Source organism: Rhamphochromis longiceps, linkage group LG22, assembly GCF_057381845.1.
Source record: "Rhamphochromis longiceps isolate RC_006_pf linkage group LG22, R_longiceps_female_GT1.1, whole genome shotgun sequence".
Taxonomy (NCBI): domain Eukaryota; kingdom Metazoa; phylum Chordata; class Actinopteri; order Cichliformes; family Cichlidae; genus Rhamphochromis; species Rhamphochromis longiceps.
Window position 1 is genome coordinate 22,176,586 of NC_140577.1, and position 144,179 is coordinate 22,320,764.

Here is a 144,179-nt window from a genome sequence, read left to right on the forward strand (position 1 = left end):
AAAAGAATTCTAAGGTTTTACATGTCAAAACATAATAAAAAATAACCTTATCCTCACCCAATTAGGTTCATACAACCTCAGATGGCTTACAAACTGGAAAACTCAGACATGTGTCAATGCCATGGCCCAGTCTTTCCTGGAGTTGACATCACAAAGTGTCCCTCAGGCCAGATAATATAATACTCAAAGTGTAAACAACGCCCAAGAGCAATTTTCAGCCTTAGTTAGTATATTAAAGGTTAAAAATCATGTCAATACAATTTTGGAAGGGTTGTCAAGAGAAAGCCACTTCTTTCTAAAAGGAATGTGGAAGAATGGCTTTGATTTGCAATCTTGGATCTGAGTAATTCACAGCAACCCATTTGGTAGACTGCACAAACACCTCATATCAGCTGTCAAACACGGTGGTGGAGGGATGATAATTTGGGCTTGTTTGGGCCTTCCAGCAATTGAGTCGACCATGAACTTCTCTGTATAGCAAAGTATTCCAGAATCAAATGTGAGGCCACCTGTACAGCAGCTGAAGCTTGGCTGAGACTGGATCGTACAACAGGACAATAGTTCCAAGGACAGCAGCAAATCTACAACAGGATGGTAAATGGCCTGTATTTATATAGCGCCTTACTAGTCCCTAAGGACCCCAAAGCGCTTTACATATCCAGTCATCCACCCATTCACACACAGGATGGCTGAAAAAGAATCAACATGCAATGACCCAATCCAAGTCAGGGACCTTAAGAGAGCTGTGCATGTACAACTGCCTGGAAACTTCAATAAAATGAAAAGAGAAACGAGATCTAGCAATGCTGTATAAATAGTTTGACAAGCTTTCTCTACAGTGATGTGAGAGACTCATAAATCCATACAGAAAATGATTACTTCCAATTATTGCAGCCAACGGTGGCTCCACAAGCTTCTAAATCAGGGGTGTCCAACTCCAGTCCTCGAGAGCTGCTGTCCTGCAGCTTTTAGATGCATGCTTGTTCCGACATACCTGAATCAAATGAATGGCTTGTTACTAGGCCTTTGCCAAACTTGATGGCATGCTGAAGAGGTAATCCAATCATTTGATTCAGCTGTGTTGGAGTAGGGATGCATCGAAAAGCTGCAGGACAGTAGCTCTCGAGGACTGGAGTTGGACACCCCTGTTCTAAATCAGGGGGTGTACATTTTCAAAACTTATGAGAGATTTTAGCCATCTCTCTCTTTTTTTCGTTCTGTTTTTATGTAATTAAAACATGTATGTACATTTTGATTCAGGTTAGCTGGAACTCTGTAATCTGTTAGGTGTAAGATGCACAAATAGGAAATCCGAAGGCACAACTACTACATGGACAACCACGAGGTGAACTATCACTTTCATACTTCTACAGGAGTACTGCTGTGCTTGGCGTCTTTAGTGAATGTCAGTTTTTACTCAGCATGTGATAGATCAGGTTGACAGTAGAGAGGAAATAGCATCGGTCAAAAGGTTGGCCAATTCTGAAGGAGGAGGTCCATCTGTGCAAACAGCACCTATACTGGAGTTATTAACTATCCCTCGGGGAAACCAGGGGTGAAAGCAGTGATGTAGGTCAAAATGTTGTGCATTTTTTGAAAGATATTTCCAAAGGAAGTATCAGCTACAAATTTTTAACTCATGACATGTGATAAAAGAAAAATTGCTGGAACATTTAGAGCGTCCTTCACATCAGGCAAAAGAACGTTTATTTCTCTCCTTCCTCACTGTCTACTGCCCTTAAAAATTACGAGAGAAAGGTCATTTGCTCTTTAATTCACCCCTCCACTTTGCTTTCAAGAATGTCTGCAATGCTTCCCAAGAATCCTGCCTTGTTGACTTTGGTTTGGGATAAAAGGTGCAGTCGCCTCTGTTCTCCAAGCTGATCTGAAAGGTGATTAGGCTGACCTCAACATGAGCCCCAGCATAGCCCAGCACATTGACCCAGACAGATTACTCCGTTTCTCTGCGCTCCTGTTAGTCAGGGGTCCACAGAGAAGAGATACATAAGATAAGAGGGGAACAATTAAGGAAAGAATGTGGGTATCTTGGTAGTGGTAGCGGGCACATTGTAATAAAAGGGAGGGGAATTCACATCATTATTGTCTTGAAATGATTGGATGTGGTTTTCGTCATGTGTCTTCTCCCATTTCACATTGGACAAAACCTTACCAACACCCACCAACAGCTGGCTGTTGGTTCAGTGGTGAAGAAAACTGTTCATTAAGTAAGGTGGTTGTCATGGCTTTTTGTTTAAAGATAGAAATAGGTCATATGGAGTCCTCTTTACTAAAGCTTTGTTTCATGATGTCATAGCACCTTGGCTGTCAGTGTTCCATTGTGTGTTTTTCTGTGGATGCAGGAGGTGGGGATGGAATAAATACTCTTCACAATTTAGCAAACAACACCACACTGGGAATTTCACCCAGAGAATACTGGATCAAGAGGATTCTAATCACCAAGAAGGCATTTAGGTTCGTTATACTCAATACAGAGATGTGGTGCAATGATAAAACATATTGAGAATTTATTACTAATTATTTAAAACATCATATAAAAGCACAAGCATACATACCAGTATACAAATATTCTACTGTCTAGGTTGCCCTGTCCCCCACTGCTTACCAGTGGGGGACAGGGATGCCACACACAAAAACAAAACAAAAATAACAACAACTCACCAATACACAAGTGCAGCATACTGTCACACACTCACACTAATGAACTAAAAATGCAGGTGTGTAATACTCAAAGGATCCCACCACTAAGGCACCCCTGGTCTCCTCCACGTCAGGCCCTCAGCATCTGAATAAAAAACCCCAAAGAAAATTATAATATATTCCAAAAAAACAAGCAAACAAAAAACCTAATAGGCACATGCTTGGGTTAGCCCAACTGCAGGAACACACTGGTGATCCGCAGCTAGAAAAAGGGCCTCCTACCAGTGGTGTAACAAAAACTAAACTACAAATCAAAAGAACATAGAGCCAGACATACAGACTAAACAAAACCTTAAATCTGGAGCAGACGGAGTCACTGTATTACTCCAAATTGCCGTCCGCCCGACTACTCTAATTTAATAATCAAGTAAATCAACATGCACGCCAGCCGACTCCCGTAGCCGGCATGTATGTAGCCGCTATCCACGGCGACGTCCACTCCTAAGAGGCTGGCAGCAGCAGGGAAAAGAGAATGACAGACTACGTGACTTTCGCGCATTGCATTGTGGGTACGAGTGGCAACAAAATCAAAACACTGCATCAAGCGCTAGCATTTCCAGCACCGGTAATCATTAATTCTGCGGTTTTAATCCCTACTTGCATTTTATATGCCCCAAAACAGTTATGTACAAAATGACAGAGAACACGGCAGGCCAGTACAAAGACAGACTTGACGAAAATGCAAAAAAAAAAACAGTAGGAGGAAAAAATCAAAGGAGTGAAAGGGTCAGACCCATACGAGCATACAGAGTGGAGTAAGGATGTGAGCATGCTGCCCAACTTTCATCACCCACATATTTATTATTATATGGTCCTAAGTGTGTCATGCAGCCTATCTCCGCTGCAGTCCTTTGCGCTCTTCCTGGGACTTCCACGCTCGGAGCTGCACAAGCTCCCTGTCTCTTCGACGCAGCTCGGCCCGTCATCGGCTCAGTCAGCCGACGTCTTAGAGGTGCCTGTGTCTACAGCCCCGGCAACTCACGGCACAGTTACCAGGAAAAAACGACGCTCACGCCGTCGCCACCCTAAAGTTACTGAGCAAACCCTGGTGGTGAGTGTTTCTTCCATGCCACTTCCGAGCCTGACTAAATTGGACAATATTCTGTTCCTGAGTCCGCAGTTTTTCATGTCTGTAACTCATCGGAGAGGAATAATAAGTTTGAAAATGACTGTGTTTGCAAGCCTCATAACGTTTCGAAGTTCACCTCTGCACCTATTAAGCATGATGCATGCTGTTCAGGCTGAACGAAATAATTCTGACACTGTAAACTCTGTGTGCGTCATCCCAGAGGCCGTTAACTCGGTGTCTTCTGGGACAGTTAATCCAGAGCCTGCATTACAAACCCTCACGCCCGTGTTTGAGAATGACTGTTTTTCCTTTGCTCCTCCCAGGTCAGCAGTAATTAACTGATAATCTCACTTTAGAAAAGCAAAAGACTATTTTTGAGTTGCATACCTGTGAACTAAATATTAAAAACAAACAGTCCTGAGGTTCCTGTTCCTGCTGAAACCAGAGGGGACCCCCTGGAAAATGAACTGTGTGTCTTCCAACCTTTAAAGGCTGCTAATTATGACATGGACAACTTTAGTACAGCAGAGTTGCTAAGACCAGCCCGCCATAAGTCTCTGTTTGCTGAAACTGTGTTTGGCTCCACTAACTTGGTTTTCCCAGTGTCTGTTACTGCTCCTGAGCTCAGCTCTCCATCTCCAGTTCCTGTACCCAGGGCAGCGTGGGCCCAGCTTTCCCTTGCACCCGTATCAGTTCCTCGGGTGAGGGTGGCTGAGGTCCAGCTGGTCCCTGCTTCTGTCTCCAGCCTGGCAGAGGCTCCGTTCATCCCGGCACCCGTACCTGCTCCTCGGGTGGGGTTGATGGACACCCAGCTGTTGCCTGCGCCTGTTCCGGTTCCCCGGGTGAGGTCAACTGTGACCCTGCCGACTCCTGCACCTGTCTCAGTTCCTCGGGTGGGAGCGGCAGAGGTCCAGCTAGCTCCTGCACCTACACCGGCCCCCAGGGCAAAGGTAGCCAGAGCCCAGCTCGTCCCTTTTTTTTTTTTTTTTTAAATTACTCAACACTCACCCAACGTGGAGACAGACATAAAGAGACACTGTACACACAATCACACTCCCCAAGCGTACTCTAAGCCCCGGGTCTAGGTACCCTTGCCCCTGGAGGGGGAAACTGCACCCAGACCCAGGTGGTGTTACCCTTTTCCCTGCGGTGGGGAGATGCAGACCGCCCAGCTCGTCCCTGCACCGCCAGCTGAGGACTGCATGGTACTGACAAACTTTGGACAGACTGTTTGCCCTGCACAGCCCCAGCCGTTGCATCCCAAGCCGACTGTGTGCCCTGTGCAGCTACAGTTAGCGTCCCCTCAGCCAGAAGTCTCCACACCTGCTGGCTCTGCATCTGTTCTCGCTGGGGGTTCAGGAGAACCTCTCCAGCCGCTCCTCGTCTCCGCTGGGGGTTCAAGAGAACCTCTCCAGCACCTCCTCGTCTTCGCTGGGGGCTCTGGTCAGCCCGGCCAGCACCTCCTCATCTCCGCTGGAGGGTCCAAGACGCCATCGTCTGGTCCAGCTCCGTTGCCTGTGGCTGCCACGCCACCATCTGGTCCTGCCTCGTCTGGTCCTGCCTCGTCTGGTCCTGTGCCCACCAAGCCTCGACCAGTACACCCGACGCTTGAGAGCCGCCGCAGTCTTCCACGCGGCCACTTTTCACGTGGCCGGCCCCCGGAACAGCCGAACTGTGAACTTTTGTGCTGTCGCCTCCCTGGTTGACCTTCTGACCTCTTTGGACATTGCTTCCCTGTCTTGAACTGTTTTTGTGTATTTGTGGACTCAGTTTTGGTCTCATGCTCCTTGTCTTTTGTTTGGTTTTGTTCCCTCCGTCCTGGTCCCCCGCCTCCCGCCCTGGGTGGGTTGTTTTCTGTTTTTTCTTGTGTTTTGGTTCTTGGGTTTGGGCTGTCGGGAGCCAGCCCTTGAGGGGGGAGGGGGGGGGGGGGGGGGGGCAATCCAGGCCATCCAGGCCCAGCATTCTTAGTTTTCGGGTATTTTTGCATTTTGTTCTTTATTTAGGCCATGGTTCCTCCATGGTTCCTCTCTGGGTTGCTCTGTTAAGTTGTTCCTTATTTTGATTTCCACTTGTGACTTTTTCCCCCTGTGTGTCCCTCTGTATCTGTGAGCCCTCGTCTCCCCTCCTTGTGTTTTATTCCATGTTTCCCCAGCCCGCTATGCCTGTGCTCTCTCTCCCCCTGTCTGCACCTCTGTACTTCCTGTTTTACTTTGACAGTCTCCCGTCAGTGTTGTGTTTACTACTGCCGTGTCTCGTTATGATTATCTGTGTCAGCTGTGTTCCCCGTGTGCTCCCACTTCCCTCGTTAACCCTCTGTGTATTTATGTGCAAGTCTCCCTCAGTTCAGTGTCGCGTCGCCAATGTCTCCTCCCCGAACCTGTGTGCCTTTCTGTGTTACCTCGGCCCTCTGTTAGCATTCCCAGTTTAGTTCTGTGTCTTTGTGAAGACTGCAATAAAGCAGTTTTGAGTTCAGTTCCTGTCTCCGTGAGTTTTGCGTTTGGGTCCTCATCTGCCTCCACACAGCCAGTTTATGACAAAGTGTGAGTGCATACACTCACAAAATGCTTAGTAACTTCAGATCCCTGCAGCAAGCCCAGGTCCAGTTTACTTCGGTGATTTGGACTATTCCATTTCACAGCTGTTGTTAATTTTTCCAGCATTTTGCAGGCTTGTTTTCCTACAAAACACAACAAATATTAGCCCACAAAGCCACAATAAACAAAGCAACATAGTGCAACAAATTCAATTCAAATCAATATAAGACTTATTTGTAACCTACATCAACAATTTTGTTATGATAAATTACGTAATAACTACTAGAAGATTTACCTTTGTGGAAATGCTTGGAGCACTAACATGCGAGCTGGATTGTTCTGAAACGTTATATTTGGTCTTCGAATGGCTGCAATCCAGGCCATCCGTCGGCTCTTTGTTACTTTGGAAACATGGCTTGAACAATTTCTCTTCCACGACGTAATCCGATAAAAAATAATTTCTTTACCAGTCGGCTTCCCGTGGCTGTCATGCGACCGGCTATTGCAGTTAATAATACAACAGCTTCTTGCCATTATTTGTGTTTCTTTTTATTGCTGTGTGACTGTTTTCATGTGAAAGCCTGCGTGCACTAGTACTGCTTGCCACTCGTACCTACAATCCTTTGCGGTTTTACCCCGGAAATGACGTCACATTTTCCTCCAGCATAGTGAGGATAGGCTTAAGTGCAACATACATGCTTAGGCCTACCGTTTCTTCTTTTGTCCAGTTTCCTGAATTTATTTAAGGATACATTTCACACCATACCAAACTATGCCAAGTTTTACTGTAATAGCTCTTTGGGAATTACCTTGTTGGTGCAGAAACACTATTTTATGCCTGCCAAACCGTGTTATCCTTGGCATTTTTATTAGAATCAACTAAACAATGAAACTACTCATATTGCAGTGTTTTTATCTTACAAAATCAGGGAACCTTGAGGCAACTGTTGATCTGATTTAGTGGTATATAAATAAAATTTAATTGAACTGAATTGAATTAAAGAAATGGGAACAAATTGTATTTTTGTAACATGTTGCCAGTAACACAGTTTTTAAACATATAATTTAAAATAAAGGTTATTTCCTATTGTTACTGTTGTTACTGCTTTGGCAGCATCCTGAGCGTCACCAAGTTCAACTTGGTGAGATGAATTGTCCATCACAGATCTACATCAGATCATTTGGGTATTTCAGGTTTTTCGAAATGAAGAAAATGAAGAATGCATTTTTTGCAAACACTTTAGGGTGCAGTCTATCTCCATTTGAGAAACAAACATTTCCATCATTTAATATTTGCCATTCATTCAGGTTCTCTTCTTGTGCTGTTTCATACATAGTTCAGTTGTTCTCCAGCTGGGTTTTTCCAGCCCAGTTGATGTTCACTTGCTTCTCAGCACAGTGTGTTGGGGTCGCTCTCATTTTGGAAGTGCTTAGAGGTCGTATATAGCACAAAATATGCTGCCAGTCACATTTACAGATACATATGGAAAGCATGAGCCATTATTCAGCTGGATAGAATGCTGGACTGAAAACCTCAATGCACATGAATCGGATTACTGAAATGTTGGTAGGTGCATTTATAGGTGAGAGCACAGCTCTGTTGCTGTGTTTTCAGTCTTAGTCAAGATAATTATAGGGCAGACAGAGATCTCAGTCTTCATATCTCGCTCTTGGCAAGAAAGTAAATGAGTATTTTTCTTTCAACCACAAATTGTGCTACTAATAATCATGGATCATGATAAACCTTAAAAAAGTCCATTGATGTCTGAGTGAACATGCATAAATTCATTCTTTTTCCATCTTCAGTGAAACAGTTGATCTTGGAGATGCATTTTTGTTCCTTTGCTGCTTCAGTATTCTTTTCCTTTCTACACTGTAATTACCCTCTCTTTTTCCTGCCCCTCTCCCCAAAACTACCGTCAGGAAGCTGTAAGTAAAGCTGATGTTTTGAAATAAGGACTATTTCCACATTCGCCATGCACTGATACACGGGTGAGAGAAAATCGCGATTGGCTTGCATGGGCCAACAATAATATTGTGTTTAATCTAGATATCATTACATGCAAAATGAGCAGGAGAAATTCAAGGGCACCATTGTTTCCCTCGGTCAGTTTTTCAAGGGTTCAATGATGGGGTGTTTCCTTTAGAAACCCAAACCCAGAGAGAGATGTGGAGGTGCCACAGTATTTAGACAAAATGATGAGAAAGACCTAAAATCACTGAGACAGATGGTAACGGTTGAGACAGGAAAGAAATTAGGACAATCACTGGTTGCCTTCTACTTGTTTTCTTCATACATTTAGTAAATATACTATTTGTGTTCGATGACAGCATGAATTATCTGGCACCCAATCTTGTAACCTACTTGGAAATGCATCACAGTGATTTCAATCTTTGCTGTTTTTACCCCCCCCCCCTTCTCTGCAAAACAAATGTCAGAACCACTGCTGTTGAATCAACAGGTCAATTGGCTTCAGTGTCATTGGGTAATGATGATTTTTTTGCTTGCTGAAATTGTACAGAATTGTGTTTCTCAAAAAAATGGACCTAATATTACAAACATTATGTTGAAAGTTTTTAAAAAATTTAATTTGACCTTTATTTAAACAGGTAAATCTCATTGGGACACAAAGTCTCATTTTCAAGAGGGACCTGTTTTAAATATCCATGCAAAATTACAACATGTTAAAACATACTATAGTCATTACTATAGTTTGACAAACTTGTGTAATTAATGCTAATTACCAAAAGTTAATAAAATCTGAAGATTAAATTTCAGCCAGCAAATTCTAAAGCTGTCAGCTAAAAAATTAGACTGAGCTTGATTTTTCTCTATTTTGGGATTTCAATTGCCAAAGGTCAGGAGTGGGAACATCAAGTGGAAACCCACTTCTACTTGGCGTTCGGATGAGGCACTGGGACAGAGGCAATCCTCTGCCGCCCCGTTTCTCATTGCCTCTCTCCAAGAGGAAGAACAAGGGCCAAGTGCAGCAGTGGAGAAACAGGAGGAGGAAACACAGGCAGAGACATCTGTAGGTTCCCCAAACTGAGCCAGAAAGACTGACGAAGACTTGTTGGAGCTTATTAGGGAGGGCACACAGTTCCAAGAAGACAGAGGAAGAGCGAGAAGAGCAGGGCAGAGATCAACTACTCATTTATTCTTTTTGGAAGAAATATAGATTTGTGCTTATTAGTTATACAAACTGGACTTGTGAGGAGAGAATTGATTTGTTACAATAAACAATAAAAAGCAGTATTTACAGCCACATCTTTATTTCATCATCAGTCATGCATTAGTGAATGTGGCTATTTTAAAAAGGCTTAACTGAGTTGGAACTCATCAAGAACATTTTCTTTCTAAAGTAGTTTTTTTCTTTACTGACTTTGTTTATATTTGGAAAATATCTGGCTTTGGAGACCCCCTGTGGTAATACCCAAAATGATACTGTAATGCCAATGCTAACAATACCCCATGTTAAAATGGCCTGTATTTGTATAGCACTTTACTTAGTCCCTATGGACCCCAAAGCACTTTACACTACATTCAGTCATCCACCCATTCACACACTGGTGATGGCAAGCTACGTTGTAGCCACAGCCACCCTGGGGCGCACTGACAAAGGCGAGGCTGCCAGACACTGGCGCCACCGGGCCCTCTGACCACCACCAGTAGGCAACGGGTGAAGTGTCTTGCCCAAGGACACAACAACCGAGACTGTCGGAGCCTGGGCTCGAACCGGCAACCTTCCAATTACAAATCAAACTGCCAGCTCTTGAGCCACGATCGCCCCAATGCACATAGAGCACTGTGCAAAAGTCCCAAGCCACCATTTAGTTTCTTAGATTTTGCTAAAATGCGAAAGAGGTGCAGTAGTTTATTGAAAAAGGTGTAAACAGACACAGAATTACAGTACAGCAGGCGAAAAAAGAGTTCGTCAACATAGCCTGAAATGTTTGGTAAAATCTTCAAGTAGTCTTCGGGAATAGTTCTCCAAGCATCTTGAATGGCATTCAAAGCTTGTTTTTGGATTTTAACTGCCTTTTGTTCTTCTCTCTCCCAAGATGATCCTTCACTGCTTCAGTAATGTTTGAAGTCTGGGCAATGGGGAAGCGAATCCATGACTAATAATGTTCCAGTATGTGTATTTCTATCAAGCTATGCTTTTACTCCAATGGAAGTGTGTGGAGATATTACCCATCAGTTTCTTTCTAGTTGGTATTACATGGGAGATCAACACAAATCACTTTTCTGTGTTCTTAATTCCACCAATTTTAACAAGATGCCCAGCACCACCGGCTGAAATGCAATCCTAAACTATGACAGAGCCGCCACGGTGTTTTACAGACAGCTGTAGATGCTCTCCGTTGTATCTCTCTCCTAATCTCTTCCTCGCTAATGATTTCAAACAAAGATTTTACATTTGGATCCATCACTCTATGAGACCTTTTGGTACCAATATTCAGTCCAGCCTTTCTCAGCCCTTTCTCCTCATATGTAAAGAATGACTTCTTAAGCCATTGAGACCATTTGATGAGGCATCAGTAAATAGAGCCATGTACATCTTTCAGGTCTTTTAATTTTTCCCTATTTCTTTAGAACATGACTTTCAGATACTATCCATCTGTTGTATATAGTTTTTTTTTAGGCCATGTCTCTTTAATTTCTTCAGTTTTTGTCTAATAGCTCTTTGGGAATCACATTTTTCATGCCAAAACACTATGTTATACCTGCGAAACTGTGTTATTTTTGGTATATTTTTTAACTAATTTGAAGTAAAAAAATGGGGAAAAATGTTTGTGTTACAGGCTACTGGTAACAAAGCTTACTCCTGGTATCTTTTTCATGATTGGACAGGACAAGAGGTGGACTTGAATTGTGTGAAAAAGCACCACATACACCACCACAAAGTAAAACATTGAAAGACCTTCAGAAAACACGGAGAACTATTTCTCAAGACCACTTTCACAATAACAGGAAAGTCTCACTCCTTGGAAGTGAAATACAAAGAAATGAGGGTTGGCTCAAGACTTCTGCACAACACTCTATTTTCACTGGGTTTGTACTTGTAAGATGCTTTATATTGAGTTTAACAATGTTTCACGAGCACTTACTTGGCGCACACCAAACCTGATCCCACTATCCACATTATCTTTATGAGCCATTTTTCTATAAATGGTGTAGATGAGACCAAAATTACAGACTCCCTATTTCATGTTCTGATACCTTTGCTCCCGGCTTGATCCTTGCATGCCACAGTGCAATTAGTCTCCAGTTTCGAATGAGGTTTCATTGCATTACACAAAAAGAAACCTCAGCAACAGGTTAAATATACCATGGAACGAAGAAACTTTAAAGGAAGAATTCATGATGATGGAGAGGATGAGTGGTACAGGTTCAGGGAATGAGCAACAAACAAAGTTGAATAATGTAGAAAATAAACAGGGAACAAGAAATTAGTAACCAGGAGATTAGTGATGGTGGTAAATTTGATCAGCTGGTGTGACACTCTGCTGTAAATGCTTGTTGTGGTGCTAGACATTGTTGGGAATGCGCCACTGCACTGGGTTATTATCCTGTCAGCTGCATCTGACAGATCAGTGCCAAAAACTAAGGCTCGTTGATCACTTGAGTCTGGCTTCCAAAGTGAGTCAGTCCCCACAGACCTTCGTGTTAAAATGCCGACTTTATAGTAGAAATAAACATGTTTACAGCCTGGTGCAAAAGCGGTTTTGGTTTGTATGGGAAATTTCTCTCTGCATGACAACTTTACCAGGTGATTTTTCTTTTTCTTTTTATGTTTTTGTAACTCATTACTCATTACGCTCTGAAGTTGGGTAAGGCCTAAAGTAAGACCTCCCAACTGTTTTGGAGCCGTTTTGACCATTTTATTCCAGATGATGAGAAACAGTAACTTGCATGACTAGCTAATTGTACCAACAGCCCATACAAGAGGTTTGTATTGTGTTTTTTTCTTTGTCTGTGAAATTCTAGTATAGTTTTCTTTAATGTTAGCAGTAATTAGCAAATGTTTATATCTGTGCAGATCACCCACATGATCTTTGAATCCATCTTGCTAGCAAAGCTAGCTAGCATTGGACAATAACTAAACAATCCACCACAAATAGTTTTTTCCTTCTATCATGTTTTTCTTTGTATTGCTTTATTTACCCAAATACAAAATTCATCTTTCATGAATGGATACAGCACATCAGATAAGCAGGAACATTTCCCAAACACCGGATTCAGATCAGTATCCACAATTGATTTACACTCTTAGATTGCTAGGGAAAGGAAAAGATAGACTCAGCTAACGCTCCTGGTCTCCCAATCCCGTTCTTAATAACCCCTCAGAGACGACGAGAGGAAGATGAAGGAGGAAAAGGGAGCTCAGAGAGGGTGAGAGTGCCACGGGATGTGATTAGGCTGGACCTCCCGTTTATGATTTCTGTATTACAGGCGCTTGGTGCCAGACATTCTCTCCATGGAAGGAATGTCTTCTTAACCAGTTCCATGTGAATGGTTTAGGAGGGAACCGCAACCCACTGGTTGGGTTGAAGGCTTTATAATACACACACACCAAAGGAAGAAATATGTAAAGGATGGAGGGCAAGAGGCTGCAGCAGAGAGAACAAAAGCATTAGAAGGAGAAAGACGATGAACAAAAGATCAGAAGTAAGCCAAAGACTTTTCAAGTACAGCTGTATGTATAGGGTTTAATCCACCTTGAACCTATCATTTGTTTTCCCTACTACAACCCATGCCAGCTCTTAGTGAAATGAATGTTGAATTGCAGAACATTATGTTGAAGTGGTTATTCAAATACAGTTAGTGGCTTTAGGTTTCATATAAAACAGAGACAAATATCTTTTCCAGGATAGCATGACTTAATCTCTATAAGGCAATAAGAGAGGAAGAAAGATCAACCTCATGCAAGAAAACAAATATTTATGTAAGACATAAGATGTAGCTTGGCTTTATGTGGATGAAATTATCTATATATATGTGTGTTAGCACAATATTGGTTGAGATGTATATAAATCAGATCCAGAGTTCATGAGGTACATGTGGAAATATCATTGCCATGTAGAGTAGATATATATATATATATATATATATATATATATATATATATATATATATATATATATATATATATATATATATATATATATTATACAGCTTTCTATCATGCCCCCAAATCTAGTACAAACACTTAAAACATACTCAGACATTAAACAGCCTTGCATGCTGTGTTAAAATTTGAGACTTCATGAATCACACCAACTGTGTTAGCAGCAATTTCACGCAATTTAACTGTAATTGCAACGCTAACAATCATTAATATGCTTTTGTTCAAAATGTTCTTATTCTATTCGGCTTCTCTTCCCACGAGAAATTGGCCGGGAGCGTGCGCAGGCTCAGCTCTGTCCTTCCGCAAGTTATTTGTATTTTACCATTCAAGAATAGCACAATATTGGATGCGGAGTGTAAACTTTTTTTTCCCCCCTGGAATTTCTTCTGGACTTGATTGTGCTGGATTTTAGCCACATTAACAACACGATAACTATGGTTTTGTTGAAAATGGCTGCAGTCTCTACTCATGCTGTGCATGAAAAGGTTGCAATTACAAGCCCATTCAAACTGTTGTCAAGATTATTGATTGAATAAAGAATTATCTACCGTTTGAATAACTCCTAATTCACAGCTTCACAGCCTCGCAGGTGCTTAAATGACTATATTTAATGCCTGCTTTTGGAATGTTTATCCCCTGTTGCTTATTTTCATTCTTCTATTTTCTGTTCTTTCCTGAGCACACACATGCACAGCTGACAAAAGTCACAACCTAGTTATTATACAAGCTGCTGGCCTTAGCTCCAACAATAATGTTTATTCATCTGTCTCAGGAAAGAAAAGACACGCCTGCCGGTAGCAGCTAGTCAAAGCAGGAAATCTATGAGAGAAAATGTAGATATCCTGCACATTTTCAAGCCAACAGCTGTCACCCATAAACACTTCTAGATGTGCAGACAGACAAGACACAAGCCCGAGGAGAGATAAGCTCTCCTCAGGCCTGAGTCTGCAATGAGCAGCGGTAACTAGAGAAGATTTTCTGTGACATTCTTGGACCTGAGAATATGAAAGCATGTTATTAGACAAACTACATTCTGCTACAATCTTAGCGTTTTGTTTTCAGCACTCGGTGCCATTGTTTTACAGATTCTTTCTTCCTCTGCAAGATCAGGATGTAGAAAACATGGAGAAATTTAGGACATGATTGTGTTCCTGGCAGGTAACCTCTGGTTCTTCTTAAGAGGTAAATAAAACTGACCTCTTTAGACTGTCATCTTTCCAGTGTGTAGACATTACTGGTGGTTGCTAGGTGGCTAGATTCAGACTGCCTTCACATGCATGAGGTATTTCTTATAAACATTATATGTATGTAATTGAGTGGTATTGTAATATTATAAGATAACCTTTATTAGTCCCACACGTGGGAAATTTGTTAAACTCTGTTATACTACCCAATGTCATCCTGTTATTGTTTAGTCCCATAACACCACATTACTGCTGAAATCCCAACATTTCCTAAGGCTACAGCATGTACCTAGTAACACATTGTCTACTTTTGTGGTAAAGCATACAAATCAAAAAGAATACACAGTACATGCAAAAGTCTTGAGCCACTCCTGATCTGCTTCAAAAGAGCCAGATTTGTATTGTATCATGTATGTTTTTTAAAGTGCTCTTGCGAAACAAACTTTCTGAAGACCTTTCAAGGTTTTCTTTGGACACTGGCTGCTTTTTCACTTAGTCCAGTCCTTGTACCGGACCGTTTTTAGAAATTTTGTTTGTCAAGCCACTTAACTGCGACGAAGCATGAAAAAGGAACCTAATTCAAGACATGGACACGACTTGAAGCTAGTGATTGAGCTCATAAACTCATGGCTCAAGAGAACCAGATGGTCCTTGCTTTGAAGCCGGAGGAGTTGTCCACTGCTGGCCGTTAGAGAAAATACAGGTATAAGCCATTTCCACATTGGCCTTACTTCAGATCTTTTATATCTAATCAATGACTTTGAACTCTTTTATCCATAATCTCCTGCTTATATTGAGATAACCAGGACATGTGGGGGTCTGTGTGGAGAAGTATCTCCTTCAATAAAGACTCTTCTCGATGAATTTTAAGAGTACACTGGACTAAACTAAACTTCTTCAGTGTCTCTGACAATATGCAGTTATACTGTTTGCAATTATACTGGATAGAGTATAATCACTGGACACCCTCACACCCTTATTTTATGCATCACTACATAGTGGCACACTACTTTCAGTAGTTGCACTGAACGTTGACTATAAATTGTGAGGTGGAGAATACCCAAGGTTAACATAATTCCTGGAGATGCTGAACTGCATTATGGCGAAGCCACATGTCCATTTACTCCCCTCTCTGTGTTCCTCTTTATTACTGCAACTGTTTTGTGGCACATCTGTGTCTGCCTCTTTACCCATCCATGCATGTCATACTCTTTATCTAGTAGCACCCACATCCAAGAAACTGATTTAGGTCTTAGTGGCTCACTTGCCACCTTCATGGGTGGTCCTTGCTGCAGTTTTTCTACTGTGGTGTTTGTGCATTTCACGGGTCTTTTGTTTTTCTGGCGTGTCTTACCATGTTAACCAAAGCCGGAGGCCCGCTGCCTGTTTTCTTTTGTGTATCTACACATCTGCAGGCTTTCAAGGAGAAAGTGGGCAAAAGAGTGGAGAACAAAAGTAGGGCGGAGGATCAGCAAGGCAGAATAACAGAAATGCTTTGCATTTAAACCTAACTTGCCACATTCTCCAGTAGGTGTGTATGTGAGAGTTAGTGTAAGCCCTGTTCTTCTGACATAAACTGTGGTTTGTAGGCAAAGGCCTGGCACTAATGTTGACAGCTTCATTATTTATCCTTCATTTTGACTGCTTGTTTTGTGTAATATACACACACATATTTCCATCCTTGCTCCGCCCTGTCTTCTCTGTTTCTCAGGAATAAGTCAACATTATGAATTTTGCGTGAAAAAAATGGTCTCCCCAAAGAGTGCATTACGCATGAAACAGTCACTCAGTCACCGGTGCTTTATAGCTAATTCACCCTGATCTGAACAAGGTCATATTGTTCGCTGTTTATTCTCCCACAATGATCAAAGTTGAAAAACAATCCCTTCCGACAGTTAATATTTCTTAATGTCCCACTGAGAACCAATTTTGTGTTATTCAAACTGCTTTCCCAGATGCATTTCTCAGGACATATCACCCACTCCGAATGCGAAATTCATGATGTGATACCCACAGACTGTGCGGGAATTGACCCGTGATCCTGTAGTGCAATTTCTCTGTTTCCTTGTGTATATACGACATTGGGTGTTGGGACAGCTGTTTAGGGAGGAGGTTCCTGTAAGCGCCAAGGTCAGGACGCACTCACAAAGCCAGACAGGACGCCAGGTGAGACGGGGCACCAGTATACAGCCCATGAGTGTGAGCAAGTGTGCATGTGCAGACAAAAGCTTATTTGGCTTCTCAGGCACTGAAACACAAAAGAAACAACACTAGAAGCTCATCCAGGGTCAGCAAGTGGTCAAGTGAATAAATTAGTTTGTTATAATAGGACTAAACTTACAACAGCTTGTTTGAGGGGGCTGAGGAGACCTAAGGCATTTGCAGCAGGAGCACAGAATCTGCTTAGTGGGAGTACAGAGGCCAAAGGTCAGGGAAAAGGATTGCTGCCACTCAAGAGGTCACAACCCAGGCTGTTGTAAGGCTTGGGAAAGCAATACTTGCAAACACAGTACTGGCTGTCAGCATTGTTGTCTTATCACTGTATAAAGTTAATGTTTCTAGGTTTCTATTAGCTTCTCTTTAAACAATTCTGCTAATCCAGTAGGGATGGGAATTGATAAGAAGCTAACAATTCTGAGTCTATTATCGACATCAATTATCGGTTTGATTCCTTATCGATTCTCTTATTGATTTTCATTGGGTTCTCACTGGCTCCACATGTTTGTGCTTGTTGGAGTCGTTACTCAAAAAAAGTAATGGGTTACACATATTACACAGAACACTTGTCCTAAAAGTAATGCAGTACATTACTTCACTACTGGGGCAATCGTGGCTCAAGAGTTGGGTGTTCGTCTTGTAATCGGAAGGTTGCCGGTTCGAGCCCCGGCTTGGACAGTCTCGGTCGTTGTGTCCTTGGGCAAGACACTTCACCCGTTGCCTACTGGTGGTGGTCAGAGGACCCGGTGGCGCCAGTGTTCGGCAGCCTCGCCTCTGTCAGTGCGCCCCAGGGTGGCTGTGGCTACAATGTAGCTTGCCATCACCAGTGTGTGAATGGGTAGATGACTGGATGTGTAAAGCCCTTTGGGGTCCTTAGGGACAAGTAAAGCGCTATACAAATACAGGCCATTTTACTCTCAGGAGAAAGTAATTCTTTATACTACTCCTTATATCGGTTTAGTGTTCTCTGTAAAATGAGCTCAAATGCATTTTCTCATAATTACCATTTAACAATATACACTGATAGTCCACAGTCACACACACCAAAACAAATCCTTATCCTAATAAGGCCACATGCATGATTTTTCTCAAAGTACTTGGGTACAAACACAAAGCCAGCAACGCAAAGCAAAGATGGAAACTAGCAAAAAGCGATCACCACAGTGATTCTACTTCAGATACATGAACGTGCACAGCATGACTGCTCCTCACTGCTTTTGTTACCTGTTAAGGTTCAGGCTGTGGGTAGATGATAAAACTCTGTTTTATCATCATTCTGGTTTCTTGGCTAGCTTAGCATTAGCATGTTGTCTATGCAGGTGCTTGTAAAGAGCTGAAGTTTAATTAGTTAGATAATGCAGATGTTTCTGTTCTGGATGAACTTTACCATTGCACTCTTGTCCCTTTGCTCAGTAAAAATAAAAGTAATGTCGATATCCACCCTGTAGGCTGCACCACCATTTTCCTCTTCCCGCACACAAACTGAAATCAGCTAATTGTTACGCAAGAGTAGGCAGAACCAATAAACACAATTGATAGGCAGGCAGATGATCAATTCAAAGGAATTGAACTACCAGGAACTGGTTCTCGATTCCCATCACTAATATCCAGTATGGCTAAGAAGGGAAAGATAAAGATTTCAGCTCAATTTTCACCCTACATGTACAGTGTACCAGTGAATCCTACTTTTTAATATACTGTTGTGTGAAAAAACAAGTACATCAAACACCTTATCAGACTTTCACATCACTGTGGATGACCTTTGACCCACGTGTCTTTACGACTTGGTCAAAAGGCTTTGCATCAGTCCCTTGAGATTTATTTTCATTCGCTTATGCACAGTTCTCTTGAAGATCCACCAAAGGTTTGAGTTAGGCTGAGGTCTGAACTTTGATCAGGCCAATGCGACATTGTGATTGGTTTTTTTTTTAACGATTTTGTTGTAAATGTTCTTGCTGAACTTGCTGATCATTGTCTACTCATGTTTGACAGCAAAAATGCAAAAAAAGCAAAATCATTACCCCTCCACCACCGTGCATGACAGATGGTATCATGTGTTTGCGCTAAAATGCAATGTTTGGGTTTCACTAAACATGGTTCTGCACATTATGTTCAAACATCTTTCTTGTTCCAATCTTTGTTCAGTGGTTTGTTCAGAAGCAACTCTCTAAAGCTTCGTCGCGCTATCATGGTCATTTTATATAGAAGAGGCTTTCTACACTTTCAAACCAGCCATGCTTGTTCAGTCCTTTTCCAACTCCACTGTTATGAAGTTTAACATTTAACAAGCCAACTTAGCTACTACTTATCTTCTCAATTCCTATGGAAACGGTGAGGATAGGCTTAGTTCTTCATAGGACTGCATAGAGACATTTTCTTTTTCGCATGACTACACATTTAGGTGAGGTGAAATGAGTATCTGAATTGATGAGTAATTTTGATAACTGAATAAGTTAGTTCAATATCTTTGCATTGCTGCTCAGACAAGTAGGCTCATAGACCAAGAAGTGTTACATAGACCAGTATTACAGCAGTTTTCACTGAACTGTATATTGTGTGACAGACCAAGAACAACACTTCATCTGGGTTAAACTCTAACCCGTCTCACTGGGACAATCCTGTTTTAGTTTTCAAAGCAGGAATTCTGTAATGGTTACTTATCATATTTGTTTAGCCTGTTATCGCAAGATCACAGCTTAATTAGCTTTTTTTTCTTCCATATGAGCCTATTTTTCTGGCAAATTACTTATCTAATTATCTAGAGATAACAAATATGCATTGTGTCTTGCCAGTTATCCTGAGAAAACAGTTTAGGTTGCTATCTTGACATATCAAACACATTTTTTCTTGTAATTACAGTCTGAGTGTATCATTATGTCAAAGTAAACCGTTTATCGCACCAATAAATGTGCTCTGTGGACCTGACCCATTGGATATGGACAGTGGAAGAAGAGCAGCCGTGATTACTCAGTAACTACCAGGGCTGCCGAGCAGAAAATAACCAGACGGTACGTTCATTGTTTTGAAGTGTTTTCAATAAAGTCAAAACAAAAGCATGCTCGAGTCAGATTGAATTATTTAAGTGATCACGAGAATACGTCTAGTCAGTGTGTTTGATACTGTGATTAAAATCATGTGTGCAAACGAATGCGATTAAGAGATGCAACAACTGGCGCCACACAAGTGAAATCTTATATAACTACATAATAAGATAATCAAGTCACAGCTGTGAAACAGGTTAATCAGAGACGATTCAGATAATTCTGTTATTCTAGGAGGAAGAAGGATAACACATTCAGATTCAGCTGTCGCTTTCTCCAGTGGAAATCCTGTTTACACAGAAGACATTTGATGTTTTTTTCTTATACAAATCAATCATAGTTAGGATACCCTTCAGTGATGCTCATCCTTGACCCACAGCATTAGTGCCACATATCTAACTCGGGTGGAGTCTTTGGATGTTCTGCTGAAATCTCCAAACTCCGGCAGTCAAATTTATTTATTGTAACCTGATTGTTTGGGTTTCGTGATTCTGTTGCTCCCGCTGTAAAAAGGAAATAGCTGTCTTGCCCAATGGTTCGGAAACGGAACATGGGTTTAAAAAAATGTAATAAAACAAAAGCTAAACAGTTCTGTCTCTGTTTGATCTCAGTTCCCTCTGCCCTCTCAGGGCCGGCTGGCTGAGACGAGGGGCTGTCAACAAGCGGTAGAAAGAAAATGGCATTCTAACAGCCGACTAGCTGATAGAGTGATGAGCTTATCAGTCAAGCGCAGATCTCTGGGCGTCTTGTTTTTGCTGTTTGTGCGCAAGCATGTTGACAAAAAAGTTAGCGGGTAGGGAAATTGCCGTTTCAGAGTGTGTTTGTCTTTGGATGAACCTTTGAGATCAGTCAGTAAAAGACAAAGAATAATAATAAAGTTGGATTCTTGGACGTACAATAGCCCGATGATCTGGTGGGCTGGCTTTAACTCAAAGGGCTGCTCCTTTTGGGGCATGCACGTATCCCATGACCCTAATGTGTGGTGGATGGTGGATGTGTACAACAGCTCAGTGAGAGTTTTTTGAGATATAGCAGCACTGTTGCACTCTGGAAACAATTACCAGGCAATAATCTTCACATTCTTTCATCTCACCACCAGCTCAGCTGATTAGGATATCCACTGGTTTGCGAGGCAAACCTCAAACATGCACGTACACACTTGCTGTTTTTTTTCCCTACCCTTCCTGCTCATACAGCACAATACAGTACAGTACAGTAAATGGGCTCGCTCTTCTTTGGTTACTGACCAACTCTCTTTCCTTTCTCCCGCACACACTCACACACCTGACATCTGATTCCTGACTGATGATTAATGACCCCAGAAGTCTTTCAGCGGGGACCACCCAGGGTCAAAATAACCTGCCATAAATACAGAAGCAGTAAAATACCATTCAGTCGCCACTCTCCTATTTGCACATGCTGCAGCATCGTGTGTGTGTGTTTGTGTGTGTATACGTGTGCATGTGCACATAGGTGTGCCAAAGCTAGAAATCTGGACTTGTGACTGTGGAAACACTTAAAAATGTGCGCACACCTCTCTACCTCCAAACACCCCCTGCCTCTCCTCTTTCTGTCTCCAGTCATTTTAGTGCATGTGTGGCGCGTGTGAAGAAAGGGAGGGGAATTACTCCAACAACACCTTCCAAAATGCAGAACAATTCCTGCTATTCTCTCCTGAAACTCTTCTTGAATTTTTTTGTTCACTCTCTTCTCTTCTTTTCCCCCGGTCTTCCCTTTCCCCAGTCCAACAGACGGAAGAATTACCCCAGCTGTCCTCTAATCTCCATAGAGAGCTTTTTCCCAGGGTGGAAACACTGTCATCCTTTTTCTCTCCACTCTCTCCCCTTCCCCCTTTTTATCAGTGTCAAATGATTACCCCAGGGGGAAACTGAGCTCGGCAACAATATGTGTCAGGTGAGCCAAGAGGAGTCTAGCCACAAAAAAAAAAAAAATTCTCCTCCTCTACCCGCTCTATCCATCCACCTATCCATTCTTCTCGCTTCTCTACTCTCTTGTGCCCTCCCATAACCCCACCCACACTCTCCACCCTCATACCAACTAAGGGCAGAGCCCCAAGCCCTTCTCAGAGGAATTTCCTTGTTGAAATTCACATAAATTTCAGAGGCTTCAAGTTTTATCCACAGTGTGTGAAACTACTGAACCTCCAGTAACTCTAGCATTCACTTTCCATTCCTCCCTTGCTTCTGTATGGCACCTTCTTTAAAAGTTTCTGTCTTTTCCTTTTTGGTTATCCTCTTCGCATTAGCTTTTTAATGTTTTTTGCATCTCTGTTGTGCTGCTTTATTATTCCCTTCTTGAAATTTCCTTTTCTTATGCCTTATCCCTTCCCTTCCTCCCTCACCAGCTTTTTTCACTCATCTTAAACTGCCTTGTGCAGGCACAGCCTGGTGAATGCCAGGCATTCCTTTGTAAGGTTAGAACAGACAAAGGTGGACCACATCACCTGAGAGAAAACAGCCCTTTTGAATTGTCGCACAAGGGAAAGAGAGGCTGATAGTGAATAAAAGAGGGACTATAGAAGCACAGGAGAAAAGAGCAGGATGGAAGAGAGGAACACCTGTCCTCTGTTGTCCTTGTGTGAACCTTCAACTCTGACCTTCGCTAATGGATATCAATGGCTTGTTTGAATAAAAGGGGCTTAGCTGAAGGAAAGTGCATTAGGTGTAGGTGCTCCTAATCCTGCTATGAAAAGTGAATGAACGCTGTGAATCAGAATAATGTCTCCAAACACTCTTAACCGTTACCCATGTTAGCTTATGCTATCAACGCAGTCACTGCCATACAATACTTCACTCAGAGAGTGACCACTGAATCGAATAAACAAGGTCATATTACAACCCCAAACTTAATTTCAATCAAGCTCAAAAGCAACTCCACCCTATAACACACTCCAGCCATTCACAGGACCCACACAAGGAACACACATGCTCAGTGCACCCCCAGACAAACTCCCTCCACCCTTAACACACCACCTTTGAGAACAGACCCCCATACGTTAGTACATAGGGAGTCTATGTTTGGGCACACTAGGCGTGGTGTAGGGTGTAGTTTATCTGTGACGCCAACCTGTCCCTGATGTCTTATTTTGGGGGTTTCTGACCAACATCAAGAGCAAAGCGGGTCCGTGTGATGCAATGCAACGATTTTCCAGCCACTGTTTGTTTTTGTTCTTACTAATGGAATGGAGCGGAGGGGAAAAAGTGGAGTGAAAAAAGGCAAACTTATGACGACCAGGTGTTTTTTCCCTCTCCTCGGGAATGTTTCATCTTGTAAAAGCAAAGCGAGTGGGAGGGGGCTTTCGTACCATGCTATAGTGGTGAGTGGTGTGGGGACTTTTCAGGGGGTGAGTGTAGGCTGACCAAATGAGTGAACATAAGCGTTTGTTTTGTGTCTGTGTGAGAGTATTAGAAGGTTAGCTGAGATTTGTTGATGAGCCCGAGGTGGAATTCTTCAGTGCAACTGTACCATAACTGGAAGAGGCGGAGGCTTTCTTGTGGTTGTATGCGAGCCTCCGCCGACTGATTTTTTTTGCCCCATTGAGCTACAAACAGCGATCACTTGTGCGGCGGGGTGTGATCAACAAGCGGCACGCATGCACGCAGAAACACATACACCTGGGGAGGGGAATGAATGACAGGCCTAACTACTACACAGGGTTCCTATTGATGACATCATTACTGGGCATATGGTTACTCCACCCTTTATATGTTCAGAGGACCATTCAACTTGCACCATGGCTCTTTCAAAGGAATGACGCCTGTTGCTTTTTTTTTTTTAATTATTCAATTTGGTCGGCTCCAGTCGTGAACAGGATACTTAATTTAGCTGATCACGATGGCACTTATGGCAATTATCAGCAGTCACATTTATGACCATCCATCACTGCAGATGTCTCCTTTTTAGCCCTCTCATGCACGTCTAATCACTTTGCTATCTTGATATTTGCTCAAAAGAGTGCAAATAAAATGCATAAAACCCAATTTGCACTATAAATTTTGCCATAATGGCACCCTTCAAAAAGCAGATCCCCATTAAATATTATAATAATGATCCAAATATGCCCTTTTGAGACGCTCTCATGCAAGGAAAAGCTGACTTCAGCCCGACTTTGCTTCTAAAAGTTGGTCGATTACACAGTCTGGGGATGTTTATTACTCCTCATGTGCAAAACATGAATGAGAGAAAGTGCCGTGGGGCTGCCAACTTTTGACAACTCTCTGTTACTTGCAGAGTGACTGAAGCAATGAATCAGTGGATGCTGCCGAAATGACAGAGCCTTAAATAAACCAGTAACTGGCACAACGTCATAATGAGGGGAAGAACTTGGGCAACTCTAAAATCCTCTTTATTGTTTCTCCCTCTCTCTCTCTCTTTCCTCTTGGTGCGGATCTGTTTGGAATCCCAGTCTCTATCTGATCTTTAAATCAGCCAGTGGCTCTGTCCCAGTAGGTCTTTCAGGAAAAGGCTAGGCCAGCTTTCCTCCCAGTGTATCCAATCAGAAGCGTGGAACAGCATGCTCGTCAAGGTCCACTACCATAGCAAAGAGCCAGCTAGCACGCTGCCAGTTAAACACTGAATGCTAAGTCTGTTTTGATCCTACTAAGTTGCTGCTGTGTGGGAAGTAACCTGTACTAAATGATAAGGGATGGCTGTGGCTCATCCAGGTTGTTAGCAAACATCCAAAACATTACCAGTTTTCATGAGAATTTGCTTATTTTCCCGGCAATCGCCTGGCACGCTTCAAAGATGAGGAATAGTTGATACTTGTAATACGTGCCACGAATAGATGAGGCGGACTAAAGAAATGTAAAAAGATGTGATTAACCGCACTATGGTGATCAAAATGAAGAAAGTGGCACCATGTGACAACTGCACACGACCTACAGCAGGTTTTAGGTGATGGTGCAATGCCGCTTTGAGCCTTACCGTTGTCCACTGTCATGTCATCCACAGACTTTATCAATAAAGCTGCAAAAGAAATAAAGCATAAGCTGGATCTCATTTGAAAGACTGATTTGTGATCATGTTTCAAAACAGTAAAGAGGCTAAAAAGGCAGCGTGATTTCCTGGAGGTGAGTTTGGGAAGGCGAGGAGAACAGTGAGAAACAGAACATGAGACGCCTTCGAATTCCCCTCTTCTCGTGTTTTTTTGTTCCCCTTCCCTCCTCTTCATCCTACCCCACCCCTCTCTGCGCGGCTGCTACCCCACCCCATCCTGCTCACTCCCCTCCTTCTTCACTGCAGCCAGCCACAGACACTTGCTTTTTGTATCAAGGGGGCTAACCCAATGAACAATCCTGTCCGTCTTTCCCAAAATAAGCTGGTGGGAGAGGGATCGCGTAGTAAGCCAGAGAGATTGGAGCAGCGAGGTGCACAGCCCCCCCCCCCCCCCCCCCCCCCGCCCCACCTCGGGTTATAAGTCCTTGGAGTGGGAGCACAACCTGCTTGGACCCAGATACACTGCCTCGCTGCCTGCCTGCCTGCCTGACTGACCTGAGTGACTAACTGACTGAGTTCCACTTCACTGCTACTCACTCTCTCTCCCTCTGTGTCCTGCTCCCTTGCTCCTTCCCTCCTACTTTCCACCCTGGAGAGCAAGAGCGCACAGATTGGGAAGGTGTTCCTCAGACCTGCGTCTGGACAGCTCGAAGACGACACAGAGAGGACGTTTCCCCATTCTCACCCTTTCATCACCTCTGTCACTTTTGCCACCTCTGCCCCCCCAAAAAGTACATGGATAGAACTTTTTTTCTTTCTCCCTTCCTTCCTTTTTGTTTGTTTTTGTTTTTGCTGGAAGCAGAAAATTAAAAGTTTTGCAGACAGTTATCTCAACCTGCAGTTGAAGATTTTCAGTTTTTAACTTTTGCATTTTTTTTTTTTTTCCTTTTTATTGTTTGCTTGTTATTCTTGCACCTGCGAGCAGCGCTGGACCAATTCCGAGTGCCAGATCTTTGCCCAGGAGGACCCTACTTGTTAGCTGAAAACCTGATGCCATCACATCCCATGGGAGACACGAGTGGCTGAAGGAGGGAGGTAGAAGAGACCCTGAACCACCTGACGCAAACACCTAACGCTGCCCTTGCCCAGCGATCCTCCCCCCCACCCCTGCTCTCCTCCACCGAGTCTCTGAGGAAAGAAAGGTAAGCAGGTTTCCTCTGAATCCATTAGCATCCTCGTGGCCTGTCATCTCTTTTCTTTTTTGTGCCTGAGGTGGCTAAAAGCAATTAAGAGAGAGAGCGGGAAAGGAGGAAAAACAGATTCCATTTGTTAGTCATGGGACTTGCATAATTCTCCTCAGTCCTAAGCCAGCGCACAGCGTAACAACTTGCAGACTAAAAAGAACTGAGCACACCAAAAGCACACTCAAGTGTTCCACTCACACTGTGTGGACGCTGATTTTTATATAAAATTTGTAGCTGCGCACCGTCTGTTGATCTTTGAGTGTCCCGTGAGATCGATGATCTGGACTGTTGCTTTGTGTATGCGAGTTTGAGATCTGGGCTAAGACACTGTTGATGCATCCATGCCCATACATCTGGGACTTTAGTTGATGATGTTGAAGGGGGCGTGGTGTGCATTGCAAGTGTGTATCGGGGGCTCGGCTGTGCAGCAGGATATGTTCAAGGTTACAGATGTAACAAGGGTGTCCTCCATCTGGATGGATCTGTGTTTTCTGTGTAATGCAATAGCTGCTCTTAATCATATAATGATTGGTATGTGCAAGTGCAAAGGAAGATTGCAAACGCACACAAAACGCACACATGCTCTTCTCTTCTCTGCTCTGTCCATCCACTGTGATACCTCTGGCAGGCGACACTGCATTCCTTTGTAACGGCATCCTTCCATCGCAAACAGAGAGAGGACAGACAGTTGTGACTCCGAGCCCTTGGGTGTACTGCACGACAAACTAGCAGGGATAGATAGAGAAAAAATGCAAGCTCTGTTGAGGAGATACATTTTTGATCACATGTGTTTTAGTGCACCAGCAGCAGCAGCGGCGGCGGCAGTGGCTTGTGGTGGCAGCAGTAGAGTTTCTTTGCAAAGGAAGGAGGGGAGGTAGAAAAATATACAGAGTAAGAGAGGTGTAGAGAGAGAGTAAGAGACAAAAAAGTGGAGGGGGGGAGTCTGGAAAAGACAGCGGTCAGGAAATCTGAAATCCAAAAACATTTGGCAGCATCCCTCTACTTTGCTGGCCTACGGCAAGAAAAGTCTACTAAACGTGTACCTGTGTGTATGTGTGAGTGTGTGTGCTGGTATGTGTGCACACATGCTTGCCCTAATGTGACTGGATCTCCACTAGAGTGTGTAAACAGTCGTATGGGACACACACTGGAGTGTGAGCGCTCTTCTTTGTCGGTGAGCAACAACAGGAGTGTGCAGAGCTGCTGGTGTGCAGCAGTGAGCCAGCTTCCAGTCAGCTTTCCACACGTGCATGGCTTTGTTTCGATTAAAGAATTGATAGATTAAAAGATTTACATTCCTCTCAACTTCTTCAAGAATTAACGGTCTGTTTTGTGTTCAGCGCTTGACAAAACCTGGGCTAAATGGCTTTCACCGATTTGCACCCTCCAGTGGGCGGCGACTGGTCAGTTAGTGGCTGACTTGTGGTTACAAGCAGCTCAAGTGTGTGTTTTGTGTGTAGTGCATTATATAACCACAGTTACCAGACTCCAACCAGCTGCCCATGCAGGCCTTTGATACAGAGTGCCAAAAGTGTGACCAAGCATACACAAGCAACAGTCACGCTGGATACACAGCGGCACACACGGCACACTTTATGCCCCGTGTAAAGCAAACACCTCCATGTGGATTTACACCTCACACACACACACACACGTTTCCAACAGATGAACATACTCGACTGTCAGCGCTGCTGCCAGACTGCCTGCTCATATACTGCTGAGCTTCTCATCCCCCACTGCATTCAGTTTATAGAGTGTGACGTTTTTACACTCCAAACTCAACACCAGCTCTTGAATTTTTTCCCCCTCAGTAGTTTAAAGGGAATTTATTTATTTTCTTCCTTAAATGTTGCAGTAAAAGGATAAAGGACATCTTTGTGGATCTGTAAACTCTTGGGCGAGCTTTCATAGCCATTACAGCGGCACAGACCAGAGACAGCCAGCAGAAAACCTGTACTCGGATGTCTCCCTCGTTACAAATACCCATCTGTTTTGCTAATGTCCTGTATTTGTGTGATCGAAGAGCAAAACAGAAGGATAATAAAAATAGAAATGTTGCTGTGCTGATGAACTGTGTCACCCTCTTGTAAAACAGTCCAAAGAGTGTGACCTCAAGGGGGCAGAATAGCAGGCAGTTTCAAAGACACCTGGCACTGTGTAGTTAAAAGCATACCTATTGTTCTCTCTGCTAATTTTCAAATGAATCTTTATTGAAACATGTTTAAGTAATCTTAAAAATATTATTCTTTTTATAAATTGCCTCACAACTCTGATAACATTCAAAGAGGTGTCCTAATTCACTGTTACAGTACAGCTGATCATGATTCATTTTCATTTTCGCTGACTTAGAGGAGGGGATATCCGCAGTCCATCACATCACTTACCAACTGTACTCAGTTTTCAGCCTCCCCTCTTGTGCTGTTAAATGATGCCAAACCACTTTTAGCAGACTGTATCAGTTTCATGTGCTAGATTGTGCTTCCTCGCAGTCCCTTTGTAGCCGTGGCTGTGTAAGCTTTTGCATGTGTGTTTGTGTTTGAGAGCGGGCAAGCACTTGTGGCTCTATTACTTTCAGTGCTAGCAGGAAATGAAGGAGAATGCCACTCATTTTCCAGCAAACGTAAACGCCCACCTTATTCCTACACACACACACACATACACAAAATCACATGAATGGATACACATACAAGTTCTCCCTGAGCCTTTTGAGTCGTGGTCTTTTTGTTTGTCTGTGGTTTTATTATATAATCCTTATTTTTACTTTGTTCTTATGTTACTGGGGATTTTTCTTCTTTCATATCTGTTCCTTCTGTGTTCCTAGCTTTTTTGTTTGTTTGTTTGTTTTTTACAAGTACTTCCTATTTTATTTTGAAACTTCTTCTACGATTTTAGTTTGCTCTAGTGGTGTGGAATACTGCAAATTCTGGTACTGCAGATACCAATACCGATGCCGATACTTTTATCTTATATAGGCAGCTGATGCAGGGTAGAGCAATGTGTAATAACTTAAGAGATAATCATCAAGAGACCTGGAATGTAAGGTCTCTAAAGCACTTCGCGTCAGCTTCTGTTGTTTAAACGTGCTATAGGCTATAAATAAAACAGACGTGACAGTCAACACAAAAAGGTTCAGACATTTTTCATAGTTTGAGATATATTTTTTTCATTTCCAAAAGAAAAATAAATTATTTAACACAAATCAGCAGGCGGCATACTGATCTCAGAGGATATTAGGCTACTATCGACTCTGATATCAATACTTAGATATTTGGATCCATCTGCCCACCTCTACTCTCCTCCTATCTTCCTGTTTCTGCCCTTGTTACTGTGTTGTTTGGGTTCACCTACGCCATATTATGCTTTTCTACCAGATGTGTGTATTTGTTAGGTTTTCTGCTTCCTTGCTCCCCTTCTGTTATTTTGTCGTCTCGTAAAGGTTAAAGATTTCCCTGCCCCCTTGTGAGCCTGGTTTAAAGTTCTTTTGTTCAGTATGCCAGCTGTTAGGTCAGCCTTAAGAACTTTCCTCCATGATTTTCCTAACATGACTCTGTGGTACACAAACAGACACAAATACTGTGCAGCACCCATTATGTGGAATGCTAACTGGTGCTGCTGATATACTGAATGAAGAATTCCAGTGAAGGATGGGGGAAACACTATACAGGTCCTGTTCTTGATCAGAGCCTGGCCCATAACATTAAAGATTAATTGGCTGGATTTGTTTTTCAGCTAATAGGGGAATTAGAAAAAGACACAGTGAAAGGCATGAACTTGTTTCCCCGTGCCGACGCATGGAGATTTGCATCCTGCCTCCTTTTGCTTCCTTTGACCTCGTGTGTTTATACTGTCTAAGCTTATTTGAACATCAACAGTAGCCATCTTGGCCCGCACATGCGAGCTGATATATGTGGAAGTCAGTTAGCTGAATGGCAGATAGTGAATCTGCGCAAACATGCGGCCCTCCAGAGTGGATGGAACAGCATGTTATTAATCAGGCCCTTGTTTTGAAGGACATTGTTTTGGCTCTCAGCTCAGAGCTAGAGGACAGAAAGACGAGGAGAGGGGGAAAAAATGCCGTTTTCTCTCATTTGAGCTCTGTTTCATGTGGATTAGAATTTTGACAGCTTTGCTTATTTAGTTTTCTATTTGAATTATTCTCTGATTCATTTACCTGTTTCCCTTTATCTGTGTTTACCGATCTCCCACTCCTATTCCCTCATAACTGTGTCTGGACCAGAGGAAGTTTTTCCACTGTGCTGGCAGCAACAAGGGGATGGAGAAAGAGAGACGGGGGGAGAGCAAGCAGTGGGGAGGCTTGGCAAATGTGTTATTTTCCCTCCGCCTCCCATTGACTCTGTCAGCAGTGGTTCAATCTTTTAAAAAAAGAAAGCGTGCAAGCTCAAAGTAGCTTGACAACATACCCTTTTCGGCTATCAGAAGAAACTTATCAGTCATACAGCAGCAGGAGGAAACTGGCGGTGGCATTACTACCCCACCCCCCAACAGCCCCCTTTCTCCTTGACTTTTATCCAGTTGTTTTAGCATCTCTCCGTTTTCCCCATTTCTTTCCATCTTATTTTACTGGTTTAGTCTACAAATCCTTTTGGACTGAACCCCAACTCTTTACTGGGCTCAAACTAAAACCCCTGTGGTAAAGCAGTGCTCTTCCCCAATGCCAAACATTGCTTTTAGTCAGTGAGGCCTGAACAAAGCGCAGTGAGGAAACAAGCCGCGGACGGAATACGTATTGAGCAACAGCTTCCCGGAGTCACATCTATGTTTTTCCCGCCTGCCTCTGAGTGTTGTGGGATGACAGCTTGTGTTTCCAAAGGGAACCCAACAGGAACAAACAGGAATGAGAGCGTTGGTGCTCATCCAGCAACAGAGATGTTTCTAGTTAATGAGATGTGACATCTGCTGTTCTGCTGATGAGGCTGAGTTTTCCTTGGTTTTAACTCTGGATGCAAGGATGTAAAAGATTCCCAGCATCTCCAGGGGAGGTGTGGAGCGATGTCACTGCTCAAAAGTCTCATAACACCGAGAGAAGCCAAAAGAAGACTGTTTGATGTGTGGGCGGCCGCGTAGCCCACGTGTTTGTACGTTCAGATAGTTAGTGCAAATGAACATGTGCGCGGAGTGCATGTGGGCAAGTCTATTTGTCTTACCTCTCATTCATTGCCCCCCTCTTGCCCCCACTTAACGTCTGGCGAGGGTTTTGTTTGGGGCTTCCAAAAGCAGGACTTTTGGCCAACTCTTAACAGGGGTCAGCTCCTCAGTATAAAACTTACATTATCCCTCTTTTCATCTTGTTGCAGACGTACTTCCCAGGCCAGCAGTTTATTTTTTATTATTTCACTTCAGATGCGGGATGGATATATCTCTCTCTGACGGGTCAATAGTGAGTAAGGGTTTGGAAACAGCTCTTCTGAGACTATTTGAAAAGCTCCAGACTTTGTTTTTGTTCAGTCTGTGCTTGATTTAGATTTGTGCGTAGGTGTTTGTAAAAAAAAAAAAAAGGAGAAAAGAGACTAGGGTTATTGTGGTGTTATGATCCCCTTGGAGCCGGATAATAAAAAGTATTTCAGAAAGCCAGATTCTCTGGTGTAGAAAGGGGGATGCTTACTAAGTGACACATGTATCACATGCTAACACAGAGTAGAGTTTTCCCAGTGACCACTTGTAGACAACAACAACGTCTGCTATCAACAAACAACCACACTGCTAAATTTGGAGCTTCTAATTTCTTTATACCACAGAAATGTGTATTAACCACACCCCTGGAGCAACAAAAGTGTCATCTATTTGACCTACGCCATCTAGTGGTCACAGGTATAGTGGCCTCAAACACACCGCAACTTAAGAAAAATGGTGCAACAACAGGAAAAAAAGCTCACCAAAACCCCTCACAAAACACAACAGAAGTATTTTTGGGAAGGCAATAACGTGACGGAACAGCAGCGGAAGTGACAAGCTAACAGTAAATGGCTAGCAGCAAACATGTATGTGCAGTATTATACGAGTCATGTGATTAAAACACACATTACCTGCATCTTTTCCTCCCTCACAACACGAAGAATCCTCCATGTCTTTTGTCTCAGAGCGACCCTTCACGTTTTGGTTTCTGTCACTTCCAGAACTGGTCGGTCACAGTAATGTCTCCGCATAAACACGTCCATTATGTTTTCTGAGATTTTGCTTTTCTGTACTTTCATTGTGTTCCATTCAAGTTCCAATATATTTCCATACTTGCACTTGCTAGTGTTTTCTTAAGTTGCAGTGCATTTAAACTATCAGGACCAACATACATAGAACTTACAGGTAATAAGGAAGAAAAGGAAGAACTCAAAATTATATGTTTGTCACTCTTCGTGTAGGTTTTTGTATATAAAGAGCCTACCTGTGCATGAACATGGAGTTCACTGGGAGAAGTGTGAAAAAATGTTTAAAAGAATAAAAAAAAAAAAATACACAAAAGCACAAGCTGTGGCTGCAAGAAACATGTTTCATTGTTCTTAACTCTCAGTTTATTTTAGCTCTTTGTATTGCTACATTAGCTTTGCTTACTTTTCTGCAGCACGCTAAGGACCAACAACAGCACAAGAAAGAGTACTTCACAGACTGGTTGTTTGTGACACTGCCCCCTGGTGCCATTAAACAGCTACAATATGTAGATGACAGTCTGCAAAGCTGTATGTGAGCAAATGCAGACAAGAATGCAATATCAAAAAAGTCACCTTTGTGCTACTGAGAGTCACTGCTGGCATGATTAAGCTGCAGTTGTCCACTATGAGGGAAGGGTTGCCGCAAGCCGGTATAAAGTTGTTATCAGATTTTTATCCTCATGTGAACGGGATCCTCCAGGATGACAATGCCCCAGTCCATATGGTTTGAGATGTCACTGAGTGGTGTGATGAGTATAAAAACCATGGACTTTCACATGGACCAGTTTTAAACTCAATTGAACTCGTGTTTGAAAGTGTTCTCAGTCTTCACAAAAACGTCAATACTTCTTAGAGGAATGGTGCTTTGTCTCTCCAGAAGATCTCAACAACCTTGGAAAATTAAAATCAGGGCATATTGGAAACATATCTGAGTCTCTGGTGACAAAACACCTCACTAAGACATTTATGTTGGTTTTTCATTTCATTTCTCACCTGTCTGTTAGGACTCAAGAGCTAAAGCTGAAATATTGCTGCTTTATTACTCTGTTCATACAAAGAAAGAAATCTGAAGAACTTTAAGTCAGTGTCTAGATGGCAGTGGTTGTGATACCTATATCACATGGGCCAATCGTACATTGGGTTCACAAGGGAAAACTTCTTTCCCTATTTCTAAATAACAATGGCTCCTTCTTGTATCCATACCAGATTTCTAATCTATATTATTACTACACTTTATAGTAATTTTATTCCAAACCACAATGTTTACCTAACCATAATGAGGTACTTGTTTTAAAATAAACCAAGATTTCTCTGGAACTTTTGTGTATCCAGATTTTAGCATTAAGTTCGTCAGTACCTCTAAAGCCAATCATTTCATCTGCAGCACTTGTTGGTCTTAAACGCTTTCAAAATATTATATGTTTTATGCTCATAAGATGGGGGAGATTTATTAACTTAAGTAACTATATTGCAATGATGATCTGCTGCTCAGCATGATATAAAATGAAAACACATTAGACTGTCAGTGTTCCTTATGTCCTTTCACTTGCAGGTGACCGCAGGTACTCACCACATGGCCACAAACATATGTAACCCATCTTTTATCCAACCTTAAAAAAACTAGCAGGGTTTGCCAGTTTCTGCCCAGATAAACACCTGAAATTTAACTTGGCTTGCAGTGTTTCTCGAGGAAGTGGGTTTAAAACAACTTATCCCTGCAGCGGACCACCCCCTCGCTTTTGAGCTGTGTCTTTTGAAAATGCTCTTATACCATACTATATTGGCATCTCAGTAGCACAAATTACACCTCTGATGGTTCATACTGTCTTTGTGTACACTTATTTATATTTACCATGGCTCCATTCCCATATGAAGCGAAAAAAATAGAAGAAAAGGAAGAAAAACTAAGCTCTTACATTATTCCCTGATTGTTCAGTGCAGGGTGCTTTTTCTCTCAGACTTTATGTTTAAATGGCTTTGGCTTAGAGACCTAATCCTTTCTGTAAAGACTTTGAGGCCATTGAGCAACATGTGTTTCATAATGCAAATGCTCAAAGGCTTTAGGCAGCATACAACACAACCAGTCCTTCAAGGCTTTTGTCTTGATCATTTCCTGTAATCAGCAGCAAAGTAGTGAAACGACAAAATGGAAAAAAAAAAGCTTTGTGCTCATTCCAGCTTGTCTGAGGTGCATGCAGTGCAAGCTTTGCTCTACTGTTCTTGTGTGTGTGTGTGTGTGTGTGTGTGTGTGTGTGTGTGTGTGTGTGTGTGTGCATGGTCCTAACTGCAGTTCTTTTGTGTTTATCCCAAAAATATATGTAATGCTTTCTGGAGTCAGACAGCAAAGGCGATGCTGTTTGGCAGCGCTTCTAAGTCCCTAAAGAAGCTGTTGTGGGAGAATTATTGTGTTTCATGCTCACAGGAAAGGTTCTGCCTATAGAAAACAATTTAGGACGGATACATGTGGAGTTGCATTTCATGGAAAACATTTGCGATGCTCCGCAGTGAAAACCAAGATAAACACCAGACTGACTGCACGACAGCCTTATCGCCTGCCTTTCCACTTTGCATACATTTACAATATGGAACTGCTGTTGGCTGTAAAGCAACGCAGACATGAAGTATTTTATTAAAAACTGAGGAAGGTCAAAGATTTACATGATCTGATTAAAATCTGGATATTTTGCAGGTGATATATTACAGAATAAGCGAACGGAAATAAAACATGCCTAACCAGACATTAACCATGCAAGTCTGTGACTGTTTGGACAGTGAACGCTACAGAAGTACAACCACTTCTGGGAAGATGTTCTTTGGCCAACCAACATAATACTTAATTAGGGAGGGCATTGAATCAATTACCACTCACCTTCATGTGGTTTACAGATGGCTGTGCACTCTCTCTCTACACTTTTCCATCTATTTCATCTGCAGGCCCTTAGTTAAAAAAAAAAGCACCCAAAAAAAAGAAAGAAAAAGAAAAAAAAAGACGTTGCCTCATTGCTAATTTGAACCAGAGGAGTGGTCATTTCCTAACAGTGGGCCCCGGCCGAACCGACAACCAGCCCAATGAGCCTCAGCTGGATTGCTCCCAAAACTGGGCAGAAACCACACAAACCCTAGTCTTCCTGACATGTGGTGAAAGTGTGATAGGGATATGGGAAACATCAGCACGAGTTAGGAAAGAGAGATGGAAACACATCTATTTGGAAGACTGAAGTTGGACAGAGTAAAACTGGGGAAGGAGAAAAGTTGAAGGGCCTGCTTTTGGAAGGAGGAGGTAGGAAGAGATGAAAGCACATGGACAGATGAAGGTAAAGAACATAATACTGAGAAAATAAGCTCAGTACGAGGGCACGTCACTTTGTAGCAACCGTGTGCCGTCTTTGATCTGGTTGAGGTTTTGAATGAGGGTCAGCAGAAACATGCAGGGTCACCTGTTTACTCCCAGATGTACATTATTTCCTTTGAATTACTAAATATGAAGTTACCTTTTTTCTATTCCAATATGTGTTCACCCACTATGCCCATTCTTCAAATTTACAATCAACATGTCATCAGTCTGAGTATTTCTTTTAAGATTTAAAAGCCACAATTGATGAATCACAGTGCTGCCTTTATATTGTATTAGTATTTAATTTAGCAACATGGTCTCATTGTGTCCTGTCATACAGGATTAATTTGTTCTACTCCAATCACTGTAACTGGATATTCTGTATCTGTCATTGTCTGGAAGGAAGAGGCAGGGATAACAAGGAGGCGGAGGAGGAAGACGAGAGGATGCAGACATGTCTGCCAGATCAATATAGTGAGACAACGTGTCCTGAATGCTGCGTCCCTGCCATATGACAGCCCGCTGATTCAAACCTTATGCTGGAAGAAGAGAGACAATGAGCAGACTCCAGTGTTAGGGGCTTGTTCACGGTTAAATTGCAAAGAAAAATTTGAGGAGGGCTTTCGCTTGTACTGAAGCCTTGTTTTTCTGAACTTTTCGATGTTACAGTCTGGAATTTGCAAAGGGCCACTTACATATAGGGACGGTGTTACAGTGAATTATTGCAGATACCCCTAGCATTGTGGACTTTTCTTTTAAGCATTGTTGGTTTTAATAATAATAGATTGGATTTATATAGCGCTTTTCAAGGCACCCAAAGCGCTTTACAATGCCACTATTCATTCACTCTCACATTCACACACTGGTGGAGGCAAGCTACGGTTGTAGCCACAGCTGCCCTGGGGCAGACTGACAGAAGCGAGGCTGCCATTTCGCGCCATCGGCCCCTCTGGCCAACACCAGTAGGCGGTAGGGTAAAGTGTCTTGCCCAAGGACACAACGACCAGGACAGAGAGCCCAGGGATCGAACCGGCGACCCTCCAGTTACAGATACGCTTCCCAACCCCCTGAGCCACGGTCGCCAACAATGCTAACACTCATCAGTGGTGTTATTAGGTGCTGCAGAAGATTCAAGCAAAAAATCAGCTAAACTAATCACGCATATTTAGTCCAGCACCTTACAGTTGGCTCATAGAGTCAGGAGAAGACAACTGGTTTGAAAGAGAAGTGAACGAGTGAAAGAGCCAGCTCTTATTCCTAATGCCATAACCCAGTGCGTCACGCAGTACTGCTAAAGAACACTTTGTGGGTAACTGACACACATTAGCAGTTTTGACAAGAACTGCATTATCTGACACACCAGAAATATAAGTATAAAGTAGCATAGAAACCACACAAATCTAGAAGTGCATGGTTAATTTAACCTGGCAGAAAGCACCTTCCCCCCATTTCCTTTTATTAAAACCAGTTTCTAATTGGCGTTGCCTCTTGCTGGGGTTACCGAGCTGCCACAATGATGTAGGTTTGACGCAATATTTTTTGGTTTCTTTTGGTCTAGAGACTGAACAGCAATACCACCTGGCAACCTCTGGTTGTGAGGGAGAAATCTTTATTCCCAGACTGGTTGCAGACGGGTGAAACTGGTCACAAGGAGAAAGCAGATGCTGCACAAAAATTCTTCTTGTGATTGCTTTGTTCACTAGTTCACTAGCAGATTGCTGCAGTTGCTCATAGTTTGCATGGTGGACACAAACTACAGAAGACTTGTCTGTAGCCACTCATTATTTACTCTTTGAGATGTTGTGACACTTGAAAAATGTGACTCAAACAGGAAACAGAGGATGTTTGCTTTCAAAGTAAAAGTTTGACTTTTCATAAACCACAGCTTTTAATTTTAAATGAATTCAAATGAATGTTTCGTGTTTCCAGTTTGTGTTGCATTTTTCACAGTTTCACTACAGCTTGGTGAGTATTGTTCATGGATAAGTCGGTGCAAACCACTGGTGACTACATCAACAGGTGACCAAAGGTATCGCAAGGAGGTTCTTGGGGCAGCATCGTATACTTTTCTGCGACCAGTTACACGTAGCGACAACAGACGACTCGCAAACCAGTTAGGGAATGCACATTTTCCTTAGCAGTGACTGCTGACAACATCGAGCAACCACTTGCCAACCAATCCCTGAATACACAGTTTTCACTACTCACTGCTAGTGACCACTGACTGGTCTCTATTCCTGCATGAATGGATTTTTAGCAATGGCGTTCACACCAACTGCCAGCAATCTTCAGCAGCCACACGCAGCCTGCGTATTCTTTGCGTGGTAGTCAAGTAGTCACAGACAAGTCTCTAGGCTAGTGTGACCGAGGCCTTAATGGTATGTTACACATTTCCTTGCTCTGATTGCTAATTCATTCTTGATTTTCATACCTCTGCAGGTGCGTCTGAGACATTCTAGACTAATAGATTTGCTCTTACTCGTTTATCTTTCAATTCCAGGCTTCTACATGAGTGACAAAACTCAAGACCTTTTAAAAAAGTCTTTTAGACATTGCCACAGGATAACAATTTCGTTAATTTTGAATATAATATAAGAATATGAAATAATAGGGGAATGTACAGTCCACTATATTGGTTGGTTCCTTTATCATTAGTTCTTCATGCTGAAACCATACCCAGGCTGCAAACATTTTCACTAAATATACATATTTCTGCCAGAATCTGTGTTTTAGCTTTGTCTTTTTTGTTTGCAGTCTGATGTCTTGTCTTGAGGTATGCTTAGGAAGCTTAGCTATGCCAGACCAGGCCATTACCTCTCACGTGGAGACAATGATAAATCCAGACCATGTCAACACTTGTTGGAAATATGCAGATGCCCGGACAGTACACTCTTATAGTGCCCTAATGAATTGTAGGGGTTTCCTTGGGGGGTCTTTATATGGGTGCATGTGATCCAAAAAACAGCTTCTCTGACATTTCTCTCTGTCTTGTGTCTCGTTTCGTTTCTGTGTATAATTCTGTTGATTGCAAATGTCTTGCTGTTTTCCCCAGAGTTTTGGTTGTTGAAAGGCGATCTCCCAGTGTGCACAAAGTGATGATGAGATTCAAATTATTCCAGACTTCTTTCCTAAGGCAAATAATGCTTCTGTTGCAGAACACATTCTTGCTGCTATCCTCTTGCTGCACTAATTTGTCACACTAATTTCACAGGTTTTTTCCACGATTCAGATGGTTTTTTTGCTGGCATTTAAAGCTTTTGACTTGTGAAATTCAAAATGTATGAGTACATTGTGATAAGAACATGTAAAAAATGCATAAGCTATGATTTGCGCCAATACTAGGGTGTTACATCATGTTTTGTTATTGAGTCTATCACTTTGGAGCAGCACTCAAACCAAATACAAAGCAAAATTTCATCTCACATTACTTGTGTGAATGCAGTGGCATGAGTAAGGATGTTATCAGTGTCTTATCATCAGGAGCATCAGGTGAGAAGAGCTGATGTGTCTTTGCAATCCAGTGTAAAGCAACTTTCTGCATAAGTTTAAACATTTTTAGTTGTGCAAATGCAGATTCCCGTCTTCCCATCACTTGATGCATTGCATAGACTTTGTATGTAACTCCTAAGGAAGAGGTGTAGGTTTGATGTACTGAGGTGGAGGGTAACATCATGGAGGCTGAGGTGGAAGATGGGTGTGTAGCATTTAAATTTGAATTCAATTAAACTTATACTAATGAGTGCATTTGCAGGTTTCTATCTAACAATAACATTGTTACTGTACAGAATCTGACCTCTGTTAATATTCTTCTATTGTCAAAAAAATTCATTGGCTGTCGTCTGCCTGAAGGCCATCGCCAGATCCTCCTGTCTCAGGAAAACCCGTGCCATCACAGGTGTGCACCCCACCCACCACCAGTTTGAGCAGCTGCCCGACACCCCACCCCTGTCCACTCACCTCACCAATCTGAGCCATGGTCTGAGTAACCCTCATCACTCAGGCCACTCAAATACAGACTCTGTACTCATACTACATCTGTACTGTACTCAAACTCCTACACATACCACTACAGGCTAATTTTGCTTGTTTATTCACAAACTGGTGTGAAAGCTAAGGTAGTTAGAGCTCCACCAAGCAGAGGTTGGCATCAGTGGTTTTCTTACTGCTGCTTTACTTCTTGACCAGTGACAAATATCAAACAAATGGTAGAAGACTCCACTGAGTCTGCGTCTGTTAATCTGCTAATCTACTCCATGTGACAAAATTCTCCTGTCTTTATCCCTACACATTACACAGCTCGCAATACAGTTATTCAGAAGGGGGGGGGGGGGGCTGTAATGCTGCCAGTGTTCAAAATTGTCCAAATAGTTCTTAGGCCTGCCAGACACAACAGCATATTCACAGTGCTTGCCTGTATATTTTATTCAGTCTTGCACATTTTGATCCTGTATTTGTGGAGTCTTTTAGCAAAATTGGCATTTTGCTTTGCTTTGCATTTTTTGACACTTCCTACATATCTCGCTTGTCTATTGTCAAGAGACACCACGGTGGCACCGTTGTCCTTGTCCATTTTCTGCAAAGTGCATGTGAGCAAGTTTCGGGTGCTCCTCAACACGTTCAGGTAAATGTCAGAGACGATATATGGCTGATCTGTAACCTCTGCTGCATCCTATGTACTCCCTGCAGCTTCTCTGTGTTTTCCCACTGGTGCATCACTCACTCCATAGAGGGCGTCTGGAATGCGTCTGCAACCACTTTCGTTGCATTTTTCAGATTCAAGACGAGAATTCAGACAGTAACACAAAGCATCTCTGGTGGGTGGGAGCATAGATACAGAGGATACAAAGTAATGGATCGTGTTGTTTGTTAGCTGAGAAAATGGTCTGATCCCCAGATATTGAAATTGAGACTGTCTAGAGCTTAACGGTTTGAAAAGTGTGTTAGAACAAAGAAACATCTTTGCTTTGCTTTCTTATTATTCTTTGGGAAACTCAGTTTTAAATGCACATGTTAAGGTTTTGTCTCCACTATCAGTCTAGACTCCATTTATTTACACATCTGTGCTTGTACGATAAGCAAATTGTAGCCATTACCGTATGAGTGTGAGAAGGCAATTGCGTTTCTTTTTTTTCGCCTCACAGTGGGGATAAATAAGCAGAGGCAGACAGGGTGTGGGCTGGGGGATGTGGGTCAGAAAAAAGTAAAAGTAAAAAACGTGCACAAACAAAAATGAGTGTGACCACTGTGGGAGATGTGGTGAACATCAAGATGGGGGGAGTGGGGTTGAGATGGGAGGGTGGGTGGTTGGGTGAAAGAAATTTGGCATCTTGGATGGAAACGAAGGCCTGGAGCCGGCACGTACTCGCACATAAACACGTGCGCATATACGCACACCAAGACTGTCCAGACACCGGCACTCATCATTCAAACGGCTTTTTAAGAGCCATTTAAGTAATTCCAATAAAAACCGCAGCCGTTATAATACCTTGTCCATGGGAGACAGAAAGAGACTAAGTTATGGCATGGGCAGGGGTAGGGGGTGAGAGGTGGTAGAAAGAAAATGCAGGAAAAGTAAGTCAGACAATGTTTGTTTTCAAGTCTGCACTTTGAATCCTTTTTTTTCACGACATTCTTACTCTCTGCTTTTCTCTGCAAGCATGAGGAAAGTTTGGCAGTCTGGAAAATAATTTGGAGATAGCAATAAGGTGCAAAGTTTTGATATAACTGCCACGCGTATCAGCAATCATTTTAATACCTCCCTTAGACAACAGTGTGATTTTTCCCACCTGGTTTTCTTTGTGTTCTTGTAGGCAATTTCAAGTACTGATCCCGTGTTGGCAACTTGGTTGCTGGGAAACATTTGACCCTGTTGCGTTTTGCTTCCGTTTGCTACCTTTCTTATATCCCCTAATGTGTGACCCATGTGTCACCCGTGTGCTACTGTTTTTTTTCATGACTGAGTCATCCCCATCTCTCTCACTGAGACCCAAGAGGACTCTCTGACAACAACCGCCTCAAATGTGAGACCAGATCAGCATGTAACAGGAAAGTAGGGGGAGTTTATCTGTCTGCTTCATGACCTTAAATCTCCATCCAAGGCCAACAACCACATATGCATCATTGCATTCCGACGACTGTTATTTTGGCACTACGTCTATTTGCACTGTTCTCAACTGAGGAGCTGTGAAAAGCCGTCTAAACACAGCTCCCTCATACCATACAAGTCTGGCCAGCGTTAGGAAAGCCGCGTGAGTGCAAATATGGTCCAGGGAAATGGAGATGTTGGATAAGCAATGCTCTGCAACTTCATGCCCTTAGCTCTTGGGTGTCTTGAGCTTTTTTTTTTTTTGCTCTACTTTTTCACTCTACTCCAGTCACATTCTGAGGCATGTATATCTCTGTGAAATCTGTAAAAGCTCGTTTAACCCAAATTACAAAACATATTTTCTCAGTTACCCTTTGCGTTGGATAACTAGGCAGATTTTTTTTTACTTGTCCATAATGCTTGTCTGGGTTTTCTGAATCAAAGTAAATGAAATTTCATAAATAGTGTTTAAAAAAGCAGATAAACAACTTCATTACAAAGGATGTGCAATTTGGACTCTAACCCTACTAAACTACAGACAGTTTTTAGTGCTTTGAAGTAATAATTTTAACTTACACAGTTAATTATGTTACTTTTTATAATACCCCAATACTTAAGAAGATTACCGCCACACCTGGAAAGCATCCTTCATTTTCTTATGATTATCCAATTCAGGGCTTTTGGCAGGTGCTGGAGCCTATCCTAGCTGTAATGGGGCAAGAGGTACACTTTGTACAATCAATTGCATGGCTAACATAGAAGGACAGACAACTATTCATGCTCATATTCCACCAATCACTACTGAACCCAACAACATGTCTTTGGACTGGAAGAGGCCAGGGTACATAGGGAATGCCATGTACCCTGGCATTCCCCAGGGTACATAGCTTTCATTGCATGTATTCATTGGTTGAAGTTATTTCAACCAATGAATGCTCATTGTTTTAAGTAACTTTGAGTTACCATTGATACGTTGATTATATTGTACAGAATGTATGTTTCCTGTTGTGTAGTTACCTCTAAACATACTGACTCAGGCTCATTTTAATGGCAATATTGCTAGCATGTCCTCCAACAAACAACAAGGTCATTAATTTCCTTCAGAGTAACCGTTTTGTCAAAATTAATAGCTAGCTGATATTCTTATTGCACCTGTAGCTCCATTGTCACGCTCCTCTGTGGGCCACCAGGTGTTACGGTGCATGTTTAGTTAGCACGTGCTTCTTAAAATTAGCATTAGCATGTCACTTTGACTATGTTTTTGTACCTTTCTACCACAAATTAAAAATAACATAAAGGCTTTCCTTGCTGCCATTTTGGTAGCTGAGCAAGACATGTGCACAGACACTCCTCAACCTCGACAGCGCCTTAGCTTCTTGACAGCAGAAGATAAAAATCAGAAACAAATCCACCTCAAATTTACAGGACATTACAAAAAGTACTGAGTATTCTGATGAGTGACTTTGTAATTGTAATGCAATCACTTCAACACTGTATAGTATACTATATAAAAAACCAATTATCAATGCAGGAAAACTCCTAGCATGCCTAGCCTTATGCTAACATGGTTGTGCTTTGCCTGCCCACTGCTACCAATTTGCTTAATTAATAACAGACACTTAAGCCACCTAATCAAACAGCTTTTCTGGATTGTCTGGATTATGACAACCACCTGACCCACAGTTGGTTGTCATGTTCAGAGTGCCCTCTGGTGGACAAACTATGCATTATCATGGTCATAACAAGGTTGAAGGGTACTTCTATCTCTCCTTTACACTCTTTACATTTTAATTTATCAACCATTATACCAATATATTGACAAATAGCTATAAATCTGCCCCTCGGATAGACTGATACATCATTCAGACTATCTGTATACTAAGTAAACACTGATTTTCAGCCAAGACTAGCCAACCAATATTAGGTAACACCTGTGATTGGCAGTTGGTTTGCACTAATAGAATCTGAGTGACACTGCTATCATAGAGTACAGGCATACATCATAGGAATCATCATGGTCCACTGTTTACCAAATTCTGGTTTCTATTGCTGAAAAATTCCAAGACAAAATAATTAAAATCTAATACACATAAAACCAAAGCCATCTAGCTATGTACAAACTAGTGATGGGTCGGTCGCGAACGAAATGGCTCTTAGAGCCGGTTCTTTGATGTGAACGACGCTAGCCGGCTCCTTATCGCGAGCCGTGGGTTGTTTTTTTTTTTCTTTCTCTCACCCTCTCTCTCGCACTTTTTTTCCGCGTCACACTGCACGCGAGCCTTGTGCTTTACGCTGGGAAGAGGGGGGAGGGGCGGTAGTTACACTCAGTAGCACAGGAACAGAGCCAGAGGGAGAGAGAGAAAGAGAGCCAGGGACAACAACGTCATATTAGAAAGTTATAGTAATCTTCCACAACTATTTTCAGTAGTGGATGATAAAGGATTCAGAGAGTTTAATTAACCTAATTAACCTGCAGGTCCATATGACAGAGAATATGCATCTTCTTTTTGTTTTCATCAGTGTTGGGAAGGTTACTTTTAAAATGTATTCCATTACAGAATACAGAATACATGCCCCAAAATGTATTCTGTAACGTATTCCGTTACGTTACTCAATGACAGTAACGTATTCTGAATACTTTGGATTACTTAATATATTATCATTCTTTTTACAACAACATGAATGTACTATTGCTGTGTGATTTATTACTATTAATGAAAGGTCCGCGACTCCGAACTGTAGTAAAGGGACCTCTGACTAATACGGCGGGGTCCCTGTCGGCTCGTAGCCGAAAAATAGCTTTACTTTGTTGTGTGGGTCAACTTTTCTTGCGAGAGACAGAGAGAGGCGTTGAAAGACTGCTCCTTATTAAACTTATTGTTTTCGGAGGAAAACACGAACACGGTGTACAGTCAAGTCTTAATAGCTTACTTACAACTGGGCTCGTCAGGCTCTCTTCTTGGCTGCAGTGGTTATTATTATATTTACATGCTTCCAGCTCCCGTTTTTGCTCGATGACAACTCGTACCTTTCCACTCCCCTTTTTCTCCCTCCTCGCGCTCACAGACCCATAACGTGTATGGCAGTCCATTCTCCCTGCAGCACGGACTACACTGCCCATGAGGCTACATTCTTTAGAGCTACGCTTGTAGCATTCTGCCTGTTAGCTTAGCACAACAACAACAACAACGAAAAGGCGCTCTCTCACCCAGGAAACACGCAGTCGCAGAGAGAGCGTCGTCCTGTAACCATGGCAACCGTAACGCTGCCGCCTGGAACAACAGAACGTAGCTGTCAAACAAAACCCAAACAGTCCTGACCCGCGACAAAATGAAACAGTAAAGTACCGCAGTGTAATCCATCCAAAGTAACTGTATTCTGAATACCACCTTTTTAAACGGTAACTGTAACGGAATACAGTTACTCATATTTTGTATTTTAAATACGTAACGGCGGTACATGTATTCCGTTACTCCCCAACACTGGTTTTCATATTATAATTTATATTTAATTGTGTTGTGGTTTGCAGTGTTTTGTGTTGTTTCACTTTCAATTTGTAAAAGGAAAAAGCTGAAAATTTAAATAGTTAAAAGTTGAAATGTGAATAGTTGATTTTTGTATTATATAATTTATTTATTACATTTTATGTGGAGTGAATAAATAAAAGTATATTTACGGTGGCCCCTACAGACAAAGCACGTACAAACTTCAAATCACGTACGAACTCTGAAGCACGTACAAACTCGAAAACACGTAAAAACACGTACAAACTCCAAAACACGTAAAAACTCAGAAGCACATAAAAACTTTTGTTACCTAGTGGCTACACAAGCCAGCAAGTACCAACAACCGGATTTGGTGTGTGGTAATAACAGGTAAATGAACTTTTTAAAATTTTTTTATTTGACTATATATGAATACGGTGGCATGGTGGTTAGCACTGTTGCCGCACAGCAAGAAGGTCCTGAGTTCAATTCCAACACCAGGTCGGGGTCTTTCTGTGTGGAGTTTGCATGTTCTCCCCGTGATTGCGTGGGTTCCCTCCGGGTACTCTGGCTTCCTCCCACCATCCAAAGACATGCAGCTTGTGGGGATAGGTTAATTGGATAATCCAAATTGCCACTAGGTGTGAATGTTCGAATGAATGTGAGCACGAATGGTTGTCTGTCCCTGTGTGTTGGCCCTGCGACAGACTGGCGACCTGTCCAGGGTGTACCCTGCCTCTCGCCCTATGACAGCTGGGATAGGCTCCAGCGCCCCCCGCGACCCTGAAAAGGATAAGCGGAAGCGAATGGATGGATGGATATATGAATGCTTGTGTATAAATACACAAACAATACACATATGCTTTCATGGTTTCAATTGTGTAATTTAAGTGATCTAGGTAGCTCTGTTTTGGAAGTTCAGAGCTACCTAGATCACTTATGCTAGAAATGTGTTTTGGAGTTTGTATGTGCTTTTTGGAGTTTGTACGTGTTTTGTCTCTAGGGTCCATCGCATATATTTATATATAAACATATATAAATAAAACCACTTTATTATTGTTAATAATAAATTAATTAAAGCAACAAAACAACCATGAAGAGCCGGTTCGTAGCCGAGAGAGCCGGCTCTTTTTAGTGAGCCGAACCGAAAGAGCCGGTTCTCTAAAAAGAGCCGGAAAACCCATCAGTAGTACAAACCACTATATGTAATTGAGGAAATATGTTTGTGTGTAATTTTGCTAAACTGACACATTCCAGCCTTGCCCACTTCCTAATTCTGGTCTTCTCTCCCATTACTTCCATTACAACGTCACATCGACGTTATAATGGAAATAATGGCGTGTGGCATGTGTATCGCTATACATATACACATACACATAAAACTGCATCCATGCACACCAACATAAAACATTTTCTAAAGCTCATTCCTCATAAGATTTTTACAGACTGTTCAAAAACAATTACCAAGATCTACTGTACAGAGCTTGTTCTATCGACCAAGACAAACCGCAACCTGGAGATACATCACCTGTCACCTTCAGCCCACCTGATGTTTTCATAAACTTGAACATAGTCAGTGTCTCTTGTCCCTATCTCATGTTGTTATTGATAGAAATAAAAACACACACATGCACACACACAAAGTGTTGGGGTTTTCACTCCTAACACTCCAAACCTAAGTAAACATGCTGGTTTCCAAACCATACACAGTTGCGCTAAAGAGACGCGTCAGATGGGGTCTGGGGTTATGCTTTCTCAGCAACAGATGAGTGATTGAAAGGAAGAAAGGGGATTTGTGGGCAATTTACATATACGAGACTTTGAGTCACTTTGGGGTCGATTGCGAGGCGCAAGCAGCCATTTCTCTACCTCTGGATCGGCTATCATATCTCTGTTTGATCTCTTTTTTTTTCACTACTTTGCTCCCAAAAAGCTCTCGTCATGATGGAGAGTGAGATGTGGGATGAAAGGGGGGGGGGGTACAGTAAATGGGCAGACAGGGGGAAGATTTTCAGATTTGGTTGATGATGCGCATATCCGCCTCCTTTTCCTCTTTGTTGCCTACTAGTACAATATTGCTTAACCGAAAAACCATAGCAGACGTTCTCCATCTGGTTGCAGTTTGGATCCTGTGCCAGTTTGAGTAGGAGTGATACAGAGACCTCCAAGAGGCTTAAAACAACAACAGCTCACAGTCAAGGGGACTGGTTGCATATTTCTAGCTACTGGAGTAATAAACATACTCTCTCTCAGATGCGCACAGACACATGTTCAAGCACAGAAATCCATGGATTCAACTCTTAAAATGATATTATGATAATTCGGAAGTCTGCTGAATTATTACATTCTGGAGAATCTCAAAATAAACAGCTATTCCGATGGCAATACAATTAAGAATTGTGTGATGTGACAGGATGAGTATGATTGATAGAAAGTATAATATGTACCAAGCCCATGGCAAGCTCAGTGGTAGAATGTCCCGAAGTGTTTAACGGAGTTTGCATCTCCACACCTGTGGAACCAATAGTGAGCTACTGAAGTCAGATGTCCTGTGAAAATATTTGGTGGAATAAGTGAGGGATGGGGGGTGGGGGATCTGTTTGGAGGTTCATACCTAAAGACAGGCGTGTACTTTGGCTAAGGCGTAGGATTTCCATTAAACGTCAGGTTTGAGGAACAAGATAATATCTTCTCCAGAGTCTCTAGAAGCCCATCTTCACTTCTGTCCCTGTTACTCATAGACACACTCTGAACCGTGTGCTGGCAAATCTATCAGAAGGAAAAAGAAAAAGCACACGGTCATTCTCACAGGATGTATGTTTGTGGAAACTGCGTCACTTGCTATTGAGAGCCGTGGCCATCTGCATATTTTAAACTAAATGAAAAGTATAAATCTCTTTGTGGATTGAGAAACACATGTCTTCATTGCTTACGAAACCTGTTTTTTGTGGCAAATTGAATTGCTTAAAAAATGCTTGGCTTTCTCGCTAAAAGCAACTTTTTCTACTTTTTGCTTTTACCCAACAACTTGTGATATGCTTAAAGGTTTTATAAGGTCAGAGAGGATAAGCAGCCAGAATGTGGTATGGAAATGGGCCTGGTAGCATTAGGGGATTGGTTGAGGCTTTCCACTGATGAAAACACTCTCTCAGTTGCTCCCCACTTCTTTCTTTGAAGTCAGTGATGGTAACAGTTAACACAAATGATGATGTCCCCTTTGCCTTTGCAAGTATGGAGTGAATTGTAATGTTAAGGCTGTGAAGGTCTTTTGCAGTGCTAAGTTTGCACGTAAGCCATTAAAGTCAAATATTTCAGCAACAGTTGGATGGGTTGCACTGACATTTGGTCGAAGTTTTCATTTATGCTTGAAAGATGCCCTCATCTACAGTTGCACAATAAAAGAAATGGAGCCGTTGAGATTTTCCTGTATATTTTTGCATACATATAAACAGCATCAGATTTTTACACTAGTCCTGAAACTAGATAAAGATAACCAAAACAAACAACCAAAACAAAGGTACTTTGTCATCTATTTAAAGTCAAATTTGAAGTCATTTTACTATGAGAAAGATGATTCACAAGTGGAAAACACTGAAAGACTGAAAAAGTGTGGTTTGTTTGGAAAGATTGCCAAGAGAAAATGCTTCTCTCTAAAAGAACATGGCAGCACAGCTTAGGTTTCCAAAGCTACTTCTGAACAAAAAACAAGAACAATGTTCTTTGTGGACATGTTTGGCCATAATGCATAATGCATGACTCACAGCACCACAAGACAGAATATCAGCACAAACACCTTATGCCAACTGTGAAGCACGGTGGTGGAGGTGTGATGATTTTGGCTTGTTTTGAAGCCATTGAGTCCATCATAACATCCTCTGTATACCAAAGTATTCTAGTCAAATGTGAGGGCGTTTGTCTGACAGCTAAAGCTTGGCTGAAAGTGGCTTGTGAAACAGGACAAAAATCCCAAGCACAGTAGGGTGGCAGAAAAATAAAAGAATCAAGGTGTTGCGATGGCCCAGTCAAAGTTCAGACTAGGGATGGGTATCGTTTAGGTTTTATCCGATACCGGTGCTAAACCGGTACTTTTGAAACGGTGCCGGTGCTTAAATGGTGCTCAAACCAGTGCTTAAAGAATGGAGAACAATAAATTGGTCCAAAAACCTCTCATGTTCAGCTGTTTTTTTGTAAAAAAAAGATAGCAATGTTAGCCTTTTCTGTAGCTATAGGGGATTTATGGCATCACTCTTGGCTGGAAGCAGTGCTTAATCAATGGAAAAAAACACAAACTTTGTCCAAAAACCTCTCATGTTTAACTGTTTTCCACTTTTTCTTTGGTCATTTTACCCTTTTTGGCCAGGGTGAAGGGAGTATCTGCCATCAAACAAGAAGACAGCTGCATGTAACTACGATGGTGTTTGCTAGTTCACCTTACATGCATTAATGTAATAACGTGGTTAGCCTACTCAGCGTAAATTATACACGAACAACATTAGGCTACTCACGCAGAGAAGAACGGCTGCTGCTGCCATCATCATCCGTCATCATTTCTGCTACACTGGCAGGGCTAGGGGCCAGGACTCTCCTCTTCGGGTTTTTGGGGGATGTTGCTAACTCCGGGTCGATAACAGGCACCATACCCGCAGTAGATGTGCTCGGTGTGAGGTCTCGCAGCAAGCTATCAAAAACGGCTCATTTCTCGGCTTTTTAAAAAAAAGCTATGGCATGTTTTCTTGTTGTTCATCAAAGTTGCATTTACCTTAGTTTAAGACCTGTCAAGGAACAGATCATTTCTTGTTATACCTTGAAAGCCTCAGAGCCCAGTAGGGGTGAACTTTCTTTTTGCCAAGACTTTATTTCTGTCAGAGATAAAAGTATTTGAACCTTAAGTATTAACATGTAATTTAAAGGTAAAATTAGAATCCAGTGCTTTTCATCAATGAGATGACAGATGTGAGTGTGCAGCCTTTGTTATTTAAAGCACTTGCAGTTTATCAGTGTTTTGTTTGCAACACACTAAGGAATTTCATCATGCCATAAGAAAAATTCTGACTGACTTCAGGAAAAGGGTTGTTGACGCTCATCAGACTGGAAAAGGTTACAAAACAATCTCTAAAGTGTTTGTTCTGCACTAATCCACTGTGAGACTGTACTGTACATATAAAGAAGAAAATCCAAGACCAGTGTTACCCTCCCCAGGAGTGGTCAACCAACAAAGAGGCTAGCCTGGATTCCTGGTCACAAAGGAATCCAGGGTAACTTCTAAGCAGTGAAATTCCTCTCTCAAGTTGGCTAATTTTAAGGGTCATGAATCCGTCATCAGCAGTAAAACAAAAATGGGTGTGCGTGGCAGGACAACAGCTACTGCTCTCCAGAATCAACACTGTTGACGGGCGTTTACAGTTTGCTCAAGGTCCTGTAAACAAGCCTTTTTCTTGCAACTGTATGCAGACACTCATGTTTCCCAGACAGCGTGTCCTGAAATGTTTGATCCTCACACTTTCTGTTGATCATCCACCTGAGGTTGATGTTTTTGTTCGTGACAAATGGCTCACCTTTGGTGATATCATTTGTTTACTGTGCTTTTTTTTTGTGATCAACATTTTATTGATTTAAAACAGGGTTGTGGGAAGGGGGTTGGTTCTGTGCTTTATGGCTAAATGCTACTAATAGATAATATTATTCACACAAAGCTAATTAGAGTAACACTGTGCCTAAGAAAGTGTAAAATGCCAGCCAGAGGTGTGAGGCATATCTATTTGTCTTGTGGCTTGCAACTCGTCATTTCACACTGCATTCATTCAGCCTACCTGGGGCTTTTATTTCTTCTGAAAACTTGTATGTGGATCCACAAAGACTGATTATTTTTTCTGTCTTAGCTGGAATGAGTCATACTTTTTGGACTGCTATAAAAACTGAAGATTTATTCAGTGTATCAGTAAATAAGACAGAAATATAACAGTCAAACACTAATGTTTAAGGCGATTTTAAGGAGTGATGTTATGCCTTCAAAAATACATTGAAAGCACAACATACATGAACATGGGAATTTTATCCACATTTACATTACATCAGTCACTTACATGTGTGTGCAAAGAGAAGTACCATTCTGCCTAAAGGGGGGTGTCTACAAAGTTTAGCTAAGTGACAAGGGTAACAAATGTGATCTGTAAAAGTTGCTGGCAGTGGGATGAGATTTGACCTTCTGAAGTGCTTCATAATTTCCCAGGTCATGGTGGGTCACAGGGTATGCACAGTTGGAAGTGAGGAGGCAGTGATGGTCTGGTGGCTTTTGACTGACAGGTGCTGGGCAGATGGCGGCTGATAAATGTCAAGATGGAGAATGGTCTGAAGGTTCAAAGAGAAGCTTCAACTTTGCCTCCTTTTAGAATGGTAAAGCATGACATACTCCTCCCTGACGTAGACTTTTAAAGTCTTCCAGAGAAGTTAGAGCAGAAGGTATGAACAGAAAACGGCTACATCTCGACTACAACGCTAATGCTGAGCTGTCAATTCATGTTTAATGTGTCAGGCTCGGATTAGAGGTAACAAAAGCCCCTCTTTATTTTCCTCCCGTCTTCAGTCACTAGCACGGAGCCACCAGTGGGCAGAAAGAGGGCGAATAACTCAGTGGATCAAACCCCCGTCTAAAATTGTGGCAAAGTGCCGGGCTGCCCCATACCACATAACTCTTCCCCTCACCCAGACTTTAATCTTTATTTCACTTTGATACCAAAGACAGAATCGCTAATGTGGGAGGAATGGAAGAGGAAAGGGAAGGAGGTGGAAAGAGAGGGGGAAGGGGCAGTAATGGGGGAATAATTGAGTAATATGGTTTCCAAAGCTGTATTATTTTTTCATGAAGCAGAGAAACGTATTCAAGTCTGCAGATCAAAGGAAGTGAAGCTTTTTATGTTCTCAGACCACAGTGAACGAAGGAGCTGAGGTTTCCCGCAGCGGCCTGCTCTCTGTCATCCAAAGAACTAGAGCAGCTTTCCCCCGTCTGCCTCTCTTCTTTCTCCACTGTCTGTTCAGTCCTCGCATTTAAGCCGCTGTGTCAGTTGCTGGAAGTGGTTTCTTGGCGTGGCAGAAAGCAGTTAAAGTCCTCTAATCAGCATGTAGATGATATCTTGTGTTCTGACAGTTAAAAAGGCACACTGTTAAACCTGTCAGCCCTGCAGACCTGCACTACTATCTTTTATTTCCACATGAGAAAGAATAACAAGACCGTCTTGAGAAAAGCTCCAAATAAATCACGGAAGAACTGACTCGCTCTCTTTCTGTGGCTGTTTAAGTGTCAGGTGTTTAACAGAACATAACTTCTGCTGTGTGTAAAATTTGACAGATCATTAACACGGGTGTATCCCAGAGGAAATGACACATTTTCTCATCTATGATCTCACTCACACACTTGCGCACATGAGATTGGAGGCATCTGCCCAGGCAGGGCAGGTTCACCCTAATCTGACTCACAGGACAACGCTTGGCCACTTGGACCCTACTTCACTTTGAGTGTGTTTGCAAACCGACAACTTGTAAACAAACAGGGTTTAAGAGGGTTTTCAACATCCACTTCTTCCCTCAAATCCTCTTCTTGTCCTGCCGGTTCCTTATTTTGGCAGGTCGGTCATTTAGGTTTGTTTGGAGTAAAAACATTGCATCGAGAGGTTTGGTCCACTGGAAGCACTGAACATGACTTCATGAAGGTATACCTTTCACTCTCCTTGCTTTATTAATGTTCCACATTGCGTAGAATGTGTCATACTGAACAGAAGACTCTTTGTGTTGGAATGAATGTGTGGTAATGAACCTTTCTGGAACTTCTTTAACTATTTTCATCCACTTGAGGTCAGCAATCAAAGTTGTAAACACAATGCTGTCACACCATTGCCTCTTTTGTATAGCTTATAGTTTAGAAAATTCCTTTTTTTTTTAGCCTTTATAGTAGCAAAATGATGAAGTCTGAACAGGAAGTCTAGGAAAAATTGTAGCGGAAGACATGCAGTACCAGAGTCAGATTCGAACATCAGCATCTGCTTAGCAAAATTCCTGCCTATTCATGCATTATTTGAACCTTTCTTCCCCAAAGGAAGTCTCTGATTTTTCAGTTTAGTCGATAACTTTATGTGACTGCTGTTCGGCGCTGGCATGACATTATGCAGGTAGCATTTTTAGAGCTATTTTCTGCAATGATCTTCTGACAGAACAACATGTTCATCATCCAAATACTTCAAAGGTATTTTCTCAAGACGTGCACCTTGCGCTGCCTGTAAAGCCCACAGCCCCAATCTCTGTCTGTTTTGATTTATTCGGTCTGGACAGGGTCTGTTTTAGGAGCCTGGCCTCCGCCGCCTCGCTGCATCGGGCTGTCCTCCCCCGCTGCTACTCTAGTATCCAAGGATGTATCTCATTCTCATGTCTGTGGTGTAAGTTTTATTCCTCTCTAATTCTCATATTCCTCCCACCAATCCTCCCGTCCCCTCCAGCTGCCAAGTGCAGACAAAGAAGCTGCTTCAGCCCTCTTTTGGTCTGGTGATTATCTAACTGAGGGCCCATCAATCTAAACTAACTCCAGACTCGAAAGAATGTCCCCTTCTTCTTGCTGCCAGGTCTGAGATAAACACATATCTGATCTTTAGAATCAGCCCTTAATGAACCATTAATGCATGCGGACTGATGTAGCCTTCGCCTGCCTTATCATAACCTTCCAAAACGGAGCTCCATTATTGCTCGATGCACTGATACAATCTGATTAAAAGCAGCAAGCACAGATCCTACTATTCAAAACCAGAGAAAACGTGCCGAGTGTTGCTTTATTTCCTCCTAATTTCCAACCATTTGCTACACAATGCAAAACGAGACGGTTATTATTGCGTCTAGCCTCACGGTGGTTGAATGTGCTGTTTTATTGAGTCTTGGCAGCGCTGCAGGAATTCTATGAGGCAGGTGAACAAGGAAATGGAGCTCATTCAACACCACGCAATTATCTGAATGTTTGTTGTCAAATGCTTTCCCCCCCTTTCTTCCTGATGGGCAGTGCTCGAGCTTGATTCTTGGGCTCAGACCAGGCACTTTATAGTCCATGTAACCATACATTTTTTGTGCTTGCAGCAGTAACAGATTCCTAAATTAAATCAAAGTTTGCACATACAGGCCTCACATAGCATGCAAACATGATAAAAATGCTTTAACAGAGATATATAAAAGTTTGCAGATTTTTTTATCCATTCCCCTGAACTGGCCCTGACTGACAACGCCGTCTTTGATCTGCTCATTATATCTTGTCTCATCTGGAACATTCCTCTCTCCATGTGTCTGATCACCTCCTGATGATTAAGACTATGAGATAAGAGAGAAAGAATGAGGAAGGCTTGGTTTTAATATAAAAAGAAGCCCCGATGTAATCAATTGCAGGAAAGAGAACTAAACAGGGAGTCACCCTCATTGAGTTATTTGCCAAGAGAGTGGAGGGTTGTTGACAGAGCAAGGAGAAGCAGAGTACCAGAGTGAGGCTGAGTGATAAAGAGAGAGCCCACCATCTTTTTCTCTTTTTAGGTAGGAAATATTGAGTTAACCCCTGTATACTTGAGACATGTTTTCCCCTGTCCTCCTTCAAGCTTGAGTTGATTTATTTCACCTCATCCCCTCGGTCTCACACTCCATCGTCCAGCATCTCCACGTTTTATTCTGTCCCTTGTTCACCTCAGTTCAGCTCAACAGACAGGAAAATGCACAAGACATGACAGATGTTAGAGAGCACGCCAGGAGAGTTTAACTGCAACTTTTGTTGAATGCAATCGGAGTAATCTGGTGCAGTAAAGGCAAGCGAGCAAGCTGCCATTTTCAGAGGAAGTTCATTTTCCCCCAAATGTTTGCCAGGGTGAGCTGAAATGCTGCCTTGTATCTTTTTTGTTTTTTGTCTTGGCCTTATTGAAGCAAGATGCGGTTCCGCTGCCAAACTGGCGTATCTCTGTCTGTTCTCAGGTCCTTGATATTTAACAAACGCATCTGCAGAGCTGCACTTGATCACGAGGAAATTAGCAAGCTGCTCGTCTGAGCTATCTTCAGTGTGAAATCTACTATATGTCAGCTATATATAATCCAAAATGATTTGAGGTAAATAAAGGCGTTGGCTTTTTCTTTTCTTTTGGAAGTTTGTTGCCACAACATTGCCAGGTTTACATGTCGGGATATTTTGGATTGACTGAACTGGAGAGCAGTGCACATGTTCTCAGGGAAACGTCTTTAGTGTTCAAGTATGATTGAATCCGAGCCACACATCTCAAAATGCTGTATTATTTCTCTATTTAAATAAATGTATTACTGACTTTTAAAAGGTGGCACACGGATATTAAAGGCTATTTTCCCAAATAAATTACATAAAACAGGAGAGAAAAGATCAAGGATGTAACATTTACTTTACATTGTGGGATACATATAGCCCACTTTGGTCTTAGGTGGGCTGGATCAGTGGAACTCCCCTTTCTTTTCCCATTCTCCTTCTTATTTCTTTTATACATGATAAAGAAATGCCAGTATGGTAAATGAAAAAAAAAAGTGTTAGTATGACTTAAAGTCTAAGAAATAAATGTGTAAAGGTATAGAAAAAGAAAAAGAGAAAGTTTCAGTTAACTGACAGAAATTATTATTATTTTTTTTTACTTTATACCCATCATAAAAAATCTAAATAAAACAGAAATTTCTGTAGGAGATTGTAAAAAACCAGGATTTTTTCTGTCCTTTAATTGTTTATATATTACTTGATTACTTTGGTGTCACATGAACGGCCATGGGGGAAAAGTTGCAAAACATATTAAAACACAATTTAAAGTCCAAAATGTATTGCCTTCCTTTTTTTCCCCCAAAGGCATCCAGTGGGACTGATCGGACTCTTTGCTGGGCCAATTCTGACCCCCAGGCCTTATGTTTGAAACCCCTGGAATAGATGATAATAAAAGCTGATCTATAGTAAAGTATGTATTGCATAGTATGTGTTTTCCCGTGCGTTAAACGTGGCTTTCACTGTAAATTCACCAGAATGCCAGAACGTATTTGACGCTTTTTGTGGGACGACCAACACAGACTCGGTTTAATGTGGACCCCCATTGTTCAAGCTAAACTCAGTAGGGATAGCTCAGTAGGTAAAGTGGTCGCCCCATGATCGGAAGGTCGGCGGTTCGAATCCACTTAACGGCTACCCTGAGGTACCCCTGAGCAAGGTACCGTCCCTACACACTGCTCCCCGGGCGCCTGCTTAGTGGGCTGCCCACTGCTTCACTGAGTGAATGGGTCAAATGCAGAGAAAAACAAGTAATTTCCCCATGGGGATCAATAAAGTATCCATTATTATTATTATTATTATTATTATTAAACACAGCTTTATGTATGTGTCGAGTACACAATGTACAGTTTGTAGGCACCTTGAGGCTTTATCTCAGTGTGAAATCACAAACTAAATCAGACATCTAGTAATACGCAGTGGTGTGAAATAGGACTGGGCACAAACCCAGCTCTGCACTCTACTTGTCATCGTCTGACACTTCCCAGAGCTCCTAAAGCCGTCTAGTCTGACCCGGGCTTCTCCTGTGGCTCTTATAGCCTTCATAGGAGCTGGTGTGGGCCCACTGTACAATTACTCAAACGGGACATATCACTTGGTTTTCTTACAACTTTTACACGGCCCAGTGTGTGAGTTTCAGCCGCCAAATAACTCATTTTATGTCTTTCATACTCAAGAAGCAGACTGATTATGACTGCACAGATGTAGCCACACTAAAAATCCCACTTATCACATGCTTGCTCCGCTGACACTGATCACTCGAGTTAGACACTGGCTGGAAAGTCTAAATTCTAGAGTGAAATGGGAATTATGGCAGGATTCTAAAGTCCTTCTTGCATCCCACCCTTTTAAATTTCTTTCAATTGAACTTTAATGTCATCTTTACAACGACATACATACTCCACCCACACAAACACAGATGCTTGCGCACACAAAGCTTTGTTTATACAATCCACCAGTAGATTCGGGGAGGTGTGAGGCCAGAACTGGCAGGATCTTCTTACATAGCCAACAGTTATAGCCAGCAGCTAATAAAGACTTGCATTGATCCTGATGGGTGGGGTGGGCTTCAGCAAGGACCACAGTCAGAGGGGGCTGTATGCTGGTGGTCTGGTTCATATGCATGTGTGTGTCTGGTGTGCTTTGTGGGCTCTTTTTAGCTGGTTATGTCTGAAGCCTGAAAGAACCAGCTGGAGTCAGCGGTGTTTAAAGTGAGTGATCAATCAAACGAGGGCCAGTGAATTGTTAATGGTCCTCAACTGGGATTCAAACCGTCTAATGAATATCGATTTAAAACATGTGGGTGGCTGAACGAACAAGTGATCCTGCACAGAGGGGGATTTAACAGATTCCTCTCTGCCCTTAAATGTTTAGAGAAAAAAATGGAGGAAAAAAAGAACCAATTTGGTTCCAGGCAGCAAAACTTTCATCTTTCGCATCTATCCATCCATTTCTACTTATCTATTTAGTGCCGTAGTTGAGCTGGAGCCTATTCCAGCTGGCAAAGTACATGCTGGACAAGTCTCTAACACAGACAGCCAGAGAGCCATTCATACTCACATTCACACCTACAGCCAATTTACCAGTTAACCTAATGTGTTTAGATGTGTTTAGATCTCTGGACTGTGAGAGGAAACTGGAGTACCAAGAGAAAACTCACTCAGGGGTGGGGAGAACATCCAAATTCATCCATCGATCCATTTTCTTCTGCTTATCTGCCGCTTGTTCGTGGGGGCAGCAGTCTAGGCAAGGATCTCCAGACCTCCCTCTCCCTAGCTACCTCCTCCAACTTAGGGGAAGGATGAGGGGAAAACCAAGGTGTTTCAGATGAGATGCAATCTCTCCAGCGTGTCCACACCCACTGGGAATGAGTCCGACTTATTGCTGGCTATGCTTACCAGGCTCCTGCAATGGTTATACAGGGATTAAATGACTTGTAGCAACAGGTCAGATTGTTGTCACATGTAGATTTGTTGGGCAAACTTCCAGACACCCTCAAAATTCAATTCAATTCATTTAAATTGATATCGCCAAATCACGAAACCTTTGCGACACCAGGAAGCAAAAACTCCCTTTTAGCAGGAAGAAACTTCCGGCAGAACTAAGTTCACAGGAGAGACAGGAGGAAGAGTTTAATAATGCAAAGTGGTGTATAAACAGCCTGAGTGTGAAAACAGGTAAAGAAAGATAAAAAGTCACAAGAGAAACTGTCAGTCAGGGATCTAAACCCACAATGACTCAATAATGCAGTTTGGGTTACACGTATATTCTGTCATATTATAGACAAGAATTTACAATGTACTTTGTGTTGTATCGTGATAGTTTCACTTATAATAAGTTACTTCAAGATTCTCACCTCTAAATAAAAGTGTTAACACCACTATCATGCTAACAGCAGCAATGCTACAGTGAACAAGAATTACTTTTAGAGTTTACCGAGATATCACATATTCCCATCACCTAACACCTCCACACAGTGTGTTAGACCTTTAGGAAAATGCAACAGTTTACTTTAAAGGTTATTTCCTGTTTTTCTGTTGACTATCAAGAGGAGTTTATGTCATTGTAATCTAGGCTTCAGTCTTCAGTTTAGTCCAGGAACGTCCAGGGAGCCTGCAGTTACTCAAATGCATGTAGTCGTTTTCTTGTTTCATTTAATTTAGGGTCCCGGGCTGCATTTATTTATTTATTTAGTTTATGGCGCTATGTAGTATCGGCTTAGATTAGCAGAAAGGAAAAAGTTAAACTTGAGTACCAACCAACACTGAAAAATTCCAGTAGTTACAATCAACTACTTTAGTCTTGTTTACATGCATTTACATATACTTTACATATATTCAGGCCCTAAATAAATAAGAAATGATGAAGCTCATGCGGGCATGTGTATTTACAAACTGCAGATTCATTCTTCTATTTCTGTGTGACGCCAAACAGCAGAATTTATTTCTCCCTGTCTATTGTCTGCTTTTCGGCTGTCTGTCCGCCTGCCTGCAGAGAAGCCCATTCAGATGGAGCTCAGTCAGTCTGTAGAGCAGTAGCCTCCAGCTTAGAGGCATTTCAACTCCTTCAGGGGGATTTGACCAAGATTTCCTGCCCCTTATTAAATTATAATCTCCCTTCTGCCTCCGCTTCTCTCTCGCCCTTGCTCCATTTTCCTCCATTTTGGACAGAAAAATAGGTCTCCCTCTTTGTTTCGCTGCCAACTGATTTGTGTATTTGTGTGCGCTTGACACATGCGCGTACGTGTGAATCTGTTTCAGATGCAAGAAGAAGCAGTGTCCATCTGAAGTCGCTCAACAGGGAGCTCAAGAGCCAAACCTCTTCTTTTTTATTTCTCTTCTGCAGCTCCCTGTTTTTCAATCCGCCCCTCGTTTCTTAATGACTTCACATCTCCTTCACAGCTTCTTGTTTTCTTCTCCCCGTCTGTTGCTTCTATCTTGTTTACAGTCGAAAGACATATTATTCTTTTTCCTCGTCCCTCGATACAACCACAAGTGTAATCTTTGACAGTGTGATCTGTTGTTGCTCTCCGTTTTCGTGGAGTGTCAAACTGTGGAATCCTTTGATAGAGACAGACTACCAGAGGATTTTTCTGGGCTTTTCCTTCCTGGAAATTAGCCCCAGCTACGTGCAGCTTGGGACTTTTTCCAGTCTTGGCAAAAAAGAATGGAACAATTGATGGTTTGTGATTGTTACGGGTTTAGGCCCCTTATTTCAGGGCCCCAGAACATTTCTCACCTTCAGAGCCCCGAGTCTTAAATAGACCCATGTGCTTCTTCTCCACATGGGCTTTGAGCCCTTGCCACAGCCAGCTTTGACTCTGGATGAACTGCCACCGTGAATATTTTCTCGCATAGCAATAACAAAGCTGTATAGCAAAAACCTCACTGAGAAACTCATTAAAGGGAAATTATGAATCATCTGCAATTATAAATCATTTGAAAGGTGGCTTATTTTGAGTTCTTTTATTGGTCCCGGCTTTGTCAGTTTTCTGTGCCTTCCCTGACCTCTGTCTGCTGAACATTTTAAAGGCGCCATTATGGCAGAAGCAAAGCCACCCACCCAGTGAAGGGAACAAGGTAACAGCTACTTGGAGACACTGGCACAGAAGCAGGAGACATAACACAGACCAAACCCAGCCCATTACATTAAAGACATACAGATTACTGTGTCCAATCCTTGATCCTGAACTACACCATCCTGTCTGAACAAATACGTGTTCACTAAGCCCTTCCCCATCAGAGTGATTATACTATCCGAGTTATTCACCTTTTAAAATGTACTGTATGGGCCTATAATGAGACTAAGAATAAACCATTTTGCAGGATGCTTTTTACAGCATTTTTACAGCTTCTAGAAAACCAAAACCACACATGTACATGTACACATGTACATTTCAATTCCTTTAATTTTAAATATGTTTATATTGTCTATCCTGTAAAATAGTCAGATGTCTATTCATATTAATGTACAGAATTCACCTGCTTGCTGCTACTACTGCACATTCACCCAATGTATATTCTACATATATATATATATATATATATATATATATATATATATATATATATATATATATATATAATGTTTTTCCTCTACACCCCCCCCCCCCCCCCCCAATTTTTTTTGCACATGTCGAGGAGCATGTCAGGCTACATTTCACTGTGTGTTATACTTGTATAACTATGCATGTGACAAATAAAGAACCTTGACCTTGACCTTGACATCGTGTAAGAGATCCTAAAACATGGATTAAACATATCTTTATCTGCTGTACTGTAAGAAATTGCCTTGTTTTGATTATTTATTTATTATTTTGTCAAGTTAGGTCATGTTAGGTTGGAGGGGAAAAAAATCAACCTAGGACTAGATAATCCACTTCACTAAAGCCAGTACATGCAAAAGTATATCAGTCATTTTACTTTATACAACCCTGTGACAGAACTCTCACTTTCAACAGGTCAGATGGAATATGAGTTTTCCTCCTGCAGGAGAAAAAAAATAGTTTGTTTGTAAATGCTGTCATTAAAGCCTCAGTGACACAGTCCTAGAGGTCTGTTGGTGACTATATGGAAACCACCGGTTGCTAGGGAAGAATGAGTATTCCCTAACCAGCTGTAAATGATTATTCACAACTCTTGACTCTTGGTAAACTCTGCATTGGTGGACTTCCCTTTCTTTGCATAGAACGAGCAATGCAAGTGGGCGCTGATGCAAAACCACAAACCTGCCTTAGATGGGGTGGAAAATTGAGCCTTGTAGCACAACTCTTACCCCCTTAGATGGCTACTTGGGGTAACCCTTGTTTTTCTTTTCTGAACTGAGTTTTTGTCATATTTCAGGCCCGTTTCCAGAACAAAATGACTGGCTGTGCATCAGAAGTTGGTGAATACGATCTCTCCTTATACACTTTGCCAGGGCTACCCTTGGAAAAACCCAGAACCTATTGAAATGGTCCGGAAACCACCCCTTTACTGCTATATACTGGGCTGACAGAATTCATTGAAGGTATGGGGGAGGCCATTTAAATGTTTCTTACCTTGTAAAAAAGTTTTTTGTTACCTAAGTTGTGTAAAAATAAAAATAAAATCATTTCTTAAAACCATAATTACTACTAACCAAAGTACTTCCTGTGATAAACAGGAAGTGAAAATTTAAATAAAGACAAATAAAAGTAAAGGTAAACTGCAGTCTCAGATGAGACTCAAACATCAACCTTTTAGTTGAATGTTATACATGAAAATAACACATGATCAGTCTCCAGCCTTCTCATATTGCCTTCTTTCAGCCTTTAAAGTGGAATCACTTTTATAGCAACAATTAGTTTGGGTGTTTGTGGTAAGACCGTTCAACCGATCCAATTGTTTTGTTGGAGAAGTTCTTGCACTAACTTTGAAATTACTCATTTCTCCAAAGCCACAGCTAGTCTGTGTGTTCAGCCAACACACACCATGGTCCTCGACTAAAAAGGGAGAAACTGCTGTTTAAGTTTGGTTTATATTTAAAAGACATTGTAAAAAAAAAAAAAATCACAATAACACTTAATTGATAAAATTGCTGCTCTTTCATTGTGGACTCCCTCTGCTTTTTACTTTTACGTTCAAATAAACAGCAGGAAAAGTTCCGCCGTGCTTGCTTCTGGCAGCAAACAATATTCACACTAGCAATGAGCAGCACAGACGAGCGGCCGGAGGAAGCCGAGTTTATTCAATTCAGAGCTGCATGGCAGGGTGAGCCAGAATCATCATTTTAGTTTAAAGATTAGCTACATTACTGAGCATCCTCAATGTTTTACTTTTGAGATGAGGTCACCTGCACAGTGCTCTTATAACACCAAACCCTTTACAGTTGTTGCATTCCAAATGTGCAAATCTCTTACTTTATATCAACGTCAAATTTTTTTTCACATGATGAGAGGATTATAATGTAATGTCAGTTTTGGAGAGTTTTGAGGTGCAATTTCATTGAGCATTTACTGGTCTGGAGAGAGGGAAGCAGATTGCTTTTTATAAGATTATTATTTTTACTATTTCCTTTTGATAACCTAATCAGGTACTCATATTGAGTTGAGGTGCATTGGGCAGACGGAAAGGTGTAGCTGTCGGTGTCTGCCCCCCACCAATTCCTCCGCATACTGTAATCCGCTTCTTGGCAGGTCTGGGGTAACTCTGGGTGTTTTGCAGACTTTCAAAATCCCTCTCTCTCTCTGCTTCATCCTGATTCCAAATACTACATATAAGATGAGGTGATAGAGCATGAATTGCTAAAGCAGCATGGGGGTTAGTCTGGCTAATATGCTGGAATGGATTACTTTTCATGGGCCTGAAGCTGTTCCTGCTAGGAACTGAAGAGCATATAATGGTCCCTTGTAAAACTCCCATGCAATTGGACATGTGTGAGGTCCTGGAGCTTTATAATTCTGAAACTAATTAGCCTCACTTTCACTGCTTTAACCCTTTGTCCCTCACACAGAGACCTGTTCATGAGTACAATACATCGACTTGCAGTTTTATGATTAGCGTGTCTGCTTCTGCACTCAGATTAAGTGCCCTAGGATATTAGACGTGTTCCTCTGAGTGAAGTCATCAAGAAAAGAAAACCCTCTTTGTGACCTCTTCACTCTCCCCACAGCTCCCCACAATTTACTCGGCCTTCATTTCCTTTTATTCTCACATGTTCTCCCTCTTTAACAGTGGCGTCAACATAAACTCGTTCCCCTTTGGACATCTCACGGCTCTTGTAAATGTAAAGGGATATAAAGAGTATTTCATCCTGTAAGGTGTATATCATTGGATGATGTCTGTGAGTGAGCGCCTTTCTGAGAGCTGTTTGATTTGGTGTGCCTGGGTATTTGTAAATGTGTGGTCATGTACATATCATGTGGATCAGTATAAATAGTCTACCTCATGTCTCGACATTAGAAAGAATTATTTACTGTGTTTCCTATGGCTGCTTTATACTTAACTTATGATTCAGTGGAAACACAAATAAGAGGACATTGGGGCTTTTATTGTGGCGGGTCAAAGGGGACTTTTTTTTCCTTTTCTTTTTTCTCCTGAGAAACAACCAAACAAAACTTTTCATACATTTTTCCAGCTGCTGGTAACTAAAATAACAGATGTTAATATCTCATTATATATGCATTAGCTTAGTGGCCACCTTTATGCACACGCAGCCATGTTATGTGAACAGCCGTGCTGTTTCCCTGCTGCTTATTTGCACAATATTGAGTTATTCAAAGCCAGCAAAAATTGTGACCGCAGCTCAAATATTACGCTCGGAGCTGACACCTTAACGTGCCACCGAGGCTGTTGGAGGGATTACCTCATACTAAAGAAGGTGATTCTCGAAGAAAAACATGCTCACTTTTCTCGCCCCTTCATACACAAGCCCTTAGACTCACTACAAACTGTGTTTCGTAACTGCTGTGCAGACCTTCTCTTCTGTCTTTCAATAGACTTTGTGCATTTGTTTTTCTTGACATCTCCAGGTGCATGTATTTCAACTACAAATCCGCTAAGGGCATTAACACTCACTTGTCTAGACTGCAGATTGATTAATAAACCACAAATGTATAAACTGAATTTGAAAAATCTTCTCCCTTTTCTCTCTATTCCAGGGTTGCAATGGCTGTTGTGCCCATTTTCAGCTCCTTTCTCACTCTAAGGGAGCCAATCTTTCATCTCATTGACTTCTCCTCACAAGCAGAGGACTTGAACATGATTTGGGCTCTAGCTGTGTGCCTGAGATGACTATTTTAAGGATATCCACTCTTAACTGACATCACACAGAGCCAAAAGTGTAAAGAAGCGCCCTTGATAGTATCAGAATGTCTCCTCTTTCCAACCTTTGCTTGTTAAATTCACAAAAAAACTGGGCTGATAATGGAAGAGATCCTGGGAATAGGACCTGGGTAAGACTTGTGGGTTCATGGTTGGAGTTAGGAACGGTTATGGTAATGGCTGTGGCTACAGTTTTTCAGAATGGGATGAATCAGCTAAAATATTTGGTCAGGTTTTAAGTGCCGTTCTCCCTGCGAGGCTTGTGGTTTTAACCAAACTATTTAACCGCTATAGGCCTTGGTTGTTCTTGAACCATTTGGTGTTTTTTCTTTCTTTCTTTCTCTCTTTTTTATGAAAGCCGGCATAATGCCCTACATGATGTTAAGGTGATGAGTTCTCCACTCAGGGAGCGGCTCAAATGTTCACCACAAAAACAATCACCTCCTCTTCCCCCCATGACACAGAACCCTCACACTCAGTGTACCTACTGTAATCTGTCTGTGCTGCATGGTTTAGGAAATGTCTGGCGGTCTGGTCCTGCATATGCACAGCTTAGGGGAAATGGAAGCAGAGTACCTTGGAGCTCACCTCCTCAGCGCTGATTATATTAGAAGGTAGATGCAGCAGTAAGGGAATTGTGTCTCCTCGTCTGTCTGAGCAAGCCACTTGAGATGCTTCTGAATTTGGGTTTGGAAGATGCCGAGTCTGCTTTGGCGGCTCAGAGCCTGCGTGGATTAAGGTTTTTGGCTCGTTTTAAGTGATGTCCAATGCATGTTCAAGAAAGGTGATTACCTAAGGGAAATCTATGCTCCATTTGCAAAGCTGCGGTGAAAGAGATGCAAACAAAATGATCTTGTAATTATGACTCCATATGCTATCATCATAATCATCTGATAATATTAACACAGCTAATAATCCTCTTGTTCATACAGTTATGTGGAGAATGCGAGTACGCCCCACAGGTACTCTTGGCTTTTCTCAGAAATGATATGATGATGAGAGATGAAGTGCCCTTCCATAGAAAACCATCAGAGCATGGCTTAAAACGGCCACAGGGAGGTGCAAAGCTGCAAAAGATAGATATAAAGCAGAAGTGATGATCACTTCTGTAACAAAATGAATGAGTGGTGCCCTTTCACCGTTCATTGCGACACTCTCTTTTATTTCTTCGTTAATGTTCCTTTTGTGCTCTGTCCTTGTGTGTTTTTGGCTCTGTTGCTGTATTCTGTCTTTTTTCGGTCAGATCTGTTTTGTATAATGCGTCACCCGTCCTGCCAGACGAAGCTTTCGCGCTGTAACTTTGGATCCTGCTCGTTGTTTAATGGTTGAAAGAGGCTTTCATTCATCATGAGCCCCCTCCACTCCACGTTCAGACTTGGGGTTTGTTATGATGTGTTTTGAATGGAATGATTTCATGTGAAAGTGGGTGAAACTTAACAGGTTTTCAAGTATTTTTAAGCCACCCTGTATAACTGCTTTCTAGAAGTCTTCTGCTTTCTCATGCGTACCAAGAGTGTGTGTTCTGTTACGTGGGTGTTCTTGTGTGAGAGAGAGCTCGTATGAGTCCAGCGGTGGCCAGACAGACGGGATTGCATTTTTAACATCCACTGCAGACCTTTTCTACAAATTAAATACTTGATAAACAGATTGCAAAGGTCTCCCAAGTGCCTGTCTGTGACTTGTCCCTGTTCGTGCACAGTTTCTGTGATGCCTTGCAGAATGGTGGGCATCCAGAGCTGCCTGTTAAATTGCATCTGCACCAAAAACCGCAGACCCCCATACCAGACGAGCTCCCCTGCCAGCCAGCCAGAAAGTCGGCCAGCGACCAAACGGCGTCTTACCAACGCGGCTCTCTTTTTCTCCTGTTTATTTCTCTTAACATCTTTTTCTGCGCTTTCGTGATTTCCCATAGATTACATTTTGATTTGAACACTTATCGAGAGGTCGTTGATTCTTCCTTACAGCATAAGCAAGCATAAACCACAGACTAATCATAATTTGTAAAAGGAACCCCAAAAATTCCCAAACACTTTGATAAATTGCTCTAAAACAGGAATTGAACAATCTAGCTATGCAATTATTAAACAGTCACAAAAAAAAAAAAACACACAGCAGGAGAAAAGCTGTAAAGGAGACCTGGAGTCAGCACATATGGTGGCAATAAACACACCTTTTTTTTCTGAGCATCTGTGATTTAAAAACCACTGTGAATACCCCCAATTACTCCTAATGATGCTGCCAATTAACAGCAATGTGCAATTTTCAGATTAGCAAATGTCAGTTAGTGTTGGCGTGTGCTTTCAGAGTGATCGCTCTTCTTGCTGTTGAATGCAGAGACTAACAAGCTTCAAACTCACAAAATGAACACGACAAGACAGGCATTCATAATAAAAGAAGAGATTTGTGGATGCCATTATTTATTTTTTCATGTAACTACACAGGATGCTGCTATAACACACTGACCGGGAGCCTTATATGATTCATAGTGACTGAGACCTGCTATAGCATGGCTACAGTGGTTCTGAATTCTACTTGTGCTTAAAATAATGACCCAAAGTTATCAAAGTAACTGTCAGAAATCAAACCAGCCTCCAGTGCTGCCACTAAGCCCTATTATTATTCTGTTCCCTAAATGGATGATGAGCCAGTTTAAAGAAAGCAATTCAAGGCACATAGTTTTTCATGGCTGTGCGGTGCATTGTCTTGTTCTTTCTGAGTTTTTAAGCGCGACATGGTTGGCATTTAAAAACAAGCAGCGTGAGCCTGAAATGACATTTTGCATGTCACACCATCACAAAATAACTCCTGACAGTCATCTGTTCAAAGACAGCTGATTAAAAGAGTTCACGGGAGAGTTGCAGTGGAAACAGGAGTCTTTAACACGCTGCTTGAAGCCAGCACACCTACAGTAGCTGCTGGTCAGCAGTCTGATTGTGGTTGTGAAAATGAAGAAATGAAAGTTACGCAGTTGCCAAGTGCCATCTAAACCAAACACAGCCTTAGACTATGCTGAACAAATACTATACTGTAATAACTGTATGTTATTTTTGTGCCTAAATAATGTGTTTGCTCATGCTTCAGAAACCTGAAGTAAATTCATTTAACAGCCATTACCAATAAATGTACACTCACGGAGCTAAATTCTCGCATCACTTAAGTGATTTTCTGAATGTCTGGCATTGTAAAATGTTCAGTAAGATGGACCAAAGAGTGAAAGTGGGTTTTATTTTTCTGTGTCCTCTCTCTGTTCCCTTCAGTTCTTTGCGTGTGACACCTAAAGCCTGGGATGCTGTTGACCATGCTGCTGGCTCCTGTCTCTGTGCTACTGATGCTTGTGGTGCCTGCTTTTGCCGGAGGGTACGCCCCCATACCCCACATGAAGTACATTCAGCCCATGATGAAGGGGCCTATTGGACCTCCGTTTCGCGAGGGCAAAGGACATTATGTTGGTGAGTAGTTCCTGTGAGTATGTCATATGTAGCCCTTTTATGTCTCATTTGGTCCTCTAAAAGCAGTCTAATAGGTCCCCTCACACTTTACTGATTGGTCATTTAGGTCATTGGAAAACGCTGATAACTGCCATTTTACAACCTCCGTTCCAAAAAAGTTGCAACACTGTATAAAATGTAAATCAAAAAAACAGATTGTACAGATTTGTAAAACTCATAAAGTTGTAAAGAAAAGCATCTGGACTTCTTTAAGTTGCTTGAAGACGTTTCACCTCTCATCCGAGAAGCTTCTTCAGTTCTAAGGTCAAATGGTGGAGAGTCCCAGATATAAACCTAGTGGGAGTGTCCCCCCACAGAGGGACAAAAGGACCCCCTGATGATCCTCTAATCGCCTGAGACAAGGTGTGAAACTGGGTGTGGGTTCCAATCAGCCAGGGTTTCGGGTGAGTTCATTGTGAAACCTGGCCCCACCTTATCATGCGAATTCCTGAGGTCAGATGGCCCAGGATGTGAGTGGGCGTTAAGGCGTCTGGGAAAGGGAACTCAAAACTGGATTATAGATGGCAGACAGTTGGTGTCGTAAACCCCCGCCTCTGTTCAAAGATGGTCGCTCACAGTGGACGTAAATGGCTTCTTTCACTCCTCTTTCAAACCATCTGTCCTCTCTGTCCAAAATGTGAACATTGGCATCCTCGAAAGAGTGTCCTTTATCCTTAAGATGCAGATGGACAGCTGAGTCTTGTCCTGTGGAGGTGGCTCTTCTGTGTTGTGTCATGCGCTTGTGAAGTGGCTGTTTGGTCTCTCCAATGTAGAGGTCTGGACATTCCTCGCTGCACTGTACAGCATACACCACATTGTTAAGTCTGTGTTTTGGAGTTTTGTCTTTCGGGTGAACCAGTTTTTGACACAACAACATTGTCATCCCCTATGTAGCCGGTGTATCAGAAAAACTCAGATTAATGCTCATCGTGCAAAGAACTCAACATGGTCCAGAAATGCTGCCGACTTCTCTGGACCAAAGCTCATTTAAAAGGGACTGAGGCAAAGTGGGAAACTGTTTTTTGTTAAAACAAATCAGAAAAATTGTGTTTTTAGAAAACATGCATCCTCTGCACTAAAGAGGAGAGGGACTATCCTGCTTGTTATCAGTGATCAGTTTAATGGCCTGCATCTCTGTTGGTATGGGGGTGCATTAACACCTATGGAACTAGCAGCTTGCACGATGCTCGATGCTGAAAGTAAAATACAGGTTTTAGAGAAACACACAGTATGCGCCCGTCTTGATGACGTCTTTTTCAGGGAAGGCCTTGAATATTTGAGAAAGACAATGTTGAACTGCATACTGCATCTGTTACAACAGCGCAGCTTTGTAGTAGAAGAGTGCGGATTCTAAACTGGCCTGCCTTCTGTCCAGACCACCTTAACAAAAAACACAACAAAAACCCAGGACTGTTAAACAGCTAGAATCCTCTATCAGGCAAGAATGGGACAACATTCCTTTCCCAAAAGTCCAGCGGTTGGTCTCCTCAGTTCTAACTCATTTATAGACGGTTGTTTAAAGAAGAGAGGATGCTATACAATGAGAAACACTGCGCTGTCCCAACATTTATGAAACGTTTACCTGACATCAAATTCAAAATATGACCTTAGTATTTTCTTAAGATGGTACATTTTCTCGGTTTATACATTTGATGTTTTCTAAAAGTTTTTTTTTAAATTTAAATAAAATATGGGGTTTTGAGATTTGCATATGATTGCATTCAGTGTTTTATAAAACACACATTTTACATTTTACACAGCATCCCACCCGTTTTTGAAACTGGGGTTATGAACTACCTCCATAAAATGTAGCCTTATGTCTAAAGCACCAAATCACATGAAGCTCTGATTGCACATTGTGTGCTAAAATCGCTCGTCTTACCAACTGGATATCACCATTTATTACATATCCCCCAGGAGAGAATGTAAAAAAAAAAATCTAGAAAAGATTAAATCAGTTCTAATCTAACTCGAACTACACCATTCGCAAGGCCAGTGGCACCATAATTAAAAGATATAGGGCATAATAGAGCATCAAATTGGAATATGTCATTGGTCTTTGCTGGAATTCACCTTTCAGTAGGTGTCACCAGAACCACGTTTTTGCACTTGGTCTGACAGACAGGCTAATAAGATGACAACTGTCCCAGTCATGGCAGACAAAAAAAATCAAAGACCTATACAAGGAGTGTATCTCAGCTAAAGGCATGCTTTGTATAAATAGAATTGAAAAGAATGTGGCAGAAGTTGGATTTCTGATATATGTGGTACATTGAATATGAGCTTGCTGCCACTGTGTGGTAATGTGTCCACACTGCATTACTAATGAAATTATTCAGTCCTCTAATGGAGCAGCTGACTGCCTCTTTTCCACAGTCGGCTAAGACAGCCTGACTTTTTGGGTTGGCTTAATATCTCAAAAAATAATGCCATATCATTATCTCTGGTTTGAGGCACCTAATTTTTCTTCTGTGTGTGCTATATTAACGGTGCTGTAAAATGTTATATGTTCAAGTTTTTCCTAACAACCTAATCTTCTGACTGCTTGTGCTCCCCATCCTATCAGAGGGACTGCATTTATTTAAATGTAAACATTCATAAATGTACAATACTACAGTGTGCACAGTGCATAGCATGCTTTTACTACTTTGTTTTAGATTTTATAGCTTTTCTCAGTTTTGTTGGCTCACTTCTCAAACAAACAACAGTTGAAGTTAGCAAAAAATAATTAGAGAAAGTCTTGAATGAATGAAATGAAAGAGAAACAGTGAGAGCATTTAGCATTCTCAGCACAGCTCCCTACAGTGTGAACAGGTTTTGGCTGTTTAACACTTTTTGAAGTAGGTTGTGTCTCAGTTGAACAGCTTTATTCTCCAGAATTATTTCTGTGAGTCATCTGATGCTGTGTAATAAATTTAGTTGTTTTTTTTTAACTCTGCGATCCCACAGTTGATTAGTGAGAAGTGACTTGAGCACATCAGAGTTATGAAAATGTGTCAACATGAAGGACCAGGTACTCAGGTAAACATTTTACAGAGGAAAGAGGATGCCCATAGATAAGACATATGGAGGGATAAGCCCCTGTGTGAGGTTACTGAGAAGCTGTGGCACTGTGGACTAGTTCTGTTCTGTGCACTGCTCTATAAATTGTCTGTGTTTTTTTTCTCTTTACTTTGTTGTGTGACCACTGCAGGAAAAATAAAATCGCTCTCTAAAAGTACATGCAAATGTAAGTGCTCTTTTGCATTACAAAGCAGCATGTAAAGCCTCTTGTGCTGTTTATATCAGCGTAGTATAGCATTCACTTCGATACACAACAGAAGTCAGTTACCCCAGAAAATAATAGTCTGGTACGGTGCAGTTCTTCTGAATTATTTTGGCATATTTGTCTTAACATTTTTGAAATTTCTTTTTTTTTTTTCATTTCACATAACAGCTCATACATGTAGCAAAACAACCCACAAACAGCTGCATCTCATCCCAAACATTAAATTATGTGTCAAAATTAGGGAGCTGTCAGTAAGTAAGTTTTAGCCACTATGTAAATTATAGTGGTCAAAATGTTTACACACTTTGTCAGATTCTGAAATGCTGAAATCCTCATCTTCTAATTTCCTAAAAGTCTTTTCATGCAAGCTGTCACAGCAAATTCTTACTGTACCAAACCATTTCCTCCTATGGTCACACAATACACTAAACTACAGTAAAAACAAACAAACAAACAAAAAAACCTTAATATACACAACACTATACAGAACAAAATATGTAGCATAACAATAGCAAAAAAGAAAATATTATCCTGCTATGTGCAGGAAGAAAACAGCTCTGTGGATCACTATGCAGCCTGTCAGTCCTTTTTCTTTGGCCTCATATTTTCACAGACCTCACACATTATGCTATCCCTTGCAGTAAAACAGCAATTGTGCTAAGTCATTTGCAAACACTAGCAATGATCTTTCTGGTGTGCTCAATAGCAAACTGCTTGAAAATTTCAGCTGTCTGTAGGGGGCAATATTGGTCCATGGTTCCATTAGGAATGCCATGAACTATTTCTGGAAAGTGTTCAAAGGCCTGGCAAGGGTGACATTCTAGGGATGAACAGGATGCAGCAAACAGGAAACCACATCAACCTTAAACCAAGGTTTAAGAATAACAATTCATATGACTAAAGGACTGAATGGATCAGATAGGGCAAGCTCATCAAGTAATAGACATTTTGCAATCAACCTCAGTTCTATTTGACAAAGATCTCCTTGTTATTAGCTAACATTCACCATTTAATCAGACTTGGAGTGCAATAGACAGGAACTGTGTTGCTAAGTAACTGTGTTATTTGTTTTTTTTTTCCTGTTTAAGCCTGGCTGTGTTGCACTCCACTGTTATAGGAAAGATTAATGACAGAGTTTACAACCTGTGGCACACTTTTAATGCTGTTTTCCTCTATGGTTCAAAATCAAAAGTAAACTCCAATAACCTTAACAGGAACTCCAACTGAGTCAGTTAGGACAACATCAAAGGTAACTCAGTGACAAGTGTTTGTCACTTGTGATTACATAACAAGTGATGGACTGGTGACCTTTCCAGAATTTAGTCTAATAGAGTACCTTCAGACTGGGTAATATTCAGCCACTCACAGCACTGATAAAGTAAAAGAAAATGAAATGGAAATGAATTATGCCACTGATTAAGATATGACTTTTCAGTCTCTAAACTCATACTGAAGTATGCAAAGTATTAATTTCTTAGATAATAATCATGTAATATATTTTGTGTATTTCTCGAATTTTCAGTGTTTCTTGTATGTAGATAATTAATTCTTTGATTTCACAACAGAAGAACACAACCAGCCTGGTTTTATGCCTTCTCTTTGTAGTACTAGTTAAACTCTTATTTAAAAAATTACCCAGTATTTTTACAAATGAAAAATTTCTTCAATAAAAAATATCTTTTGATTCAAACAGTTCTTTAATGATAAACTCACAGACACTTGTTGATTGAAAAGATGGATAGTCTGTCAGTTTCCATAACAGCTAAGTACAAAGTAGTATAAAGTAGTCTAGAGAATCTTATCTATTCTTCTCAAAGAATTCAACTAATTGTATTACAGATAGTTATTAAAATCCAGTCACCATAGTAGTGTGGATTGAGATGACATCTTTTCTCTCGGACATCAGCAATTTAAAAAAATACTTACTTAAAGTACTTAATAATAATGATGATGATGATGATGATGATGATGATGATAATAATAATACCTGTAACAGTAGTCCTAACAACCTGTACATATTTTTTCTAGATATGCCACCCATGATGGAAGTGAAGGGGGAACCCGGCCCCCAAGGGAAACCAGGACCAAGAGGTCCCCCTGGACAACCAGGCGTTCCAGGGAAACCTGGACTGGGAAAGCCTGGTTCCCAAGGCCCACCAGGTCCTCAGGGACCTTCAGGCTTTACGGGAATTGGTAAGCCTGGACTTCCGGGACTCCCAGGAAAGATTGGGCCAAAGGGGATGCCTGGGGTTAATGGTGAGGTAGGCCCTCGTGGTGAACCAGGTCTCCGTGGTCCTCCCGGGCATCCTGGGCTTCCTGGCCCAGCTGGACTGTCCTTGAATGGGAAACCTGGGCTTCCAGGTATGAGAGGCCCCCCTGGGGTCCATGGCGAGCCAGGAATAAAGGGTATAGCTGGCCCACCAGGTGATCGTGGGCCTAAGGGCGAGAATGGAAATGGGAATCCAGGGCTTCCAGGTCTAAGGGGTTCTCCTGGCCCAAAAGGGAGTATTGGACCACCTGGTCCTTCAGGTATTGGCACACCAGGACTAAAAGGTTTGCCTGGAGTACCTGGTCCTAAAGGTGATAATGGACTCCCAGGTGATCAAGGACTCCCAGGAGAGGCAGGGCCCCCGGGACTACAAGGTTTGCCAGGGCCAGTTGGGTTGGGGAAGCCTGGGCTAGATGGACTTCCTGGAGCACCAGGTCCACAAGGTCCAAAAGGTGAATCTGGGGCCAGGGGTACTCCTGGAATGCCTGGAACTAATGGCTATGGAAAACCTGGTCCAAATGGACTAAAAGGAGAAAAGGGACATGGTGGATTTCCAGGTCTCCCGGGGGATAAAGGAGAACAAGGACCAACTGGACTAGTTGGGAAGCCAGGACTTGATGGACAACCAGGACCATCAGGACTTCAAGGTCCAATGGGATTGCCAGGAAAACATGGAATACCAGGACAGAAGGGAGAGCTCGGGCCCCGGGGTCCTCCTGGACTGCCTGGCCTTCGAGGTGACCAAGGCCCCAATGGACACTCTGGAAAACCTGGTATGCCTGGGGAAAAGGGCATCCCTGGGCCCAATGGTCCTATCGGAAAACCTGGACCTAAAGGTGAGGCTGGGCATATTGGCCCCCCTGGGAATCCTGGTATAACAGGTGCCCCGGGGCCTAAAGGGGAGTCAGGGTTTATGGGAATTCCAGGCCCCAGGGGCCAGTCGGGCATTCCTGGTCTTCAGGGGCCCATGGGTCCCATGGGTCCACAGGGTCCCCCTGGCCTAAAGGGTGAACAAGGACTTCCAGGGCCTCCAGGGCTGGGCAAGTTGGGTGAGAAAGGTCCTATAGGTCCCCAGGGTCCTCCAGGGAAACAAGGCTCCCCTGGACTTAATGGCATACCTGGGCCTCCTGGCCCTCCAGGACCCCCTGGCCCTCCAGGAAATGGCCATACAGTTGTTGCAGGGCCAGAGAGTTCAAAGTTAGATGGGGGAGAAATTCCAGATGACAGAAAAGGCCCTGCATATAGTCAAGTTCCATTGTCCGCCTCTGTGGCACCAGCCTTCACAGCTGTCCTTACCACACCATTCCCTCCTTCAGGCATGCCAATCAAATTTGACAGGACCCTCTACAATGGGCAAAATGCCTACAGCTCTTCTACTGGCATATTCACTGCTCCTTTATCTGGTATATACTACTTTGCATACCACATGCATGTAAAGGGAACTAGCCTGTGGGTAGCATTGTATAAGAACAATGTACCAGCCACTTACACATATGATGAATACAAGAAAGGCTACATGGACCAGGCATCTGGTAGTGCAGTCTTAGAGCTGAAGGAGGGTGACCAGGTATGGGTCCAGATGCCTTCAGATCAGGCAAATGGCCTATATTCTACAGAGTACATCCATTCTTCCTTCTCAGGATTCTTGCTCTGTCCCACATAACCCTATCTTTTCCTTAAAAGATGTTGCTAGATTGGCACCTCAGTGCAGCCCTTAACCTAAAATACCTGCAGCCATTATAGAAACACAAAACCCATAAAATACTCAATATTATTGCCATAGTCTTTATCTGTCTCGCCCTCAACAGCACAAGCAAAACAAAAACTTTGTGAATGAAGTGAGTTTTTAAAGGCAGGGGAAGGAATTTCATACTGTGTTCTTTATTTCAGTGTCCTTCAAATGTGTGTTTTAATTGTGTTTTATGTTTGTGTTTTTTTAAGCTTTTAGCTTATTTTAATTATTATATTGTCATAATTTTATTGTTATTATTTGGTCCATGTCATCATTGTTGTTGTTGTTGTTTATTGGATTCAGACTATTTAGTGCCTTACTTTTTAATGTGCTAGAAACCTTCCCGTGTGACTGCACAACCTGCCCACATGCTCTGACACAAGGACGACATCACCAAACTCTGATGGGGGGAGGGGGAGGTCATCGCTGCAGTCATGTTGCCCTGGTGTGTTATTTAAATCATGAATTGCTAGAATTATATTGAAAAGCCAAAATACAACACAATAAATATAGGCATACATTACAATACCAAAACGAAGTATTTGGTGTGGTGTGTTACTATTAAGTTTTACTGAAATTTTTAGGATTTTAAATTGTTGCTACATAAAAAAAAGTTGTGATTGAACTCAGCAACAGTTGGTTTTAGGGTGAGATATATTTAATGATAGTGAACATATGCACCTGTTCAGGGAGTTTCTCTGCTTCACTATGCATTTAGTAACCTACAAATTTCAAATAATAGGTCTTCCTCTTTCTTGTAATTTAGTTTACATGCAGTTCAGAACAATTAATTCTACAAATAAACATGACCTCACATTTAACGAGGTAGACACCATTAAATTGCCCTTTAAATAGATCAGCACCACCAAGCAAGACCCCTGCATCACCCCCCACCATCATTCTTTAGGACATTGTTAAAAATGTACACAGTCAGTGTTCACAGGCCAGAAAATAGATAGTGTCTATGGACAAATGGACAGTAAGGACACACATACTGCTGATTCAATGGCCTGTTTCCTTCTGTTTTCCTTCTGTTGATCTGGTTTCATCACTATCCCAGGCATCCTGTTCACACATTCTAACCATCACATCACTGATTTCTAATGTCATTAAAAACCCTTTCCCTGATTCCAAGGGAACCGTCTGCACTGCCACATTAGAAAAAAAATATAATCCTTTAACAACATGATGCAAAATCCACAAAGATTTTGAAAACCTGAGTCTGCTGAGAAAACAAGGAGGCAAAAGGATAAGTAAACAACAACAACAATTCAATTACGTCCTTCACTGCCAGTTTCTGTGTTGTTTGTGATAGATGTCAGGCAAATAAGAGCAATTTTTAATCATTTGTAGCTCTGAATGACAGGATTTTCTAGTTATTTCTAAATCAAATGTGTCAAAAATTGCTTAACTGCTGAGCTTAGTGTAACATCTGTGGCCAGGATGTTTCAGAACCGGATAATGTCAAAGTGCACGGCTGGAAATGAGAATCAATTTGCCTTTAGTCCATAAATAAGTGAAAGGGTCTGACTGGGGCCTGAAGATTGTGAAATGCAGGTTGTGTAACATTTTAACAAAACCACGCCAGATTTCTGGGAGAGGTGGTAGGTCAGAGGTGTGTTTATTCATTTCTGTTGGATGAAGTATTAAAGATCCACTCTGTGCATGCGTGCACTTGTATGCTTAGTAGGTATACCCTTCAGCCCGTCACTGTGTCACTGCGTGCGTTTGTGTGTGCGGATTTGTCACAATGTTCCCTTGGCGTTCAGGTCCCGAAAACGTTAGCGAGGATAATAATAAACTAAAATTAAGTTACAAAACTGTAGGAACGGCTTACAGTCCCATCAATGTTCCACCAGAAGATTTTGAGTTGTGTTTTTTGTTTTAAAGAGAATCTTGTAGAAGATTTACTTTACAACACTCTAAAGATGAAAGGTGTAAAGGCGTGCAATAACTACTTTGTGCCAAGTCACGAACCAGCAATTTTTTTTTTTAAAAAGACATAAAAAAAGACATACTATGAAATGTACAAAATGTTTATTCACCAGTTGTAGTTACGAATCACAAAAGATAATAAAATCTAGGCAAAACAAAACAAAGGTTGGTGCTTCTATCTAACTTGTGCCGCCCTGACGCTCGTAAACACTGAATTATGACTACCTTACATCATGATGGAAGAATGTCAATGTACACGAGCATGGTGCCAAACATTTAGCCTTCCCATTAGAATGAATGTATAATGTTTGACTGTTTTATGGTGGGTCACAGTGCATAAACAGTAACTCTTCACGTCGCTTTGGAAAATTAGTGTGAGGATAAGGCTTAATCAGTATTTCTATTTCTATGTAATGCACTTACTCTTAGCCCTTTCTGTCTCATAACATGAACACATCGACAACTGCTATGTATCATTGTTGCTATGTGAGTCTACAAAGCAGTCTCGTTATGTACTGTATGTTGCCTTTTATTTTTTTTGAATCACCTCCTCTTTTTCGACACACGGTGAAACGGTGATGAGAGTTACATGCGGCTGTTACGCTCTGTCCTCATATTTTCTTAGACAATGTCACTTGCTTGCTGAGTTTGCTCTGTGTGCAAATCATTTAACAAGTGTCACTGAGATCCATGTACCGCAAATGTTTTGTTTTTCTTTATTAGGAAAAAAAAGAAAAAAAATCACAAAAGCCTTGCTTCGGTTCTTAAGGGATATATGTTTGTTTTAGTTTCAGTATACAAACGGCCATTCCCATTTGCACATGAAATTAATGAAGATGTATTTATACATTTATGATAATTTAATAGGGATGCCAAAACTGACCACCGAAGCCTGGGACATATAAATGGTATTTAACAGCATCGATGAGTTAAGAGCATTTACAACTTGTAGTTAGCATTCTAGAGTTGTTTGTGAAGGATTATTTGTATTATTTTCTATTTGTGTAATGTACAATGTATCAACGTATAGTTTTTTTTTGTCTTACAAGGCTATTGTGTGCACTATGCAATAGAATTTGGGTATAAAATGCACTCCTTTTTGATTGAAAATGTTTGTCTGCTTATACAAAATCTACAGTACTTGATTGTATTGATACCACGTCAATAAAAACAAAGAAAAAAATGCCTTGGATGCTGGCGTGAAACTTCATTGACTTTCTGTTGTATGGTTATGTAACAAAGAAAATATATATTAACTGGAATACAGAGGCTACTACTACATCTTAAAAAAAATCAGTAACACTTAGTAAAAATTCAGTAGCTCGTGTGCGGAGCAATCTGTTGCACGTAAAAGAACTGACACTAGAGGGAGATATACAATTATAAACAGCGTTTCAGGCCTCAGAGAGATGGGTGATTGCATAGTAAGTTTAGGACTGAAAAGAGGAACAGGTAGACTTTTCCTTTTCAGGTCAGCTCGCTGGATGTAGATGGAAGCAACACATATCTTTGCATAAATATTTTGCATGTTGAATATATGGGTTATCACGTAAGCAGAAGAGTATAAATGGATGGATAGATAACTACATTAAATGTGGATAAACAAACATATGAATGAGCTGGCTTTTAATTAAAACAACTAAACTAACTCTGATGCGTGACTGGAGGCGATTCAACAGTCTGTACTTTTCGAAACAAAACGGTTCTTGTAGCCAATCCAAAATGTGCTTAGATAAGAATAAAATCTATTTTTAAAAAACAGCCCATGAGTTCAGGGATAATATGGTGCTATTACTTGCTGGAACTGTCGTCACCATGGTGAGCTGTCATCAGTCAACCGGATTCTTCTTACGTCGTGCTGACGTCAGACCATCCATGCTGCATTCGAGAGATCCCGGTAATTCTGGCGCAGTGACCGCAGATACAACCTGATGCACATACATGTGCTGTTATAGAGAGAAGTAATAGAAGATATGAAAAGTTACCTACACTAAAGCAAAGTGAGGAACGACCTTGAAGCTAATCCCTTCAGACGTTGCCATGCATGTCACTTAAACTTTATTCCAGTTTCCGCTTCCTGATAGTTAAATTGGTGACGAGGAAACACTCAAACAAACAAGAAAAAAAAATGCTAGGATGATCTGGGATACACGCGTCTGTCGTTTAAAGTTTTCCGAGGTTTGCAGATTTCTCAGGTGGCCCTCATTTTGTTGACTATTAATTCGCACTGCCTGGTCGACATTTTTCCGACGGTCCCTGAAGGTCTTGTACAAACTGAGGAGGAGGCTCCTCCCCGACAACAGTTCCCGACCTCCGACGAGATCTCAGGCTGCCACACTAAAGAGGAACAAAAAGGCGATCTGACAGCGCTTTCTGCACTCCCTCCACTTTCTCCGGGGTAGTCACGGGATTTCAATGTTCAGCTTGCTCTTTGTAAGTACTCAATGACTAAAAGATCTCAGCAAACCTCTGGGAACTTCTTTCTGCGTTGATTGAATGTAATTCTAGTGCTATAGATCCGCTAGAGCCCACTGAAAAGTTGAGTTCCATATGTTAGGTGATCGCCACACTGCCGGGCAGCCAAAGTAAGTTGCATGAGGAGTCGTCCGAGAATAGTGTCCAGTATGTAGCCACGTTAATGGTAGCTCGCAGAGCAAAGCTTAAGACGGTTTAATCGTGTGCTACAATCGGTGTTGAAAATCCCGTTAAAGGTATGAATGTTCATTCTCACTGCCTCAGACATCCGTGATATCCACACTTGAGTCAATTACCTTTGTCTTGATTGTTGCAGTGCTGCTGGTCTAAAAGATTGCTGCTAAAAGCAAAGTGCGTTAGCTAGCCCGCTAGCTAACATAGCTGCGCTAGCTTGCTATCGCGGCTATGGCTTTTTCCCTAAAGAAGAAAATCGCTGACTAGCATTAGGACTACTAACACGACTATGTCATAGCTTGTGTTTTTCTTTTAGAACAGGATACGTTTAGTTGTATTCATAACGTGGTGTTTTCTAAACTGACCGTCGTTCGGAATACCACAAGTGCTAGCGCTACCTTAGCGCTACACGGTGCAAGGGTGTACAGGTTACCGTAGAATTTCTTCTGAACAACGTGTATCATATTGGCAATGAATACTTGTGTTAACGTTAACAATTGTGCTGGCTAGTAGTGCTACTGTTATGTGTATAAGATGCTTGAGTTATTTGTAGTTGTGGAAAGCTGCGTGGTAACTATATGGCGACTAAGCTAGCCAGCTACCTTCCGCCCTTTGTGACAAAATCTTGACCTGCAGTATAGTTCACCCATATGCTAAAGGCCAATTGCCAGGCTGACGGGTTGATTTTTTTTTTCTTAAACCGACAAACGATTTGTCATGTCTGTTTGTTTGTCGTCGCGGCTACTGGACTGGACTGTCGTGCTCCTTGTCTTTATTGCTTGCTGTCTAGTTGGAGTCGGAAAATTTGCTCGGTTTCGACGAAAAAAGGAGAGAAAAAAATGGCCAACACTGGAGTTAGGTGGGTCTATAATTTAGCCTCGTCTGGTTTCCTAAAACAGCAAGCGCCCAACCATTTAGCCATGTGGGTTGAAGTGAAATGAGGAAATGCATTTCGGGAGGAAGTTGACTAGAGCAGCTGTGACACTAAAGGCCGCGGCACATTCCCATGCCTCTCAGTTTTCAATTTATGACCTTCCACTGATTTGAGGCTCCCCTCTGGTAGTAAATTCTAGTGGGCGGCTAATACAAGTGAATAGCCATCCTACCAACAGGGCGGATGAGTCAATCAGTAACTGGTGTAACAGGTAAGCTAATTATATACTCCCGATTACGAGTCACTGCAAGGTGACCTGGTTTGCCTGTTGATAGGATGAGATGAGTGATTGCATTCAGGACAAAAAGCTAAGGGAATGTTGGGACACTACAACAGAAATAATAGAAAGTTGCAGTGAGTAATGTAATCAATAATGTCTATACTCTTGCTTCATAAAAGGTTAGACTTTCACAACTTCAGTATTGTAATGCTTTGCAGTCTTCAGACTCCACTGGCATTTTATTCTTTGTGGAAGTAGGTCGTTTGAACAGATGACCCGCTTTATTTTGTAGCTAATTGACACATGATGCTCTGGCCAATCTAGAAATAGCAACTCTCACTCAATCTGCTTATATAGCACATCCCTCAGCTAAAGTCAGCCCTATACTGCTTGGGTGGGCACTCATTTTTGTGATCCGACTCTGCAAGGCAAACTTCTATTACCTGTAACTTTTGTAAGCCAAACTTGAATTATCCTTATTTGAGTTTTGCTATTTTCTCAGCTAAATCAAACTTGTTGTTTAAAGACTTAATATGCTGGTTGGTTGCTAATTTATGCCTACTAGGAGCAAAGAAAATGCCCTGTGACAAGATGGGAAGTTCTCAGCCTTGGTTACTGTAACTGTGAAAGGTGAACCCAGTGTGCAGTAACTTGATATCAGCCTACAAAGGAGTGTTACTGGGGGAGAAGAACACCTATGTTGTAGCCTGCTGGCTTTCAGCCCATCAAGCCACAGGGGGGTGACTGAGTGTTGAAAGGTAGAGCAGAGGAGGCCATTCCATACTGACTGCTTAAACACATTTTAAAATTTAGCTACTCTCCCTATCTGTGGTGGGAATGGAACACGACGTTTTTGGTTTTACAATGGGCTCACTCCTATCTTTGGCTGCAGTAGAAGTTGTTTTGAAATTGGTATAAAGTGGCAAGCTAAGATTAGTTGGCCACTGTTTGTGCTACCTCTTTTCAAAGCGATTAAGTGAAGCCCATATGTAGTTACGCATTAGTGGGCACCTTTTTGTGAGTAGCTCGTTTATTGCAAAGTGTGTGGATTAATGAATCATGCAGTGATCGGCACAGTGTTTACTGTTGTTGCCACAGTGTTGGGGTAAAGCAAAGGCGCAGGCTCAGTGGCACTGGCAGTGTTTCACAGATTGACACCTCTCCTAGATTGCTGTTGCAGGGGTTCCCGCTGAAACTATAGCAACAGGTAGGAATAGGATCCTCCTTTGTTTTTTGTGTTTACACCTGCCTTGTTTAGCTACAGCTGTCAGAGCTGCAGTTAACAGGGGAACACGGAGTTCTGTGCCAGAACATGCAATAGTAATATGTGTTATTGTTGTTTGAGCAGCTGTGTGTAGGTGCTTGCTTTCTCAGATTTTAAAAACGGTGCTATTTTTGAAGCAGACAACAAACCCTCTGTTTGCCCATTGCCTAGGTTTTTTTTTTTTTTTTTTTTTTTTTTTGGTGTGTGTGTTACTGGCACCCCCACCCCGTGAGTGCCTCTCGCAAACTAGTGTGTTCATTGTGGCTATAATCTCAAAAAAAGATGGATTTGCTACCATGAGCTAAATTGAGATCATAAGGTGATTTATGGTTCTGTTAGGGGCTGTTGGTTTTTAGTTGAGAAAAAAAAGTTCCTTGATGACAGCATATAAACAAGCGTTAATTCTCATTATTGCTGCACTCTTAGGTCTTCTTTAGCTTTACTTTGTGAGCATTTACTAAGCACCATTGCTCCTTTTTGATTTCTTATCAAGAGACACCATATTCCCCGCAGGAGCACTTGTTGCTACCACAGGGATAATTGTTGATATGGCAACAGGCATCCCCCGATGCTGCTGTCAGAAGGCAGTTGGTTTCCAAATGTCAGAAGAATTGATGTTGTGGTGGGATCAGCACCTCCCGGCAAAAATGCGAGCAGACATTCTCTTTACTGGCTCGGTCTGTTGCTGAGCGTTGGTCTCGGCACAGAAATGGACTTCTAGACAGTCCTGGAAGTTTACTTTTCTTAATGTTGGGTTATTTTCTATTTTTATTTTTTTAAATTGTAAATCTGTCATGAATTGACTCTTGCACATATCAATTATAGCTAAATGAACCCATAAGCCTGGCACACTTGTAAACAAGAACCATTGTGCCTTTAAACAACAAGGCAGTTAACTTCTACAGGAGCAGCTGTCAGTTATTTGCTAGAGTGGAAGTAATTGTTAGCTGGAATGTTGAAGGAACACCTTGTATTTTAACTTGCCTGTTCTTAAGGATGCACCAATTGTGAAAGTCTGTTATTTGTTTACCCATATATGCTAGAGGGGGAAAAAAATCATCACAATCAAAATGAAATGAAGATTTTTTTTATCTGTATTTTTCCAAGTCTGTATTAGCTCTTATTTTGGAACTCTGTATAATGAATTGACTGGAACTAGAAGCTTTCACTGTTCTTGGCAGTCTTAGAGTTCTACTTACTGTTGGTTATTCTAGCAAATGTTTTTAATCGGTCTTTGGTTACTGTCACATTAAGCAATAAAATTAATAAGAAATGCATTATTGTGAATATTTATGGCCTTCCAAATTTCCAGAAAAGGAAGTAAAAAGTGTGTGTGTGTATATATATATATATATATATATATATATAGATAGATAGATAGATAGATAGATAGATATGATATAGATAGATTTAGAAATGGTCAGCACAAAACAGCCTCACTATTTGTGGACCAACAATTAGGGAGGCCAGTGGCAGCTTATACTTATTAATAACTACATGTTCTGCATACTAGCTGTGTGGCCAGTATGCAGAAGATGTGACCACAGCAAATGTTCAGAACTTTGTCCAGCAAGAAGGGGTAGATGTTTTTAATCATTAAAAAAGTCACTATAGAAATAATTTGGTATTGATTGTTGTAATTGCTGTGCTGTGATTTTTTTTTTTTTTTTTTTTTAATTTTATTTATTTAATTTTTTGGCACCCTCCGGTGATCCCTCAGAGAAAATGAGTCAACATTTTGCTTCTGATACACGGCAAAAATTTGCCAAATTGAGTGACAGTGTTGCTCAATTAGGAACAGTGAGGTAAATGAGACTGTTTACTGCATCACGATTCTAAATTAAAGGAAGTAGTGATGAGATTAGGTTTCTGTGTGTTTAAAAGAGAGAGGAAAAAAAAAGGTGAACAATTGAATTCCAGAATTGAAAACCGAACAAATACTTAAAAAATAATTCCATGAATAGTTGACTCTTTGGCTACAGCACTTTAGATTTCTTGTTAAAATGCGTCTTTATGCTGACTTTCAGTGCGTAATTCACATGTTAGCATGCAGGTCAAGGTGTGTCTCGTTGCTGCTTTGTGTTCTGTCTGTGTTGAGAAATGTCATCCTGGAGCAGATTTAGGATTGTGAGATGAGATTATAACTTATCAAAGGCGCTCAGATGGCTCAATATAGTCCAGCGACCCATATTCCAGATCAAGCCAGAAAACTACTGCCTTGTCTTTGGAGTCATATTTGGTAATGGCAACTATTACACACATTATTATTATATACTATGTAAATAGAACCGTAAAGGTACTGAAGGTTTAGAGTTTTCTTGTAAACAAATGTGATTTTTGTATTTGGAATTGGTTATTGCTCCTCAAGTTTTCTGCAACCAAGACTCCACAATTTAACTTTAAAATGCAGGAGTCAAAGTGCAGATGGTGACGTCAGCCTGATGAATGCTGAACTTTGTAATCAGCATCTGAGTTGTTATGAATGGATGAGTTTTAAAAGTCTTCCAGTGGTCATTTAAAACTTCGGGAAAATGTGTAACGAATTTGGGTACAAACGGTTTAAAGTTTTCTGATTTGTAACTGGAACTCCCCACTAACGTTTTTTGCTAGTTCATCTCTGTATGCACACCATAAAAATTTGCTGTATTTTTTTAGATCCGCAGCATCCAAGCATTGGAGATTTTGTAAGTAGAAATCTCTGCGGTACCTCATTGTTGTTATTTACTATTTTTCAAACCATGGATTTTTCAGTTGGTGAGCTGGTCCACAATCTCAGAAGTAGATTTGGTGCTCCTGCCATTTGTATCTCAATCTTGTATCATTTGGTAACTTGCCCAGCCTTTGTTGACGCACGCAATTGGCACAAACACTTTATATTACCACCTTTTGTCTCTTTTATTAGTTTCCTTTGTGTATTTGCACTTTTGATTCTCACTGAAATCGCAGGGAAAAAGTGTTTTTTGTTTAACATATAATTGGGCAGTCTTTTTTTTTTTTTTTTTTTTTTTTTTTCTTTTCCTATTTTGTGAAAACTGATTAAAAGTGGACGTAGGCCAATTATGTGAGGGTAGAACAGACCTTTGTTTAAATGTTTTCAACCTTTTCATTCCCATTTCTAAGGTGCTGAGCCCTGGTCTCTTTCAGTGTATTCCAGAGATGGATCAGTCTTTGCCCTCCCCCTCTAAGCTCTATCAGAAGCCTTTGATCGTTACACTGTTTATCTGTGCTCACTCAGAGGCAGCAAAGCAGTGTGATAAGTGGGCTTTGCCATGTGCAAGTGCATGTGTTGTGGGTGTTCGTCTGTTCATGGACATAGAGGGTGGGGGTTACATGTTCCCATACCTCCCTCTCTCAAACCCAGTTTACACAGACAAAAAAAAGGCAGTACAGCAAGTTCCCTGCAGGAAGATTACCTCTTGTGCTTTAGGGCTACAGAGAGCTAACCTGCTGTTCTGAATAGGGATTGGAAAGAGACTGCCCATTTATGACAATGTCAGCAAAATAAGCTTGGCATTTAAAAGCAACACTGACAATTACACTTATATTTTTATTCAAATATCTTAAAACTCTTATACTTTCAGAAATATAAATGAGGAAATGTTCTTGTAAAAATAATTCATATAGACCTGTACACCACAAGCTCTAAGGGCTATTGCACAGCAGTTATAATAAGCTCTGTCAAAAGTTACACCCGCTCACAACATAACATACTTGGCTGCCAGTAAGTAGATCTAATCAAGATGCAAAATAAGTAGACATGGCAGCTGCATTTGACATCCTCTTTTTTTCTTCTTCTAACTTTTGCTGTCACTGTTCTGAAAAATCACGAGTGTATTCTTTGTGTGATTTGCAAGTTTTAAGAAGTAAAAATGCTTCCCCTTTTTATAAAGGTCAGCAGTATTAGCGCTATTCTATACTAGAGTACCAAGGTTTACCAAGGTCCATGGTTTGTCAAGAGACACTTAATAAATGTGCCTAAGTTACTCCCAGCCATTAAAAATGTTTTAGTCAGTATTTATGAGGATTAGATCAGAGTTGCTTTGGAAACCAGTCCATTTGACCAGTTAAGCAAATTTGTCGCTTGCCAGTTTAATCTGTTATAGCTTATCAGTAGTGATTTTTGTGATGTAATTACAAAGAGGAATTAGCTGTCTTGGTACCGTGAGTAAACAATGCAGCTTCTGTTCTACAGTATGTACGTCTAACCAGGTGTTTCTGAAGAAGACTGCTCTACGATTGGAAAATATTCCAGGATCACGGATTGTTTATGGTTCAGACAGACCAGCAGAATCGTGAGTTGTGCTTATGGAAATGATCTAGCTGTTAACCTGCAACCAGTCATCTTTCAGTTAACCAGTTCAGGGTTGCAGGGGGTGGGGGCATGGATTAAAGCCTGAAAATGGTTGGACAGCATCAGTGTCTGACTGGTCTACTTTCAGTGGTTATTGTTGGGATAAATAGAAAAGTGCTGCCACAGTTTGAATGAGGTTAGATGGGCAGTTCTTGGAAAATGTGTAGTGACAGGTGATTATGATGTGAAGTCCCATGACTTACCTACATCAGTGTTGTTGTTCTTGTTGTTTTCTATAATTATTAAGTCCTAACAATGCATTTGTCTTTAAACATTACTTACTGGAAAATGCCTTGCCTAACCAGTATATCACCTTTCCCTAAAGGCTTAAATAAGAGACATACCAAAGCGCTTTTAACCACTCCAACTGTAACAGGAAAACACCATCCTGTTTACCACCTTAGCATGATAATTATTTACAAACAAAGCAAATGCACTCTTTTAAAATGTATTTTCTAGATGTTTGTCACAATCATTTAAAAACGTACTGCTGCACTACTGCTATTATGCTAATGTTGCATCATGTCACCCAATTATGGTGTATGATTTTTTTTTTCTGTTTTTATTTTACTGTAAGGACTGTGTGTGAATGAGGAAACTATCCCAATCCTGAGTCATTTTCATCTCCCCAGAGTATTTGTCAGCGTTTATATTAACTACGCATTAGTCCAGTGATGAAATGAATCCATGCCATAACCATTTTATATGGATGCTTGAATAAAACTACTGATTCTACAGTTAAGAAGCATTGCTATAGAGTGATTAAATGAATGCATGTCACAGTCATCTTTTTTTAATTTGAGGTCCAGTATGAGCAGCTTTTGATGAATAGAATCTATTAATATTATAACAGTGCCTTAGCAATTGCATGATGATTAGCTACAGTACTAAAATATTAAGACAGATCTCTGATATTTATTTTTTGTCTAAATGGGTTTTATTGAGTAATTTAAAAATATAATTAAGCAATCGATCCTAGACTTGAGTTATACAAGATATACGTGGAGCCATATCAACCGCTATACAATTTAAAGGCCTAGTTAGCACGTGCTAATGGGGCGAAAGCTGTAATATTTGAAGCATGCTCAGATAAGGAAATGCAAATGTATCAGAGTAACTGAGCTTCAAATATTTATGGCGATCAAGTGGCCTCTGATTTTAAAAAAGAGGGGTTGGGGGGAGAAACTCAAGTATGAACCTAACCATGGTTTTGGAGTCTTGTTACACCCCTTATGATGATTGATGAAAGCAGCCATATCAAAGGCGAACCAGTTAGAATGGGTGCATCCTGAATGGGCACAGAACTAGTTTTTATATAATGATCATCTATACCGGAGAGGTGCATTTTATTTTTATTTTTTTAATTTATTTATTTATTTATTTTTTCTGGGACAGTTGCTACACAGGTGCTAGACCTTTTGGCAGTTCATGTATTTTCAATACTGTTTGAAAATTAAAAGCATGTAAGCAAGTTTAGTGAGTTTCAGTGAGTCTATAAACCCTTTAAAGAGGGTCTGCTGTGGATTGAGGAGTCCAGCTGCTGGGCAGTCCTGAGGATATATGCGTATCGGCTGGCTGACAGATTCATAGAGGGCCATTCTTTAACCCAACCTATTTGTAGCCTGATGAAACCGTGGCAATCCACACACAGGTTTTAACAACAGGAATGTTTTCCTTTCCACTTGCTGTTAGCACTTTTACTTTTTGATGGAGAGAGGGAGAGCAGGTGCCTTTCCCTGAGGTTTAGTCTGGTTTTTAAAATACCCATCTTTGCTTTTTTTATTTTATTTTATTTTTTCAAACTAAACACACCACAGGTCTTTGTCACAATGTCTGTGCAGTGCCACCTTGACACAGGTAAACACAGACATGACCGGCTGTGATTCACATCCTGATTATAAGGATTCAAGGGCCGGCGATGTCTCAATCAGCCTGAAAACAACAAATGTTTTGTCCTGTTATTCTATCAATTCTCATGACGTATAATACCTCAGTGTTTTATTTACATCATTGTATTGTTTGTGTTATTACTTCTCAGTTGGTCAATTCAATTGATTAGATTTCTAATTCACTTTCCCATTGATTTCACCAAGTTGGTTAACTTTAACACCAGAATATCCTTAAGTGTTTTTCAACTAATGACACGTATTGTCCTATCAATATTTTGCTCTGCACTTGTGCTGGTAGTACTAGGAAAAATGGCTTACGCATTGCTGTATAATCCAGCTTTGATACTCCAACCTCAACCCGCATGGCAGGTGAAGAAATGTTTTTCCTGTTCTCAGAAACGTTTTGAATGGGCGCACACCAGTTCTTCCCACCTCCAGCCTGAGCCTCTTCTTTCTAAAATCCCCAGGAGTGTGCAGCTCATGGGAGGCACAACAACAGTTTGGAATCACTATTGGAGTTCCCAGTGGAGTTTTTGCATACGGGCCACCCTCCCTTAATACAGTCTTGTTCAAGCATGTCTGGGGATTTTGGTTTGTTTGTTACACTATGAAGGGGGGGGGGGGGGGGAGGGACGGACTGGTGAGGCAAAAAGGGGGGTAGAAGCTGAACTAGAGTAGGGTTTTTGGGGGGGGGGGGGGGGGGGGGTTGTTTTTTGTTTTTTTGTAGTTTTGTGCACATGTTTACTTGCATGCTTGCTTGCCTGTATGTCTTTGCTTTTTCAAGCGTGACTGATGACAAGGGCGTGTTGTGCTGCCCATTTCTTTTTAATGTTTGTACTGTTTGTTGAATACTTTGGTGACCTGTCACCATAACCTGTACTGACATGGGTATTGCGTTGTCCTTGGAATTATTAGAAAATGGTTTTTGTTTTTTTGTTTGTTCGTTTGTTCCTCCTCCCCCATTGTAGCACAAATTCTCAATCCACTGAATTAGTTTGATAGACACCATCATAAAATGCCAATGAAGCGTTTTTTTTTTTTTTTGTTTTTGTTTTTGTTTTTTTTTGAAACACGTACATACATATGGAACAATTTCGGCATATCATTTGGGTCCTGCATGCTGGGGCTTCTTGTGTAATGGGCTTTATCTGGCACCTGCTGTGGTCCTTCAATTGAATTGGGATTTGAGGAGTTGGGGGAACCTGAGAAATTTTTGCAGCGTGGTGGAGGACATTGTTCTGCTAGAGGAAAAGGACCTGAGGTTTTCTGGTAGAATGTTTCATTGTAACAAGATGAACAAGCTTTAGTCTCGTGTAAATGGGGGGGGGGAACCCTTTAACTACTACTTCTTCTTTTTTTCTTTTTTTTCTCCTCTCCCGGTCCAGCTGGCAGGGTTATTTAAAAAAACAACAACAAAATAACAGGAAAAAACAGTCGTCATGCAGCTGCACCTGAAGGCTAGACCCTTGTTTTTCATGATTGGTTTTTACCCAGCATGTGACATGTAAAATAAATGGAAGGGTGATTGTGATATAATATAATATTGGGGGAGCATATTTTGTTACAGTGTTAAATAAGTGGTCCATACAGTAAACATTTTCATCTTGGAAAACGGACAATCATCAAAGCTCACTATGAATAACCATAACCTACTCTTGCTCCACATATGAGTTTGACACCCACCCACAAGTAAACCAAAGGTCTGCAGGTAATTTGTAATTGGCTTAAGTGTATTTTTTTTTTTTTTTTTTTTTTTATTATTATTATTATTATTATTTTTTTTAAGTTCTAAAGGTTGGGGTGTGTGTGCTAGTACGGCTGTTTGTATCAACTCTTTTCTCTCCCACTAAAGCATTAAGTTCTTGCTTTTTCATTCTTTATCTCTTTTTTTTTTTTTTTTTTCCCCCCCCTTCTTAGCACTGTCTTACAGTAACAGTAGTGCTGTAGTGAGTGTAGTGCTTTCTTCTTCATCTTGGGTTTTTGGTATGAACACTGTTAGGGCTGCTCCAGTTTGAGGTGACATACACCCACCCAGCCTATCGGTTGTATTGATGTCACTACTAGGAACCAGCTGGACCATTGGGTGATCCTCTGATTTATCTCAGCTAGTTTTTACCCATTGCCTTTTTGTTTCTCTTCTGTACTCTTTTTGCTCTTTTCCCCTCTTGTTCTAATCTTGCTAATCTCTTGTTATGTCCTTACAGGATGTCTCTTCAAATGACATCTTGCTGGCTTTCTTCGTGGTACTATTTCTTTGTCTCTGTCCTCTTTGACATTTCCAAGTATATTAGTTATCTTTTATTTGGCTCTCATGAAGGCCACAGGAATGAAGGCAGGTCTCTATGATACTTGGCTCCGGTTGTGCTCCTCCTGGTTCGTGGTTTCTCTACGTTTGTTTGCAGCTGTCAGCGCTTCTCAATCTTCTCGAGTTTCACATCAGTGCCCGTCATATCAGAGAGGTAAAGGGAGAATTTAGTACTTTGCTGTCAATACAAAGTGTCGTATTATTTGTGAAGGCATTCTAAGAATGAGGTGGGTGCAGCAAGCATGTAGGTGAGTGTATCAGAGCTTTTTTTTCATTATCATTGCATGTTGCTGTCATGTCAGTGAACATGGTTTCCTCCAGCTTGCCCTCTCACCCTTTCCTCCTCACATGACAGGTGTGCTCCTGTACTTTTCGACTTGGATCTCATGGCAAAAATTAGGCCTCAAGCTGCTTCAAGGCAGTACAGTCTGGTCATGCCCAGTCTGGCTCCAGACAAAGCGTCAGTAAAAGACGGAGAGCCTAAGCTAACCTCAAACCACCAGACTGGGATGCATGTAAAACTAATATTTTTCACCATGGGGGGAGGATGTACTCAGACATTTTGTATAAAAGGTCTGTTTCGTCATTTGGTATTCCATGTCTCACTTCTGTGTGTTGATGTATTTGTCTTTCTAATTTTAGAGCAGCCTGCCTCACCCACTCCTAAGCTTGTGGCTAGCTACACTATGTGAACAGCGTGCGTGTGCGTGCGTGCGTGTGTGTATAGTAGTCCTGGTGGGAGAGTCATGGAGACGGCCCACCTGATAGCTATCAAGTGCCAACAAGAGCTTCTCACAGCTTTAGCTTTGCAGTTATGGAGTCTTGTTGCAGTAAAATCCTTAACATGGCGAAAGCCTTTTAATTAGCACTCCCACTGTAGCACTTTACTCTTCATGCACTTAAGCTGTGATAACTTCACAGCTGCCACCTGCAGCGTTTTATTGTTGATATTCTGAGCTTAGTTACCACTTATCTTGCACTACAGGATAATGCCATATTCATTTAGTTTGTTTTATGTCTGACTTGACTTCGTATTTCACCAGACAGTTTGATGAATCAAGCAGAAAAAAAGAAAATGAGTTAGCAGCTGCAGGATACCCACACCCTGGTTCCCATTCTTTTGCCATTTTTATCACCTGTTTAGGTTTGCGTGTCCTTTTCTGTTCTGAGATACTGCAGTCCTTATCAGCTAATACTTGAACTCCTCGCTCTCTCGTCCTCACAGTCTTACTCGCTGTCTACCGTTGCTTTGCCTTAGTTACTCTTAAGAGGGTTCTGGTGAGGACCAATCAATTTGGGAAGTTCTTCCCATCCAGCCTCAGTCCTTTTCCCCTGTTTCTTGCTTCAACAGCCCTGTTCCAACAGTGAACACGTGATGTTGAACAGGGCACCAAGGGAGCTTTCTCTGAGCCATTGTGTGGGCCTCTGCCTTTACTCAGTGACCTTTCTCCCAATTTAGAATATATGTTTATACATGGACACGCATGTGCAAAATGCCAGCTGTAAGCCCAAGTTCTTTATAATACTGTTTCTAGTATTCATAAAATAATCTCACATTTAGATAATTTAGTAATTTTTGCAATCTTAGTTAAATACAATTTTTAAAAAGTAATGTTCGTTGATGATTTTGAATGTGGTTCTCACATTTAGTAGGTGTTTTGGTCTGGTTTAAAAATGGCAATGAAATTTTATTTGCTTCATTTGCTGCCAATTTATACAAACAAAATGGTATTGGTTAAGTTTGTATTTGTAAATAAAATTGGGGTTAACCAGACAGGAAAAGCTTAGCATCATGAGCTCTGATGATTTCAGGCTGTCTTCACCTTCTAGAACTTTCTTTTTCTATTTGTATTACATATATCTATTTTGTGAAATTGTGTATGCTGCACTGTTTTGTGGCAGAGCAGCTGCAGAAAATGTTTAGCCTGTATTTAGCAAAATACAGGCTAAACATTTTTAGCCTGTTTTTTAATTAGTAGTTTGTCCTAGCATTCTTACAACATTTCCACTAAGTTATACCAGCCATTCATGTCGAAGTGACTAGAGAGATCGTTAACACGCTTTCGGTCTACAGTTTGAAGGTTTTTCTGTCGACGGCTGCTCGTTTCCTGTGTGGTTAAACATACTTGGCTTGTACAAACACATTTGGTGTGTATCTCTGTGCATTTTTTTTTCTTCCGTCTTCCCTGATCTAAGCAGTGCATAGCTGCAGAACCAGTTTGCAAATTTCAACAGTAATTTGCATGCATTCCCGACAATGTTGTGATGGCAGACTGGGCAGCAGCTGGGCAGGCCCAGTGTTACCACAGTTTGCTTACTTCCTCTGAAAGGCTTAGTCAGAACTGGTGGCCAAAACTTTTCTTCATCTTTCCGACTTTCTTGTTTATCTTCTGTTATGTAAGGCAATTTATGAATAGGTGACAAATAGCCAGGTATGGCTATTGGGTTTGAGTTGAAAGTTTGCGCATTTGCTGTCATTTGTTTTCACCTCAAAGCTTAGAAGATTCAATACGGGACCCTTGCCTTTTTCACTTTTTTTTTTATTTTTATTTTTTTCTTTCTTTTTCTTTCTTTTTTCATTTATTTATTTATTTTTTGCTTTATGTACCTTATGTCAGACTTTCTGTGGTCTCGGGCCTGGAATTGCTTCCTGTGCCGACATCGCCTATAACGATGACGTTGGAATTCACCTTACGCTGCTCATTGTATTGTTGTTGTTGTTGTTTATTGATCACAAAGTGCTTTGTTAATAAAATATTCACAGAGGAAGAACTTATGAATGATCACTTAATAATTCATTTAAAAAGCACATGCACTGGTCTTATCTGCACAAACAAAGCTGCCTGTGTGTACTATTGACCGTACGGCACAAATAGAATCTAAATCAAATAGAAACGTACAAACAAAATAGCAGAAACGTAATAGATTTCTGTCAATCAACAAGTGAATTATGTAATCATTACAGCTCTAGGTAGTGAGTACGGTGAGAAGGGATTGCAACAAAAACATGAAGCGCCTGAATTTAGCTCGACTGAGACTGCATTTAGCGTAATACTTGCTGCTTAGCCACACCTCATGTTCTGCACCTGGCCCTGAGGTGCTTTAGTTCGCATACACTTGTGTTAATTCTAAAATGGGGTTTCCCATCTGCCCCCCCCCCCCCCCCCCCCCCCCCCCCCCCCCCCCCACCCACACACACTCACACTCACACACGCACACCTGTAACCCTTCTTGTGGCAGCATTTGGAACACAGGCTGTATGAAGTCACTTGGTCCATCTGAGCAGCTATCCACAATCCAGTTGCTTTTCATCCTTTTAGCATAAGCTGTCATTGTGGTGTCCTTGGTGTGTATTTGTGTGCGTGTCTGGTTCTTTTGTTCTTTGATGGAGTTTTTTTTAATTTCTTTTATTTATTTTTTTTTATTTTATTTTTTTTCCAGTCTCTTAGTCTGCTCTCCTCCTTTTCAGTCAGGTTTCACAGGTGAAAAGCACATGCTAGCTGCCCCGTCTCTCCACTTATCTGTCCTTTTCATTTCTGGAGGATTAGGAGCTGATGGGGGGGGGAAACAAAACAAAAAAAACCCTTAGAAGCCTGCCCGACTTTTGTCCAGGCGTCAGTTGTCAGATTGTAGCCATGCCACACTCTTTTCTGTCGGGCTCAGTGGTGGTAATTAAAGGCATCACAGATGATCTTGGCCATCACACACCAACACACAGGCGCAAACAAAGTCAAGGCTGCTTTGAGTGCCATTGCAGCTGTTCCATGGGTTGACACACTTCTTGTGTAGTGGCGGTGTGGTTGATAGTACATATCAGGCTGGTTGACTTGAGACAGGCTAAAGATGGAAAAAGCTGTCACTCAATTTATTTAATATTTGAATGTATTATATAAAGCAGCTGAGAGTACAGAGTCTTGTTTCATTCAAAATAAGTTTTTATAAAAGGGGAGCATGGGATTGAAATGCTGGGGCTGTTTGAAGCTTTGCCCACCCGTTAATCCGCACCTTGTGACTGCTGCCTGTGACATGGTGCTAAAGTCCGAGCCTTTTTTTTTTCTTTTTTTTTCTTTAGCGCACGCACGCACGCGCAGACACACACACTCTGGTGTGTGGTAGGTGTAGAGATAGTCAGCTCTTGCCGTTTTTGTTTTGTTTTTAAATGCTACCTCCCCACCTCTCTCCCATATTGCTCTGAGAAGGTTCCAGCCAGTTTGTGGCGGCTGGATTTAGACTGTCAAGGACTTGGCACAGTTCAGCTGCTCCGTGGCCAGTTACAGGCCAGACATTACCTGTTCTGAAAGACACTGTTATGAAGTGTCTGCACTCCATGCTGTGAATATTATTAGTTTTCCATGTTGGTGACGGGTGGTGAATTGACAGTGATGTAATCCAAAGGTGCGTTCATTTCACTGCAGGATTAACTGGCTGGAAGGTAGAAACAGTCATGATGGGGATTTTTGAGTGTCTATACACTGTCGTTGTGCTTTAGTTCTTTTAAAGCTACCTTTAGCTGCTTTGTTATTCACAGGGGGTCGTCCCAGCAAGTAGCTCCACATGTTTGAGTTTTTAGCACCAGGTGACCTTCCTGATGCAGCCCCAGGGGATTTGTCCACCCCTGGAATCAAAAATAGGATCTTTTGCTTCTGTGAATGTGTAAACCTCTACAGCATGGAACAACCTTTATGTTGCAAATTCCAGAAGCTGATATTTGAGAAGTGAAAACACTGACAACAACTACAAGCAGACCGCAGATCATGTTTCAGTTAATCAAGACTGAAATGTATGCCTTTAATTACTAGGGAAGTGAGCTTGTTGGCTAGACACTTCAGTAATGGTGGTGGTGTTGTTGGTTAGATTCAGAAATACTTGTTGGATTAACTAATGGTTTGTATGTATGAGTCTGGGCTGCTGGGTAGTCACCTGCCACCTGTGACTCTGCTATTGGGATTTGTAAATGAGTAATGTGGAAGAACAGACTCATAAACTAGTACACTGGCGTGTTATTTTGATCTAAATTGTTGTATGTAGTTTAATCTGGCATAGCCCAACTTCAGCAGAAGTGTGTGGCAGCTAACCTGCAAGGAAAGAGGCATGCTGATGCTAGCACAGTTCACTTAACCACACTTGGTGAACTAATCTGACATTGTGCGTGTGAACAGTGTTGTGCAAGGCTGCAAAGTGCCACACATTTCAGCAGCTTTTAAAATGCTGTTGGAGGCACTGAAGAATGTGATCAGCAGTTTTGGTGGTTTCCGTAAAACATTCAACAATGTTTGAAGATGTTTAACTTTGACCTTTTTAGTTTGTTGTTAATTAAAATCACTTGTTTAATGTAGTCATATATCCCTAGTTATTATAGAAAGCCTTTTTGATGGGGAGGAAAAATAATCTTGTATAAACTGAAATTCCAGATTTATATCTGCTTTATTAAAGGCTCCTTTAATCTGTACTGTTGTCCACCCAGTGCTCAAAAGTCAACATGTGGTATATTTAATCTCCAGACTAATAGTCAAATATAATCATGATATGCAAAATGTATTGTGGTTATTACCATTAATCAGCTGCAGATGTGCAAATTTAACAAGTATCATATTCTGTAACGACCTGAATCGGTGGCCTCCTGCTTGTGCAGACACTGGTTATCTGTTTGAAATAAATGGGTGCTGTTTGTGTGCGATCTCGTTACATTTAAGTCTCCCTTTCTGTGTTCTCTTCACAGGGTTTCTGTGTTGACTTGAGCCGTACCTATATGGCGTGTGTGAGCGGAGAGTTCTGCCAGGCACAGCACCTCACCTCTGTGGAGAAGTGAATCGGCCGCCCCCCGAGGGACTACGCTACCCAGAAACCCCCCTGACTGCCAGCGCACTAGGAACTGCTGACTTTTCCCAAAGGCCCTCTGGGATATTGCGTAGCCCTTGGCCTGATTGCTCTGCCCTGTCCCAACCGATACGAAAAACCTTTGCTTTCTACTTTCTTCTTGAACAGCCAATCACAAACAGCTCTCCTGAATGGGGTAAACTGATTGGATGACTCCTGGATAGTCTCCTCATCTTCTTCTGTGTTATTATTTTTTGTTATTAACTTTTTTTGGTTTTGTATTTTTTGTATTTTTATTTTATTTTTTTTAAATCCCAAAGTACTGTGGACTAGTTTGTTTGTTTGTTTTTTCCTTTTCTTTTGTGTTATCATTCTGTGTACATCATCCCATAGTGAATACCTGTTGTCCTCCTGAGCGACCCCCCCCCCCTCCACGTGTTGTCATTTTTATTTATTCTACCCTACATGAAAACATACGTTTCCTAGCAAATTTTTTTTGAGGGTTTTCTTTTCTTTCTTTCTTTTTTTTTTTTTTTTTTTTTTTTTTTTTTTTTGCTGACTTCTGAGCCAAAAGTCGCTTTTGTTTTGTAAGAGTTTTGTATTGTAATTGTTTTTTTTAAAGCCGTCTCGCCAACATGAACCGCCCCGCTGCAGTTGAGATTGTCTACGAGCGCATGAGGTTCCTCATCACCCACAACCCCACCAACGCCACACTTAACAAGTTCACCGAGGTATGCTTACGTTTGTGTTATTGCTGATTATCAGATTCCCAGGGCTCTGTCTCAAATGCACCCTTTCACGTTTTCTGCCAGGAACTGAAAAAATTTGAGGTGAACACTCTGGTTAGAGTTTGTGATGCCACCTATGATAAGGCTCCAGTAGAGAAAGAGGGGATACAGGTCTTGGTAAGTGTTGACATACATTTTCGCGGCAGTCTCTTACTGGATGTTTGTGCTGTTCAACTAAGTTATTTGATGACGATTGATGTTTTCTGCTTTAGGACTGGCCTTTTGATGATGGTGCCCCTCCTCCCACCCAGATCGTGGATAACTGGCTCAAGTTGCTCAACACCAAATTTCGAGAGCAACCCGGCTGCTGCATTGCCGTACACTGTGTGGCAGGCCTCGGACGGTATGTATGGTGTACAGTTGGCCTCCTTTTCACCAAAACTCTTTTTTTCTTATGTGCCCAAATAACAGTCCTGCGTGCAATAAATGAGAAATGTAGTGGTATGTTTTAAGTTAGAGGGTTAGAAGGTGGTTATTTGGGTCCATATCAAAGTGGCTGCAGAGATAACTGAGACATCTGTTCTCAAAGTTAGACGTGCCATTTCCAAGGCAGCAACACAGCCTGTCCCTTGTGTAACGCAGCCCATTTGACCCAGTATCTCATCCTTTTGTTTTTTCCCGCCCTGTTAGTAATCTGGTTAGTGTGACCAGGGACCATTTTATTGCTGCGGTATTAACAGTAGCTCCAGAGAGATGTGGTCAGAGAAAGCATTCACTTGTTGTTTCTTCACTATTGATCACACAGCATTGGCTGGTCTTGCCTTTCACCCCCACCTCCAGAATTGAATCCTCAATACTCATTAGTGATTCATTTAGTAACTCAAATGATTGTCTCCTTTTTCTCCTCCTGTTAGAGATCATTTAAGCAGCTGATTGTCTTTTTACTGAGCACTATCATTAGCTACAACAGCCGGACATTGGTTCTGGGGGGGGGAAGCGCTAGCTTTCGAATACATTCTATCTAGTTATGATCTTCCGGAGATGAAAATATGCACACTTCTTAGTCAGAAACCAGTGTGACAGTGAATTACAAACAAGTTATGCTGAATAACAACACAAAGTGTGAAAACAAATAAGGCATAAGCACATGACATGGGGGGTGTTTGTGTGAAAATGTCTTTCCTGACCACAAGTGCAGAGTTAGCCAATCTGCTCTCAATGGCTTCTAGCGTTTTGCATTGCTGTGGCATTCCAGAGACTTTCTAATTCCCAATATTGGTTAGACTGGCATTTTCTGACTGCGTCTCCTCTCCTTCTTTCCTGTACTTTGTTTACTGCAGTCATATGAGATTTCTGCCTTGCAGTGTGATCTGCTTTAAACAGGCTAACACTTAAGCCTTCAGTGTAGGAGGCAGCAGTTATGTGCCGCCTTTTAACAGAGTCCACACAACATTCTCACATTCTGTCTGTCTTGAATTGTATGTGAGAAAAAAGCCACTAAAACAACTGCTGTCAGCACTGAGCTCTAACCTGCCGAGTGGTCTGGAAAGTGTTTATGTTTGTCTTTTCTCACCCCATCTCCTGTTGTGAGAAAGGAGAAGCCTTTTACTGTAACTCATCAGTTAGTTTTGTGTTTGAGGCTCAGGGTGTGAGCACAGTGCCCCAGCAGGGCAACAGTGAACTTGTGCACCCCTGTTGAGTTCCCAGGCCTCTTTTTCAGGTTTAAACGCCCCTTTCTCATTCCTTCACCGCCGTATTACTGTGGAACCATGTGACTCTTGGCATTTAATCTTCTCTTCTCCTTCTTTCTTCCTTGGATGCTCTGTCTGCTTGAACTGGTGGTCCACTGGATTTCTTCACCTCACAGAGCTCCAGTCTTGGTGGCCTTAGCCCTCATTGAGTGTGGGATGAAGTATGAGGATGCTGTGCAGTTCATAAGACAGTAAGTATACTCTTTGCTTTTGTACTAGAACCATAAAAGGAGGCCAAGTCTTATCAAAGATTATTGCCTTTTTAAGAGACTTGCAGTGTAAATCAGACACAAGGTGTGCTGATACTGAAAACTCAGACCTCCATAAAACATAAGAAATGATTAAATGCATTTAAGTTGGAGGGATTTAGAGTCATGGAACTTTTTTTTTTCTGCTAGGTGATATCAAAGGTCCTTTTGGGAGGAAGGTGCTTTCAGAACTTTTTTGTTTTTCCTTCCCTGGTTGGAAAGCTAATGCACTGTATTAGTGAGTTGGTTGACAGCATAGCAACATTTGGGCTATCAACAAAAAGTTGAAGGATGCTGTGAACAGAGCTATGGACTCATGATAATCAGAGTTAAAAGGGACCTATTTTTATGCTGTTTTAATTTAGATAACCTGGCAAGTGAGGTGGACTGAAATGCCTGATTAATATGTGCCTTTCACCCACATTACCAGCATGTGCTGCTCTGTGCCCAAAGATGGCATCCAGTAACTATAACAATTCACTTGGTGGTTTTTCCTGTAATCCTGCTTAATCTTAATTACTTTTTTGTGTTTGGATGGCCCAAGCAGTTGAAAGGAAATGTTAGCATGTTTTGTTTTATATTTTTTTTTTTTTTTTTTTTTTGAAGAGCTATTTGACATTAGCTGTGTAAATGACAGTCCTTCTTTAATGTATGCTGTTTACATAGGTGTGTTGTTTGCTTTAAATATGCCAGTTGCAGTGTGCTGCACCAAAACATCATGTGATCCCATCTAGACCAATGACAGTACACTTGAGTCACTGAGAAATTCCCATTTTAAGCCCTTACGCCAAAGTAGAAGATGGAGTTCTAGGAATTCAGAAGTACTAGTTCTGACTCGCTTGAAAATGCTTGTCAATCTTTTATAACTCCTGTAATCACCGTCATGTTTTAATGTGCTGCATTCTTTGTAGTCACGTTATTTAAAGAGCCTCTCCTTCTTTTCTTGTTTTCACAGGAAGAGACGTGGAGCCTTCAACTCCAAACAGCTTCTTTACCTCGAGAAATACAGACCCAAAATGCGTCTGCGGTGCAAGGATAGCATCTGCTGCGTTCAGTAGGCTGCCTGTCAGTGCGTCTTTCTTGTGCACATCTAGTGGGGAATCTTCCGATAACGGGAGAGATTTAAAAAGAAAAAACAAAACAAAACACGGAGAGTGCTATCAGTAATTATTGTGATGATTTGTTAACACTGAGTCATGGTTAATTGAGAAGGAAGCGAGTGATCAAATGAATGAGTCCAGATCTGGGGATCCACCAGCCGAACCAATGAATGGAAGGTTAAAGCACACAGATAGGCCCGCCACCCAGTTTATACTGTTTAACCACGGGCCAGAATTTTTCAACTTGAGTCCATCCTGTCTCGTATGGGGTTTTTATTTGACTTTTTTTTTTTTTTTTTTTTTTTTTTTTTTTTTTTTTTTGTTCCAGTTTTAATCATGGGATAACAGTTTCCATTTTTTGTGAATGTTTATTTTTACACAAATGTGGTGATGAAATTATATATTCTCATTTTGATTTCCACTATTGATATTTTATAATTGGGCCAGAACGACATACTTTTTTTTCTTTTTTTTTTCTTTTTTAAAACACACATTGTGACTGTGTCTTTTTTGCACAAAACTCAAAGGTTCACCTGAAAAATGCAGTAATGTTTTTTTTCTTCTTACCCTTCACTTGCTTTAATGTCACTTTCAGTTTAAGGGGTCACTGAGTTTGAATATGTCTGTAATATTTATTCACAAGATATGTGTGGCAGTTAAGAGTTTGGCAGGGGCAAGGACACTTTGTCATCCAATAGTTTTAGTTTTATCTGTTTGAGAGCCATGTCTTTTTTCTTCTTCTCTCTCTCTCTTTTTTTTTTTTTTTTTTTTTTTTCTTTTTCTTTAAATCTTGTTGGAGTGCAATAATCAGTCCACCTCAGATATGTCCGCCAAACCCTGCTGAGTGTCCTACGCACACATACACACGAACTTCAGATTATCATCCAGGCCGTTTTAAAAAAAATAAAAAACAAAACAAAAAAAAAATACAACAAAAAACAAATGTAACTACAACAGGTACTTGTAATTTCATTCTCTCTCCCTTCTGGGGCTACAATAGGACTTTTTACAGGTATGCGTATTTAAACTCTTACACAGAGCCTAAGATTCAATCTGAAAGTCAAGCTGGAGAAGAATGAAAGTGGTCAGTTTTTTTTAATCATTGTACCCATTTTGAAAACATCCCCAATTCATATTGGTTCTTTAAAGATAAATAAATTCAAATAAAAAGCAAACTTGTCTCCTTCCCACCCCCCCCGAGGTTGTCACAGTCTGAGTGGGCACGGGCGTGATGTGTAGTGAAATGGGTGTTTCGTATGGTGCTTGTGGCAGATAAGAAGTCCCTGCCTAAATGCCGCTGTCCTAAAAGTTCACTTCAACCAGAGGAGCTTGTAAGAGATCCATCTAAAAGGAAACCATGGGAATGCATGGTTTCCTTTGTTTGGAGCAGTGAAGCCTAATTTCATTTCCTGGGCCACATGCAACGTACTTTGAGCTTAAATGGGAAGTCAGTGTAAAGACGTTTCACCTACACAATCCCTGAGATATCTTTATATAATATGCATTTAAAAAGAAATCTTAATTTCTTTATTAGTAAATTACTTTGTTCTTTAGAAGTAGGAAAAGCTGGAAAATGTATGAGGGGAAAAGGTTTTTCAAAACAATTCAGTGGCTGAATTAGAGACTTAGCAGGACCAGTTCTGGCCCCCAGGCCTTGTGTTTGACGGCTTAGAATAAAGTTCAGGGGGAGGGGTTGTACATCCTGTTGGATTGTGCGGTTGTCTTGTTGGGTTTGCAAGGCTGCAGTGTTTCTGGTCTTCCTGTGTATCTGGCTGATATCAGGGGAAGGGTCCAGCTGCAGTCCCGACAAACCCCCGATCCCTCTTTACCCATACTTGATTCCTTACCCATGCTTTTTGAAATACCTGCTTCATTATGCTAAAGTATGACACACTTGGATATCACAGGATATCTAAACCAAAACTTCCTACTTCCTGTGCCAGTCATTGTTAAAAGTTCTGGTATGAAGATGGTGTGCATTTAAAATCAACACATAACAGTCAATGGGTTTGAAATGTAATGTCAGACAGTGCCATCCAGGATGAGTCAGTACTTCCAGAGGCATATATGAGACGCATCACATTCCAAGGATCCTGAATTGAAATCCATGGAACAATTCTGTAACAGTAGAGGTGGTGGAAGTTCTCCCAGGGCTGCGGAAAGCTTTTTAAAAGCTTTTTTTTCTTTGTCTTTTCTCTGATTGGTGATTCTGTACATGTATTTTTATGTTTTCACTTAAAATGACAAGTGCCCAAAGGTGTTACAAACATAGGTGCTGAGGTGAGACTTGCTTTTAGAATGGCTTTGATACACACTTTGCCTACCCACACATTCTCCATATTTTTTCACATGTGGGTATTGGTTTAGTCATGTGGTAAAAAATTACATTTTATTTGGAAAATTCAGATGTTTAAAGCAAAATGTCATCTTTGTCCCCCCCCCCCCCCCCCCCTTTGTTTTTGTGTTTTGTTTTTTAAACTGAACAACAACGCCGGCTCTCACCTTGCACTTAGTGATCAACGCAATCAGTGCTTCCGAGACAGTATGTTCTCATTAGACATGTCTGTCAAAGGAACTCCCCCATGTCCTTTCCTCATCTGAGAGTGAGTCAGCACCACGTGGAAAGCACAGGACACCGAGGTACCAAGCGATGACTCACAATCTCAAGTGGTAATCACGACTCCTGCCAATACCTCAAACAATTGAAAGTGCCCCCTCTGCTGCTGAAACGGTGTCATGGCGTGAGCAGTGAAGTCGTTCCACTCACGCTGAGAGCGATGACAGTTCATTGGTAGTTGCAATGCGTCTCTTCCTCCTTTTTACTTTTGCAACAACACAAATTGGAGATTAAAACAGACTTGTGCCTGTCTGCACTCTACATGGGCATGTTGCCAAAAATCCTTTACTATTACCTAAAAACGGCGAGTGCTGGAAGTTTCCATTCCTTAGAAGAAAGAGCACTAAACACAATGAAAACACCTCAGTACACATAAAACTGTATTACTGGAAAACTAAGCAAAAGACACAAGTAAAAACGATTATTCTGGAGAAAAATGTTCCCCATCAGTGTTAAATGGATTCATAGAACTATTACACGCTGAAGCTTGAGCTCATTTTGAATCCTTAATATCATACTTACTGTCCATCATCATATTCGCTAAGTCACATGTTTGTAGTGGTTATCCATAAGCTCAAAAACACACACCTACATCTTGATTAAAAATAATAATAATAAAAATATATAATAATAAGCACACATCTCTCTCTCTAGAGGAGATGGCGTGTGGAAAAAAAATATATAAAACAAAAATCAGCTGAATTTAAAAGGCTTGAGCAATGTGTGACATGGTTAACTGTCAACAGCTATCTTCAGGGAGGTTTAAAAATATGAATGAAAAATGAATATCTAGTGTTGGCAAAGCAGCTGAATTCAGACATTCTAATCTGTGCTAATACAAAAAAGTTGCTGAGCCTGCACCTGCTCAACTTGCCTGTTTTATTAGACCAGACATGGTCAGAGCTGCTTCCCCCTCTCCATCATCCTGAAAGCGTTCCTTGTTACTGTATTAAAGAAGTTATTAACAACTTTTTCACACGCCATCATCTCTACATCGCACGTTACCCAAGATAGTTACCAAGAGGAAACTCATCTGTCACCATGATAAGTCACTGAAGCTGGTTTACTTGCTAATGTTATATAATCATTTCCTGTATAATGTGTTTTTCCTCACCACATACATAATAGTTCTCTCTGCAAACATGATTCTGTTTATATTTAAACACTTATTAAGAGTACTCTGTGAGGAAATTGGAATAATGAAGTGATCTGACATTGATGTTCTGCTGACACTGACATCAATGGAGTATGTCAGTTATTGCGACTGCCTACAGCAAGATAATTAGACTGTATTGCCAGTTCCTTGTTCCGTGCATAGCTTGCTTTGAATAATATGGACATCATTTACTTCCAAATCTATGATAAGAGCACAGGAAAATGTCGTGCAAGAGGCTGATTGTTACAAGGAAAAAGGTTGCAACCACTTGATAAATGACTCAGAATGTCGTCATTGCTGGGTACAAAGGCACAATCCTGTTGCCCTGTGCTTCTTCCTCAACACCAGAAACACTCATGTAGTTTTGTCTGAGTCTGACATCATCACACCATCATCACAATTTGGGGCCACTTGTCTTAAAATACCCTAAAGGTTAGTTTCACAGGCTGATCAGAAACTGGAGCGGACCAGTGAGAATGTGCAATAAAGCTCCAAATGCTTTGTGCTCAAACAGCCGCAAAGACAATCTGAGGACAGTTGGCATGGGCCACCCAGAGGCCTGATATCAACATTCTGATTATCAGAAAGCCAAAGATCCACCAATGAAGAAGATGATGATACTTCGAGCGACACCCACTTGCCTTGTTCTTTGAAATCTGGGTAAGTTTAGATCAGATGTTATTTTCTCAAAGTGCACTCTGTATGAGGGTAATTGATACAAAACGCCAGCCTCACTTCACTGCTCAAAAACACCTCACCCTTTCACACTCTTTTGACACGAAGTACCGAATGACGTCGCAGTGTTTGTTGCTATGGATAACACGGAGTGCTGAAAGCTTTAAAAAGCATCAAGCTGACAGGTGGCCATGTAGAGATACCAAACCCCACAGTGCCTCTGGATCTGAGGCAAAGATCGAGCTGCTGTGAGGCAAACAAATGAGTTAAGTTTTTATGTAAATCTGATTACGATTGATTGATTAAACTATTTAGTTTGGGTAAATGTGAGACTTAAAATTAAAATCACTCTTGATTTTCACACGCATTTGAAAATGGCTCAGGAGCAAAAAGAAAGGCTAAAACAAAACGGGTGTTATAGTAATTAATCAGCAGCGATTGCATTTCATTTAGCTGCTTGGTTTTATGTAATTTGTTGATTGTTACCTTCAACTACTTTGTAACAGCATGACTTTGATGAACCCTGCAGGATGTTGGAAAACACCTATGCCAACCCCTCATTTTATTATTTCTCCAACTTGGAATATTTTTTCCCTTTTAAAAAAAAAAAAAAAAACGCCAGCAGGTATGTACGTTTCTCTGCTTGTTGTATGATTCAGGGGAAATGTGAACTGGTTACGCTAAAGCAGTAGACCAGAATTTGAAAATAGAAAGCCCCTGCCCCCCTCTTTGTTCTACTGCGTCCCTTTTCCACCAAAGGAGATCGGGCATGTTACATGTGCCTATGAGATCCTTGAAACACTGAGGGGAGGGATTAAAACCCCAGTCTCACAGCCTAACCCATTCCATCACCCTGTTTTAGTCAGTGTATGGATTATTTTTCTTCTTGTGCTTTTTATACTACCTCATACCTGATCGGGTTAAAAACAAAAACAAAAAAACTGCTATTGACCAAAGTCCTCCATGACAGCCTGGCCTGTCCAAAGCCTGAAAATAGAACCAGAAGAGGTGAATTCTCTCTTTGAACTACAATACTGTACTACTACTTCCTGCTATAGCTTTTGCAGGGCTGTCATAGATCGCCAATCTATTGTAGGACTAACACAGAAAGACAATCATTCGCACTCACATTAGAATTGGCAGTTGACCCCAACAAAGTAGGGCACCCTACTTCTTTCGGGGTTTAACCTCCAACCGACGTAGGGTTGGAGGTTCAATTCCTGGCTGCTCTAATGTGTATGCCAAAGCGCCCTTGGGCATTGCTCTTAAAGCACTGTTTAAAGGGCTTTTAAAGCAGAGTAAGGAGTCCATTTGGTGTTTTATGTCTTGCAGCATGAATGACGTGTCTTTCGGGAAAATTTAAATAAACAAAACTTTGCAGCTTCCTGTTGTCTGGTCTTGGTTTATTTAAAAAAAATCTGTATTTCTGCTTGTGTTTGCTTCTGTTTATCATGTGCTGGCCAAATGGGCTTGTGTGAGCGCCAACATCTGGACTGAGGGTTGTTACGGCCCTCACTTTAAGGTCTATGTTAAGCATAAAGCACATTCATCTGTTTTTTCTACATCATCTGCCATTGCCTCCATATTTTCTTTTTTGTTGTTGTTGTTGTTGTTATCTGTTTCTTGTTGTATGAAACGGCAATCGGAAAGAGTTGGAACTCTAACAGCCTTGTCTGTATGAGTTTACTTTATTCACTCCGTTTCATACTTGGCTGCCATATTTCAAACATTTCTGTTCCTTCGTGAAGTTTGTAAGTGGACTTTTGTTGAAGTTGTTAAATGAGTGCTGAGTAAAGTCAGTGTCATCTTGGGGATTGCGGATTTCATTGCTGTGCTGCTGAATTGCGCCGGGTTAATCTGAGAGGTGTGTAAAGGCGTAAAGTAAAAGGAGAATATTCTAACCTCGGCGAAAGGCAGGGCTGTTGCAATTAATTTGACCAAAGTGAATCTAATAAAGAAGCAACTGTTGCTTCACGGTCCACATTATGCTCGCGTGTAGAAGAAAGTAGCCTATAGCGAACTCATTGATGGAAGCTGAATTGAATTGCTTTAAACTGGACATCAAAAGCCCAGTCACTACTTTTATGATAGCTTCAAAAAGTGCAAGAGAAAAATGCCAAAAGGCTTAGGTCCTTCCGTGAGAAGACCTTGATGTCTCGGAGCACTCTGCCCAATCTAGGCCACACTACTGAGCAGGCAGCTCTGGAGAGTACGCCATTGTGAATCGCGGCCCTTTAAAAATGCATGTTCGCTCTCGGCTCTGTATCTTTAATGAAGTGTGTCTGAAATATTTGATAGCCTTGTGCTCATTTGTAAAACAAATACGTTTATTTTCATTAATATTTGATACGGAAATGAATATATGTAAAACACATACATTAATTAGTCTGTTTTGATCAATTGTCTCTGTCGAATGCAGAACGTGTGTTTCCGCGCAGTAACTCCCCACAGGCTACTCGGCTGCATATCATTCTCTGGTGCTTCAGAGCGAAACCATTTAATTTTCAAAGTGGGATTTAGCATCTTTTAAGACTGCACACTCAAAAAAAAAAAAAAGTCATGCATTTTCACTCGGCAGTTTGCAAAATGGATGTTTGTCACTTTGAAATGTGTTTTTTGAAGGATGAAAGAACAGGAATACAAAGATGACTAATGTGCCATCGCAGATAATGACTATGATAATGGAGTACTGATTTTGCCTTCAAGGCTTACAATCAGGTTTGAACCTGTATTTGAGGTTTTGGCAGCCAAAGGGAAGTTCATATGTTACATTTTTTTTTAAATTATCGGAAACTCTATATTTACATATTTGAGGACTTTAGGCCAAGCCGACAATTACAAATAACAAATAACAATATAAACGTCTGGTGGATCAAAATATGAAACAATAGCATTCAAAACAAACAGGGACTGTGTTTATGGGACTCATGATGTCACCATATTATAATACACTGCTTGTGGCTGTGACCACACACACTCACCCATCACTTTGTTAGGTAGTGCTGCTTGCTCAAATATCTAATTAGCCAATCGCACGGCAGCAGCTCAGTGCACTTGAGCACGTAGACATAGACGATACGACCTGCTGAAATTCAAAGTGAGAATCAGAGTGGAGAAGAAAGGTGATTTAAGTGACTTTTAAATGCGACGTAGTTGTTGGTGCCAGATGTGCTGGTCTGAATATTTCAGAAACTGCTGATCTTCTGGGATTTTCCCACAGAGCCGTCTCTTGGGTTTACAGAGAAAGAGCTGAAAAAGAGAAAATATCCAGTGAGCAGCAGTTTTCTGGGATAAATCATCTTGTTGATGACAGAAGTCAGAGGAGAATGGCTAGATGGCTTCCAGCTGATTGTAAGGCAACAGTAAAATAAATAACCCATCATAATTTGAGTTACAAAGATGACAATGTGCTTTCAAATTCAAGTCGTATGCAGAAGAGCACCTCTATGGCAGAAGACCACACCAAGTGCCACACCTGGCAGCTAAGATCTGAAGCTACAGATGGTAGGGTCTGAATCTGGTGTAAAAAAACAAGAAAGCATAGATCCACCCCACCTTGTTTCTATGGTTCAGGCTGCTGCTGAGTAGTGGTGTGTGGGATATTTTCTTCATACACGTGGAGGTCCATGCTGACTTTGTGCATTTATACACCACAGCCTGCCTGAGTATTGCGGCTAACCATGTGCATCCCCTTTGTGATCAAAGTGCAACCATCTCAAACTGGTTTCCTGAGCATAAAATGGATTTAGTGTATTCAAATCTCCTCCTCCACAGTCTCCACAGTCACCAGATCTCAATCTATTAGAGCACCTCTGTAATGTGCAGTGACTGTGTGATGCTAACCTCACAAAATGGACCAATCTCTGAGGATTATTTCCATCTCCTTGCTGAATCCACGCCAAAATAGAATTAAGGCACTTCTGAAAGCAAAAGGGGGTCTCACCCAGTACTACCCAGTATACAATACAAGCAGACATGCTCCCTCTCGCAGCCTGAGATCATCTAATCGAAGGCTGTTGGTAGTCCCTCGAACACATTTTAAGACCAGAGCAGATAGATCTTGTAGAGCGGTGGGATGCCTTGCCGCCATCATTACGTTATCTTGATTGCATTTATTCTTTTAAACAGCAGCTTAAGACTCATTTGTGCTGTGTGTTCGATTGTGCTGTTTTATATTATTGTGAAGCACTTTGTGGTTCTTACTGTGTGAAGAGTCCTATATAAATAAATAAAGTAAGGTACAATTTTGGTCCTCAGCAGATTTGACTTTGCCTAAAACTGCATATGCATAAATCTACCTCTCTGATATCCATTCCTTCAGGTGTTTATCAACAAAGTCTTCTTAAACGCATTATCACAAGGCACACATACACACACCACCTCTTCTTTTGTTTATCTGTAATGTACAGAACGGCTAAAAGTTAAAGAATGTAAATGCATTCTGTCCTTTGGCCACCAGATGGTGATGTAGACCTATATGATTGACACAGTAATATGTGAAACGACCACGAGAGTGCAATGCCATCACACCAACCTCTCATCTGCCAGTTTTGGGCTGCAGTGTTGAGAAGCGTGATGTATTCTCTCTGGCAGCACCTTGGACAGCGGCAATCTGGTGAGTCATTCTGCCACTGTATCCAGGATGTTTGAATCCAGCAGCAGAGGCCATGCAGTAATTAATAACCACATATTTACATTTGGGACACAGCAAGATGTGGGGTGGGTGGGGGGCAGCATGTTTATCTCCTCTGTGACTCAGCTACCTCAGTGAGCAGCAACTGAAACAAGGAAAACCTTCTTTTTTTCCCCCTGACTGCACCAGCAACATTTTTTCTACTTCTTTTCCCCATGACATAAAAAATGTACTATGTTGCTTTTTAACCCCTTCACTGAGGGGACGGTGACTTTAATGCTGTTTGTTTTATATCAGAAGTGCTTAATGCAGCGCTCAGATGTCTTGCCAAGAAGAACGCAGATGCCTATTGAAGCAGAACTGTGAGCCAGGTATGTTGTGTTTTAAAAGGCTTCTTTTTCAAGTGGTGCAGTGGTTTGGCATACAAAAGCTTCGTGTGGGTGAATCTCATTGTGCATTGCTAGCTTTTTGCCCTTGGCTCCATTGCAGGGAGCCAAGCCAGTGTTGATGAATATGAGAAGATGGTGAAAGACAGGCGGAGACGCTGCCAGTCAATCAGCAGGGTTGTCTGGCCCCTCTCCTTCACTCTCTGGGGGATAAGATATGTGTCATTCTCCCATGAGGCATCTCACCACGGCGCTGCCTCCATCCGCCCTTTACTGTGCCAAGTCCTCTCCACCTTACTCTGTTTCTGCATGTTAGTCTGCATAATTCTACCTCTCTTCTCTTCTCTTCCTGTTTCCTTATCAGCCTATCCTTCATCAGCTCAACCTGCTGCTTCCCATCTTCCCATCTATTCCTGTGGATTTGCAGCTCTGCAGTGCCTCACAGCGACACCCTGTAATCCTGCTGATCTCTCATTCGCTGGTTTATTTCTCTTTCTCAAGCATGATCGCCACTCCCTCCTTCACCTCTTTGTTCTCACCCTCTCTCAAAAAAGCTGGTCAAAGACAACAAGCAAAACAAAACAGGACAACAGCAAAAAAAAACAAAACTAAAAAAGAAGCACCGAAGCATTAGATTACTTACGGTTTAACCAGCGGAGCCTAGTTCGTTTGTCGCATGAAACAAAAGTACCACAGAAAAGAAGTGGGACTGGTTAGCCCCAAAGCATTTTCCCTTTTTATTGCACTTGTCAGCAGCCATATCAATATCCCCAAAGCAGCCATGAAAGGCCAATCTATCCTGACACAGCAAGTGTAAAAGTGGCTGTTTTAACAAGCTCCACAACTAATTGGCTGTGTTTGAGCTCTCTATTCATTAGTAGCTGAGGTCACGCTATTCCAGCAGACAGGTGTGTCCACCTCCTTGTCGTATCGTTCTCTCTCTCTCTCTACCTATCTAACTTTATTTCTGCCGTGCTCTGTGATTCGCAGGAGGCGTCCTGCGTCTTGTAAGCGTGCCCTCCACTTCAGCACGGATCTGATTATCTTTGAAAAAACCAGTGTGCAAAAAGTGTCATGCATCACACGCACGCTGCACATTACACGTTCTAATTAGCAGCCATCCTTCATTCCTTCACAGCTCGTGAAGACATGAAGACATGGAGAAATTACACCTGAACTTTTTAAATGAAATAAATAAATCAATACATGGTCGCATTCACACATGTAGTATACAGACTAAATATCTGTGTCTTTTTAATGTAAATCACATGTCTCAAATAACCTCTTTATTGGTAAAAAAAAAAAGAAAAAAGAAGATAAAGAATATCAGTGACTCTGTCATAGAGTGCATGGAGACCTTTTCTAAATCTCTTGTTTTCCTGACAATTTAATTATATTATATTATATTTGTACAGCCCAGTATCATATACGGCGGTTCAAATGGCCTCACAGGCATAAAAGCACATACATCCACACAGACATATACAAAAATTGTCTGTAACTAAAGTATAAGGCCAATATGACAATGATGCATATGGTCTGTATCTTCCAGATTAGCAAATGTGGCTGAACTCAGCAGGCATGACTGTGCAGTTATATTAGTATTATTAAAAAGTGGCAGCAAAAGCTAAATGGGTCATTTTCTTGAAATTGTCTGTAAAGTTTGTTTCCTTAATATTTTGAGTAGGCTGTTTCAGAGTTTGGGGTCATGAACTGGGAAAGCTGCTGTCCCTAAGGCAATTTAGGATTTCATACACTGTACAAGTAATACATTGAAATGCATTGTGTACAAGCAGTAGAAAATACAAAATTTACTCAAATACCATCAAATCTTTGGCATCTGTATTTAAGTTGACTTAAATAACTCGGTGATTATGAGAATCACTGCTGCTCAATTGGCTTTCAAGCAAATGCTTGATTACTTGAGCAATCAGAACTTTCATATGTATAGCGGATTGAGTTCTTGTGTGAACACAACCCATCCATCCTTATTTGTAGAGCTTGCAACTCATATTCTAAAACTAAAGAAATTTAGATCATACTGAGGTAAAACGATATGATTAGTTAATGTAAAATACACAACGGTTGTGTAGGTCAGTCCATTGGCAAAAAGTCTTTAAAGCAGTATACACTTGGTGTTATATGGCCATAAATTGCTTTTTGATATAGTCATGTTTTATGAGGCGATACAATAGGCTATATCTCCTTAAAGGTTGGTGGTCCAGTCTGCATGTCAAAGTATCTTTTGGCAAGATTTTTCCTTACATGCGAGAAGCTTGAATCCTTTCTCTCTGAAGTGACCTGTCCAGGGTGTAGCCTATCTTTTACCCTAGTAGTAGTAGGCACCAAAAGAACTGCCCGAGCCTTTGAGTGAACAGATACCTGCCTCTTCTCCATGACACTGGTCCTGATCTATCCCCCATCTGTCAAGATACAGCTGCACATATGGTTGGAGGTCATGGTTCTTGTTTGCGAATGCTCTTTAGAGCCATGTGCAGTCCTCATACCTCAGCCAGTGTTAAAACTTATATGAACTAACTCTTCTTCCCTGTGATACACTGGTGTTTCCATGAGACATCACCCTTTCGGAGTCAGCTGTCAAAACACTCTCTGGAGACGGCGTCAGTATCCCCGGTGTAATCTGTTTTGGCAGACAGCTGATCCTTGCTGAGTGAAGCGGCTGCCAAGGAATCTGGTCTGAATGCCAACGCTCCCCTCTAGTCTCTCACTTACAACAAGTGAGCCGAGTCCATCTCAGGGGTCAAACTGCTAATCAAAACAAAGGCATTAGCTATTCTTTAGGAGCGTACAGAAAATGCTTTTCCTGCTGTCTTACACCCTTGCTTAGAGTCAGCATTGAAGCGCACAATCCAAGCAATGCTAATCTCACAGTAATGGTCAAACCATTGACTCAATAATGCTTTCTTTTCAGCGCTGCCCTTTTCCACTATTGACTCTGGGTACAACGCTTTGCTCATTGACGCTTGCTAGTGATATTCCAGAAAGTAGATGAGAGGGGGTTGGAGAGGTGATCTCACTATTATCCCCTAGACGCTCCTCTATTGTGGGCAGATCAAAGTGGTATTTATGCTAGGCCTCTGGATATGTGCATGCCACACTGCTGTACAGAAGGATACTCAAATGCAATATGAAAGCCTCCCCATTAATGGATGAAAGGTTGTTGGCCTAAATCATCAGATGGAAGCCTGATTGCTTGGGGCTAATCAGGCCCCGAGCAATCCAGTGTTATTATTCCAAAGCATCAGCAACATGCAAAAGGCTGCCTCCTTTCTTAATAGTCAAAAAATAAAACTACTAATTTTTTTTTCTGCTGAGGATTAGATGGTCCTGATAGCATCTATCAGCTATCTGGGCACAAAGGATTGGAAACTTAGAAAAACACCTAGCTTGGGGCTTTCCAAAGTTAAGAAAATCAGGTCTCTTAAGCTCACAGTCTGTTACTATTTCTATTACTATATTCTATTTTCTACTACTATTTATGGGCGCAGAGTCTCCACGTTAGACTGCACATAAAAGACAAAGGGTTCTAAGCTGATGGTAGCGAGTGCCATCCATAAACTATCCAGATTCAATTCACAGATGGATGAATATTATTAGTCATAACTAATAGACTAATACATTTCACTCAGCAAAACTGAATGGGCTGTACCACACAGCAATGTCCGTTATTTGTCAGACATCTGGATTAAAAATGCGTAGAAAAGGGCACCGACACCACAAACGCAGCCATGAGCTCCACTTCGGTGACTTAAATGAACTAAGGCGAAGCCTACTAGACCACTATGGGCTACAGCTCCTTCTGATGGCATATTGATCAAAGCCTTGCAGATATCCTAATGGATGACAACATATAGGTTTTATAGGTTTTATGAAACTATCTACAGAGGACGAAAACATTTTGTACCAGATTTAACCATGAACAATTTAACATGAAGGTCAGTTGGAACCAGTTTCAAGAGGCCTCTAAAGGAACTGCTACATTTGACACTTTAAAAATGTTACTTTTTGAAAGCATTTTTACATTTGCTTTGTTTTGTCCAGTCGTTGGAGATGCTGCTCGGTCTGCACATCCCATCACCGCCCAGCAGTAATGTTGGCTATGCCCTGTGACCAGGAGATATTTTATTTTGTGGCAGTTATTTCAGGCAGTTATTTATTCCACTATACATGGACTTACTCCAGTGTAACAACATGATTTGCAGGGTAGGTTTCCCAGTTTGGCTGCTATAAACATGACACCTGGCTTTTGGGGTGTTAGGAGTGGGCTTATTTTAGCCAGTGGATGAAATCGGGGGCTGCACCAACGCCCAGCATATGAAAAATGTGGGCTTTTTTTAGGAGTGACTCACCCAAAGCAACTCTAGTGCAGCCAGTTAAAAAAAAAAAAGAAATTGGAAATAAACACAAAAGCTTCATTTTTTTTGTTTTACATCACAAACAAAGAGAACAAGACAACAACAAGATACTTTTGTTCTTAAAGTACTTTAAAAATCTACAATGTTCACTTGTAATCTGTCATGAAGTTAACGGCACTCCTTTGCTTGGAGACCTTTCATACTGTGTGTTCTGCTTTAGAGAAACACTGAATGATTGACTGAACGATTCATGTTAGAACAAACTGCTCTCATCTGCTCAACTGTGAAACTTTGAAACAAAGTTTTTTTTTTTTTTTTTTTTTAAAAAAAAGGCTCACCTGTAGCTACCACAGTTGGAGGTGCACATTGAGTTTATCACTTTGCATGTAGGAGCTCATGGCCTCTTTCAGCCTGTAGTTATGATCATAAGTGATGTCTGCCTGTGTTCCAGATGAAAGTACAGGCGTTGATGTTTTCATTAGGTCACAGACGCTGTGCATCAGTCTGGAAAAAAAAGCCTTTAATCTTTGCAAACTGCCAAAGTCTCTCAGGCTGCTTTCCTTAAGGGATTTAGACATCAACCTTCTGAACCTATCAAGTACCACACGTGCATTTTTTGTAGTCAAGCGATGCATGTTGAGGAAATGTCCAAAAAGCCTCTGAAATGTTAAATTATTAATCACTGTTGCAAAAATGTGCAAGCCACCTTTGGCAATATCAAACTCAGACAACCTGTAGCTTCAGAGGTGACAGTTTAAGGTTTAGGAAGCTGCTGCTGATGGCTTAAATGTTCCTAACGTATTTATTCCTTCATCACCCCCCCTCATCAGTGTGAACTTTTTCCTCTGTTTGCGCATGTTCATTTTACTTTTACTTTTTTTTCTTACTCTGTCTATAGGAAAAAATTTGTAAGAGACGGTGGCATTTGCTGATTGCTGATAGTGAACGCACTGCATGAGGCAAGGCTTGCATACTTAATGCCGGAAGGCTGCAACTCCGATTGCAATCAGAGGGTCTGAGTGAGGGAGAGGGTGGGAGGGAACAAACAATAATACTTCCAAATTCAACAAGTGCTGTTGCCAGAGGGCACCAGAGACAGGGAGAAGAGTGGCTGAATAGGAGGCCAGCACAATTTACAGCTGATTCTACATAGACCTTTGCCGCTTTGTTTTTCTCTCCCCCTATTTTCCCACTCCACACACACACACACATCTCTAAATCTATGTATTATAATTCAGTCCTATTTCTGCAGCGGCGCCTGTATAGAAGCATCCCATAAACTCATTTAATATTCAAGCCATTTACTGCATGGCAAACACCCACCACTGTAGATGTATGGAGGATGTATAACCATTTTCCTGTTTCTTCAGGTAATAGGAGTAGCTGGGCAGGAAATCAGAGGGGGTCGGGAGAGGTTGAGGAACTGATCAACTTGTCTTCATGCAAATGCAACAGTGCGCTATTCTGTATGTGCTTCTGTGAAAGTGTTTGTGGAGCACGAACTTGATGGTAATATGAACTGGCCATGCTGGGACTTGGAGGCAATTTTCCTAGCTCATAAACAGCAGGATGTTGAAATAAAGTCAAGAGGGAGGGCAAATCAGGAATTGCAGGAAGGGCTGTGTGTTTGCATAATATATATGTATGGAAAAATATCATGCAAAGTCTTTGCTAAATAAATTCTCGCTGTTGTGCAGCGTTTACTCGTAGGTTACAATTCTACCTTTTGAGGCACGCACGTAAGGCTCTCTCCTTCAGTGACACTTGGAGGAAGATTCTCGGGAAAGGTTTGCCAAGGTTTTGGCCTCTTGTATCTAATCAAGTCTCTCTCCAGGCTGCTTGCCCATTCAAGGCCTTTGCCTCTGTCAGACTACAGACAAAGACTTGTTAAGGATGTAAACTCCTGGTGACAAACTGTGCTGTTACTCTAGGGGGGCTTGCGCATATCTTGCATGCAGTACACTCAGTCACAGAGAAAGGCGACAGCATAATCATGCAAATTTTTCTTCTTACCTATCCTCATAGCATGCTGAATTCTCACTGCAAAAGACTCCATTCTCCATTCTCCTTAGCTGTTGTTCTCCCCACGGCACACAGTTTATTCATTACTCCATCACCAGAGTGGCATGGGTTAATCTCAAGTGACAGGATTCAGAGGCCTTACATCCTTTGGCGAACGCTCACAAACGGGTGGCGCATGGATGTTGACTTGATCGAGTGCGGCTCTGACAACTGTAATTATCCGCTGACAAGTTGCAAATCAGTGGCTTTAAGGAACAGACTTCTGAGCAGGAATGTTCAATCCAAGCTTCAAATGGGCTCAACATGTTCTGCGAGGAAATTCGATACCGGCACCCATTGTGTTGCGGGGCATCTCATGCATGTTATCGTTGTTCCATCAGATTGTGTGCAAGAAGTCCAATCCAAGTTTGGAACCGTGGAAACACAAAGCACAGAAGTTTCCTTTTCAGCTTGCAGCACCAAACACTACTTGCACAAGCAGTCAATAAATATCTGAGACAATCTCCCCTTTTTCACCCTTATATCAGTCAGACTCTAAATCCAGTCTGGGATGCATTCACTGCTATCTGATCCATGTTGTCACATTCCCTACACACACTCACACATACACACACACACACACATATATATATATATATATATATACACACATCTTGGTGCCAACAAAACTACGCCAGTTTGCATGGTTGCCTCTATATTTCATAATGTGTCATGTAGCAGTGTGAGATATGGTCCCTGATTTCATTTATGTGGAGCAATGGTGGCTCTCTTATCAGTGCCGCAGTGAAATAGCTGTGGATCAGTACCATTAATATGTCAGTCTCGAACTGATGGAGTGTTTACACGCTGTAGGGAGTTACAGAGGAGCATTTGATAACTGTAGCAATTTAGGAAAGTTCACATAAATGTAGGCATTCCTTCATTTTACACTGACGTGAATCTGATTTTCACTCCAGTAAGTTGCCACTATTGGGCGTGACTTTCTTGTGTTTAAGCCAAGATTTGTGGAAGGGCTTTGTGAGTGATTATTTTCACATATGTGAAGATGAATTGTGGATAATTACTTGTGGAGTTCCATTTACTTCTATCACTACAGTGGGGCAAAAAAGTATTTAGTCAGCCACCGATTGTGCAAGTTCCCCCACTTAAAATGATGACAGAGGTCAGTAATTTGCACCAGAGGTACACTTCAACTGTGAGAGACAGAATGTGAAAAAAAAATCCATGAATCCACATGGTAGGATTTGTAAAGAATTTATTCGTAAATTAGGGTGGAAAATAAGTATTTGGTCACCTCAAACAAGGAAAATCTCTGGCTCTCACAGACCTGTAACGTCTTCTGTAAGAAGCTTTTCTGTCCCCCACTCGTTACCTGTATGAATGGCACCTGTTTGAACCCATCATCTGTATAAAAGACACCTGTCCACAGCCTCAAACAGTCAGACTCCAAACTCCGCCATGGCCAAGACCAAAGAGCTTTCGAAGGACACCAGGAAAAGTATTGTAGACCTGCACCAGACTGGGAAGAGTGAATCTACAATAGGCAAGCAGCTTGGTGTGAAAAAATCAACTGTGGGCGCAATCATCAGAAAATGGAAGACATACAAGACCACTGATAATCTCCCTCGATCTGGGGCTCCACGCAAGATCTCATCCCGTGGGGTCAAAATGATCATGAGAACGGTGAGCAAAGATCCCAGAACCACACGGGGGGACCTGGTGAAAGACCTGCAGAGAGCTGGGACCAAAGTAACAAAGGTCACCATCAGTAACACACTACAACGGCAGGGAATCAAATCCCGCAGTGCCAGACGTGTTCCGCTGCTGAAGCCAGTGCATGTCCAGGCCCGTCTGAAGTTTGCCAGAGAGCACATGGATGATACAGCAGAGGATTGGGAGAATGTCATGTGGTCAGATGAAACCAAAGTAGAACTTTTTGGTATAAACTCAACTCGTCGTGTTTAGAGGAAGAAGAATACTGAGTTGCATCCCAAGAACACCATACCTACTGTGAAGCATGGGGGTGGAAACATCATGCTATGGGGCTGTTTTTCTGCCAAGGGGACAGGACGACTGATCCGTGTTAAGGACAGAATGAATGGGGCCATGTATCGTGAGATTTTGAGCCAAAACCTCCTTCCATCAGTGAGAACTTTGAAGATGAAACGAGGCTGGGTCTTCCAACATGACAATGATCCAAAACACACCGCCCGGGCAACAAAGGAGTGGCTCCGTAAGAAGCATTTGAAAGTCCTGGAGTGGCCTAGCCAGTCTCCAGACCTCAACCCCATAGAAAATCTGTGGCGGGAGTTGAAAGTCCGTGTTGCTCGGCGACAGCCCCAAAACATCACTGCTCTCGAGAAGATCTGCATGGAGGAATGGGCCAAAATACCAGCTACTGTGTGTGCAAACCTGGTAAAGACCTATAGTAAACGTTTGACCTCTGTTATTGCCAACAAAGGTTATGTTACAAAGTACTGAGTTGTATTTTTGTTATTGACCAAATACTTATTTTCCACCCTGATTTACGAATAAATTCTTTACAAATCCTACCATGTGGATTCATGGATTTTTTTTTTCACATTCTGTCTCTCACAGTTGAAGTGTACCTCTGGTGCAAATTACTGACCTCTGTCATCATTTTAGGTGGGGGAACTTGCACAATCGGTGGCTGACTAAATACTTTTTTGCCCCACTGTATCTACTACTTGACCTTTTTACAGTGTTTACTGATGAGTTTGTCAAGCACGTTACTGGAAGTGGGATAAAAGGAACGCTCTGAATCACACCGAATGCATTTAATGTTTTCACAGATATGGGTGCTCTAATACTTATTCCATTAAACTGAAAACAAGGATGGTGACTTAAATCAGGAAAACAAACTGATATGTGTCTAATATTCTATGCTAGTTTTATCTTTTCACCCCAAATCACCTCAAAAACCTGATATTCAGCTGTACTCACCAAGTTTACCCAGAGTCTTTCGATTCCTGGGTAGGCTCTCACTCCACTGTTTAACTCAGCTGTCAATATGCCAGATGAGCATCATCCACATCTATTTACTTTGGAGGAGTTTGTTTAAGCTTTGTGAAAGGAGTCTGAAATGAGCCAATGTGTCAGTGAAGCTCTGTCTGATGACAATGATACTGAAGATACTGAATGATACTTTTCCGTTGGTAAGCACGGCTGTTTTTGCCGCTGTTAGCTTCTGGTTAGCCGCTGTTCATTGGCGTTAGTGAAATTTTCTTTGAAGTGAGCCTAACACAGTTGGACTGTGAACTCTTGTTTAATGCGAGAATGTTATCAATCTGTTTATCAGAGGGAAAGTGCATTTTTATGATACTGAGCCCAACGTTAGCTGATACGATGTTAGCTTAAACCTAGCTGTTGTTGAATAACTGGCTTGCTGTTAGTTCCAACTGCACCAATATCATGAGTAAATAAGTATTTATGCACATGTTTGTGTGTTAGACTGCTGACTTCAGTTTAGGAGGTTTGAGGTGAGCGGAAAGAGCACAACATTTTATTAACATGCTGGTGGCGTTGCCTCTTTCCTTCGGGTTTTCGCTTCTTTGTTGAAGGTGACCCCTTCTCAGATGATGAAACATGGGTATGATCTTTCATATCTTCAGTCTGAAGGTGCAGAGAGGAATTTAAATGCCCCTTCATGGCAAGCGGACAACTGCGAGTTCTTTACTCCTTCACTTTGGCGTACTATGTATGTGGCCAGTCTCTAGCCATGTACATAAAACCCGATTAGTCAGAAGGGAGATGTTTTTCGAGGCCTTTCAAACTGCTGCAAATGATGTGAAAAAATGAAATGGGATGGAAAAATAATAGACAGGAAACAATCAGTGGGTATTTTTAATCAAAAATACCTCATGAACCAATTCCACTATCTTTGAATTCTCTATTCTTTTTTTTTTTTTTTTTAAAGATATTGAATCATATTGTTAATTTCCATCAGTCAATGAAAGCTGTGGGTTTTGTGTGGTTGTGTGCTTTGTGCTCAGTAATTGAATCTGATGCTCAGGTCCAGATGGAAACTTTGTGTTCTGAGGAACAGCAAGCTGAGCTGTTGGCTTACTGAGATAGCGAAGTAAAAAAAACAAAACAAAAACAAAAAAAACCATCTAGCCATCCGGACCCCACGAGCATGACTAATCATTGCAAAGCTTACTGCGTTTTATCAAAGCAACAGAAACACGGAGGGACTTTTTTTAAATTTAAGATTTCACTGTATTTGAAGTTTAATTGTGTGAGACGTACAGGCATCGGTATGCGTGCCCAAATATAGACCATCGCTGCGTTTACCGGCACAGAATCAATCAGCTAAAATTTTCTGCCTGAGCTGGATCATCTCGCTATGAATACGAACATCTGGGCATGTGCTATCTGTCAGGAACAGCTCACAGCAACTGGATCCAAATCCTTCACGGCATTTGAAATATGACAAACTGTCAATGTGCAAACTTCCTTTTGCTTCACACAGCCTCTGGAACACATAATTGTATTGTAGTTTGACTTGAAAAACCCTTCTTGGCATTATAAACTGCACTCCAGTCACTAGTTGCCGTTCTTGTTCTACATAAGCAGTCCACTCATTCCCTAAGGTTCAAGCAAACTGTATAATAATGCCTCTGAATACCAGATATGGAGTTTTAACATTTGAAATTATTCAATAATTTCTGACTAATGCGTGTCTAATAGCTTTCTTGCTCTTTCCGTCTTATAGCCTATCTCCCCTCTCACTTTGGCTCTCAGTTTCTAAAAGCCTGATTTTACAGCTTCTTTCCCGCAGTTTGTTCGGAAATGCGACAAAAAAAGAAAGAAAGAAAAAAAAACATTGGGAAAGCGAGGGATAAAAAGCTGCCACTTTGCCAAAGGAAGTTTTAATTGGGGCCCATGGGAAAAGAGCTCCTCCCGTTTTTGCAAATTCTCTCTGCTCTTTATGGAAGCAATGAGCAGCAATCTGATGCCCAATAGGGAAATGGGATGCAGTTACGCTGACTTAAAAAAAAAAGGACAGTACGTGATTTCATAATACGCCTGCTTGTGTTTATATTTTTAAACTGCAGGGTCTTCTGTTTCTCCCAAAATGACACAGCGCTTTTGTAATCAGCCGTTGGTGTTTCGCTGTCACTCAAGATTTCATCACGCAGTCCGAGATGTCTCCGAGGACTTAGATGTGGCTAACTGTGAATAATATGTTATGCATGTAAATAGAAATTAAAAGACTCTGGCATGCATAAATTACAGCTTTATTTCACTAAAACCCCACAACAAAGGCTATTCAAGTCTTTGGGGGTCATGTTTTTTTTAGGTCTATCTCTCCCTCTTTGCCACTTCTAAAGCTGTTGTCTCACTCCCTCGACCTCCCTCACGTTCTCTCCTCCCTCCATCTTTATCTCCAAGTTCATTCTTACTTGGACTGGCCACATATCGAGTTTCTGTCCAGACACACCCACAAACTGCCAGCAACGCTCGGCCTGAACTCTAAAGAAATGTCTATCAAAAGTCAAGCAAACGGGTGGAGCCGCGCGCAACAACAATGGCGGCAGGAGTGACCTCTTGACAGACTTACATCGCCAAGAGTAATTGCCTGTCATGTGCCGTACTGTTTCACATTTCACATAAAAGTCGTCTCTGTTATTCATTTAAAGTTAAGCCGGGGTGGCCAAGGTCGCCACACTTGTCCTGTAAAGAGAGGGATAATTGAACACCACACCTTCTCTCCGGACTGCCACGGGATGGAGTGACAGCAGAGTCAAGAATGAGTGGAGGTTAAGAAGATAGGCATTTGAATTTGAATGCGTCTTGTAAGATGTGTTGGTGGTGTTTGAGTGTTTACATAGTTGTGCGTGGGCTCAGGGTGACTCTTTATCCTGCTTGTCATTTTCCCTAGTGTTAGTTCTCAGTCCCTCCTCTTCCTCCTCCTACCATCTAACACTGGAGGAAAACAGAGGAGAAATGCCATCCTTTTCGTCTTTAAAGCAGTGCCTATTTTTTTCTTTTTTTGATAAACCTTGGCCCAAGCAGCATAAAATGCTCATAACAGGCAGCTATTGTTGGGGTTTGATGTTTTGCCCAACAGTTATTGCATGCAGTGCACAGTATGTGAATTCACAGCTGCAATTTTTTACTCTGTAATTCAAAATGTGATCGACATGCCTATTTCAGCTACAAGACTAAGTGAATAAAAATGAAATCATTAAGGGATGTGTGTATTTTATATTCTGCATTGATATATGATACCTTCAAGCCATTCATTAATAGATGTTTCAAGCAGATGTGTTTTATTAAAGTCTGTGCTCATGAAAAATGTCATCATTAAGTCCCCCCCCCCCCCCTAACAGAACTTGTTCAATGCTCATAACAGCTCCAACTTTGCAGAGATACTGCTGTTAGGGAAAGAAGTTGTATTAAAAAGATTTACACTGTGACGCCACCTGTTGGTTTGAGGCCTGTGGCTGTCTACATTTTGAGTTTTTTGGAACCAGAAGTGACCAGAGTGCTACAGTAACTTATTGGCCAGTATTAAAGTATTACAGTTCTGTGCAAAGGTCCAGAACCACACTCATTTCTTTATATTTTTGCTTCCAATAGCCAGACTTTCTTGATATTTTTTAAAAGTGGTTTTAAGCAATAGTATATCTTGGTTTCTGAGATGTTGTACTTCATTTTTCAGCATGACAGTGACTCTGAAAGAACTGGAATACACACTACGTTGATGGGCATTTAAAGTTAAACACACAGCTAGCATTTGCATGACAGATAATTGCATTAAAAATGCCCGAAAATCCACAAACACCATGAATGTGGTCGAGAGGTCCAATTTAATGACGTGAGTTAGTTGAGGTGACACTAAGCAAACTGCAAGGTGCTAAGCCTGCCTTTGCTGGCAGCCATTCAAAGTACCACACCCCTATTAATGCATAACTTAGAGCCTTAATACAGTCTAAAAGGGTGAGACAAAAATATTTACCCCTTGTACATTTTTTAAGGGATAAATTGGCAATAAAAGACCAGAATTTTTTTTTTTTTTTTTTTACGAGGCTGTTGTTTTGCTCTAAAGTTGGGTATTCTGGAGTTTTAACCCTAACCCTAACACCGATATTTTGAAGAAAGGCAAAATGGGAACAGTTTTTTTAAGTGTATCACTTACAGTGATTATTGTCTTTGTTCCCTGACAACCAGGACTCGGGAGAACAAGTGTAAAACACACAAAATTACATATTCGGATCACCTGGAGTTAGAATCAGGTTTAGGGTTGGGACTGTCACCGATGACTTAAACCTCTGAGTGGGAACAGTGGAGTTTATAGGGTTTGACTTTCTCTTGGAACAAGCCTCAAGTGGCTTGTAGGAGAACTTGTTTTTGGCTTTTCTATTCCTGTTTCATTTTTCAGCTCTCGAGGTTGTCACTTGCTGTTAAATCAAAGTTTGAATTAAAGGCATTAATACAGGAACTGAAAAAGCTGCAGCTCAAAAACATCCATGGGTCTTTACTCCTGTGAATTTAAGGTTCTGTAACAAATACAAACTAAATACTAGTGCTGTGTAATACTGCAAACTTTGGCATCAGCTAATACTAAGTAAATAAAGGGCCCGTATTTGTTGATACCAATACAGATAGCAATATTTTAAACGTATAAAGGCAGCTTATGTAGGGCAGAGCAGCATGTCATGACTTCTGAAATGAATCACCATCAATTTGCAGATTCTGAACACATTTTAATGAACACTAAATTACTGTGATTTTTTTCTTTCCACAGTAATTAGTTAACACAACAAAATACACCTTTGAGCTTTTCATGTATTTTGAAACTGGGCTATTTTGTAAACCTGGAATATAAATGTGCCTGTCTCTAAAGAACTTTGGCTTAACTTGTGTTGTTATAATGTGCTATAGGCTATAAATAAAATAGACATGCCAGTCAATACCACAAAGCTTCAGACATTTTTTTAGTGTATATTTGTGATGTGTTTTCATTTTCCCAAAAATTAACTCAATTAAATGGGCTACATGTTGAACTTAGAAAAAAGGATCAATCCTATCGCACTAGAATCGATCCAGTACCAATACTGGCATTGATTCATTGATTGATTGGTATTGATAGACCGATACCAACGATAGATACGATCAGTGTTTGGATTTATCTGCCTATATCTACTTAATATTGTAAAATTAGACTTAAGAACAAAAGAAACCAAAGCTAGATTCAATGCTTGCAAAATAGGGGGCTACATGTTTAGCACAACTGAAGTACTGAATTGTAGTATCTGTAGTCATTTTAGTGTATACAGTAAGGAATCTATGTGCTGATGCTAATAAAAGTTGATCAAATAAAAAAACCCAAGACTGACAAACAAAATTAAAGCCGAATGATACGGAAAAAAACCTAAAGAAAGGTATGAATTGTGCGATGACTCATTAGAAAAAAGAATGGGGGGGAGGCAAACTGGTCAGATTAGCAGTTGGTAAACCACTAGACTGACATCTAACAAGGAGAGCACAGGTTTATATATCAACAAGAAGCAAACAGTAGGTGTAACTAGTGAGGCCAAGGCAGGCAGTCTTATTGGAGGGAAATAGACAAAGACAGGAAGTAAAACCAGCAGAACCTCACAAAGAAAGCGACTGACAAAATAAAACAGGAAATGACTGAACAGACGCAGACACTGGGTACACACTAAGAACAGATTTTACACATTTTAAAGACCAAAACAGTAAACCAAATGATTTCTATCATTTCTATACTTTTAATTTGTGCTTACATTTTGTGCACCTTTTCCACACACTTTGCACCACCAGCATTGACACTTTCACAAGCTAATTACATTCACAATATGAAAGGAAGTCCTGCGTCTGCAGCTTGCTAGCTACCGTCTGTAGCGGTTTTAGATACGGGCGACACGGGCGGTTGCCCGGGGCGGCATTGTGGTGGGGGGGCGGCATCACGAGCATCGGCAAAAAGAAAAAAATGCTCGTACTCATGCTGCATGTCAGCCAGCGCATGGCATATGGCAATGGCATACGCACCGATCGGTTTTCTATCGCCCATTTGCTGGGAGTAAGGGCCTCTCCCTTAGAGATAGGGTGAGAAGTTCAGCCATCCGGGAGGGGCTCAGAGTAGAGCAGCTGCTGCTCCACATCGAAAGGAGCCAGCTGAGGTGGTTCGGGCATCTGACAAGGATGCCCACTGGGCGCCTCCTGGGTGAGGTGTTCCAGGCATGTCCCACCGGGAGGAGGCCCCGGGGCAGACCCAGGAGACGCTGGAGAGATTATATCTCTCGGCTGGCCTGGGAACGCATTGGTATTCCCCCGGATAAGCTGGAGGAGGTGGCTGGGGAGAGGGAGGTCTGGGCCTCTTTGCTTAGGCTGCTGCCCCCGCGACCCGGCCTCGGATAAAGCGGATGAAGATGGATGGATGGATGGATGGAAGATGGACAAGAAAAGTTCAAAGCCATCAGGTGCTCAGTTTATAAAAATGAGAAAAGAAGAGGAGGAGAAACGAGCAAAAGATACAGGTAAGCAAATGTGTCATTGGATAATGGCAGGTCAAACAGGCTAGGACCGCCACTGGCTACCGTCTTCTGGGGGGAAAAAAAAGAAGCCTTTTACAAAAATGAATTTTCATATTAAGATTCTATCATAAATCGGGCAAAAACAAGGTAACACGAAGGTGCTCGCGAGGCTGATGGAGGGCGGCGATCTACTGGAAATGACACAAACGGCCGATGATTACTATGGTAATGATTTATTTAAAATGCTCTCTAAAAAGTGTGCAACCTGTTTGTATGGGTGTTTCTGCGGTTTGATGATGAAGAGGAAGCAGAGAGGCAGAGAAGGCAGGGAGGGCCGAGTGAAGAGAGCAACTGTTGCAGAGGTGATGTGATAAAAGATTCATAGTGCAGCGGAGCCCGGGTCAGCTGGGGCCTCTGCAGCCTCTCTATATCACTGGCAGCAGCTTACTCGATGCAGAGGCAGGGAATTTGAGCACGCATGTGTGTGTCTCAGAGAAACATAGACACAGGGAGCGATACAGACACAAGTATAAAAATACAGATTCTCTGACGAGAACAGCTATCTTTATAGATAGCTGAGCGGCTCAGCTTTAATACTCTTTAATGTCTACTTAAATAAAAAAACATAAAAAAAAAAACTTTTTAGTTAAAAAAATACTTACATATCAGGTTATACACAAGGTAAATTCACCTGCACTAAGATCTATATTGCAGTTTGCATTTGCTGTATTGAGATGCCAAAAGTTGCATGTGGGTTTATACAGATAAGAGCAGGTGGCAACACGCCCCACCTTTAGCCTATAACGCAGTGTGTCTGACAGTACCAATGAATATGTTACCGGCTCTGTGAGATTAAGAGGGACAGGCAGAGTGTTCCATATCAAATCAGGTGGAAGTCATTTCCACCTCTGCCATGCATTTATCATTCCACGTCACTCAGCATCCACCGTACCCCCACTCACCGCCCCGTTCGCTCTTGTTCCCCCTCGCACTGTCAAAACAACACCTTTGACATCTACAGGATTCCATATATATTACTCTTCCCCTCACTCTCACGGGGAGGAGCTGAGAATTAGAGTGTGGAGAGAAATGAACGATCCGATGATGAGTTAGGTGTGATTTATAATAAGGTTCCTGTGCAAGGTGCAAAAAAGAAGTTTCATTATTTGAACTATTTTTTTTCCCTAGAGATTCTGTAATGATGATGTATCGCCAGCATTACCTCCTGCTCTGATTTGACGCCAGCACCAGCAACTATATTGAATTTTGTTTCCAGGTTCTTTTCCTGGTGCTCGAGACGGAGGGCGAAGTGTGGGGTGGGAATGTGCATTACCGACGGTGAATTCTCCGCAGCCAGGCGTTATTTTTAGGTCGACAAAGTCTTGATGGCTTGCAGGCGAAGATGTCATAAGATTTTTTTTTGTTGCTATTTTCCAGCAGGAAGAATACAAACACAGGCTCTCCGCACCACAGCGGAGCATTAAGACGAGTTAAGTTTGACATATTTTGATTAGAGGGAGATGGAATACTGCTGACACTGTGTAAAAATGCAAATCAAAATGTTTCAAAATGTGCCTGGAGTTTTCCTTCCAACCCTCACTTCCCCCCCTCTCTCTCTGTATGTCATATTTTTGAGGTTGCTGGTGAATACACAGAAATATAATTTATGGTAAATCAACACTTTTTGAAGTGCGCAGAAGAAAAGTTAACAGTGGAAATGTGGACGTGCATGAACGCCTGCGTGGATTTGAATACTTGCATATTGCATCTCCGGCCATGATTAAATATCCACAATGTCGCTGTTGTTCCGTCACTTTTGATGACACTGAGCGCCCCTAACGTTGCCCAAAGCCTGGTTTATTTTCACCATCGCTCCCGTTATTCTGCTCCCACTCATTGTCTTTCTCTTCATCACTTTGCAAATGGTAAGCATTTCTCGGTGGATCTGACATTGCTCATATTATTACACGCAGTGGAGAAAATGAAGGGACAAAGAATGGGTAAGAAGCAGGAGTGAGGAGGAAGGGTTTAATGTTCAGGATGAGGGATACAAGGGGAACATGGACACACACATTAACACACAAACCCAGGCAGGCAGACAGCGTTTAATCATCTCTGCTACATTGGCTGTGTGTACTGTAGTTCTTATAGAGGCTTTTAAAAGGATTGCTTCTGTAGACACCAGACAGCTAGACGGCCAGATGAAAGACGGACTCTCAGAGATTCTCAAAAACAATGTTATTGCGATGAAGCTCTGGGCATAGCACTGACAGAAATGCACTGACTGAGAGTGAGACTGAAGCACTGCTGAAGATATTTGAACTTGGCATTTCAAGTAAAAAAAAACCCCAAAAAAACCTAGATTTTATTTTTATTTTGTTTTTTTTATGTGATTTTTGAATTGTATTATTGCATAGAAAGAAGAGAAATCCAAGAAAGAAATTGGTTTATATCCTCAAAGATAGCTACTTCTTATTCAGTTAAACTGAAGACGATACTTATTATCATATTTCTTTTTTACCCATTTGCTTTTTACCCCTTTGTTTTTGGAAGAGAGAGAGAGAGAGAGAGAGAGAGAGAGAGAGAGAGAGAGAGAGAGAGTGAGTGAGTGAGTGAGTGTGTATGTATGTATAGGGGGGGGGGGGGGGTGCATCATCTAAAATAAGATGGCATTTATCTTTTAACTTACATGTTGGAAAACAATAAAAAAAAAAATAGTTTCCTACTATAAAAAGGGTAATACTGTTCTGTCTTAAATTACTCTTTATAGTTTTCTTCTGAGGAGTTGGACTTTCTTATCATTTTTAAAAGGGTCTCGAGGAATAGTTCCCCAGGCTTTCTGAATGCCTTTCAAAGCTGTTCTGTGGACATTGGCTGCTTTTCTCTTCATTTTCATTCTAGTAGTACTTCAAGGGAAACAAGGAGAAAAGGCTGAGGTCTGGAAATTACAGAAAAAAAAACTGTGTGTGATGGACTGATGAACCCAAATTTCAGCATTTTTGGTTCAAATCATCATCAGTCTGTACAGAGGAGGTCAGGAGAGAGGTGTCCGGTCTTCAAGTCAGCCATTTCCAGGTCCAAATGCTGCTTCAGGTCCCAAAGTCAAACGCACACTGTGGCATCACTGAGAGTTAAAAAATGTCTAAATTTAATAAAACGATCAGTGTGGCTGCTCTACTAGGTGTAACAATTAAGTTTAACATCCAGGCATCTATGAAAAAAGGATTTATGAAATTTAACGGAGTTAGAAGTTAGCAGAAAGTTAGCTAGCTGGTTTCCACCCACACATAATATACCATATTGTGACTGAGGGTTTTTACGTCTGACATAAGTGAAGACAGGAAACAAAACAGCAGTGTAGGGTTAGTGAAGCTTGGCTAGCTGGTACATTATGATGTGCTACATGGTGGCCAGCTACACAGGTATAAACACATTAGCACGGTGAAGCTGGAGGATGAACGCTAACTGCTTTCCACTCGATAAAACGTGAGGGTTGCTGATGGTTAGGGACAAATGCAATCGCATGGCAGGATGCTGTAAACGGACCACACTTCAGTCAGGAGAACTACTGAGATAATCTATACACAATGCGAGGTTAGTCATTAATATACTGCTGCATGGGCTGGGCTGTAGTTACATTGTAAGGCTTTAAAAACTGAGCTTTAAAATGAATAGCAGCAATAAAAACCGAGGGAGGCTGGCATTGATCACTGCCTTTTTTAGGGGCTTGTACAGGTTAAATAGAGCATTAAAATATGTTAAAACCACAACAGCCTTGATAAACGCATAGTAGTTTGTACCCAGTGTGAAGTAGTCAGACTCGAACGTCAAGGAAGGTGGTAGGGAAGCAGACTATGCTTCCCTACCACCAACTAAATGGCAGACATTTCAGGTTTCCAAGATGAGCAATTTATTTACAGTGAACTTAATTTAATGTAACTTAACAAAACTTCCCCCCAAATAAACTCTATTAACATAGCATGGATCTGGTGACACAGCTCACCTCTCCTCTCTCCTGCATCTGGTAGAGACTGGCTTTAAATAGGGCCATCAATTTCCCTCCAATTGCCCAGCCAGTACCACTCACTCAACTGAGGGATCTAAAACTCTACACAGATTATCTAAAACACAAAACCTCTACACACTTCTAGCACGCACATTTACACAACTAAATGGCAGTATTAACGAAAGGGAAAACATTCAACAAATCCCTTTAAACCTTAACACAAACAAAAGGAAGCATCTCTCTGGAAAAAGAAACCCCTCCACTTGGTTTGACCTGCTGATGTCATATGTGACATCATCAGGACTTTAAAATGAGGAAATGCCAGGCGGGCGTTTCCCCACACCTGACCCTTATGACGACTGAAAAGACAAACAAAGTAAGTATGAACAAATGACTTAATCTGTAACATAATAAAATATAAAGAAGCATAACTTAGTATTTGTCTTAATTTGCAGAATGTTTGATTTGCCGGTAGTGATGGGCAGATGAAGCCCCATGAAGCACTGAAGCTTTTCATCCAATTGGTTCACCCCAACGCGAAGCTTCATGAAGCTTCATTTGCTCTAGCAGGACACCTACTGGACGTAAAAATAATAGCTGGCATGAATTTGAAGAGTGTGGCATTTTGCACACAGCCTGTAAATGTCAACAACAAAAGGAGTGTGTAAAACATGTATATTGTAGTGATGGCAGTATACTGTGTATATTTATAGTGGCAGTATGGGAAATGATTATTTGGAAATGCTTGAAATGGAAATGATCATTTACTGTGAGGTGAGGTGTGGTTGGGGTGTGGACAGTGGTTGTGCTTTTGTAACGTTGAGGTATGGACAGCTACACACTGAGGCTTTGAGCCTCAGTCCTGCCTGTTCACATTTTATTCTGTAAAAACTAAATTTTCACTGCTTTTATGACCTTTTTAGTGGGGAGAACATAGCTAGGATTTAATGATTTAACAAATCTTTTGAATCCTTTGTCCTCCACAATGCTAAATGGCTGGGAGTCCTCAATCACCATGCTAACCAGGTCTTCATCTATTTGAGATTGTTCTCCTGAGGAAAGACAACAAAAACAAAGCACAAATATAAATATCACACATGTAACTTATTACAGTTGTATAATATTGTTATATCATTTAATAACATTACAGCATGCTATATTATCATGGCATTTGATGGCTCACCTGGTCTTGCTCCACAATCGGTGTCCCCCTTATTCTCATGCAAAGCTCTGTAGTGCCTAAGCATGGATGAGGTGTTGTTGTTATATCCCAGCTCCCTGGCACATAGAAAACACTTCACCTTGTACAAAAGTCAAGACAGCTCAACATAAATTGTATTGCACCATCAGTATCATGAAAATACATCTTCTGTAGAAATTTACATACCTTGTTGGGAGGAATAAGATCAAAATGTTCCCACACAGGGGAGGACATCCTCCTCTTCTTAGCTGGCTCCATTCTCTCCTGACTTTCTCTCCTCACTCTCATAAACCTCCAAACGGTCTCCAAACTCTCACTAACCGCAACTCTCCATCAAACACCCACATTTTTGAATGAAGTCTGAGGGGTTTATATCGCTGTCATATCTCGCGGCAAAGTTCGAACCACTTCATGAACCAGTCACGTGGTACAGCCGGGCAGCGAGGCTTCGGACGTCATCATTTTCAGCTCCTCCCATAAATGAAGCAAGCCTCGATACGCGCTTCGCGGAAACGCCCCCTCCATTACTCGACACACGCTCCGAAGCCTCGATACAGAACGTCCCATCACTATTTGCCGGCACCAGAACGCTTACACAAACAAACCCGAGATAGTGAGTGAAGCAATGTTACTGTCACGATCTGAGGAGGCAGACCGTGCGGTGGAGTGTGTGGTGGACCCAGGTGCGAACACACGAGAGTAGGCTGGAGCAAACTTATCTGAAAGCGAGCTTTTACTGTGGCTGGTGACAAGGAGTGCAGACAAGGCAGAACGCAGTGACAAACTAAACTATGACTAAACTGGGAAAGTAAAACTAGGAAAAACTATGAAGACACAGGAAACCATAACTATGAATACTAAGACTGGCTGTGACAACATGGAGGGTGGGAACACACAGACGACGCGACACAGACTGTATGAAACACGGAGAGTAAATACACATGAGGGATGATCAGGGGAAGTGGCCGCACATGGGAACACAGCTGACACACATGAACCTAACGACAGGACAGGAGAAGTGAAACTGAATACACTGACAATGAATACAGACTTTCAAAGTAAAACAGGAAACATGGAGATTAGACATGACAAGAACTAAACATAACCACGCAGATATGACTCATGAACCAGGGAGACTTATTACAGGGGGAGATGACATAAACAACTAAGGAACAAAACTAAACTGCAATCTAGAAATTAACTACGTGAACTAAGCTAGGTGCAAATGAATACAAAAGATACATGAAACTCAAATACTGGGTCGCTCGACCCAGGACCATGACAGTTACTTGACAAATAGCAAATCATAGCAAATACATAGAAACAGAATAATGTGTACAATGTGCAAAAAAAAAGGTAAACACATATGGGACAAATGGAGAGCATTGCAATTGCTCCTCCTCTTTGTCACACCCAGAAGCAGGATTCATCACATCATCACTTAAAGACCGGATAACAGTGAGTGTCTACAGTCATCTGTAAAACACAATGGAGGCTCTGTCATGGTGTGGGCTTGCATTTCAACCAGTGGTGTTAAAGATCTTGTCAGTGAAAGCATACTGGCATATAAAAACAGAAAGTGGAACACTATGAGTTATAGACTGACCTCCCAAGAGCCTGGATCTCAACATTACAGAAGCATCATCTTCACAGCCGACGTCCAACCGAGTTTTCAACCTGATATCACAGCAAAACGTCTAATAGACATGCTGGTCCACCATGTCCATTTCTTTGGAGTAGCAGACACATAAGCAGCATGTAATGGCCTCCGCTGCACTCACACGCACGAGGAGTCTCCTCAACTACTACAATAGTAGGACAACACCCCCTGGCGGTGCTATATCCCAATAAGGGTTGTTACAAAAGGGTTAACTGTCCAGTCCCTGATCAACTTGAAAAAATCAGGTTCAGTCACGGTAAACAAAATTGCTCCAAGCATGAAACTTAAGTAATTCATAAACCTATTGGGCATATTAGAGGACAGTGTGTCACTGCTTCCAGAAACAAACCCAATTAAACTACAAAATGCACAAACCCAAGATTCTCATTGTGCTCTGCATGACTGCTTTGCAAAACTTGGGGCTGTGCAACGGTGAGTGAGAGACAGAGGGAGAGAGAAAAGTTGAGTTGCTGAGATAAAATGAAGCTCACAGATCGTTAAGCACAGTGTTCAGTGTAGCCCAGTGGCGGAGTGGGGAGGAAGGCCAATGATGCCAGAGCGCAGTGCAAGGAACTGTGCATGGTGTGACCCTAAATTGCTTGTTTTATATGAGCAACAGTCCAAAACTCAATTGAAACCAGATAATTTCCCAAGACGTAAAACTATTCCTTGATGATTTAGAGCTTCAGCTCACAGCCTTTCAATATGCATAAATTGGCCACAATTTCTCTTGATTAATCTATTAATCATTTAGTCAATACATAAAGAGCTAGCCAAAAACCCTAAACAAATTCAGTTTATGATCACGTAAAATGCTGGGTCTAAGAAAAATTACAGATATAAAATAATTATATTAAAAAAACAAACTTGTATGATTAATTTTAAATCAGCTTTTCAATAACTATCCAGTTTTAAGTATAAGTTCTAAAAGGATCATTTAATAATTAAAATTGTTAAATGGCTGTCAGCTGGCTAATAAGCATTTAAGTGTTTATATTTACACATCTGAGGAAACCCTGATGTTCTGCAGAATGCAATTTAAATGGTTTCTGCTTCACTTGATGAAGAAATAAGCACCAACTAAAGTTCAAGTTCTGTTGTGTTCAAAGAAAATTCAATATTTTAAGTAAAATTGCATATAATGCAACAAATCCAGGTAGCATGTGCATTAGCCTCACTGCTGAGGTATAAAAAGCATTTTTATAGGTAAGTGTAACAGTGAATAGAGCCATTAACAACTACAGCATGCTTCCCCAGTAATAAAAATCACACTCTTATCTAGATGTGGCTATGGCAATTACTCTTCACGAGACAGAAAAAAACACTTTGATATTGATTACTCTCATATTTCATTTTCACCTTATGAGACATCTCTAGAGGGGGAGAGTAAAATATGCTGGCAGATGAGCAGTGCGTCTTCAGCAGAATGTTTTCCCCAGCAGGCTTTGAGGTAATAGATCTGCGCTGCAATGATTAGTGGGAAGGAATGATGAGTCTTCACAGTAATCTAACACAAATTTGGACGTCACCTTTGAAAAAAAAAGAAGAAGGGGGATTTCAGTAGTGCTACAAGCAAAAATTAAAACATTTTCAGTCTCAGCATGTCCTGATATGTTAGTGTGGGCTGTCAAGGAACCATTTTTAAGGAAGGTAAACATGGAGAAAAGGCTGGGGTATTCTAAATTACACTAGAAGCAGACTCATAATGGAGAGATGAATCCAAAATGTGTCAGTATGATAGGAGAGAGATTCAACAAAGAGTGTTTACAGCAGCCTGTAAAGCACGGTAAGGGCTGTGTCATGGTTGGAGACTGTTTTTAAATCACTGGTGCCAGATTGCCAACATTAGCCAGTGGTGTTAGCAATGCTGTCAAAATTGATGGAATTATGAATACAGGAAAGTACCAACAGATTTTGATTCACCATAACCATCTCATGGGCAAAGGCTTCATTCTTCAGCATGACAATAACCCCGAACACATATACAATACAATAAGGCCATATCTGCATATTTCTCCGTCTGACTTTATCAGCCATACAAAGAAATTCTTTTGATTGACATAAATTTAAAACAAGCTTGCTTATTTACCTTAAAGTACATTAAAAGTAAATTTATGACCAAAATGTTAACTTTAAGTAATCGAATTAAATGTGAAATATTCATGTCAATTTGTTACCTAAGTCTAATGCAACACTTTATATTTAATGGAATTTGCACGCCACAATAAAAAAACAGCCAAGAAAGTCATTGACATGTGGAAAGAGTTACAAGGCCATTTCTAAAGCTTTGGGACTATAATAAATCACGGTGACAGTCATTATCCACAAATAAAGAAAACTTGGAAAAGTGGTGACCCTTCCCAGGAGTGGCCATCCAACCAAAATTACTCCACATCCATTAGGTCACGAAAGAACCCAGAGTGTCATCTCACATTTTCCAAAAAACAAATATGCTAAGTAAATATCTTTGTTGACTTTAAGGTTTAATTATGAAGGAGGTATACAAAGTGTAACTTTGGTAAGTAGGATGAATCTCTAAAATCTTTTGTTTTACTTTTATTGAGGAAATTTTGTTGCTAACATTACTGAAAAAGTGGATATGTATGAATAAGTTAAAAAAAATAACTCTCTCCTTTTTTTATTTCTTACTGGTATCTTTTATCAGCAACAGTATAAAAGAAAAAGAAAAATCGAAACCCTAGGGTGTGAATTCCTTTCACTTGAATTAGTAGCATGTGTGATCCTCAAACTCAAATCTCTGCTGTATTACCAACACAAGTGACCTTTACCACATGTGCTTTCTTATTAGTTGTGTTATAACTGGAGTTTAAACCATGTACACCAAATGACATTCTTTAAATGTCACCTCACTTGAGATTTTTGAGACTTTACAAAGATATTTTATTAGGGGTGTATAGCATGCATGTTCTGAAGCCAGCTGCAAACCCCAGAATCTAACACATGGATTTAACTACAAATCACATCTCATTTCTTCTTCTGAATGTTTTTCTTTCTTTTTTTTTCTTTCCCCAGCGTTGTCTTTCTCAGTAACAGCACTTGGCATGTCGACATCACACGACGGTGACAACAACGTCTTATATTCCCAGCGAACGCATAAAGTCAAAGAGCTGAGTAATATGCGAGGAACCTGAGGATGTTTTAATGTAAGAAATGAATTGTACTTGTATCAAAAGAGGAAATTGCTTAAAATTGCTGAGAGATAGTCGTACTTCAAAAGTAAAACAAAGATCAGGCACTCTCTGGAGGCCGATGATTTAGCCTTCATTTTTTTCTCATTTTCCCAGAGTAGCCGGAGGAACAATAAAGAGGACAATACAGAGAAGTTGTGAGTTTTTATGGAAATGAGTTTAGTCGGGTATTAAGAGTGTCTTTCAATTGCTGCATATTTTATTGAACAGTTTTTTCTAGTATAGTGACCATCTCAGAGACAATGTAGTACAGTGTTTCCCACCTTTTGGATCCACTGCACATATTTCACATTAGAAAAATCACTAAAAGCATATTGATAATTTTTTCCTCCCCATCACGTATAGCGGAATTGGTTCAGTTTGTCCCCAGTATACCTTTTTTGCTTTCTTCTGACCACTACTCATCCCAGGGCCTTCCTCTGGGTCGGAATTTTCTCCAGGACTCAGGTCAGATTGAGTATTTATTCTTTTCAAATATTTATCGATTGCAATTACACACTGCGTCCTCTCAGGTTATGACTATGTAATTTCTTCTTTGTCTTCTTCTGTTTTACTGGCAATTGGCAACCCATTTCATTAGAGCAGGTAGTTGTACTGCCCTCTAGTGAAAGAGAATGTAATTTTTCTGCCCGTTACTCACGCTGATCTCTTCGAGTACTAATCAGGTAGAACCAGATAAACTTCCACGGCACACCTATGTGCCGCAGCACAGTGAATGGGAAACACTGGTGTAGTATATGCATGAAGGATAAACCATATGGCTTTGTGACCTTTCTTTAACAAGCTACTAAAACAGTATTCTAAATTTTCAAGTACTGTTTTGAACTCACAATGTGAAAGCTGCTTTTCTTAAATTCCTTGAAAGTCCTTACAGAGTGTTTGGCAGTATCTAGCTGCTAGTTAATCATTTAACTTGCAAAACATACTACAAGAAATGTCCATGTGTGTCCATGGGTACATCATGGCAACATGGTTGACCTGGGCCAAGAATTCTCACATAATAATTGTTTATATCAAACGTTGAACTGTCGATCAGTTTAAAATGTAGAAATCACTTTTCTGATATTAATAAATGTGTGATTTATCCTTCACAAATATTTAAACCAGTCTGTTTTTAAAGTTTTACAACACAAATTTTCAGAGAAAGAAAGAAAAGAAATTTTCTTTCTAAAGAATATGATAAGATGACAAAACTTGAGATTATATTAGGATCACTTTCAACCTGCTAACTAACACTGCCTTATGTCTCTGAGGTCTAAACCATGAGAAACACTCGCCTGAACCCTAATCCAGATGTATCAAATTTAATAATACAAATAAAAACTCATATATAAGGTTTGATAAACACTCCACTTTCCAAAAAAAGGGGGAAAAAACACTAATACTTTCTAACCATTATTTCAAGGTGGTAAAACAATTTAATAAAAAATGTTAATTTCATATTCTAATTATCTATGGATAGAGTTAGAACTAGTAATTGGGTAAAGTAAATTTAATCTACCACCACCTCAACTGGCAAAATCCACAACATGAAAATATTATCATATATATAATTATCTAACGTTTGCTACATGGATATCCACGTGGACAGGCTGACTTTAGTGGGTATAATATTTGCTAATCAGCACTAAACACAATCGCAGAGCTCAGTGACTGATCACTGTTTGAGTACTACAAAACAAATAGACACTGTGACTTGGTGATGCCACCAGTTAAACAGCCACAAGATTGTCAGTTATTGAAATTCACAGTATGCTTTCTGTTTCAAATTTAATAGCAGTTTCCTAACACTCACTAAAACATTTCACTCCGTACCACAAATATCAGTCTTGTGCAGACTACAATATATCTGGTCCCAACGGTGGCGCCAGATGAAAAGTCAGCATTCCCAGTCATCAGTGTCCAACCTCTTGGATGTTTTACTCCAATTGAATTTTCCCTCTAGCAGCAGTTGAGCTATTTCAGACTAAACCGTAAATGGTGGCGACACACAAGAGACGCACCAACTGGCAGCCTCACACAGACTTGCCAGAGCTGGCTAAAAAAAACTCCAAAAGCTCGATCCGTTTTCTCGAACGTACTCCAAAAAGGACGAAATCGCCAGGAAGTGCGAGACTGCGGTGCTATACGTCAAGTGGGAGAGGAAGGTAATTCTCATTACAAACCTCAGTTACCAAATGCCATGCAGTTGTGATTGAAGCATTTGGCACTCATGAAAAGCCATGTTTTTCAATGAGACACTTGTAATCAAATGAGTTCCATGATTATCCTGCCACGAAACAACAAGGGAAGATAAGACCATGTGCCTAATCTACAGAGAGGCCGCTCCCTCTCTTTTCCTCGCTATCTGCCCACTCCCTCCCCCCTCCTCCCTGCACAGTCTCATTCTCTTTCCAATCCTTTTTCTCATTTTGCCTCTCAAAATGAGCCTCCTCTAATGTCTCGGACTAATCTCGGACTCCGTTTCTCTTTCCTGTCCATCTCTCTCTGCCTTTGCTCTGCAGCTCCCTGCTTTCTTTCTCTCTCCCTCCTCCTCCTCCTCCCTCCATCTCTCCCTTCTTCCATTCATCATTAATTCATGCGATGCAGCGCAGCAGAGCCTCCGTGAGTGATACACTTCAGCCATAACAAACAAGCCCAAATATCTACACTCAGCAGGAATGATCTGCATCAACAAGGGCTGGAAAAGAGGGAGATTGGGCTGGGGAAGAAATATGTTTACCAATTTATTTTATTTTTATTAAATTCTTTTATTTTTGACAGTGAAAAAGCAACTTTTTCCGGTTTTTGTCCGAACTTGTTTAGCTATTTGCATTAACCAGCAGTTTGATGAGAGGAATTTTTTATTAGATGAGATTTTTTTCTGAGCTTAAAGAGACTACTGAAATATTTCAAAGAAGCTTTGCAGTCTTTTGAAAGCAGATCTACAAGATTGTTTTCCCTATTTGCCCCAGTAACTTCAACCATAACATAACTCATGCAAGACAAATTCTGTGCAAATAACAATATGAGCGCATTGAGCAGAAAATAAACTGGCTAAAATATTTAAATCCGCATTCGTGATTAGCCCTCCATGTAAAATCACAGTTCTGCCAAATAGCCCTAATTCGAGTCTATTTTCTGATAACTGCCTCATCAGCTTATCACGCCCTCCACCCGTCAGAAAACTCTAATTTTGGGCCACAGTCCGGCTTGACAGGAGCGGCTCAAGTGCTCATTGTGCTCATTGTGCTTGTCCTTGAAGCTGTGCAGCCTTCCAGGACATTGTGCAGATTTCATCCCCAGAGAGGGGCGCTGCCTCTGAGTACTTTTTGCTGGCTCATGTCCCTCCTCTATGGACAGAGCAGCTCTGGCAGGCTGTTTGTCAAAATGCCACAGTATTGTGTGCCTATAAGAATGTGCTCACCCAAACCGAGGGCCTTGTCACGGCCGCGCTTCTCGTGGATTAGTCTGTTGGATTCGTGACTTTGTCTTGACGCTCCTGTTCTATTGAGTTCGAGTGCTGCGTGTGTCTGTGTCGCACACGCTGTAGACATCTGCATCCTGCTTTTGATATCGGCCGCTCTCATTCTCTCTCGTTCGACCGCACACTCACACAAACCAGGCGCGAGGGGCTCACAGACTTGTGCCTCTTTGACTTCTTAGCATCTACAGCCACTTTAGACATAACAAATCCCACCGCCTGCACCCATCAATATTGCATGACATTTTTATAACATTACCCCACCTTACCACAGGCTCGTGCTCTGGATAATACAGAGGCCAGCACCAGGAATAGCCCACAAGCCTTTAGAGACAGATGGGGTGAGAGCGTGATCACAAAAGAATAGCCTTTTAAAGTGGCTGCACCTTTTCTCTGTTATTGTTTTCAACATGGACTTGTATAAAATAATTGGGGGCAAGTGGGTGTTCCTCCTGTACTCCAGTACTCCACTGTGTCTTTCAGGCTGTTATTTTTACCATTTCAGACACTTTCAGTTGGGCTTTTTTTGTGGTATATCATACAGGAATAGTACGAAGCTATTTTTCTGTTACCCTGAAACCAATGAGAAGATTCATACCTTTCTTTTGCATGCAGTAAATGTAAATGTATCTTAGCTTAAAGACCGGAAGAAACAGCAGTACTTCAGGGAAGAAAAGGCTAATTCTTTGCTACTTTATTTCTTTCTCTTATCCTCTTATCTCCGCCCTTTCTTTCTCATGGTGGCCTAACATGAATAAGTTCACCACAACCTCAATAAATACAACACCATGCATCCTTTGAGTCCTTTCTGTCCCTGCACAGCTGCAGCCGAAGTTTGAGCAGGAGGGAAGAATACATCTTATGATCGGGACCCAAGGTAACGCAGCGGACGTCATAATTCTTTTGAAAATGCTGAATGATTGCTTTATGTTCTTGAGCCTTGAGCATGTCCTTTGCTTGATTTCTATGATCACAGGGACTATTTCCAGGCATCGTCTCTGGGCTTGAGCTGTGTTTTATTTTCCACTGGCATTTGTTTGAAGTATCATCAAACATGACTCGCAGTCTGATGAGAGAAAACATTGAAACCTGAGCTCACCTTCTGAAAGAATACTTTTCTTATCTGCTCTAAATCCATTTCGTTTTCATAAGACAGATTTAAATATAGTCTGTGTATGCAAATGAACTGTCCTGTCAGGTGCATAATTAGGCACAATTACAAGTTCCTGTCCAGTTCCCTGGAGTGCTACCAGCACCTGACATCAGAGATTTCCCAGAGAGGAATTCAGCTATGCAAACTAAGTGACCCTACATGATTAATTTGTTCACTGCTCTTAAGGCTTGTGTTAAAACTTTGTTGGAAACTTTGTCTAGGGTTTTATTTCTTTCTGACCTTTGTTTTTTTTTTTAAACTAACACCAAACTTTTTTTTTCATTTCTATTAAATTACAGGTGTGCATGGTCACAAGGAAAGCATCTTTGCTAAGCCCAAGTTCAGGAAATTAATAACCAGCAACTTGAATTCTTTATTTCTTTTTGTACACATCAATCCTGAATCAGCTCACTGAATGGTCATAATCACCCTTAACTCCATCTCCTCTACCTCCTAGCAGCAGAAGCAGTAGGCCATTATCCTACAGTTTAATTAGACATAAAGAGCAAGGACTATGAAGACATCAACTACAGTTAAATGCTGTTGTAAGATAGCAAATGTACCCTGTGCTATGCATTGTAAGCAGGTACATTTTAGTCCAAACCATTTTTACTAGCCATCTAAACCTGAACAATAGCTTGAAAACAATTAAAGAAATAATCGTGATGTGATGTAATGAAAGTCTCAAAGACAGCTAGTAAACTCTGATTAGATACAGTTCTCGACCGTGTCACATTGGAGAATCGAGTGGATTTTGCTACTGCCACCCTTCTTAATCTATCAAGTAGGCAGATGTTGACTTAGATGAGGCCACCTACTGATTGCTTTCAGAACTGCCTTCATTCTTCATGGCACAGATTCAACAAGATGTTGGGAACCTTCCTCTGAGATTTCTGGGTGAAGTGAAACATGAAATTCATTCCTCTGACTGTCAAAGTCTTCATTTAAACAATATTGATCACTAAACTAATTAACATGTGCTGTTATACACGTTCGCTAACTCTACCCACAATGCCACAGGCTTACAATTGTGAATGAGATGCATTTGCCATTTAGAGGCTTTGAGTGTCTTAATTACAATAGTTGGTGTATGATTTAGGGAAATTTTTATCAGGGCGAATGTGTTGACCTTCCACATGGAGGTGAGGACCTTTTTGCAGTGATGCCCAGCCAATGGAAATGATTTCATTCCTGCCCTGTAGTCCTCTACCCATTAAGTATAAGTAGCTTCTCCCAGTGAAACAGCCTCCAGGCGAAAGAGGGAAGCTCATTTGAACTTTGCTTTAAATAATGCTCACCTCATCATTAACTAAATGCTGCAAAGAAAGATGTGGAAATCAGGGTTGTGGGATGACCCGTTATCTTTAAAACATTAGTCTTCAGGTCCATTTAATACTCTTAGGATCGTTAATGGGAACTTGCCGCTGGAAAGTGCGCCCTAACTACTTCATTAGTCTTCTTTCCTTTTTTATTTGTTCCTAAACAAACATATTTTTAGTTAGCAATTTGCCTAATTGTGCATAAACAATCATTGTCCTGTCCCTTAGGAAGGTTGGACGCTGTTCAGTGTGTTTGAACAGTTATTGTTATGGTGTACCTCCAAAAAGAAACTGCAGAATTATCCAATCAGTGCTGCACCCCCACCCACCCACCGTTCTATCCTTTTTTTAATATCCTTTTTCAAACGCCACGCACGAGACATCGCTCCCATCTCTTCCTCTTACTCCCCAGTAACCACGATGTATTCACTGCCGCATTACTTGTTGTAAATAATCAGATTATCAACCAAAGATGGCCCCTGATAAACAGAGCACGTGTGCATGTTGGTGACTTGCTGCTTACGCAGTGCGTTATCATTTTAATGAGGATCTGTCACTGTGTGTCCGTTTTTTCTTATTTGCAAACTGCCTTTAATTTGCCCCAACACTGCCACTGGGGCCAGTGAGAGAATAATTGAATGAGATACAAATAATGAATTAATATAAATGCATTAAAAAGATTCTTCTGTAGGGGGAAACACAGGCACACACACTTTAACAGCTTGATTGTCGGGACTAATTTGATTGAAGGCAACCCGTGGCTTGTTGCAATTAATATCAACAGTCAAAACAACTTTCAGAGAACTATTTATTTAAAGATTTTTGCAGCTGTGTGCAAAGCCAGCGATGCACCAGATTAATCAGCCGTCACTGGGCCGCTATGCTAATGAGCAGCAAGCTGGATGAATCAAATTTTGACTTCAGTCATGTTCAGAAGTTTGGCCAGTGACAACTGAAAAGGAAGGACATGCGATGGCTGGTGAAATGCTGGGATAGAATCGTAAACGAATTGCAACAACTAATTAGCCGGTAATTATGCTGAAATAGATGTGTTTCACATTGTGTGTGTGTGTGTGTCTACACGACTTTCCATAGTGCAACACAAGCCAGCAATTGACACATTTGTTCTGATTTGATTTTGGCCACAACTCCATGTCATGACTGGAAATGCAGATAAAGAACAATATAAACCCTGTCAGTATAAATACTTTCATATTACATCGAATAATGTATTTCTGCTCACTGTGGTTTCATGCATTGATTTTGAAAGATAAGTCCTCCAAACGCTCATCTGGCTGTCACACATATTTTAATGTGAGGGGTTTGTTAGAAGTTAAAATTGCCTTGTCGTGTGCACTGCAGCCAAAGCGGCAATATCTGATGAAACTTTAATATAATGTTCTTCTTAATGTTTATTTTCTTACGCTTTCATAATCCCTTACAACTCTTGTTTTCCATTCTTTTAAAAGTATAGTTCACATTTACGCATTCACGTCACCGAGTTCCCAGGTACTTTTGAAAACAATTAAATTATGCATAAAGTATTTTATTTATTATTAAGTAACCCAGACCATTAACACAAACCATAACCCGCCTTTTTATGAACTTAAGCTTTCGGCTCTTTTGTCAATGTGTTATTGGCACAGTTTCACAGTCTCATAATTTTAGATTTATATGCTACGTCAGACACGGTTAGCTGTCAGCCATTAAGGATAATCATGTAGCTGCATTCAATAAATGTCAAAATATGTCAGTATTTGACAAAAAAACCAAACCAAAACACAACAATAAAACCATCCAAAGTTGAGCTGTTTTATCTTTTGTTTAGCAGGATTAACAGAAAGATGCTTGTCGTTCACTGATCATGTCGGTCCTGTGTTTTTCCTCTTTGTTCTGTTGCTAAGAGATTCAGATCTCCACCTTTCTAAACACTACCAAATGCATGTGACTTTTACTACTAAGTGGGTACACAGCAGCAAGAAGATAATAAAAACTGCCCAGCCTGTGCCACAGTTAAAATCGTTGATGCAACAGTTGAAAAATGAGTAAGAATTTTACAATGTCGCTGTAAGTTGTGTAGGTTCACTAAAATAAGCATGCTTGTAATATGACAAAGAACTGAGGGCTGTTTCCAGTTTTATGGATAAAATAAAACAAAGGCGTTTGATTTACGGAAAAGAGAGAGAAAGAAAAGAGAGGCTCACAAATAAAACGCTATGAGATGGCGAGAGCAGGGAGAGAAATACAGTGTTTTTGCAACATAAACCAAAACATCTAAATTCCCAAATTATCATCCCAGTTTGCGCTGCTGCTTCAATCTTAG

General features: G+C 41.2%; 2 protein-coding genes and 1 long non-coding RNA gene across 5 annotated transcripts; 2 read left to right on the forward strand and 1 right to left on the reverse strand.

The window, feature by feature from the left end:
• Positions 1 to 25,363: 25,363 nt before the first annotated feature.
• col8a2 (collagen, type VIII, alpha 2) lies at positions 25,364 to 78,370 on the forward strand. 3 transcript variants are annotated; one of them, XM_085396289.1, is made up of 4 exons: positions 25,364 to 25,646; positions 25,841 to 26,057; positions 67,763 to 67,954; positions 73,290 to 78,370. In XM_085396289.1, exons 3-4 carry the CDS (start codon positions 67,792 to 67,794, stop codon positions 75,191 to 75,193), a joined length of 2,067 nt encoding a protein of 688 aa, XP_085252415.1. In that variant the 5' UTR covers positions 25,364 to 25,646; positions 25,841 to 26,057; positions 67,763 to 67,791; the 3' UTR covers positions 75,194 to 78,370. The 3 variants fall into 3 exon arrangements, with proteins under 3 accessions (XP_085252415.1, XP_085252414.1, XP_085252416.1); XM_085396288.1 differs by having other exon boundaries at positions 25,364 to 26,057; XM_085396290.1 differs by lacking the exons at positions 25,364 to 25,646; positions 25,841 to 26,057 and adding an exon at positions 52,777 to 52,870.
• Positions 78,371 to 79,484: 1,114 nt separating this feature from the next.
• ptp4a2b (protein tyrosine phosphatase 4A2b) lies at positions 79,485 to 101,628 on the forward strand. The gene is made up of 7 exons (XM_085395618.1): positions 79,485 to 79,630; positions 96,529 to 96,822; positions 97,249 to 97,357; positions 97,439 to 97,531; positions 97,627 to 97,757; positions 99,222 to 99,296; positions 100,309 to 101,628. Exons 2-7 carry the CDS (start codon positions 96,818 to 96,820, stop codon positions 100,409 to 100,411), a joined length of 516 nt encoding a protein of 171 aa, XP_085251744.1. The 5' UTR covers positions 79,485 to 79,630; positions 96,529 to 96,817; the 3' UTR covers positions 100,412 to 101,628.
• A 28,700-nt stretch (positions 101,629 to 130,328) lies between these two features.
• LOC146644084 (uncharacterized) lies at positions 130,329 to 131,576 on the reverse strand. The gene is made up of 3 exons (XR_014909345.1): positions 131,239 to 131,576; positions 131,035 to 131,152; positions 130,329 to 130,903 (listed from the first exon to the last, which is right to left on the reverse strand). It is a non-coding gene; the product is annotated as an uncharacterized LOC146644084 (long non-coding RNA).
• Positions 131,577 to 144,179: the final 12,603 nt, after the last annotated feature.

What these genes read in the sequence shown, in the direction of transcription:
- col8a2 (XM_085396288.1), top strand. Translation starts at nt 67,792, where the DNA reads ATGCTGTTGACCATGCTGCTGGCTCCTGTCTCTGTGCTACTGATGCTT. An exon ending in GGGCAAAGGACATTATGTTG is followed by an intron (nt 67,955 to 73,289) that starts GTGAGTAGTTCC and finishes TATTTTTTCTAG; the next exon opens with ATATGCCACCCATGATGGAA.
- ptp4a2b (XM_085395618.1), top strand. An exon ending in AAGAGGGGATACAGGTCTTG is followed by an intron (nt 97,532 to 97,626) that starts GTAAGTGTTGAC and finishes TTTCTGCTTTAG; the next exon opens with GACTGGCCTTTTGATGATGG. An exon ending in GCTGTGCAGTTCATAAGACA is followed by an intron (nt 99,297 to 100,308) that starts GTAAGTATACTC and finishes TTGTTTTCACAG; the next exon opens with GAAGAGACGTGGAGCCTTCA.